This window comes from Triticum aestivum, chromosome 4A (genome assembly GCF_018294505.1).
Source record: "Triticum aestivum cultivar Chinese Spring chromosome 4A, IWGSC CS RefSeq v2.1, whole genome shotgun sequence".
Lineage (NCBI taxonomy): Eukaryota > Viridiplantae > Streptophyta > Magnoliopsida > Poales > Poaceae > Triticum > Triticum aestivum.
In genome coordinates this window covers 279309344-279453522 of record NC_057803.1, presented here as the reverse complement: position 1 = coordinate 279453522, position 144179 = coordinate 279309344, and positions in this window count along the sequence as shown.

Sequence of the window (144179 nt, the reverse complement as noted above, 5' to 3'; positions counted from 1 at the left end):
ACCATCAACACGTGGCATTAGCTTTTAATTGCGCAAATTAGGAAATCTGTCCTTACGCAAATGTTACCAAACAAGATCTCTAGGTGCAAACAAAACATGTTTTCTACCCTTATCTCCAGCAAGTTTATATTTAGCATTCAAACGCTCAATATTTTCCTTAGTTAACTCATGCATTTTTAAAATCAATTCCTCATGTTCTTTAGCATCAAAATTAACCTTCTCCAAAGATGAAAGAGGCAACAAATCAATAGGTGCACGAGGTAGGAAACCATACACAATTTCAAAAGGGCACATCTTAGTAGTAGAATGCAATGAACGATTATAAGCAAATTCAATATGAGGCAAGCATTCTTCCCACATTTTCTTATTGTTCTTCAAAACAGCCCTAAGCATAGTAGACAATGTTCTATTGACTACTTCAGTTTATCCATCAGTTTTGGGGTGACAAGTAGTACTTAAAAGAAGTTTAGTCCCCAATTTGTCCCATAAACATCTCCAAAAGTGGCTAAGAAATTTAGTATCATGATCTGAAACAATAGTATTTGGCACACCATGCAACCGAATACGTTCACAAAAGAGCATATCAGCAACATTAACAGCATCATCACTTTTATGACATGCTGTAAAGTGTGCCATTTTCGAGAATCTATCCACGAAAAAATATGCTATCCCTCCCCTTCTTTGTTCGAGGTAAACCTAAAACAAAGTCCATAGATATATCCTCGCAAGGAACAGCAGGTACATGCAAAGGCATATATATACCATAAGGATTGAGTCGTGACTTAGCTTTTTGACATGTAGTGCAGTGAGCAACAAAACTCTCAACATCCCGTCTCATCTTTGGCCAAAAGAAATGTGTAGCCAGTACGTCCTCCATCTTCTTCACGCTAAAGTGTCCCATTAATCCTCCAACATGCGCCTCCTGCAACAACAAAAGACGAACGGAGCTAGCTGGAATGCATAGCTTGTTTGCATGGAACACAAATCCATCATTAACGACGAACTTGTTCCATGTTCTTCCTTCTTTACAATTCTGCATTACATCTTTAAAATCAGCATCATGCACATATTGATCTTTGATGGTCCCCAAACCAAATATTTTGAAGTCAAGTTGTGAATGCATAGTATAGCGACGAGAGAATGCATTAGCAATGACATTTTCTTTACCCTTATTGTGGTTAATGACATAAGGGAAAGTCTCAATGAATTCAACCCATTTAGCATGTCTACGATTCAGTTTTTGGCTTGACTTTCAATATGTTTCAAGGATTCATGGTCAGAATGTATAACAAAATCTTTGGGCCATAAATAATGTTGCCATGTCTCTAAAGTACGAACAAGAGCATATAATTCTTTATCATAAGTAGAATAATTCAGACTAGGCCCGGTCAATTTTTCAGAAAAATATGCAACGGGTTTGCCATCTTGTAATAACACACCTCCTAATCCAATTCCACTAGCATCGCATTCAAGCTCAAAAGTCTTATTAAAATCAGGAAGTTGGAGTAAAGGAGCATGTGTCAACTTATCTTTCAATACCGTGAAGGCTTCTTCCTGTGCGGTACCCCAAACAAAAGGTACACCCTTCTTTGTAAGCTCATTGAGAGGTGCAGCAATGGTGCTGAAATCTCTCACAAAACGCCTATAGAATCCAGCGAGGCCAAGAAAACTCCTCACTTGTGTGACCGTTTTGGGCTGCGGCCAACTCTCAATAGCTTCAATTTTGGCTTTATCAACATCCATTCCCTGTGGAATAACAACATAGCCAAGAAAAGATACTCGGTCGATGTAGAAGGTGCACTTCCCAAGGTTACCAAATAAACGTGCATCACGTAGAGCAATAAAAATAGCACATAAATGTTCCAAATGTTCCTCCAAAGATCTTCTATAAATTAGTATATCATCAAAATAGACTACCACAAATCATCCAATGAAATCACGTAAAACTTCGTTCATTAATCTCATGAAAGTACTAGCTGCATCAGTTAACCCAAAATGCATGACTAACTAATCATATAATCCAAACTTAGTTTTAAAAGTTGTTTTCCATTCATCGCCCAATTTCATACGAATTTGATGGTATCCACTATGCAAATAAACTTTGGAGAATATTGTAGAGCCACTCATTTCATCAAGCATGTCATCTAGCCTAGGAATAGGATGACGATAACGAATAGTAATATCATTAATGCCTCTACAATCAACACACATACGCGACGTACCATCCTTTTTTGGCACTAGTATAATAGGAACAGCACAAGGACTAAGAGATTCGCGTATGTAACCTTTGTCAAGCAGCTCATGTACTTGACGCATAATCTCCTTCGTCTCCTCCGGATTGGTACGGTATGGCACATGGTTCGGCACCGAAGCACCAGGAATTAAGTCAATCTGATGCTCAATCCCTCAAATAGGTGGTAATCCCGGTGGCACGTCTTGTGGAAAGACATCAACAAACTCCTGCAAAATGTTAGTAACAGTAGGAGGCAAAGATGTTGTAGGGTGGAACCCTATATGGCCAATCTTTCACGAAAGGAGCGGATCCCGTGATGAACACGAAGGACACGAGGGGAAACACGAGAGAAACACTAAAACCAACAAGATTGATCACACATATGCTAGATTCTCGAACAGAAAAGAGTTCACACGATCCATGATGAACAAGGGACGATACACGATAATTGGTTCTTCTCCGAAGGAGGTCTTGATGGGGACACCCAAAAGGGGGTCTTGAATCCAAGGGGATCTTCTCCGTAGAGGGGCCACGGTCTCTCTCAAGGAGTAGATCCGATGTGGAAGAGCGTGGCTCTATCTCTAATATGAGCTATCACAATGCTGACCCTAGAAAAGAGGAGGTGGAGGTCTATATATAGTCTTATAGGTTGAATGGGTACATTGGCTTCGGCCCAACACGAAATCAGCACACAGGCGTCGGACGTCTAGTAGCTACCAGCCATCCGGAGGCTCACGTGGGTCCAGACGTCCGATGCTCGTCGGGCGTCCGTAGATTCGGCTCGGGTGTGCTTCGGTCGGACGTCCGGCCAGGGTCGGAAGTCTGAGCCGTCGGTCGTCCGGAGGTCTTCAGAAATCCGGCGTTTTGGCTTGGGAGTGGTAGTGCCGGTCGTCCGGAGCGGGCTGGTTGTCCGGAACCTGGAGTTCGTCGGACGTCCGTGGTTTTCCGGTCGTCCGATACCTGGGAGTTTCGAGTAGTCCTTCTTCTTGTCCATGGAGCTTGGTGTCCTCGCCGTCTTGTCCGTTGTGTATAGCTGATCCGTGGCCTTCCTCCAAGTACCTGATCACACATAAGGTTTTTGCTTGAGGTAGTAGCCATGTCTCATGCATAGAAAGTGTTAGTTTGAAGAGGAGAGATTTCACCTTATCTTCGATAGCCTTTGCTCGTGCTCTTGTCATTGGTCCAAGTGGTGTCGTGGGAGACGTAGGTAGGTCCATGGGGATGACCTTGGGATGCTCCACATCATCTCCCCTCCCTTGGGAAATATCCAACCTCAGATCACATTCTTCATCACTATGGTAGGGAGAGAGATCCTTGATATTGAAAACGTCACTCATGTTGTACTTGTCGCGCGGGAGGTCGATCTTCTAGGCGTTGTTGTTGTAGTGTGCAAGCACCTTGAAGGGTCCATCCGCTCATGGAAGGAGTTTGGACTTTAGTTCGGTGGGGAAGCGGTCCTTACGAAGGTGTAGCCGCACAAGATCACCAATGTTGAATACCATGGGGTGCTTGTTGATGTTGAGCTTGGTCGCAAGTTGTTGTACTTGGTGCTGGACGGTGTGCCTTGTATCTTCATGCACCTTCTTGAGATGGGTCACACATGCACTTGCGTCCATATTGATGTACTCTTGTAGCGGTAGAGGAAGGATGTCCAATGGGGACAATGGGTTGAATCTCTAGACGACCTCACAGGGGGACTTGCCGATAGTTGAGTGTCTTGCACCGTTGTAGGTGAACTCGGCGATAGGTAGACACTGCTCCCACTCCTTGATGTTCTTCTTTATTAGCACGCGAAGTATAGCGGAGAGTGTGCGGTTGGTCACCTCCGTTTGGCCGTCGGTTTGTGGTTGGTAAGCCGTGGAGAAGAGTAGCTTGATTCCGAGCTTGGCGCATAAGGTTTTCCAAAAGTACCTTAGGAACTTGACGCCGCGGTCTGAGACTATCGTCTTTGGCACTCCATGTAGACGAATTATTTCCCAACAAAAGAGATTGGCAACATGTGAAGCATCATATATCTTGTTGCAAGTAATGAAATGTGCCATTTTAGATCATCTATCCACAACAACAAACATGAAATCCTTTCCATTGCTAGTTCTAGGAAAACCAAGCACAGAATCCATGCTAATATCTTCCCATGGTTGGAACGGTATTGGAAGGGGCATATAGAGACCATGGTATTGAGCTTTAGACTTAGCTTTGCGACATGTAGAGCATCGGTTAGTGATGCGGTTGACGTCGCAAAACATATTGGGCCAAAAATAGTTCTCGGAGAACGTAGCAAATGTCTTGTCGCGTCCAAAATGTCCCATTAGGCCTCCTCCATGAGATTCCTACAAAAGCAACAAACGAAGAGAAGACTCGGGGATGCAAAGTTTGTTAGTTCTCATAAGATAACCTTCTCTGATATAATAGCGATCCCAAGATGTATGCGTCAAACACTTGGCATAAGGAATAGCAAAAGTAGGATCATGCGCATACAAGTCTTTTATGCGCTCAAAGCCAATGACATCCAATTCAAGTTGAGTAACAAGCATGCATATGCGGGAAAGAGCGTCTACCACAACATTTCCCTTACCTTTAATGTACTTGATGACATAAGGAAATGACTCAATGAATTCACTCCATTTAGCATGATGCTTGTTCAACTTAGTTTGACCATTAAGGTATTTAAGCGTTTCATGGTTGGTATGGTTGACAAATTCATGAGGGTGAAGATAGTGTTCCCATTCATGCAAAACTCGCACTAAAGCATAAAGCTCTTTATCATAGATGGGGTAATTGAGTTGCGCTCTGGAAAGTTTTTCACTAAACTAAGCTATGGGGCGCTTCTCTTGCGTTAACACACCTCCTATGCCATAACCACTAGCATCTCAATGAATCTCAAAGGGTTTGACATAGTTGGGTAATGCAAGAACGGGAGCATGAGTAAGCAAATTCTTAAGCTCATTGAATGTGGTACCTTGCAATGTTCCCCAAACAAAGGGTACATTCTTCTTGCTCAAAGCATGCAAAGGTGAAGCAATGGTGCTAAAGTCCTTCACGAATCTATGGTAGAAACCGGCTAAGCCAAGGAAGCTATGCACTTGTTGCAAGTTGGTTGGTTCTGGCCAAGTTTTAATAGCATTGATCTTAGAGTAATCAACATGAACACCCTTAGAGGATACAACAAAACCTAAGAAAACGAGCATATCAACGCCGAAAAGGCATTTTTCCATGTTAGAATATAGACACACTTTTCGAAGAGTTTGCAATACGGTGCGGACATGGGTGACATGATCTTTGAGATATTTGCTAAAAACAAGGATATCGTCAAAGTAGACCACAACAAACTCACCAATGTAAGGGCGAAATACATAATGCATAAGACGCATGAAAGTACCCGGTGATTCCGATAAACCCATAGGCATGACTAACCACTCATACAAACCAAACTTTGTTTTGAAAGCGGTTTTCTATTCATCACCATCTTGTATGCGGATTTGATAGTAACCACTTTTAAGATCAATTTTTGAAAAAATATTGGCACCGCTAAGTTCATCAAGCATATCATCAAGGCATGGAATGGGGTACCTATATCGAACGGTGATAGCATTAATAGGTTTACAACCGGAACACATGCAAAAGCTACCATCTCTTTTTGGCACAAGAATGACTGGAATGGCACAAGGACTCAAACTTTCACGCACATGTCCATGGTCTATGAGATGTTTTACTTGCCTTTGTATTTCTTTGGTTTCTTCCGGGTTGACGCGGTAGGGGGCCTTGTTCGGAAGTGGTGCTCCGGGGATGAGGTTGATGCGGTGCTCGATGCCTCATAGTGGAGGTAGACCCGGAGGTAGCTCATTAGGGAAAACATCGCGGAATTCCTGCAAAAGAGAAGACAACAATAAAGGTAGAGTGTGAGAGGTGTTAGCTTTTGGTGCCTCATCCTTGCACAAAAGGACATAGTGCATGACACTAGATGGGTCCGCACACACTTCTCTTATCTCACGTTTGGTGCCAAATAGAACTAGGTTCTTCTTGTCGCTCATCATGGAGGTGCTTGATTTGCGCTTGTGGCACTCACTCTCTTTTTGGTGGTTCACTCTCTCACTATTCTCTCCATGATGGGTGGTTTGCTTGTTGGCGATCACTTGGCTTGATGACATATGTAGAAGTACATACTCCTTTCCTTTCACCTTGAAGATGTAGTGGTTCGTTTGACCGTTGTGGATGACGCCTCTATCAAATTACCATGGTCGTCAGAGAAGAAGGTGGCAAACGGTCATTGGAACGACATCACACTCCAAAGTTTCTTCGTAAGCTCTGATTTGGATGGAGACTTGCACTCTATGCTCGACTTGAATAGTGCCGGAGTCGCTTAGCCATTGAACATTGTAGGGATGTGGGTGCTTCGTCTTGGGCAATTGGAGCTTGGGGCAAAGTTCTTCACTTGCTAAGTTATGACAACTTCCTCCATCGATGATGACCTTGACGAACCTTCCATTGATGCCGGCCTTGGTATGAAAGATATGGCATCTTTGGTCTTCTTCTTGTTGATGTTGGATAGTCAAGACCTTGGAGACAATGAGAGGGGGACTTGAATCTTCGTCACAAAAGACTTGTTCCTCCTTAGCGTTCACTTGTCGGTGCATGGCGAACTACTCAAGTGCTTCCGTTTTTGCTTCACTCATGGAGTCGTATATACCATCGCCATTGAGGATCATGGTCCGCTTGTTGGTACACTCAAAGTACTTGTGGCCTCGGCCTCCGCATGTGAATCATTTGAAGGAACTTGTCTTGACGGTCTCATCGGTTGGGGTAGATGATGATGAAGCTCTTGGCTTGAAGTTGCTCATTGTAGGAGGATGACTTGAGGTTGTCGATGCCTTCTTGTAACTCGACTTGTCGTTGTTGCTTGTAGAAGGCTTTGTTCAGGTAGACGGTGTTGGAGTCATTGAAGCTTGGGTGTTGGAGAAACCATAGGACTTGGATCAGAACTTGGCATACTTGAAGTCATCTTGCACTTGACGTTCCGCTTTGGTAGCTTGATGCACTAGCTCGATGAGGTTCGAGTATGGTTGGAAGTCGGCGATCTTCTTGATAGGATGATTGACTCCATTCAAGAAACATGCCATAGTTTTCTCACCATCTTACGTGGCATTGGCTCGTATCATTGCAATCTCCATTTCCTTATAATATTGTTCAACACTCTTGGTTCCTTGCTTGAGTATTTGGAGTTTCTTGAAGAGGTTGTGGTTGTAGTAGGTTTGCACGAAGCGTGCTCTCATGACATCCTTCATTTGCGCCGAAGTAGTGATGGGAGGTTCACCTTTTGCCTCTCGACGCTCAATGACTTGTTCCCACCAAATGAGGACATAGTCTTGGAACTCAAGGATGCCATCGCAATCTTCTTATCTTCTTCATAGTTGTGCAAACGGAAGATTTTGTCGACCTCCAATGCCCATGAAAGGTACTCTTCGGGATCATTGCTTCCATTGAACTTGGGCATGGTGAACTTTAGCTTGCTGTAGCGTTGCTCTTCATTGTGTTCGGGTCGGGGATGATGACGTCCTTGACGAGGAGGATCGTCTCTCACACCTTGCTCTTGTCGTGGAGGATTTCCAATGTCTTGTTGCTCTTGTTGAACTTGGTTTTCTTGGCGAGCTTGTGGAGGAACTTGTCGAGCTTGACGATGCACGCGAGCTTGGTATATTCATTCGTGGACTTCATCACAGAGTGCTCTTGATGCTCATGAGCTTGTCGGCCTCGTTTGGCTATGGCTCAACTTGATTATCAGAGGGCTTGTTGTGCCTCAAGTGCTTGAGCTTCTCACAATTGTTGTTCTTGACATTGTGCCTCGGCATCTTGTGCTTCTTAGTGTAGTCACGCTCACTCTTACTCTTAGTGTTGGTGTTGGCGTTGCCGTTCTCATGCTTGCGCCAAAGTAGCTTGGTTTTGACAATGTCGTTGTTCTTGAGAGTTGTTGTCGTGTAGAGGGTTGCATTTTTTTGACGTCTTGGCACGCGGCACGACGAAGAGTATTGGATGTCGGTGTACTTGAGCTGGAGATGGTGTAGTCGTAGTGTCTACTTGAGCGTCTCCATCGTCATGAGGACGAAGTGGAAGAAGAGTGGTTGAGCAACAAAGCATGAATCTCATCCATTCTTGCATCGTTTCTTGCTTGTGGTCGTCGACCTTGTGGTCGAAGTAATCTCTTGTGCGTTGCTTGGAGAGTCACAAGTCGGAGGTGAAGTTGTCGATGCGTTCACTCATTGCTTGTTGCTCTTGATGCAAAGCACGTTGTGCACCAAATAGGTGGCTCTTCGTGACGTAGGAGGACATGTCGTCGTCTTGCTCGATGAAGAGTGGGTTGGTAGAAGAACTTATACCAAATATACCTTGACCGATGTTGAAGATGGATCAATGATCACTCCAATGGGGAACAAGGAAATAGCACAATTGGTACCAATTCTTGTCGGTTTCTCACACCTACACAAGTAAAAGCTTAGGGTGGAGCTCGATTAGGATGGTGGCACAAAATTTGATGCAATTGTTAGTGAGCTTCAATAAAGTTGGAAAAGATTCGCAAGGTTGCAATCCAATAAGTAGACCAATAGCAAAATATGGTACACAGAAACACACACGCTAAGAGATAAATGGGGTCGTGCAACCAAGGATGAGCCAAAATGAGGAATCCATGAAAATGCTCTTGTTGCACAACACTAGAGAGGCGCTAGCACGATTGCACAATAGGCAGATACGAAGACTTGTGCACAACCTACTAAGCAAAAATGCAATGACTTCTATCCCAAGTATATTCTATGTATGGTGTTCTGATGATGTGATCCAAGATGATCTAGTATGACGATCTTAATGTTGTATGATGCTATGGTTCTTGCTTAAAAGCTCTTTGCTTATCTTTCCCTTTTGCTTAAAAGTTTGTTTGGCTCTCTGTGTTTGAGCTCTTTTATCATGCAGTGCTTCACGAACGAAGATAGCAATTGAGTATGCGATGACACTTTGTGACACAAGAGATGATATGCACCAATGATATGTATGTATGCTATGGGAAGTATGATCACTAATGTGCACAAGTCATGTTGCCGGCAATACTCAAAGGCTAGTCTCGATGGGTAAGCTACGCAAAATTGGGCTATGATGGCTATCAATGTAGTGGCAAGAATGATGTATCATGATACCAAGATGAGGTTACCGTTCTTGCTTATGGTATGGTGTCAAAATGGTGGAGTGGTTGTTGTCGGTGACGCATCCGTGGCGAAGATGAGCGGCGGTGATGTTGATGTCGAACCATACCTAAATAGCCGAAACACAATACGACACGAAACCACAACTCAAATCACAATGTGGCAAAAACGTAACGGAGTACGAAACGAGTAAGCCATTGTGGTTGCGGAGAGTGGTGGTGGTATGGGGATGTGTATGCGGAAGTGGGGTGGTGGCTGAAATTTTCGGTGGAAATTCAGTTTCGTCAGGGTTTTACGGACGTCCGGGGGTTTACAGTCGTCTGGTTGTCAGACGTCCAGAGGCTATCTGACGTCCGGTGCCTGGGCGAAATCCGGGCACGGGAAGAACAACTAGGGTTCGTGGTGGAAAGGTCAAAATCCGTCGAATCAGGGCGATTTTGTGGATGGAAAAGGATGGGATGATGGGGGAAAGCTAGATCCACTCAAAGCAAAGCAAATCCACATATCAATTCCAACAAAATTTCATCACACCAACAAAGCACAAAAAAAATTTGGGGCTATCTTTGTGGGAAATTTTCGAATTACGAACAAAATCAACAAAACAAGGCTAGAAAACACAATGTGGAGGCTCCGAAATTGTGATCAATGTGGCTCTACATACCAAGATGATGTAGGGTGGAACCCTATATGGCCGATCGTTGTCGAAAGGAGCGGATCCCGCGATGAACATGAAGAACACGAGGGTAAACACGAGGGGAAACACGAGAGAAACACTAAAACCAACAAGATTGATCACACATATGCTAGATTCTCGAACACAAAAGAGTTCACACGATCCATGATCAACAAGGGATGATACACGGTAACCAGTTCTTCTACAAAGGAGGTCTTGATGGGGCCACCCAAAAGGGGGTCTTGTATCCAAGGGGATCTTCCCTGTAGAGGGGCCGCGTTCTCTCTCAAGGAGTAGATCCGAGGTGGGAGTCTATATATAGTCTTAGAGGTCGAAAGGTAGCTACCGGTCGTCCGGAGGCTCATGAGGGTCCGGACGTCCGGTGCTCGTCGGGCATCTGTAGATTCGGCTCGCGTGTGCTTCAGTCGGACGTCTGGTCAGGGTCGGAAGTCCGGGGCGTCGGTCGTCCGGAGATCTTCAAAAATCCGGCGTTTTGGCTCGGGAGTGGTAGCGCCAGTCGTCCGGAGCGGGCCGGTCGTCCGAAACCTGGCGTTCGTCGGACGTCTGTGGTTCGTCGATCGTCCGGTGCCTGGGAATTTTGAGCAGTCCTTCTTCTTGTCCATGGATCTTGGTGTCCTCACCGTCTTGTCCATTGGGTATAGCTGATCCATGGCTTTCCTCCAAGTACCTGATCACACATAGGGTTTCTTCTTGAGGTAGTAGCATTGTCTCATGCATAGAAAGATGTAGCTCGAAGAGGAGTGAGTTCACCTTATCTTTGATAGCCTTGGCTCGTGCTCTTGTCATTGGTCCAAGTGGTGTCATAGGAGACGTAGGTAGGTCCATGGGATGACCTTGAGATGCTCCGCATCAAAAGAGGAAGTTACATTCTCGAAAGAAAATAACACCTCTTTGCACACAAAAGCATAGCAAACATATTTGCTGAAATCTAGATCATCAATATCAGATTTGGTGGCAAGTAAACATGCATTTTTCAATTTAATTTCAGGAGCAACACTAGCTGGTTTATTATTAGGCTTCATTTGTTGCTCAAATTCTTTTGCCACAATCTGATTTTCACTCTTATGGTTCTCCTGTTTTGCTTTATTAGCTCTATTAATATCATCTTTCAAAATGGAATCAGGAGTAATAGGAAGAATAGTAATATTTGTGTCCTTATGAACAAGAGTATACTGATTGTTTCTACCATGGTGTACAGAATTTTTATCAAATTGTCATGGCCTACCAAGTAATAAGGAACATGCTTGCATAGGTACCACATCACAATCAACATAATCAACATATGTAGAGATACTAAAATGCACACGAACAGTACGTATTACCCTAACCTTGTCACTGCTGTTGAACCATTGGATGTAGCAAGGATGTGGATGTGGTCTTGTGGTGAGAGATAGCTTCTCCACCATCTCCATGCTTGCCATGTTGTTGTAGCTCCCTCCATCTATGATGACGCAAACAGAACATTCATTCACAACTCCCTTTGTATGGAACAAATTATGCCTCTCATTTTGCTCAGCTTGTGTAACCTGCACACTCAAAACACATTGAGCAACTAAACATTCATACCTGTCAGCATCTTCAGCGGCCATGTATTGCATCTCATGATCAGAATCATCTCCACCGTGTTCTTCACTTGTAATAAGAGCCAAGGTCTCCTCATCATAGTCACTAGCGGACTCATACCACCATCCTCAGTAACAATCATCACACGCTTAGATGGGCATTGTCTCGCATAATGACCTCGACCCTTGCAATGATGACAAATAATATCATGTGTTTTCCCTATTGATGCCATGGATGAAGAAGAGCTCTGTGCAGGCCCAGAAGGTGTGCTCTTGGCAGATAGTGGTGGTTGTGCCTGCTTTGTTGTATCATGGTTGGCGATGGCAGCTGGCGGAGGCACCCGTGCAACAGAATGTGTGGAAGTGGAGGATGCACGCGGTGTCCATGATGAAGATCGACCTGCAGAAATGTTAGTTCACCCCAATGCCTGTCGATCCTACACTTCACATTCAGCTTTGCAAGCAAGATGGAATAAATGAGTGATATTATTATATTCCTTATACTCTAGAATGGTCTGAATCTCTCTATTTAATCCACCCATGAAACGTGCAAGCATAGCTTCATTATCCTCGAAAATACCACATCTAATCATGCCAGTTTGTAATTCCTGATAATATTCCTCTACAGAATTTCTTCCTTGTCTTAAACGCTTTAATTTTTGAAGTAATTCACGTTGAAAATATGGTGGAACCCAACGAGTATGCATAGCAGTTTTCAAAGCAGCCCAAGTAGTTGGAATATTATTCGGATATAATTTACGATGTTCAGACCACCACACACAAGCAAAACTAGTGAAAGCACAAAGTGCAGCAGCAACACGTCTCTCCTCGGGATATTCTAAACATGTAAAATGTTGTTCGGTTTCTAACTCCGAAGTAAGATATATATCAAGAACGTATCTACCCTCAAATGGTGGAATATTCAATTTCAGTTTAGGGAGATGGTCATGATCTCGTACCGGAGGGGGAGCCCTACCATTGCCATTATTTGCATGTGGATGACCTGGTGGTTGTGGTGCTGGTGGTTGCACGTAGTTCTGATTTTGATCAACCTCATCCTCGTAATCTCCCGCATAATCATCCTCCTCCTCATCAGTAGCAGGATCCACAGAAGTATCAATAGCAGCACCAACAGTTTGGCCAGGCTCAAGAGGGACACGGCTCGCTCGGCGGAGGGTTGTTTCGCGACGTGGAGGTAGTCGTCGTTGTTGTTGTTGCAGAGGTGCGGCAGGTGCAGCCGATGGTGGTTGTGGAAGACGCGCAAGCAATTCATTAAATTTGTTGTTGAGCTTTGTTTCGAATGTCTTCTCAAAGCCAGTTATCTTATCCATGGCCTCTTCAAAATTGTTTAGCACATCTTGCACCTATTCAGTCATCATTTGCTAAAATTTATCATGCAACTCCTTATTCGTCATGTTCTCCCAGTCAGTCTCATCGACTTGTGATCTTGCCATGGTTAGCAGCAATAGAAACACACAAGAAAATGATCCTACATACTACTAACAAGTGGTGGTGGTGGGTGTCACAAATCGGTCAAGCAAATCTCAAATTCTTACCAGTTCTTACCTAGCAGCAGGCGGTGATCGACAACCGATGTAGTCAAAACTCTCAAAGCTTAGATAGAGTGATTACCAGGGAGAGTCAAACGCACACGTAGATGTATGTGGATCTAGGAAGGCTTATAGTATGGTAGCAAAAAGGGTCAGCAATAATCAATTAAGAGAGGCAAAGTTGAATAAATGCTCAACGACGGTACTGTGCTGGTCCTAGGCTAGACCGTACTAGAGACACGAGCCTAGAACACGAACAAAATCATGGCGCGGCACGTAAACGAGGGAAAAGCACACTCTGGAAAAAATCGCTCTGTTTTCTTTGGCGCTCCTCTTTTTTTTGCGCTCCTCTTTTTTTTTTGCGAAAAATCACTATAGTGGAAAGTGTCTCAAAACTCTTCCCAGGTTAAACTAAGAGGATGGGCACGAAATTTTTCTGACTATTTTTTTGGAAATCAGCGCAGCGACGACAAAAAAGTGCGACAAAAAATCACTATGATGGCACATGGCTCAAAAGACATAGAAAAGCCTAAAATAGGATTGGGAAAAATATTTTTTCCTGCAAATATTTTGGCCTAAAAACTGCCAGGGGTCTCCAGATTCTTTTTTTTTTGTTTTTTTACGAAACCTACTCAGGCAAGGAAACACGAATCGGAAATTAGATGGATCTCAAAAACTAACCTAATATGAAAGGAACTCGGATTGGTGGTGGATATATGGTGGTAGGATAAGGCAGCAGTGGTTGTATATGGCAGCGATGGTGGTAGCGGTGGTGGTATATAGATACTGATCGGTGGTCGTATATGGATACAGGTCGGTGGCGGATAAGCGGTGATGGTAGATGGCAGGGCCGATGATGATGGTGTGGCGGTGGCGTGACAGCTTATGACCAGAACTCGAAACTCCAAAAGACTAGACGCTAAGACCAGCAACTAGACACAATGATGCAACCACAAATTCAACAAAGCAAAAACCCTAAAAAGATTATGCAAAGTCTCAGATTGGTTTGAATGTGATGAACTAACCCTAATTTTTTTGTGGCTTTTTCGTGGACTGTAGGTATGAAGAACAGACTCGACCTAAACTATGAAAAACTGTAAAATCTCACCGAGCAACCTGGAAATCTGATACCACTTGATAGAGGCAAAGGTGTCATGTCTTTCGATGAGATGGTGGCTATCGTTTTGGAGGAAGTCGACTTTGACGATCCGACTACGAACGTGCGAGGACGTAGCGCCTTAGCAATCGCTAAACCAACTCCGAGAGGTTATTGACCATGCCGGAGCACGATCAACCTGACCACGAAGGTCTGTTTCCTGCAGGCAAACAAAGAACAAGGAAGAAACTAAGATTGCAATCTGGATATTCTAAACATAAGAGGAAAGCTTTATTGATCAATGTGGGGTTCTGTGATGCCTTTGTCTGGTCGTTGAACACAAACGAAGTACGCGAAGTTGCAACTATGGCGAACTTTAATCTAAGCAAAACCCAAAGTCTGAACGATGCCCTAAGGGCTGTATATATGGAGGAAGAGGGGGGGGGGGGAATTTCGTGTCCCTTGGAGGAGGGGTCCGAAACCAACCCTAACTCTTGTTTCCCCACACATACAGACTCTAAAAGTAGCCTATACTTAAGTATTTCGAAATTACATGGGCCCAGCCAATAATACAGTGACGCAACACCTATAATAGCCTCTAAACGAAATTTGTTAAGTGGCATCTTGTATATTTTGTCCATAACTTCATGCACTCATTATGGTGGCTTCAAAGTCCTGAAATCATCACTTGTAACTATGATCTTTTTTCCCTTGCGCATGCCATCATCTCCGTGCTTGACCTTGCTCCAATGATCATCCTTTTTGTCCAAGCTAGGCCCTTCATTTGTAAGAAAGACAAATGTATCCAATTTAGGCAGCATCATATTCTCACGGACATTAGAATCATTCCAAGAAACGAAAGTACCTGGTAATTTAATTGGCATGCGTGAGCTCTAGTAATTGGTCCTGTATATGTATCAGTAGGGGCTGTGGGTGTAACTTTGGTACTGATGTCCTCATCAGTCTTGGTGATGAGGATGTTGCTGATGATGGGCGAGCAGAGCATCGGGAGGGCACCAGCAATTGCCGCACACTTGAGCTGATAGGTTGAGCTGAAGGTGATGGTGCACTTGGACCACCTGAGCGGTCGCGTGGCCTTGAGCCGTTCCGGTGACCCTTGAGAGGCTCACACTGAGGAAGACCTGGATTCGGGGTCCTCAGGTGTCCGGCCTATTCAAGCATGGGTCGGGTTGATGGGCCCTGAAGATAGAACGGAAGATTGTTCCACGTGTTCGGCTAGGACTCCTGGATGCGTGCAGGGCAAGATTGGAGACCGAATGTATTGTTTCCTTCCCTTGTAAACCGCCTCTGTACCCCTTTGTTGTATATATAAACTGGAGGGTTTAGTCCATAGGCATCATCAGAATTCATATAGGCTAGACTTCTAGGGTTTAGCTATTACGATCTCGAGGTAGATCAACTCTTGTAACCCTTATACTCATCAAAGACAGTCAATCAGGAAGTAGGGTTTTACCTCCATTAAGAGGGCTCGAACCTAGGTAAACACCATGTCCCCTTTGTCTCCTGTTACCTTTGTTCCTCAGATGCATAGTTCGGGACCCCCTACCCGAGATTGACCAGTTTTGACACTGACATTGGTGCTTTCATTGAGAGTTCCTTTGTGTTGTTGAGAAAAGGATCGATGTCTTACCTTATCATTAATGGCGATATTACTTCTGGAGGGGCCTTAACTCCAGGACAGGTCCTCCAGCTTGGTGGTTTTACCATGGGTGCTCGCTTGGCCGTCAAGCCAATGGTGCAACCCACAATCACCAAGCATCATCCCCATGTCAGCCACGAACACTCCAAAAAGATGGATCTAGCAGATGTCTCGTCCTTGAACGAGCTGCTAGATTGCATTGCCGCCCTGGGGGTCACAACAGACTATGATCGGATTGGGCTTAAACCCAATCAAAGAGAAATCAAGTCCCCACCAGTCACCCACCTGGTAGCGGTCGTTGAGGTGCGAGTTGAGAATGCCTCTCCCCCTAAATTAAGCACCAGCTATGTTTGGATTTCCGAGCCCTGCGAGCCGGATACCCATCCTCAAGAAGAGACCTCGTGTCCACCGAACACAGGATCAGGCATTATGTTTGAAAGTGCTCAGGACCTTACTGATCCTGAACTGGTGACCTTGGAGATTCTTCAATCTCTGGATCCAATAGTGGGTCAGAGTTCAGATTTCAGCCCACCCACTCACCACAAGAAATATTCTCCAAAAAATCACTACTAGGAAAAGGGCTACTAATGGCGCACCAGTTTTGCCCACTAATGGCGCACTGCTGGTGCGCCATTAGTATCACGCCACTAGTATTTCTTACTAATGGCGCACCACCGGTGCGCCATTAGTATCTGGTATACTAATGGCGCACCAAGCAGTGCGCCATTAGTATAGAACACCATGCGCCATTAGTATGCCTCCCAGGGGGCCATATTTAACCATGTGCTTTGGCATACTAATGGCGCACTATTGGGTGATGCGCCATTAGTGTGATTATAACAGTGCGCCATTAGTGTCTTGTGTGGTGCGCCACTAGTATGAATATTAGGGATTTTTTTCATTTCTGATATTTTCACAGGTTAAAAAATATTAGAGATAACATACAACACAGATCTGCTTAGCTTACATACAGGGGGCCATATGTAACGATGTTACCTGCGTCCACCAGATCATATCCAACACACAAGTTTCATCATATATACATACATAGCCAACACATAGTTCCATCGTTACATATTACAAAAGTTTCACAATGTTCATTCAACACCGTTATCCATCAATTCACAAAAGTTTCACATTGATACAAAATAAAAACACAAATGGAAAAGAAGCACTCCATCCATGCAAGCTTTCGTGAATTAAATCAAATCTGCAAAATGATAAACAAGAAGTTAGAAGAAGAAGAAGAAGAAGAGAAGAAGAAGAAGACTAGAAGAAGAATAAGAAGAAGAAGAAGAATAAGAAGAAGACTATAAGCTTATTATGTAAACTTGATCATTTTGTGCTAACATAAGTAATTTTGGAGCTAACCTATAGGAAACTAAGCATATAAGCTCTAAGTTAGCATATTAGAGCCAACTTAAGTAAAATGAAGCTAACCTATGTCATTTTGGATAAGAAGAAGAATAAGAAGAAGACTATAAGCTTATTATGTAAACTTGATCATTTTGTGCTAACATAAGTAATTTTGGAGCTAACCTATAGGAAACTAAGCATATAAGCTCTAAGTTAGCATATTAGAGCCAACTTAGGTAAAATGAAGCTAACCTATGTCATTTTGGATAAGAAGAAGAATAAGAAGAAGACTATAAGCTTATTATGTAAACTTGATCATTTTGTGCTAACATAAGTAATTTTGGAGCTAACCTATAGGAAACTAAGCATATAAGCTCTAAGTTAGCATATTAGAGCCAACTTAGGTAAAATGAAGCTAACATATGTCATTTTGGATAAGAAGAATAAGAAGAAGACTATAAGCTTATTATGTAAACTTGATCATTTTGTGCTAACATAAGTAATTTTGGAGCTAACCTATAGGAAACTATGCATATTAGAGATAAATAGGTAACTAAGTATATATATATATATATCATTTTGGAGACCTAACATACCTGACATAGTTCAGTTCTCATTGTTCTTCTCCTTCTTCTTCCTCAGCCTGATGCGCCAAGAGCGGCGGTGGAGGCAGTGGAGGCAGCTGTGGGATGTAGTCTTCTACCACAATTGGCGTGGTCATGTCGCCCAGCTGTGGGATCGCCGGCGCCACCACCAGTGCGTGGTAATTGTTAGGCACCACTACCATCGCGAGGCCACCCTCAGCCACCACCATCTCTTGCCCATGGTCAGCCACCACCATCTCTTGCCCATGGTCAGCCACCAGCATCTCTTGCACCTGGTCAGCCACCACCATCTCTTGCCCTTGGTGAGCCACCACCAGCGCTAGGTCATCCTCAGCCTGATGCCCATCGTCATCCTGCAGCTCCTCATCCCCACTCTGCTCCTCTTCTCCCCCACTCCAGTCCGAATCATCCTTCTTGTTGTCTTCGCTGCTGCCAGACTCGCTGTTGCTTTCGCTAAGGCCAGAATCGCTGTTGCTTTTGCTACAGCCATAATCGCTGCTGCTTTGGCTGTAGCCAGTGTTGCTGCTGCTGCTCCCATTGCCTGTCCAAATGCAACAATGACCATTAACAATCGATGTGAGACAAAGCCAAATATGGAGGAATAAGAAGAGGCAGAACGCATTGGCATCTTCGTCTTCAGCGTAGCACATGCGACACATAGTCTTATTGAAAACCTTCACGATGAGCATTGTGGCGTCATCGTCGTACCTCAAGAGAAGAAAGTACCCGGTCCGCAGGTCGTAGGCACTGTAGAACTTCTCTCAGCCACGGCACATGTACATGTGGCCCTCCTTGATCACCAACTCCACGTCCCACAGCTTGCGAACCCCGCTGCCGGCCTGTCGGAGCTTCACATTATCTGGCAGATCTTCACCCAGCATCTTCATAAAAGCGTCAGGCAGCCTCTGCAATTTGGGACAAGGAGTGATGTAGCAAACAACAGAGTTATCATAATGAGATGGGTGAAGGGGAGATCTCTCGTTTTATATACCTGCCTCGTGGCTGATACTGAAGAAGAAAGTATGATAGTGAAGAACTCGAAAGCATCCAACTCGTACTCCGGTGAGGCAGAGCGGCGGTGGCTGCTTCCCCCCATCTCTGATAAGCAGCAGAAGAGACCAATTAGTACCCTTACAACATTATAGCAGCATAAATTTTGAGCAGAAGATAATCAACATTAGTCGCAAGTACCCCATATGTCCTATTTTTAGCAAAGTCATGCTAAAATTCACGGAAAATTTCAGCATGACCTTTGCTGAAAATAGGACATATGGAGTACCCGAATTTGCCGGAACGGAAGTTAATCGACATTCCGGCAAACTCAAGGGCCTCTCGGGGTACCTGCAAATTCATCACGACACAATGGTCGGAGACAAAACCCAGCAACTTTACAAGTCTTTCACAGATTTGTTTGCAAGTTCTGATATGTAATAAAGATGAGCCTCAAGATACAACACATCAAGCATGGAAAACTAGTCAAACGTTTGAGATATCGAGTTTCAAGACATTATACTGCAATTCACTCATAAAGCCATGATTAAATGTGCATAACTACCACTGAGAAAATAATAGGTCTCATCTTCTCATGCATAAACTGCATATCCAGAAGGCACATAGCTAGAAAGGGTGAAAATTACATGGACATTAACCTGTCCAGTTTTTCATTATGGGATTGCTAAACATCACACATAACAGTACCACCCAAACTTTGAGCTAGCATACAGAGAGCAATGCCATTTTTTGCAACATCAAAACTGAAAAATCAATACACTTTCTAGCATAAGACTAATCTTTTCACCAATGAGTCCAAGAGAAAAAGGAATTAGCCTGCTGTTCTCAGACCTAGATTCTAGATGAATTCTATAAGCAAGTGAATCCAGGAATAAAATCATGTATTCTTTACCTTTGACTACCAAGGTCGAGACTTGCCACAACAAAGGGAGGAGTAGGTCTGGACAAAAGGAGACACGATGCCCGGATGAAGAACAAACCCAAGACACGATGGCCAATCGACCCTGCGAAATGAGGTGAACAGAGTAGCAGCAGCAGGTCAGCAAGATTTCTACAAGTAGGCAACCTCGGATGACCAAAGAGAAGACTAGCAATTAGTCTAAAACTTTTATGCACAGGGAAGACTACCCTTAGTTATGTGGGGCTTCTAGGCACATCACTGAGTTTGTTCTAGCAAGCGACAGTTTTATGTGAGCTATATGTGGTTCATAGCTGAATGTGATCATACTTCAAACTTTTAACTGTATGGGTGGGAAATTTGATGGTTGAACAACGATTGACTTTGGCAAAAATCAGCGGCTAGTTGAATTGCTTAATTTCAGAATTGAAGCTAATCTCTCGGCTAACCGAATTGCTTACTGCTACTGTGGATGAAAGATTGCAGCAAGAGAGCAGGCAAGCAACTCAGCACAAAACAGATGCAACCTAACTAGTCTCATGGCAAGTACTTAGTACCAAGCAGCAACAACAAACAGGCATGGCGCAGGGTACAAATTACTACAACAAATTTCCATGAACTGTACTGTCAGCAAAAAACCCTGCTAGAATTACAACTACAATGAACCTATTTCAAAAAGATAGAAAATGAACACATAAAAAGAACACTACATATACTCATCTATTTTCCTTAGTTTTTTTAAAAAAGGGACCAAAAAATGGACAAACATGAACCACAGCTACTAATATGGTCTACTACCAACCATAAACTGCAGAAAAAAGAAAAACGAGATGGAAGTGGTTAGGGTTCAAACCCAATACATTAGGTGTACCTAATGCACATGGAGTACTAATTATTCATGTTTGCTAGGCACAATTCTTTGAACCTAATTTGACCTAAATTTTTTGAACCTAATTTGACCTAATTTCGAGAGGGATTTGACCTAAACCTAGCAAAAGAGAGAAGAAGAGGGCATGGCCGGGAGGGAGGAGAGGAGGAAGAGAGGAGAAGAGAGGCAGAGGGAGGAGGGTTACCTGACCACGACGAGGTGGTGGCCGGAGCGGAGACGACGGAGGGCGGAGACGGCGAGCTTGGGGGAGGCGGGGATAGACGGCGGGGAGGTCGCGGGCCTCCTCTCCTGGTGGACGTGGGGCCTCCTCTCCTGGTGGACGTGGGGCGGCTCCGAGGCGAGGGATGCGGCGCTCGGGGGGGAGGCGGGGCTCGGGGGGTGCGGCGAAGGGGAGAGGGAGGCGGCGGGGGCGCGTGGGCGCGCGGCTGCGGCGAGGTTAGGTCGAGTGGGGGATCTGGTGAGGGAGGGAGAGAGGCCAGAGGGGAATAGGTGGAGTGGGGGAGGGTTAGCAATGACGCACCTCCCCATAGTGCGCCATAAGTACGACGACGGCAATGGCGCACCACCCTCTGGTGCGCCATTGGTAGTTTTTTTCTGATAGCAATGGCGCACCCTCCTCTGGTGCGCCATTAGTAACTTTTTTTCTGACAGCAATGGCGCACCCTCCTCTGGTGCGCCATTAGTAAACATTTTTTCATTATTTCTTGTTGCATCTAATAATTTGTTTTTTATCAAATTTGTTATTTTCATGAGGACTAGAACAGAAGATATCATCAAATATCATCAAATTTTTTTTGAAAATATCATCAAGTTTGTTTTTTATTTTTAATTGAAAATATCATCAAATTTGTAATTTGAAGATCAAATTTATTATTTGAAAATATCATCAAATTTGTTATTTAAAAATATCTTCAAAAAGTGGGGGAGGGTGCGGGTGTCGGCGGCGGCGGTGGAGCGGGCGGGGGGAAGGTGTGGGGTGTCGGCGGTGGCGGCGGAGCGGGGGAGGGTGCGGTGGGTCGACGGCGGCGGTGGAGCGGGGGAGGGTGCGGGCCGGGGGTCGACAGCGGGGGTGGAGCGGGGGGAGGGTGCGGGGGTGCTCGGTGGTGAGGCAGATCTGGCGAGGGGGATAGCTATCGAGAGGGAGGGGGGTCGAGATCGAGTGTCCTCATGAATATTCAATATTTTTTCATATGGAATATGAAAAAATATCATCAAATTTGAAAAAATATTCATGAATTCAAAAAGTGCCCATGAAATTTAAAAATATTCATGATATCAAAAAGTAAAAAAAAAGTGCCCATGAAGTTTAAACTAGTAATGGCGCACTATGCAACGGTGCGCCATTAGTAGTTTTGCAAAAAAGTAAAAAAATACAGTAGTGGCGCACTCTATGGCTGGTGCGCCATTAGTAGTTCTAACTACTAATGGCGCACTCTGCCCGGATGCGCCATTAGTATATTTGAAAAAATGAAAAAAAATTGTTACTAGTGGCGCACCGTGTGCCTGGTGCGCCATTAGTGTCTTCAACACTAATGGCGCATCTCCACATGGTGCGCCATTAGTATATAGTAGTGGCGCACCATTTCTCTGGTGCGCCATTAGTGTCAATTCCATCTATAGCCCTTTTCCTAGTAGTGAATTCAGGTCCTCTAGATATGTGACCTAATGTATGTACGACAGCAACCTCAGGAAACGGTCCATCACTTCTGGGCCAGGTTCCTCCTTGTTAAAAACAAGATTAAAGATTGCTGAAACGGCGACGCAGTTTCAGTTTTTTGCTGCAACTGTACGGATGGGGGAATCCTCAATGCCCTGAACCGCCGCCGCATACTGCACTTTGCAGATTTGGCACACATAGTACAAAAGTACTGTGCAATGGAAAGTGCCTGGAAAGCCCAGACAGCCCGGTGGGAACCTCCTGACTTTAGGCAGCCCACCGGATGGGCCAAAAGGATTCACCCTTACGGGGCACCCGATCATTAGCCTATTGACCAGAAAATCAAGCCCTTCATGGGACATAGAACTCTCCTCGACGAATTGCTCACCAAGCCCTATAGGATACACACGACGCGGAATACCGAACCAACACATAGCCTTTGGGCATGTTGGGTACTCTGGCAGGTGGCTAAGAGCGGCGTGGCCATCCTCGCCAACACTACCCCAGAGAAGCGCTCTTCGGAGGATGACGATCTCAATGTCTTTACGACCTTCAAGACCTTTTCTTCAAATAATCGGCACAAAATGGCGCTCCGCGACCTTGCCGAAGTTAACCAAGTAGCCGCAATAAATCCTTGGAACGATACGACAATGACTTTTACCACCGACGATGAACCAAGGGCCCGATCAGTCCGAGCACCAGCCGCCTTGGTCTTAAACCCAATTGCGGATGACTTTCGACTCACCAAAGTGCTTATAGATGGCGGCAGCGGACTGAACCTCATTTATGAATACACGCTCAATAAAATGCAAATGGAAAATAGTCGCATCGAGTAAAGCAGTACCACCTTTCGACGCATTATCCCCAGTCGAGAAGCACGATGCTCAGGGAAAATTAAACTTGATGTAGTATTCTGAATGCTAGAGAAATACAGGTCCGAAGAGTTGCTCTTCCATGTGGTACCTTTCAATAGCGGATATCACGCCTTGTTGGGGCGAGACGCCTTCACACGTTTTCAAGCATACCCCATTACGGGTACATGAAGCTCAGAATGCCAAGGCCGAACGGAGTTATCACTATCACTAGTGATCCGGATATAGCACTCCACACCGAAAACAAAACCGCATCCTTGGCCCTCGAGGCACTATCCGAGGCCCTCGTGGCTGAAGAGCTAACCACTCTGTGTTCCACAGTAGACAAGGACGATGTAATACTCGACAAGAGGCCCAAGTCCACTTCTTTCAAGGCAGCGAATGAAATAGTCAAATTTCACGTGCACCCGACGGATCCTAACAAGACAACCTCCATTGGAGCACAGCTGGATCCGACGATCGACGTCGCCTTATGAGCATTCCTGTGCGAAAATTGGGACATCTTTGGCTGGAATCCTTTGGATATACTAGGAATCCACGCGGACTAGCCCAACATAGACTCAACATAATAAAGGAGTTCAAACCAGTCAAGCAAATGCTACGGCGATTTTTTGAACCCAAACGACAAGCTATGGGGGAGGAGCTAGCCAAACTACTTGAAGTCGGGTTCATCAGAGAGATCAAACATCCGGACTGGCTAGCGAACCTGGTCATGATGCCGAAGAGGGATATATCCTGGCGCCTTTGTGTCGATTTCAAGGACCTCAATAAGGCTTGCCCTAAGGACCCCTTCCCGCTACATTGTATTGACCAAATCATTGACGTGACCGCAGGACACAACTCACTGTATTTCCTCGATGCATACTCTGGATACCATTAAATTAAGATGAAGGAATCTGACCAGGCCGCAACACATTCATTACCCTGCATGGGCCTTTCTGCTTCAAAACTATGTCTTTCAGACTCAAAAATGCTGGCGCCACTTACAAACGCATGATTCAAACATGTCTGGAAAAGCAAATTGGCAAGACAGTGGAGGCATATGTAGATGACGTGTTCATCAAGACTAAACTTGCCGAATCATTGGTGGACGATCTACGCCTCACATTCGACAACCTCCAAACATATGACATATGGCTCAATTCGGAAAAATGTGTTTTCGGTGTTCTAGCCGGAAAACTACTTGGGTTCATTGTTTCCAATAGAGGAATCGAAGCGAACATAGCCAAAATCCGAGCCTTGTCACAACTGGCAACGCCAACAGACTTCAAGCAGGTCCAAAAACTAGCAGGTTGCGTGGCAGCCTTGAGCCGCTTTATCTCTAGATTAGGAGAAAAGGTGCTACCACTTTACGGACTACTCCTATGCACCAACCACTTTGAATGGATGGATGCGGCTATAGCCGAGTTGGAAGAAATAAAAACTTTGTTAGCAAGCAACCCAATCCTTGTCGCACCAAGTGTTGGCGAACCTATGTTGCTCTACAAATCTGCGACTCGCCAGGTGGTGAGCGCCGTACTCGTCGTCGAATGAGAGGAAGGGGGACACAAATTCCCACTCCAAAAACCAGTGTGCTATGTATTGGCGGTCCTTACACCATGCAAATCTCGATACTCACACTATCAAAAGATAGCGTATGCTATCTTCAAGGCACCCCGGAAGCTGCGGCACTACTTTCAAGAGTGTTTGGTCATGGTGGCATCCAAAGTACCACCCAATGAAATCATAAATAGCCGGGACACCACCGCCTGCATAGCCAAATGGTGTATCGAGCTATTACCATTTGAAATAACATATAAGCCAAGCCGAGCTATTAAATCTCATGTGTTGGCCGACTTTGTCGCCGAATGGACGGAAGCCGAACTACCTAAAGAGTACATCACATACTCCAACTGGGTAATGTACTTCAACGGCTCTAAAATGTTTGTCGGACTGGGGGCTGGCGTCATCCTAACATTCCCTATAGGGGAAACAGTCCGCTACATATTACAAATCATGTATACGGACCCCAACAACGCGGTCGAATATGAGGCATTAGTGCATAGTCACCGAATAGCTGTTTCTATGGGCATACAACGCCTAGAAGTGCCTAGGGATTTGAACCTCGCAATATCCCAAATAAATGGAGAATTCGATGCAAAAGATCCAAAGATGGCGGCATACCGAAACGCCATACTCAAAATATCAGCTCGGTTTGAGGGGCTCGAGTTCCATCATGTTGCTCGAGATAGTAATCAGGCAGCGGGCATCCTTGCTCGAATGGGCGCTAAATGTAACCCCATCCCACGTCACACCTTTGTGGAACGGATCTTCAAGCCATCCGTGGTCTGGCAGGACGAGAGCGGAAATACTAGTCCGGAGCCGTTCATACCCCTAGATGCCGAACACAATTCCAATATCATCGGGGGCTCGGGCACCGAAATGACACCTTCCGCCCATATAATCATGGCTGTCATTGCTCCATGGACCGAACCTTTCCTGGCCTACCTTAATAGGCAGGAGCTCCCTAACAACCAGAACGAGGCCCGTCGCATAGTTAGACGCTCTAAAGCCTACAAAGTTCACGAAGGCGAACTCTACAAGAAAAGTACTACTAGAGTTCTTCAAAGATGTATCTCCAGAGAGGAGGGACGACACCTCTTGGCCGGAATACATGCTGGTCTTGGTGGCCATCACCCCGCAGCTTGGTCCCTCGTAAGCAAGGCTTTCCGAACAGGTTTCTTTTGGCCAACGGCCCGAGCAGATGCACATGCCCTTGTACAGCGTTGTGTAGGATGTCAGCTTTTCGCCAATCAAAGTCATATGCCGCCCACTGCCTTAAGAACAATCCCCATTACTTCGCCCTTTGCGGTATGGGGACACAAGAAGAAATATTTGCTGGTTATGGTGGATAAATTCACTGAGTGGATAGAGGCTAAACCCGTAAAAACGGCTAAAGCTGGGCCGGTGATCAACTTTATATCCGGCGCTGTACACTATTATGGTGTCCCGCACAACATCATTACTAACAATGGCTCTAACTTCATAGTCGATGAGGTGAAAAATTGGTGTGCTAACCTGGGCATTAAGCTCGATTACACCTCCATATATCACCCTCAAACAAACTGTCAGGTCGAACGGGCTAATGGCCTGATAATAAGCGGCATCAAACCCAGACTAGTGTGATCCCTATGAGAGTTAGATAAACAATGGGTCAAGGAACTTGATTCCGTACTCTGGGGACTACGGACCGCGCCCAATCGCACGGACGAATACACACCCTTTTTCATGGTGTACGGCGTAGAGGCTATTTTCCCCTATGACATTATTCATGACTCACCTCGAGTGCGCATGTATGAAGAGAGAGAGAGAGAAGCTGAGCTCGATCGGTAGGATGACCTAGACGGCTTGGAGGAGGAGCGCAATATTGCAAAAGCCCATTCCGCATTTTATCAACAACAAGCTCGGAGATACCAAAGCAGAGAAGTGCGGGCCAAGACTTATAATGTCACTGAACTCATTTTATGCCTCCCAGAGAAGAAGAAGGACAAGCTCAATCCAAAATGGGAGGGACCCTTCATTATAGATGAAGTTCTCACAGGAGGAGCCTATCACGTTCGTAATGCATCGAATAATTGCCGAGAGTCAAATCCATGGAACAGTGCTCGGCTCCGAAGATTCTACGGATAAGTTCGGCCATACTTCTTTTTCATTCATTTTTCCCCTATTAATTTTGTTTTTTGTTTTCTCGTTTTTATACAATTTCCAAGGTGTGTTCGGATAAGCCGAACACTTGAGGGGTACACATCCTAAAATGTATACACCCCCCCTATTACTGGGGGCTTCTTTAACCGAAGCTTAGTATTATTCCAAGCCTGGAGCTCACAATGTGTAACTCCCTCGATGCGGCTATATCTCCGACGTGTCGAAGCACGACTTAGAGGCATAACCGCATTGAAAGCAATGTCACAAGTGAGGTAATCTTCGCAAACAACCCATGTAATACAATAGGGGAAAAGATACATAGTTGGCTTACAATCGCCACTTCAAACAATTACATGAATAAAGCATTACAACATCCAAATACAATCAGGGTCCGACTACGGAACCAAAATAAAAGAAGAACCCCAAATGCGACAAAGGTCCCCGATCGACCCCAACTGGGCTCCACTACTGATCAGCTAGAACGAAACAAAACAAGGGACAAGATCTTCATCGAGCTCCTCCTGAGCTTGGTTGCGTCACCTGCTCGGTTCAACGGCACCTGCAAACTAGTTTTGGAAGTATCTGTGAGTCACGGGGACTCAGCAATCTCGCACCCTCGCGATCAAGACTATTTAAGCTTATGGTTAAGGTAAAAGTTATGAGGTGGAGCTGCAGCAAGCAACTAGCATATATGGTGTCTAACATACGAAAATGAGAGCGAGAAGAGAAGGCAAAGCACGTTTCGAGAATCTATGATCAAGAAGTGATCCTAGAACAACCTACGTCAAGCATAACTCCAACACCGTGTTCACTTCCCGGACTCCGCCGGAAAGAGACCATCACGGTTACACACGTAGTTGATTCATTTTAATTAAGTTAAGGTTCAAGTTATCTACAACCGGACATTAACATATTCCCATCTGCCCATAACTGCGAGCACGGCTTTTGGAAGTTCAAATCCCTGCAGGGGTGTCCCAACTTAGCCCATGACAAGCTCTCACGGTCAATGAAGGAATAGACCTCCTCCCAAGACATTCCGATCAGACTCGGTATCCCGGTACTACAATACATCCTCGACAATGGTAAAACAAGTCCAGCAAGACCACCCGCTGTGCCGACAAATCCCGATAGGAGCTGCACATATCTCGTTCTCAGGGCACAACGGATAAGCTAAGCGTATAGGAGCCGTCATAACCCAAGTTGCCAAGGGATGGCCCTGCACGGTGCTCTGGGTTGGACCAACACTCAGAGGACCACTGGCCCGGGGGTTTAAAATAAAGATGACCCTTGGGCTGGCCTAACCCAAGGGAAAAAGAGGCTAGGTGGAAAATGGTAAAACCAATGTTGGGCCTTGCTGGAGGAGATTTATTCAAAGCGAACTGTGAAGGGGTTCCCATTATAACCCAACCGCGTAAGGAACGCAAAATCCGGGAACATAACACCGATATGACGATAACTAGGGCGACAAGAGTGGAACAAAACACCAGGCATAAGGCCGAGCCTACCTTTACCAAGTATAAAGATGCATTAATTAAATAAGATATATTGTGATATCCAAACAAGTAAACATGTTCCAACAAGGAACAACATCTCCATGTTCCAACAAGGAACAAACTTCAATCTTCACCTGCAACTAACAACGCTATAAGAGGGGCTGAGCAAAGCGGTAACATAGCCAAACAACGGTTTGCTAGGACAAGGTGGGTTAGAGGCTTGGTTCAACAATATGGGAGGCATGATAAGCAAGTGGTAGGTATCGTAGCATGGGCATAGCAAAAGAGCGAGCAACTAAGCAATCAATGATAGAAGTGATTTCGAGGGTATGATCATCTTGCCTGAGATCCCGCAAGGAAGAAGAACGAGTCCATGAAGAAGACAAATGGACGTAGACGAACGGGTCCTCACAAACGCGACGTTACCGGAACCAACCCGAAGAAGCAAACACCGGAAAGAAGCACACAACATAGTAAACAACCAACACATGAACATGGTATGATATGCAAGATGCGGTATGCGATGCATATGCATGATTTGCAAGGGAATGCATGAACCTGGCCTCAACTTGGAAATCCAAGTGTGCCACTAGAAAGATGAGGTGAAATTGCTTGAAAACGATATAAAGATCACCGGAATCGGAGTTACGGTTTGGAAATGGCAAGCAATTCAAATACGGCACTGGTCTGCGATATACAGCACGTAGCCATCTAAATGCAACAAGAAGAACATGTTACAACACCCAAACATGGCATCAAAATACATGGCAGGAATCCATACATGATGCTTAACAAAATACTAGCACTGAGCTATGGCCAATTCATCAATTAACAGGTTCAAACAAGCATGGCAAAACTGCATTTGGTAAACAGATTTCAGACTTTGTGAAATTAACACTTGTCTGGAATTTCAGATCAGGTAGCCCACTTTGGAGCATGAAAACTATATGCTACAGGACTTGAACATGGCAAAGTAAAGCATGGCATGGAGCTACTCAAAGATCTTAACAAAAGTCCCTTAGTGACCTTTAGCCAAAATGGATCAGAAAATACAATTGTAAGCATGTGAACATGGCAAAAACATAATCAGACTCTCAGACTTGGAGAAAAACTGGAGCATGCAAATCAGATATCAAGTAGGCATGTTTACGAGCTCGATGCACTGACTACAGAGCAGGTCATGATAATCTAAGCATAAACCCATCAAGAATACACAAAATACCAGCTAGACATGGCAAGAACAATAGCATAGCATGCACGGATCAACAACAACATCATCGGCAAAATTGCTAACAAGTAGACAATCTGCCTAGATTCACAAAATAGCAAAAGTAGAGCTCGATTGACTCAAGCTAGGGTGCTCCATAATTGCAAAAAAAGACATGGATGGATAGAGCACTACAAGATTAACAAAACATCCTTACTGATCATCCTCAAAAGAGGCACGGATCACTAGGAAACAACATGAACATATGGCATATTGAAATAAACAAATCAAGGACTTAGTGGAAATGCTAAGTCCCTGAAATCAGCATTAACGAATGCTCCACTATGCAAGCTTGTGCTAGTCACCACACACATCACAAAAATACAAGGATTGCACCTCTGTATAGATAGCAAAACATATAACAAAACTCATGTAGAGCTCAGGGGCATATCATGCACACATTAATCGTGTCAAAAATGACAAATTGCTAACTGGAGCAGCAGATCTGACAATTAACTCAATTAGCTCTCTTCCAACGACATTTCGGGCATCAAGATGAACTCAAATGAAAATGATGCAGTGAGATGAAATGATGCACTCTCTGAGGCGAACATTTTGATATGCTATATGCCCAAAACGGACCTACGGATGCAAAGTTACGACACGATGAAGATGGGCATATGAAACATGGAAATTTCGGGGACTTAGGCGAAAAGTCAACCTCTCTCAGATCTCAGATCTAGGGTTCGTGCACGTCCTTCTAGAATCACCGGAAAAGTCACCAGAGGAGCCGCCGGAGATGAGGGAGATAGCAGGGAGGCGTGGGGCGGCGCCAGGCAAGTCGGGCGCGCTCGCCGGAGCTTCCGGGCGCGGTGTGGGCAGCCGGCCGCGGCGGCGAGGCAAGGCGCGTGGCGATGTGCGTAGGCGGCGGCGGCCAGGGGCGAGCGAGGCGGCGCGGTGGAGTCGGCCAGCGAGGTAGCGGCGAGGAAGGCGGAGCCGGTGCGGTGGCGGGCGGCGAGCAGGTGGCGGCGGCGCGCGCAAGTTCCTGCGGATGGCGGCGGCGACCGAGCCCGTGCGGGCCGGATCTGGGCCCCGCGGGCCGCGCGGCGGGGAGGAGGCCGGAGGCCAGGTAGCGGGGCGCGAGTGGAGGAGAGGGGCGGCGGAGCTGACGTGGCGGCCGCCGATTGGCCCGGGTGAGGTGGAGGGCATGGCCGGACATGTCCGGCGATGCGGGACGAAATGTCCGACGGCGCGCGGAGGAGTTTTAGGGTTTCATCTGCGCGAATTTCGGAGGGGATCACATATATATAGATAGAGGGAGCTAGGAGAGTCCAAACGAGGTGCGGTTTTTGGCCACGCGATCGTGATCGAATGACCGAGATGATGGAGAGGGTTTTGGTGGGTTTTGGGCCAAATTGGAAGGGTGTTGGGCAGCAACACACACGAGGCCTTTTCGGTCCCTCGGTTAACCGTTGGAGCATCAAACGAAGTCCAAATGGTACGAAACTTGACAGGCGGTCTACCGGTAGTAAACCAAGACCGCTTGGCAAGTCTCGGTCCAATCTGGAAATGTTTAACCCCCACACATGAGAAGAAGGTAGAAATGACCACCGGAGGAGATTGGAGTGCCGGATTGCAAAACGGACAACGGGAAAAAAATGCTCGGATGCATAAGACAAACATGTATGCAAATGAAATGCACATGATGACATGATATGCAATGCATGACACGCAAGCAATGACAAGGCAACAACAGCGAATAACTGGACGACACCTGGAACATCGGTCTTGGGGCGTTACAACACACCACCACTATGAGAGGATCTCGTCCCGAGATCTGGAATGGCACCGGAGGGAAAATGGAAGAGAAAGAGAAGAGGTAAAACTAAGTTGCTCCTTTGTCAAACGAGTGAAACCAAAGAGCCTTGAAAAGGTTAAGCCATATCGAGAAAAGAATACAACGGAGACAAATGAAGTTGTAAACACTCCGGTAGGAAAGAGGAAACAAGGAATTACAAATTCGGACAACACTCCGGTTAAATGTATATGCATGGAAAGAACATGATCCTGACAAAGCAAGAAGATGGGTTGGAGAGAGCAACATCACAATGCCTCCGGAACAAAGGGAAACAATATCTTGAGAGAGCACAGTTACAACAAATGCTAGAACGGAGTTGTTGAAAAACCAACAACGAAAAGAATAAGTTTGATATGGTCTTATGGAATACATCTCGAATTATGAGGTGACAACCTGCCACTCACAGAAAAAGAATTGGATTGGTATGACCAAGGAGACGAGAACGTATTTCACCGGGAGGATAAAGAAGAACTTGGATCATTTATTTGCACCATACTTAGCAACAATCCTTAGGGAAGGCTTTTGGTGAAATATAACCCAAGATAATACCAATGAAGAGATTGATGGATTTAAAATATCTCATTCATGACAACATGTGAATCATGAAACATGAATTCAAATTACCAAGAATGACATAATACCACCTCCAATGGCACGGAAGAAAGAATTGCACTCCGGATTGCAGGATGGAGAAAGCTTAAGCTTCTCTGAAAAGAATCTTGATGAACACTTCGAGAAAGGATTAAATCCTTTATGGACCATCCTGTAGAACCTCCATGAAGAACTCCGATAAACAAAAGAATGAAAAGAAAGAGAAATTGAAAACACAAGGTGAATCCTTGCAATGATTTAGATGGATCTCCGTGATAATTAGAACTTGGAACTCCGGGAAAGAAAAGATAAAGCATCTCGAACTGAGAATATGATATGATGAACCACTCCGGAAAAATAATTAATCACTTGGATGAAACAAGAATAAGAATTATGTTATGCGTATCCTTCACCAATTTAAATTGATTTCAAGCAAAGGATTTGGCATTTTAATTATTCTCGTAGAAAGGATTAAGAGAGATATCGCATAAACTCGAGAAAATCTTCAACGAACCACCGGTAGGATAGAAACAACGAATACATTGATATGATAAAGAAGAAATAGAAATCTTGAACGAACCACCGTAAGAATTGAAAACGATTGAAGAAAAGAAAAAGAAACTCCAGGAAGAATTATAGAATGAATGATGATACTTGAGGGGATTTAGATACATGAGAACGAAGAGATCACGAGCTGATAAGAGGATATTTGAATGATGCACCGGTAAGGTTGGAGAATGATAACTGAAAGCTGAGAATGAATATACATGAACTGATCGAATCCGGAGAAACAAACTGAAAAGAATCTTGAATTGCTCCGGATGGATAAAAAGAATTCTCACAATCAAACAATTATGAGAGGATGACCTCGAATTAGAACCATGAATCTCTGAGAGAACGGATAAGATATGGAGGTAAAACTCTTCTTCGGTCTTCAAAATCCGAGAATGACGACGAGAACACCACCATGTATTGTTGAGATACTCCGGAAGAACCAAAAGCGAAGAGGTTGAGCCAACGATGAAAAGAATTTGACAGATCTTGAAGAAGACATTTGACTAATGAAAATTCATTATTACGTCAAACTTGAAAGGATGTTTGAATAGCTCCGGTAAAAGTAGAAGAGTCAGGTAAGATCCTGGAAAAAGACCTGTGGGTTAGGGCCCACTCAAAAGAAACACCATAGAACAATTCAAAAGAGAGAAAGCACCGGTTGAATTAAATGACTTGAATGAGGGAACATCCTCGAAAGAGCTTGAACGAATGCAGAGTGGAAGCACGAATCTTTGAGATATCTTGAGCACTCCGGAATAAATGAATAGCGAGAAATGAATGGTTATGAGGTGCACCGGCAAGAGAAGGCATTTGAAACGAGGAAATGATATGATCAACAAGGCTTGAATTGGTTCCACCGAAGAAGAAAAAGAATGAAGAATGATGAACTAGTAGAACATCTTCTTGAGAACCACCGGGTAAGAATAGAGAAACTTCCACCAATAAATGGATAGTTGATTAAGAAATCTGAGTCCTTGAAGAAACAAGGGTGGGAGGGCGGAAAAACAAAGGCAACTTGGGATGGAAGAAAATGACACCGTTGAGAAAGCTGAGATTGGATCTTGCGGATGTTGAAATGTTCGGATCCACTTGAAGAGAAACACACCAGTGAAAAGGATTGACATGACAGATTCGATGATCAAGAAGGAATAGTATTCACATCGGAGTATGAGAACACCATTTGGGGAAGGTATGGAATCAACACTTGTCATTGAGGCAACTCAAATACCACAACTCAAAACAAAACAAAGGATTGGCTTGCAGAATAAGCCGGAACAAACATATGATAGAGATTTCGTCTGAAGTTTTCGTGGTGGGGCCTACACGGGCTCGATTGTACATCACCATCATGTACAAGGCAGTGCACATGACATACGAAGCGTCCCCGAGTCGGCATAGCCAAGGACTCTTTAAGACACAACGAGACCACTGTAAAACCAACCGTGGATAGGCGGACCACTAGACGTCGAACCCCAATTTCATATCATATATCCGTCGGAAAGATATCCTAAGAGCTACTTGAATTCCCACTTATAAACTCCCGAAACTTTTCGGTTATGCAATCAGGTGTTGGGGATACAGGGGAAGCATAATGTCTCACCCAAAACTAGCAAATCCTACATCCAGCTGTATCCATCCTTCAACACATAACCAAGAAACCTTCGGAAATCGTCTACCTCAACCTTCGAAAAGCATCCGTTATACATGTTATGGCAATACTCCCGAACTCCCACCCCTGTACTAGGTGGCGTCGAGGTTATCTCACCAATGAACTTCATAAAAGAGATTTTCGATGTCGGCGTACTAAACTCGGGTATTCCAGAACTGCAACGATAAAATTATGATGACAACACCTCGGAGCTCAACTCCCCGGGACACTGCCACAAAACCCCTGACAGGAGGCACCAAGACAATGTTCTCGTCACAAAACCATCGGAACGATTCCAAGATACCCGCGTGATCCTAAATTTTTTTTAGTGAAATTTGAGAAGAGAAGAGTCAAAACTCTACGTCAGGATGCCTCACCAGAGCGATGAAGGGACTGAGGAGTAAAAAGAATTCCTAAACTCTCCGATATATAATTCCTAAATGACTCAAAACATTTTTCTAGACACAACTCGGCCGCTAAAAACGATCAAGCAATGGGGCTCCTAAGGTCGGGGAAGGCTCTGATTACCAACTTGTAACGCCCTCGATGCGGCTATATCTCCCACGTGTCGAAGCACGACTTAGAGGCATAACCGCATTGAAAGCAATGTCGCAAGTGAGGTAATCTTCGCAAACAACCCATGTAATACAATAGGGGAAAAGATACATAGTTGGCTTACAATCGCCACTTCAAACAATTACATGAATAAAGCATTACAACATCCAAATACAATCAGGGTCCGACTACGGAACCAAAATAAAAGAAGAACCGCAAATGCAACAAAGGTCCCCGATCGACCCCAACTGGGCTCCACTACTGATCAGCTAGAACGAAACAACACAAGGGACAAGATCTTCATCGAGCTCCTCCTAAGCTTGGTTGCGTCACCTGGTCGGTTCAACGGCACCTGCAAACTGGTTTTGGAAGTATCTCTGAGTCACGGGGACTCAGCAATCTCGCACCCTCGCGATCAAGACTATTTAAGCTTATGGGTAAGGTAAAATGTATGAGGTGGAGCTGCAGCAAGCAACTAGCATATATGGTGTCTAACATACGCAAATGAGAGCAAGAAGAGAAGGCAAAGCACGTTTCGAGAATCTATGATCAAGAAGTGATCCTAGAACAACCTACGTCAAGCATAACTCCAACACCGTGTTAACTTCCCGGACTCCGCCGGAAAGACACCATCATGGTTACACACGCAGTTGATTCATTTTAATTAAGTTAAGGTTCAAGTTATCTACAACCGGACATTAACAAATTCCCATCTGCCCATAACCACGGGCACGACTTTCGAAAGTTCAAATCCCTGCAGGGGTGTCCCAACTTAGCCCATGACAAGCTCTCATGGTCAACGAAGGAATAGACCTCCTCCCGTGACATTCCGATCAGACTCGGTATCCCGGTACTACAAGACATCCTCGACAATGGTAAAACAAGTCCAGCAAGACCACCCGCTGTGCTGACAAATCCCGATAGGAGCTGCACATATCTCGTTCTCAGGGCACACCGGATAAGCTAAGCGTACAGGAGCCGACGTAACCCAAGTTGCCAAGGGATGGCCCTGCATGGTGCTCTGGGTTGGACCAACACTCAGAGGAGCACTGGCCTGGGGGTTTAAAATAAAGATGACCCTTGGGCTGGCCTAACCCAAGGGAAAAGAGGCTAGGTGGCAAATGGTAAAACCAATGTTGGGCCTTGATGGAGGAGTTTTATTCAAAGCGAACTATGAAGGGGTTCCCATTATAACCCAACCGTGTAAGGAACGCAAAATCCGGGAACATAATACCGATATGACGGAAACTAGGGTGGCAAGAGTGGAACAAAACACCAGGCATAAGGCCGAGCCTTCCACCCTTTACAAAGTATATAGATGCATTAATTAAATTAGATATATTGTGATATCCCAACAAGTAAACATGTTCGAACAAGGAACAACATCTCCATGTTCCAACAAGGAACAAACTTCAATCTTCACCTGCAACTAACAACGCTATAAGAGGGGCTGAGCAAAGCGGTAACATAGCCAAACAACGGGTTTGCTAGGACAAGGTCGGTTAGAGGCTTGGTTCAACAATATGGGAGGCATGATAAGCAAGTGGTAGGTATCATAGCATGGGCATAGCAAAAGAGCGAGCAACTAAGCAAGCAAAGATAGAAGTGATTTCGAGGGTATGATCATCTTGCCTGAGATCCCGCAAGGAAGAAGAACGAGTCCATGAAGAAGACAAATGGACGTAGACGAACGGGTCCTCACAAACACGACGTTACCGGAACCAACCCGAAGAAGAAAACACCGGAAAGAAGCACACAACATAGTAAACAACCAACACATGAACATGGTATGATATGCGAGCTGCGGTATGCGATGCATATGCATGATTTGCAAGGGAATGCATGAAACTGGCCTCAACCTGGAAATCCAAGTGTTCCACTGGAAAGATGAGGTGAAATCTCATGAAAACGATATAAAGATCACCGGAATCGGAGTTACGGTTTGGAAATGGCAAGCAATTCCAATATGGCACCGGTCTGCGATATACAACACGTAGCCATATAAATGCAACAAGAAGAAAATGCTACAGCACCCAAACATGGCATCAAAATACATGGAAGGAATCCATACATGATGCTTAACAAAATACTAGCACTGGGCTATGGCCAATTTATCCATTAACAGGTTCAAATAAGCAAGGTAAAACTGCATTTGGTAAACAGATTTCAAACTTTGTGAAATTAACACTTGTCTGGAATTTCAGATCAGGTAGCCCACTTTGGAGCATGAAAACTATATGCTACAGGACCTGAACATGGCAAAGTAAAGCATGGCATGGAGCTACTCAAAGAGCTTAACAAAAGTCCCTTGGTGACCTTGAGCCAAAAGGGATCAGAAAATACAATTGTAAGAATGTGAACATGGCAAAAACATAATTAGACTCTCAGACTTAGAGAAAAACTGGAGCATGCAAATCAGATATCAAGTAGGCATGTTTACGAGCTCGATGCACTCACTACAGAGCAGGTCATGATAATCTAAGCATACACCCATCAAGAATACACAAAATACAAGCTAGACATGGCAAGAACAATAGCATAACATGCACGGATCAACTACAACATCATCGGCAAAATCGCTAACAAGTAGACAATCTGCCCAGATTCACGAAATAGCAAAAGTAGAGCTCGATTGACTCAAGCTAGGGTGCTCCATAATTGCAAACAAAAACATGGATGGATAGAGGACTACAAGATTAACAAAACACCCTTACTGATCATCCTCAAAAGAGGCACGGATCACTAGGAAACAACATGAACATATGGCATATTGAAATAAACAGATCAAGGACTTAGTGGAAATGCTAAGTCCCTGAAATCAGCATTCACGAATGCTCCACTGTGCAAGCTTGTGCTAGTCACCACACACATCACAAAAATACAAGGATTGCACCTCTGGATAGATGGAAAAACATATACCAAAACTCATGTAGTGCTCAGGGGCATATCATGCACACATTAATCATGGCAAAAATGACAAATAGCTAATTAGAGCAGCAGATCTGACAATTAACTCAATTAGCTCTCTTATAACGACATTTCGGGCATCAAGATGAACTCAAATGAAAATGACGCAATGAGATGAAATGATGTACTCTCTGAGGCGGACATTTTGATATGCTATATGCCCAAAACGGACCTGCGGATGCAAAGTTACGGCACGATGAAGATGGGCATATGAAACATGGAAATTTCGGGGACTTCGGGAAAAAGTCAACCTCTCTCAGATCTCAGATCTAGGGTTCGTGCACGTCCTTCGAGAATCACCGGAAAAGTCACCGGAGGAGCCGCCGGAGATGAGGGAGATGGCAGGGAGGCGCGGGGCGGCGCCGGGGAAGTCGGGGGCGCTCGCCGGAGCTCCCGGGCGCGGTGTGGGCAACCGGCCGTGGCGGCGAGGCAAGGCGCGTGGCGGCGTGCGTAGGCAGCGGCGGCCAGGGGCGAGCGGGGCGGCGCGGTGGAGTCGGCTGGGCGAGGCAGCGGCGAGGAAGGCAGGGCCGGTGCGGTGGCGGGCGGCGAGCAGGTGGCGGCGACGCGTGCAAGTGCCTGCGGACGGCGGCGGCGGCGACCGGGCCCGCGCGTGCCGGATCTGGGCCCCGCGGGCCGCGCGGCGGGGAGGAGGCCGGAGGCCAGGTGGTAGGGTGCGAGTGGAGGAGAGGGGCGGCGGAGCTGACGTGGCGGCCGCCGATTGGCCCGGGTGAGGTGGAGGGCGTGGCCGGACATGTCCGGCGGCGCGGGACGAAATGTCCGGCGGCGCGCGGAGAAGTTTTAGGGTTTCATCTGTGCGAATTTCAGAGGGGATCACATATATATAGATAGAGGGAGCTAGGAGAGTCCAAACGAGGTGCGGTTTTCGGCCACGTCATCGTGATCGAACGACCGAGATGATGGAGAGGGTTTTGGTGGGTTTTGGGCCAAATTCGAAGGGTTTTGGGCTGCAACACACACGAGGCCTTTTTGGTCCCTCGGTTAACCGTTGGAGCATCAAACGAAACTTGATAGGCGGTCTACCGGTAGTAAACCAAGACCGGTTGGCAAGTCTCGGTCCAATCCAGAAATGTTTAACCCCCACACATGAGAAGACGGTAGAAATGACCACCGGAGGTGATTGGAGCGCCGGATTGCAAAATGGACAACGGGAAAAAATGCTCGGATGCATGAGACAAACATGTATGCAAATGAAATGCACATGATGACATGATATGCAATGCATGACACGCAAGCAATGACAAGGCAACAACAGCGAATAACTGGACCATACCTGGAACATTGGTCTCGGGGCGTTACAACACTCCACCACTACGAGAGGATCTCATCCCGAGATCTGGAATGGCACCGGAGGGAAAACGGAAGAGAAAGAGAAGAGGTAAAACTAAGTTGCTCCTTTGACAAACGAGTGAAACCAAAGAGCCTTGAAAAGGTTAAGCCATATCGAGAAAAGAATACAACAGAGAGAAATGAAGTTGAAAACACTCCGGTAGGAAAGAAGAAACAAGGAATTACAAATTCGGACAGCACTCCGGTTAAATGTATAGGCATGGAAAGAACACAATCCTGACAAAGCAAGAAGATGGGTTGGAGAGAGCAACATCACAATGCCTCCGGAACGAAGGGAAACAATATCTTGAGAGAGAATGGTTACAACAAATGCTAGAACGGAGTTGTTGAAAAACCAACAACAAAAAGAATAAGTTTGATATGGTCTTATGGAATACATCTCGAATTATGAGGTGACAACCTGCCACTCGCGGAAAAAGACATGGATTGGTATGACCAAGAAGACGAGAACGTATTTCACCGGGAGGATAAAGAAGAACTTGGATCATTTATTTGCACCATACTTAGCAACAATCCTTAGGGAAGGCTTTTGGTGAAATATAACCCAAGATAATACCAATGAAGAGATTGATGGATTTAAAATATCTCATTCATGACAACATGTGAATCATGAAACATGAATTCAAATTACCAAGAATGACATAATACCACCTCCAATGGCACAGAAGAAAGAATTGCACACCGGATTGCAGGATGGAGAAAGCTTGAGCTTCTCTAAAAAGAATCTTGATGAACACTTCGAGAAAGATTAAATTCTTTATGGACCATCCTGTAGAACCTCCATGAAGAACTCCGGTAAACAAAAAAATGAAAAGAAAGAGAAATTGAAAACACAAGGTCAATCCTTGCAATGATTTAGATGGATCTCCGTGATAATTAGAACTTGGAACTCCGGGAAAGAAAAGATAAAGCATCTCAAACTGAGAATATGATATGATGAACCACTCCGGAAAAATAATTAATCACTTGGATGAAACAAGAATAAGAATTATGTTATGCGTATCCTTCACCAATTTAAATTGATGACAAGCAACGGATTTGGCATATTAATTATTCTCGTAGAAAGGATTAAGAGAGATATCACATAAACTCGAGAAAATCTTCAACGAACCACCGGTAGGATAGAAACAACGAATGCATTGATATGATAAAGAAGAAATAGAAATCTTGAACGAACCACCGTAAGAATTGAAAACGATTGAAGAAAAGAAAAAGAAACTCCGGGAAGAATTATAGAACGAATGATGATACTTGAGGGGATTTAGATACTTGAGAACGAAGAGATCATGAGCTGATAAGAGGAGATTTGAATGATGCACCGTTGAGGTTGGAGAATGATAACTGAAAGCTGAGAATGAATAAACATGAACTGATCGAAACCGGAGAAACAAACTGAAAAGAATCTTGAATTGCTCCGGATGGATAAAAAGAATTCTCACGATCAAACAATTATGAGATGATGACCTCGAATTAGAACCAGGAATCTCCGAGAGAACGGATAAGATATGGAGGTAAAACTCTTCTTCGGTCTTCAAAATCCGAGAATGACGACGAGAACACCACCATGTATTGTTGAGATACTCCGAAAGAATCAAAAGCGAAGAGGTTGAGCCAATGATGAAAAGAATTTGACAGATCTTGAAGAAGACATTTGACTGATGAAAATTCATTATTACGTCAAACTTGAAAGGATGTTTGAATAGCTCCGGTAAAATTAGAAGAGTCAGGTAAGATCCTGGAAAAAGACCTGTGGGTTAGGGCGCACTCAAAAGAAACATGGTAGAACGATTCAAAAGAGAGAAAGCACCGGTTGAATTAAATGACTTGAATGAGGGAACATCCTCGAAAGAGCTTGAACGAATGCAGAGTGGAAGCACGAATCTTCGAGATATCTTGAGCACTCCGGAATAAATGAATAGAGAGAAATGAATGGTTATGAGGTGCACCGGCAAGTGAAGGTATTTGAAACAAGGAAATGATATGATCAACAAGGCTTGAATTGGTTCCACCGAAGAAGAAAAAGAATGAAGAATGATGAACTAGTAGAACATCTTCTTGAGAACCACCGTGTAAGAATAGAGAAACTTCCACCAATAAATGGATAGTTGATTAAGAAATCTGAGTCCTTGAAGAAACAAGGGTGGGAGGGCGGAAAAACAAAGGCAACTTGGGATGGAAGAAAACGACACCGTTGAGAAAGCTAAGATTGGATCTTGCAGATGTTGAAATGTTCGGATCCACTTGAAGAGAAACACACCGGTGAAAAGGATTGACATGACAGACTTCATGATCGAGAAGGATTAGTATTCACATCGGAGTATGAGAACACCATTTGGGGAATGTATGGAATCAACACTTGTCATTGAAGCAACTCGAATACCACAACTCAAAACAAAACAAAGGATTGGCTTGCAGAATAAGCTGGAACAAACATATGATAGAGATTTCGTCTGAAGTTTTCGTGGTGGGGCCTACACGGGCTCGGTCGTACAACACCATCATGTACAAGGCAGTGCACATGACATACGAAGCGTCCCCGAGTCGGCATAGCCAAGGACTCTTTAAGACACAACGAGACCACTGTAAAACCAACCGTGGATAGGCGGACCACTAGACGTCGAACCCCAATTTCATATCATACATCTGTCGGAAAGATATCCTAAGAGCTACTTGAATTCCCACTTATAAACTCCCGAAACTTTTCGGTTATGCAATCAGGTGTTGGGGATACAGGGGAAGCATAATGTCTCACCCAAAACTAGCAAATCCTACATCCAGCTGTATCCATCCTTCAACACATAACCAAGAAACCTTCGGAAATCGTCTACCTCAACCTTCGAAAAGCATCCGTTATACAAGTTATGGTAATACTCCCGAACTCCCGCCCCAGTACTGGGTGGCGTCGAGGTTATCTCACCAACAAACTGCATAAAAGAGATTTTCGATGTCGGCTTACTAAACTCAGGTATTCCAGAACTGCAACGATAAAATTATGACGACAACACCTCGGAGCTCAACTCCCCGGGACACTGCCACAAAACCCCTGATAGGAGGCACCAAGACAATGTTCTCGTCACAAAACCATCGGAACGATTCCAAGATACCCGCGTGATCCTAAAATTTTTTTTAGTGAAATTTGAGAAGAGAAGAGTCAAAACTCTACGTCAGAATGCCTCACCAGAGCGATGAAGGGACTGAGGAGTAAAAAGAATTCCTAAACTCTCCGATATATAATTCCTAAATGACTCAAAACATTTTTCTAGACACAACTCGGCCGCTAAAAACGATCAACCAATGGGGCTCCTAAGGCCGGGGAAGGCTCTGATTACCAACTTGTAACGCCCTCGATGCGGCTATATCTCCCACGTGTCGAAACACGACTTAGAGGCATAACCGCATTGAAAGCAATGTCGCAAGTGAGGTAATCTTCGCAAACAACCCATGTAATACAATAGGGGAAAAGATACATAGTTGGCTTACAATCGCCATATCAAACAATTACATGAATAAAGAATTACAACATCCAAATACAATCAGGGTCCGACTACGGAACCAAAATAAAAGAAGAACCGCAAATGCGACAAAGGTCCCCGAGCGACCCCAACTGGGCTAAACTACTGATCAGCTACAACGAAACAACACAAGGGACAAGATCTTCATCGAGCTCCTCCTGAGCTTGGTTGCGTCACCTGCTCGGTTCAACAGCACCTGCAAATTAGTTTTGGAAGTATCTGTGAGTCACGGGGACTCAGCAATCTCGCACCCTCGCGATCAAGACTATTTAAGCTTATGGGTAAGGTAAAAGGTATGAGGTGGAGCTGCAGCAAGCAACTAGCATATATGGTGTCTAACATACGCAAATGAGAGCGAGAAGAGAAGGCAAAGCACGTTCCGAGAATCTATGAGCAAGAAGTGATCCTAGAACAACCTACGTCAAGCATAACTCCAACACCGTGTTCACTTCCCGGACTCCGCCGGAAAGAGACCATCACGGTTACACACGCAGTTGATTCATTTTAATTAAGTTAAGGTTCAAGTTATCTACAACCGGACATTAAAAAATTCCCATCTGCCATAACCGCGGGCACGACTTTCGAAAGTTCAAATCCCTGCAGGGGTGTCCCAACTCAGCCCATGACAAGCTCTCACGGTCAACGAAGGAATAGACCTCCTCCCGAGACATTCCGATTAGACTCGGTATCCCGGTACTACAAGACATCCTCGACAATGGTAAAACAAGTCCAGCAAGACCACCCATTGTGCCGACAAATCCCGATAGGAGCTGCACATATCTCGTTCTCAGGGCACACCGGATAAGCTAAGCGTACAGGAGCCGACGTAACCCAAGTTGCCAAGGGATGGCCCTACACGGTGCTCTGGGTTGGACCAACACTCAGAGGAGCACTGGCCCGGGGGTTTAAAATAAAGATGACCCTTGGGCTGGCCTAACCCAAGGGAAAAAGAGGCTAGGTGGCAAATGGTAAAACCAATGTTGGGCCTTGCTGGAGGAGTTTTATTCAAAGCGAACTGTGAAGGGGTTCCCATTATAACCCAACCGCGTAAGGAACGCAAAATCCGGGAACATAACACCGATATGACGGAAACTAGGGCGGCAAGAGTGGAACAAAACACCAGGCATAAGGCCGAGCCTTCCACCCTTTACCAAGTATATAGATGCATTAATTAAATAAGATATATTGTGATATCCCAACAAGTAAACATGTTCCAACAAGGAACAACATCTCCATGTTCCAACAAGGAACAAACTTCAATCTTCACCTGCAACAAACAACGCTATAAGAGGGGCTAAGCAAAGCGGTAACATAACCAAACAACGGTTTGCTAGGACAAGGTGGGTTAGAGGCTTGGTTCAACAATATGGGAGGCATGATAAGCAAGTGGTAGGTATCGTAGCATGGGCATAGAAAAAGAGCGAGCAACTAAGCAAGCAAAGATAGAAGTGATTTTGAGGGTATGATCATCTTGCATGAGATCCTACAAGGAAGAAGAACGAGTCCATGAAGAAGACAAACGGACGTAGACGAACGGGTACTCACAAACACGACGTTACCGGAACCAACCCGAAGAAGCAAACACCGGAAAGAAGCACACAACATAGTAAACAACCAACACATGAACATGGTATGATATGCGAGATGCGGTATGCGATGCATATGCATGATTTGCAAGGGAATGCATGAAGCTGGCCTCAACATGGAAATCCAAGTGTGCCACTGGAAAGATGAGGTGAAAACGGTTGAAAACGATATAAAGATCACCGGAATCGGAGTTACGGTTTCAAATTGGCAAGCAATTCAAATATGGCACCGGTCTGCGATATACAACACGTAGCCATCTAAATGCAACAAGAAGAACATGCTACATCACCCAAACATGGTATCAATATACATGGCAGGAATCCATACATGATGCTTAACAAAATACTAGCACTAAGCTATGGCCAATTCATCCATTAACAGGTTCAAATAAGCATGGTAAAACTGCATTTGGTAAACAGATTTCAGACTTAGTGAAATTAACACTTGTCTGGAATTTCAGATCAGGTAGCCCACTTTGGAGCATGAAAACTATATGCTACAGGACCTGAACATGGCAAAGTAAAGCATGGCATGGAGCTACTCAAAGAGCTTAACAAAAGTCCCTTAGTGACCTTGAGCCAAAAGGGATCAGAAAATACAATTGTAAGCATGTGAACATGGCAAAAACATAATCAGATCTCAGACTTAGTGAAAACTGGAGCATGCAAATCAGATATCAAGTAGGCATGTTTACGAGCTCGATGCACTCACTACAGAGCAAGGCATGACAATCTAAGCATACACCCATCAAGAATACACATAATACAAGCTAGACATGGCAAGAACAATAACATAGCATGCACGGATCAACTACAACATCCTCGGCAAAATCGCTAACAAGTAGACAATCTGCCCAGATTCACGAAATAGCAAAAGTAGAGCTCGATTGACTCAAGCTAGGGTGCTCCATAATTGCAAACAAAGACATGGATGGATAGAGCACTACAAGATTAACAAAACATCCTTACTGATCATCCTCAAAAGAGGCACGGATCACTAGGAAACAACATGAACATATGGCATATTGAAATAAACAGATCAAGGACTTAGTGGAAATGCTAAGTCCCTGAAATCAGCATTAACGAATGCACCACTTTGCAAGCTTGTGCTAGTCACCACACACATCACAAAAATACATGGATTGCACCTCTGGAAAGATGGCAAAACATATAACAAAACTCATGTAGAGCTCAGGGGCATATCATGCACACATTAATCATGGCAAAAATGACAAATATCTAATTGGAGCAGCAGATCTGACAATTAACTCAAATAGCACTCTTCCAACAGCATTTCGGGCATCAAGATGAACTCAAATGAAAATGATGCAATGAGATGAAATGATGTACTCTCTGAGGCGAACATTTTGATATGCTATATGCCCAAAACGGAGCTACGGATGCAAAGTTACGGCACGATGAAGATGGGCATATGAAACATGAAATTTCGGGGACTTTGGGAAAAAGTCAACCTCTCTCAGATCTCAGATCTAGGGTCGTGCACGTTTCGAGAATCACCGGAAAAGTCACCGGAGGAGCCGCCGGAGATGAGGGAGATGGCAGGGAGGCACGGGGCGGCGCCGGGGAAGTCGGGGGCGCTCGCCGGAGCTCCCGGGCGCGGTGTGGGCAGCCGGCCATGGCAGCGAGGCAAGGCGCGCGGCGGCGTGCGTAGGCGGCGGCGGCCAGGGGCGAGCGGGGCGGCGCGGTGGAGTCGGCCGGCGAGGCAGCGGCGAGGAAGGCGGGGCCGGTGCGGTGGCGGGCGGCGAGCGGTGGCGGCGGCGCGTGCAAGTGCCTGCGGACGCGGCGGCGGCGACCGGGCCCGTGCGGGCCGGATCTGGCCGCGCAGGCCGCGCGGCGGGAGGAGGCCGGAGGCCAGGTGGCGGGGCGCGAGTGGAGGAGAGGGGCGGCGGAGCTGACGTGGCGGTCGCTGATTGGCCTGCAGCGACGTGGAGGGGCGCGGGTGGAATGCCGGCGCGGTAGGACCGCGTCCGGTCGGCGCGAGGAGGTGGTAAGCAAGCTAGGGTTTCGTTCTCGGCGAAAAGGACGGGGAGGGCACATATTTATAGTAAGAGGGAGCTAGGAGAGTCCAAATGAGGTGCGCGTTTTGGCCATGCGATCGTGATCGAACGCTCTAGATGATGGAGAGGGTTTTTGGTGGGTTTTTGGGCTAAATTGGAGGGGTGTTGAGCTGCAACACACACGAGGCCTTTTCGGTCCCTCGGTTAACCGTTGGAGCATCAAACAAGTCCAAATGGTACGGAAACTTGACTGGCGGTCTACCGGTAGTAAACCAAGGCCGCTTGGCAAGTCTCGGTCCAATCCGGAAATGTTTAACCCCACACAGAGAAAAAGGTAGAAATGGACCATCGGAGGAGGAACGGAGCGCCGGAATGCAAAACGGACAGCGGGGAAAATGCTCGGATGCATGAGACGAACACGTATGCAAATGAAATGCACATGATGACATGATATGCAATGCATGACACGCAAGCAATGACAAGGCAACAACAGCGAATAACTGGACGACACCTGGCACATCGGTCTCGGGGCGTTACAACACGCCACCACTACGAGAGGATCTCTTCCCAAGATCTGGAATGGCGCCGGAGGGAAAACGGAAGAGAAAGAGAAAAGGTGAAACTAAGTTGCTCCGTTGACAAACGAGTGAAACCAAAGAGCCTTGAAAAGGTTAAGCCATATCGAGAAAAGAATACAACGGAGACAAATGAAGTTGAAAACACTCTGGTAGGAAAGAGGAAACAACGAATTACAAATTCGGACAGCACTCTGGTTAAATGTATAGGCATGGAAAGAACACGATCCTGACAAAGCAAGAAGATGGGTTGGAGAGAGCAACATCACAATTCCTCCGGAACGAAGGGAAACAATATCTTGAGAGAGCACGGTTACAACAAATGCTAGAACGGAGTTGTTGAAAAACCAACAACGAAAAGAATAAGTTTGATATGGTCTTATGGAATACATCTCGAATTATGAGGTGACAACCTGCCACTCACGGAAAAAGAATTGGATTGGTATGACCAAGGAGACGAGAACGTATTTCACCGGGAGGATAAAGAAGAACTTGGATCATTTATTTGCACCATACTTAACAACAATCCTTAGGGAAGGCTTTTGGTGAAATATAACCCAAGATAATACCAATGAAGAGATTGATGGATTTAAAATATCTCATTCATGACAACATGTGAATCATGAAACATGAATTCAAATTACCAAGAATGACATAATACCACCTCCAATGGCACGGAAGAAAGAATTGCACTCCGGATTGCAGGATGGAGAAAGCTTGAGCTTCTCTGAAAAGAATCTTGATGAACACTTCGAGAAAGGATTAAATCCTTTATGGACCATCCTGTAGAACCTCCATGAAGAACTCCGGTAAACAAAAGAATGAAAAGAAAGAGAAATTGAAAACACAAGGTCAATCCTTGCAATGATTTAGATGGATCTCCGTGATAATTAGAACTTGGAACTCCGGGAAAGAAAAGATAAAGCATCTCAAACTGAGAATATGATATGATGAACCACTCCGGAAAAATAATTAATCACTTGGATGAAACAAGAATAAGAATTATGTTATGCGTATCCTTCACCAATTTAAATTGATGACAAGCAAAGGATTTGGCATATTAATTATTCTTGTAGAAAGGATTAAGAGAGATATCGCATAAACTCGAGAAAATCTTCAACGAACCACCGGTAGGATAGAAACACGAATAATTGATATGATAAAGAAGAAATAGAAATCTTGAACGAACCACCGTAAGAATTGAAAACGATTGAAGAAAGAAAAAGAAACTCCGGAAGAATTATAGAACGAATGATGATACTTGAGGGGATTTAGATACATGAGAACGAAGAGATCACGAGCTGATAAGAGGATATTTGAATGATGCACCGGTAAGGTTGGAGAATGATAACTGAAAGCTGAGAATGAATAAACCTGAATTGATGGCTCCGGATAACAACTGAGAAGACTCTGAATTGCTCCGGATAGGGTGAAAAGAATTCTCACGATCAAAACAATTATGAGAGGATGACAACAAGCTAGAATCACGAATCTTGAAGAGAAATGGATATGATTGAAGAGAAAATTATTCCTTGGTTTCCTTAAAATGTTGAGCCCATGACGAACGAGAACACCCACCAAGAATTATTAGACACTCCGGAAGAAACCAAAACGAAGAGTTGAGCCAAGATGAAAATATTTGGAAGATTTGGAGAAGACTTACTGATGATAAATCATTCTTCACGTCAAACTTCGAAGATTTAGGCAGCTCGGAAAAAAAGAAGAGTCAGTAAGATCTGGGACAAGACCTGTGGGTTAGGGCCGCACTCAAAAGAAAACACCGTTAATGATTTGAAGGAGAGATTGGCCACCGGTTGGAATAAATGGCTTGAATAAGATAAGACCTCGAAATAGCTTGAATGAAATGCAGAGTGGAAGCACGAATCTTCGAGATATCTTGAGCACTCCGGAATAAATGAATAGCGAGAAATGAATGGTTATGAGGTGCACCGGCAAGAGAAGGCATTTGAAACAAGGAAATGATATGATCAACAAGGCTTGAATTGGTTCCACCAAAGAAGAAAAAGAATGAAGAATGATGAACTAGTAGAACATCTTCTTGAGAACCACCGGGTAAGAATAGAGAAACTTCCACCAATAAATGGATAGTTGATTAAGAAATCTGAGTCCTTGAAGAAACAAGGGTGGGAGGGCGGAAAAACAAAGGCAACTTGGGATGGAAGAAAACGACACCGTTGAGAAAGCTGAGATTGGATCTTGCGGATGTTGAAATGTTCGGATCCACTTGAAGAGAAACACACTGGTGAAAAGGATTGACAGGACAGACTTGATGATCGAGAAGGATTATTATTCACATTGGACTATGAGAACACCATTTGGGGAAGGTATGTAATCAACACTTGACTTCGAAGCAACTCGAATACCACAACTCAAAACAAAACAAAGGATTGGCTTGCAGAATAAGCCGGAACAAACATATGATAGAGATTTCGTCCGAAGTTTTCATGGTGGGGCCTACACGGGCTCGATCGTACAGCACCATCATGTACAAGGCAGTGCACATGACATACGAAGCGTCCCCGAGTCGGCATAGCCAAGGACTCTTTAAGACACAACGAGACCACTGTAAAACCAACCGTGAATAGGCGGACCACTAGACGTCGAACCCCAATTTCATATCATACATCTGTCGGAAAGATATCCTAAGAGCTACTTGAATTCCCACTTATAAACTCCCGAAACTTTCCGGTTATGCAATCAGGTGTTGGGGATACAGGGGAAGCATAATATCTCACCCAAAACTAGCAAATCCTACATCCAGCTGTATCCATCCTTCAACACATAACCAAGAAACCTTCGGAAATCATCTACCTCAACCTTCGAAAAGCATCCGTTATACAAGTTATGGCAATACTCCCGAACTCCCGCCCCAGTACTGGGTGGCGTCGAGGTTATCTCACCAACGAACTGCATAAAAGAGATTTTCGATGTCGGCGTACTAAACTCAGGTATTCCAGAACTGCAACGATAAAATTATGACGACAACACCTCGGAGCTCAACTCCCCGGGACACTGCCACAAAACCCCTGACAGGAGGCACCAAGACAATGTTCTCGTCACAAAACCATCGGAACGATTCCAAGATACCCGCGTGATCCTAAATTTTTTTAGTGAAATTTGAGAAGAGAAGAGTCAAAACTCTACGTCAGGATGCCTTACCAGAGCGATGAAGGGACTGAGGAGTAAAAAGAATTCCTAAACTCTCCGATATATAATTCCTAAATGACTCAAAACATTTTTCTAGACACAACTCGGCCGCTAAAAACGATCAAGCAATGGGGCTCCTAAGGTCGGGGAAGGCTCTGATACCAACTTGTAACGCCCTCGATGCGGCTATATCTCCCACGTGTCGAAGCACGACTTAGAGGCATAACCGCATTGAAAGCAATGTCGCAAGTGAGGTAATCTTCACACAACCCATGTAATACATAAGGGAAAAGATACATAGTTGGCTTACAATCGCCACTTCACACAATTACATGAATAAAGCATTACATCATCCAAATACAATCAAGGTCCGACTACGGAACCAAAATAAAAGAAGAACCCCAAATGCGACAAGGTCCCCGATCGACCCCAACTGGGCTCCACTACTGATCAACTAGAACGAAACAACACAAAGGACAAGATCTTCATCGAGCTCCTCCTGAGCTTGGTTGCGTCATCTGCACGGACTCATCGGCACCTGCAAGCTGGTTTTGGAAGTATCTGTGAGCCACGGGGACTCAGCAATCTCGCACCCTCGCGATCAAGACTATTTAAGCTTATGGGTAAGGTAAAGGTATGAGGTGGAGCTGCAGCAAGCGACTAGCATATATGGTGGCTAACATACGCAAATGAGAGCGAGAAGAGAAGGCAAAGCACGTTTCGAGAATCTATGATCAAGAAGTGATCCTAGAACAACCTACGTCAAGCATAACTCCAACACCGTGTTCACTTCCGGACTCGCCGGAAAGAGACCATCACGGTTACACACGCAGTTGATTCATTTTAATTAAGTTAAGGTTCAAGTTATCTACAACCGGACATTAACAAATTCCCATCTGCCCATAACCGCGGGCACGCTTTTCGAAAGTTCAAATCCCTGCAGGGGTGTCCCAACTTAGCCCATGACAAGCTCTCACGGTCAACGAAGGAATAGACCTCCTCCCGAGACATTCCGATCAGACTCGGTATCCCGGTACTACAAGACATCCTCGACAATGGTAAAACAAGTCCAGCAAGACCACCCGCTGTGCGACAAATCCCGATAGGAGCTGCACATATCTCGTTCTCAGGGCACACCGGATAAGCTAAGCGTACAGGAGCCGACGTAACCCAAGTTGCCAAGGATGGCCCTGCACGGGCTCTAGTTGGACCAACACTTAGACAAGCACTGGCCCGGGGGGTTAAAATAAAGATGACCCTTGGGCTGGCGAACCCAAGGGAAAAAAGGCTAGGTGGCAAATGGTAAAACCAATGTTGGGCCTTGCTGGAGGAGTTTTATTCAAGGCGAACTGTCAAGGGGTTCCCATTATAACCCAACCGCGTAAGGAACGCAAAATCCGGGAACATAACACCGATATGACGGAAACTAGGGCGGCAAGAGTGGAACAAAACACCAGGCATAAGGCCGAGCCTTCCACCCTTTACCAAGTATATAGATGCATTAATTAAATAAGATATATTGTGATATCCCAACAAGTAAACATGTTCCAACAAGGAACAACATCTCCATGTTCCAACAAGGAACAAACTTCAATCTTCACCTGCAACTAACAACGCTATAAGAGGGGCTGAGCAAAGCGGTAACATAGCCAAACAACGGTTTGCTAGGACAAGGTGGGTTAGAGGCTTGGTTCAACAATATGGGAGGCATGATAAGCAAGTGGTAGGTATCGCAGCATAGGCATAGCAAAAGAGCGAGCAACTAGCAAGCAAAGATAGAAGTGATTTCGAGGGTATGATCATCTTGCCTGAAATCCCGCAAGGAAGAAGAACGAGTCCATGAAGAAGACAAACGGACGTAGACGAACGGGTCCTCACAAACGCGACGTTACCGGAACCAACCCGAAGAAGCAAACACCGGAAAGAAGCACACAACATAGTAAACAACCAACACATGAACATGGTATGATATGCGGGATGCGGTATGCGATGCATATGCATGATTTGCAAGGAATGATGAACCTGGCCTCAACTTGGAAATCCAAGTGTGCCACTGGAAAGATGAGATGAAATCGCTTGAAAACGATATAAAGATCACCGGAATCGGAGTTACGGTTTGGAAATGGCAAGCAATTCAAATATGGCACCGGTCTGCGATATACAGCAAGTAGCCATCTAAATGCAACAAGATGAACATGCTACAGCACCCAAACATGGCAACAAAATACATGGCAGGGATCCATTCATGATGCTTAACAAAAGATGAACACTGAGCTACGGCCAATTCATCCATTAACAGGTTCAAACAAGCATGGCAAAAATGCAATTGGTAAACAGATTTCAGACTTAGTGAAATTAACACTTGTCTGGAATTTCAGATCAGGTAGCACACTTTGGAGCATGAAAACTATATGCTACAGGACCTGAACATGGCAAAGTAAAGCATGGCATGGAGCTACTCAAAGAGCTTAACAAAAGTCCCTTAGTGACCTTGAGCCAAAAGGGATCAGAAAATACAATTGCAAGCATGTGAACATGGCAAAAACATAATCAGATCACAGACTTAGTGAAAACTGGAGCATGCAAATCAGATATCAAGTAGGCATGTTTACGAGCTCGATGCACTCACTACAGAGCAAGGCATGACAATCTAAGCATACACCCATCAAGAATACACATTATACAAGCTAGACATGGCAAGAACAATAACATAGCATGCACGGATCAACTACAACATCCTCGGCAAAATCGCTAACAAGTAGACAATCTGCCCAGATTCACGAAATAGCAAAAGTAGAGCTCGATTGACTCAAGCTAGGGTGCTCCATAATTGCAAACAAAGACATGGATGGATAGAGCACTACAAGATTAACAAAACATCCTTACTGATCATCCTCAAAAGAGGCACGGATCACTAGGAAACAACATGAACATATGGCATATTGAGATAAACAGATCAAGGACTTAGTGGAAATGCTAAGTCCCTGAAATCAGCATTAACGAATGCACCACTTTGCAAGCTTGTGCTAGTCACCACACACATCACAAAAATACATGGGTTGCACCTCTGGAAAGATGGCAAAACCATATAACAAAACACATGTAGAGCTCAGGGGCATATCATGCACACAATAATCATGGCAAAAATGACAAATATCTAATTGGAGCAGCAGATCTGACAATTATCTCAAGTAGCACTCTTCCAACGACATTTCGGGCATCAAGATGAACTCAAATGAAAATGATGTAGTGAGATGAAATGATGTACTCTCTGAGGCGAACATTTTGATATGCTATATGCCCAAAACGGACCTACGGATGCAAAGTTACGGCACGATGAAGATGGGCATATGAACATGGAAATTTCGGGGACTTCGGAAAAGTCAACCTCTCTCAGATCTCAGATCTAGGGTTCGTGCACGTCCTTTGAGAATCACCGGAAAAGTCACGGAGAAGCGCCGGAGATGAGGGAGATGGCGGAGGCCGGGGAAGTCGGGGCGCTCGCCGGAGTTCCGGGCGTGGTGTGGGCAGCCGGCGCGGCGGCGAGGCAAGGCGCGTGGCGGTGCGTAGGCGGCGGCGGCCAGGGGCGAGCGGGCGGCGCGGTGGAGTCGGCCGCGAGGCAGCGGCGAGGAAGGGGGCCGGTGCGGTGGCGGGCGAGCAGGTGGCGGCGGCGCGTGCAAGTGCCTGCGGAGGCGGCGGCGACCGGCCCGTGCGGGCCGGATCTGGGCCCGCGGGCCGCGCGGCGGGGAGGAGGCCGGAGGCCAGTGGCGGGCGCGAGTGGAGGAGAGGGGCGCGGAGCTGACGTGGCGGCCGCCGATTGGCCCGGGTGAGGTGGAGGGCGTGGCCGGACATGTCCGGCGGCGCGGACGAAATGTCCGGCGGCGCGCGAGGAGTTTTAGGGTTTCATTGCGCGAATTTCGGAGGGGATCACATATATATAGATAGAGGGAGCTAGGAGAGTCCAAACGAGGTGCGGTTTTCGGCCACGCGATCGTGATCGAACGACGAGGATGGAGAGGGTTTTGGTGGGTTTTGGCCAAATTGGAAGGGTGTTGGGCTGCAACACACACGAGGCCTTTTCGTCCCTCGGTTAACCGTTGGAGTATCAAACGAAGTCCAAATGGTACGAAACTTGACAGGCGGTCTACCGGTAGTAAACCAAGACCGCTTGGCAAGTCTCGGTCCAATCCAGAAATGTTTAACCCCCACACATGAGAAGAAGGTAGATATGACCACTGGAGGAGATTGGAGCGCCGGATTGCAAAACGGACAACGGGAAAAAAATGCTCGGATGCATGAGACAAACATGTATGCAAATGAAATGCACATGATGACATGATATGCAATGCATGACACGCAAGCAATGACAAGGCAACAACAGCGAATAACTGGACGACACCTGGCACATCGGTCTCGGGGCGTTACAACACTCCACCACTACGAGAGGATCTCGTCCCGAGATCTGGAATGGCATCGGAGGGAAAACGGAAGAGAAAGAGAAAAGGTAAAACTAAGTTGCTCCTTTGACAAACGAGTGAAACCAAAGAGCCTTAAAAGGTTAAGCCATATCGAGAAAAGAATACAACAGAGACAAATGAAGTTGAAAACACTCCGGTAGGAAAGAGGAAACAAGGAGTTACAAATTCGGACAGCACTCCGGTTAAATGTATAGGCATGGAAAGAACATGATCCTGACAAAGCAAGAAGATGGGTTGGAGAGAGCAACATCACAATGCCTCTGGAACGAAGGGAAACAATATCTTGAGAGAGCATGGTTACAACAAATGCTAGAACGGAGTTGTTGAAAAACCAACAACAAAAAGAATAAGTTTGATATGGTCTTATGGAATACATCTCGAATTATGAGGTGACAACCTGCCACTCACGGAAAAAGAATTGGATTGGTATGACCAAGAGATGAGAACGTATTTCACCGGGAAGATAAAGAAGAACTTGGATCATTTATTTGCACCATACTTAGCAACAATCCTTAGGGAAGGCTTTTGGTGAAATAAAACCTAAGATAATACCAATGAAGAGATTGGTGGATTTAAAATATCTCATTCATGACAACATGTGAATCATGAAACATGAATTCAAATTACCAAGAATGACATAATACCACCTCCAATGGCACGGAAGAAAGAATTGCACTCCGGATTGCAGGATGGAGAAAGCTTGAGCTTCTCTGAAAAGAATCTTGATGAACACTTCGAGAAAGGATTAAATCCTTTATGGACCATCCTGTAGAACCTCCATGAAGAACTCCGATAAACAAAAGATAAAGCATCTCGAACTGAGAATATGATATGATGAACCACTCCGGAAAAATAATTAATCACTTGGATGAAACAAGAATAAGAATTATGTTATGCGTATCCTTCACCAATTTAAATTGATGACAAGCAACGGATTTGGCATATTAATTATTCTCATAGAAAGGATTAAGAGAGATATCGCATAAACTCGAGAAAATCTTCAACGAACCACCGGTAGGACAGAAACAACGAATACATTGATATGATAAAGAATAAATAGAAATCTTGAACGAACCACCGTAAGAATTGAAAACGATTGAAGAAAAGAAAAAGAAACTCCGGGAAGAATTATAGAACGAATGATGATACTTGAGGGGATTTAGATACATGAGAACGAAGAGATCACGAGCTGATAAGAGGATATTTGAATGATGCACCGGTAAGGTTGGAGAATGATAACTGACAGCTGAGAATGAATAATCCTGAATTGATGGGCTGCAGATAATCAAACTGAGAAGACTCTTGAATTGCTCCGGATAGGTGAAAAGAATTCTCACGATCAAAACAATTACGAGAGGATGGCAACAAGCTAGAATCACGAATCTTGAAGAGAATTGAGCAAGATTGAAGAGAAAAAATCTTCTTCGGTATATCAAATGTTGAGAATGATCGACGGGAACACCACCATGAATTGTGGAGGCACTCCGGAATGAATAATGGGAAAGGTTGAGCCAATGATGAAAAGAATTCGACAGATCTTGGAGAAAACATAAGACTGATGATAATACATTCTTACGCCAAACTTGGACAAGAAATTGAGGATATCTCCGGGAAATAAGAAGAGTCAGGTAAGATCCTGGGAATAGACCTGTGGGTTAGGGCCCACTCAAAAGAAAACCGTTGAAATGATTTAAAAGAGAGGTTGCACCGGTTGAATTAAAAGACTTGAATGAGATAACATCCTCGAAAGAGCTTGAACGAATGCAGAGTGGAAGCACGAATCTTCGAGATATCTTGAGCACTCCGGAATAAATGAATAGCGAGAAATGAATGGTTATGAGGTGCACCGGCAAGAGAAGGCATTTGAAACGAGGAAATGATATGATCAACAAGGCTTGAATTGGTTCCACCGAAGAAGAAAAAGAATGAAGAATGATGAACTAGTAGAACATCTTCTTGAGAACCACCGGGTAAGAATAGAGAAACTTCCACCAATAAATGGATAGTTGATTAAGAAATCTGAGTCCTTGAAGAAACAAGGGTGGGAGGGCGGAAAAACAAAGGCAACTTGGGATGGAAGAAAATGACACCGTTGAGAAAGCTGAGATTGGATCTTGCGGATGTTGAAATGTTCGGATCCACTTGAAGAGAAACACACCGGTGAAAAGGATTCACATGACAGACTCGATGATCGAGAAGGATTAGTATTCACATCGGAGTATGAGAACACCATTTGGGGAAGGTATGGAATCAACATTTGACTTCGAAGCAACTCGAATACCACAACTCAAAACAAAACAAAGGATTGGCTTGCAGAATAAGCCGGAACAAACATATGATAGAGATTTCGTCCGAAGTTTTCGTGGTGGGGCCTACACGGGCTCGATCGTACAGCACCATCATGTATAAGGCAGTGCACATGACATACGAAGCGTCCCCGAGTCGGCATAGCCAAGGACTCTTTAAGACACAACGAGACCATTGTAAAACCAACCGTGAATAGGCGGACCACTAGACGTCGAACCCCAATTTCATATCATACATCTGTCGGAAAGATATCCTAAGAGCTACTTGAATTCCCACTTATAAACTCCCGAAATTTTCCGGTTATGCAATCAGGTGTTGGGGATACAGGGGAAGCATAATATCTCACCCAAAACTAGCAAATCCTACATCCAGCTGTATCCATCCTTCAACACATAACCAAGAAACCTTCGGAAATCATCTACCTCAACCTTCGAAAAGCATCCGTTATACAAGTTATGGCAATACTCCCGAACTCCCGCCCCAGTACTGGGTGGCGTCGAGGTTATCTCACCAACGAACTGCATAAAAGAGATTTTCGATGTCGGCGTACTAAACTCAGGTATTCCAGAACTGCAACGATAAAATTGTGACGACAACACCTCGGAGCTCAACTCCCCGGGACACTGCCACAAACCCCTGACAGGAGGCACCAAGACAATGTTCTCGTCACAAAACCATCGGAACGATTCCAAGATACCCGCGTGATCCTAAAAAATTTTAGTGAAATTTGAGAAGAGAAGAGTCAAAACTCTACGTCAGGATGCCTCACCAGAGCGATGAAGGGACTGGGAGTAAAAAGAATTCCTAAACTCTCCGATATATAATTCCTAAATGACTCAAAACATTTTTCTAGACACAACTGGCGCTAAAACGATCAAGCAGTGGGGCTCCTAAGGTCGGGGAAGGCTCTGATACCAACTTGTAACGCCCTCGATGCGGCTATATCTCCCACGTGTCGAAGCACGACTTAGAGGCATAACCGCATTGAAAGCAATGTCGCAAGTGAGGTAATCTTCACACAACCCATGTAATACAATAAGGGAAAGAGATACATAGTTGGCTTACAATCGCCACTTCACACAATTACATGAATAAAGCATTACATCATCCAAATACAATCAAGGTCCGACTACGGAACCAAAATAAAAGAAGAACCCCAAATGCGACAAGGTCCCCGATCGACCCCAACTGGGCTCCACTACTGATCAACTAGAACGAAACAACACAAAGGACAAGATCTTCATCGAGCTCCTCCTGAGCTTGGTTGCGTCATCTGCACGGACTCATCGGCACCTGCAAGCTGGTTTTGGAAGTATCTGTGAGTCACGGGGACTCAGCAATCTCACACCCTCGCAATCAAGACTATTTAAGCTTATGGGTAAGGTAAAGGTATGAGGTGGAGCTGCAGCAAGCGACTAGCATATATGGTGGCTAACATACGCAAATGAGAGCGAGAAGAGAAGGCAAAGCACGGTCGAGAAAGTATGATCAAGAAGTGATCCTAAAACAACCTACGTCAAGCATAACTCCAACACCGTGTTCACTTCCCGGACTCCGCCGGAAAGAGACCATCACGGTTACACACGCGGTTGATTCATTTTAATTAAGGTCAACTTCAGGTTTTCTACAACCAGACATTAACAAATTCCCATCTGCCCATGACCGCGGGCACGGCTTTTGAAAGTTCAAATCTCTGCAGGGGTGTCCCAACTTAGCCCATCACAAGCTCTCACGGTCAACGAAGGAATAGACCTCCTCCCGAGACATTCCGATCAGACTCGGTATCCCGGTTCTACAAGACATTTCGACAGGGTAAAACTAAACCAGCAACACCGCCCGAATGTGCCGACAATCCCGATAGGAGCTGCACATATCTCGTTCTCAGGGCACACTCAGATAAGCATACGTACGGGTAAAGCCAGCCCTCAGAGTTTCCCCGAGGTGGCCCCGCACGGCTCTGGTTGGACCAACACTTAGAGGAGCACTGGCCCGGGGGGTTAAAATAAAGATGACCCTTGGGCTGGCCTAACCCAAGGGAAAAAAGGCTAGGTGGCAAATGGTAAAACCAATGTTGGGCCTTGCTGGAGGAGTTTTATTCAAGGCGAACTGTCAAGGGGTTCCCATTATAACCCAACCGCGTAAGGAACGCAAAATCCGGGAACATAACACCGATATGACGGAAACTAGGGCGGCAAGAGTGGAACAAAACACCAGGCATAAGGCCGAGCCTTCCACCCTTTACCAAGTATATAGATGCATTAATTAAATAAGATATATTGTGATATCCCAACAAGTAAACATGTTCCAACAAGTAACAACATCTCCATGTTCCAACAAGGAACAAACTTCAATCTTCACCTGCAACTAACAAGGCTATAAGAGGGGCTAAGCAAAGCGGTAACATAGCCAAACAACGGTTTGCTAGGACAAGGTGGGTTAGAGGCTTGGTTCAACAATATGGGAGGCATGATAAGCAAGTGGTAGGTATCGCAGCATAGGCATAGCAAAAGAGCGAGCAACTAAGCAAGCAAAGATAGAAGTGATTTCGAGGGTATGATCATCTTGCCTGAAATCCCGCAAGGAAGAAGAATGAGTCCATGAAGAAGACAAACGGACGTAGACGAACGGGTCCTCACAAACACGACGTTACCGGAACCAACCCAAAGAAGCAAACACCGGAAAGAAGCACACAACATAGTAAACAACCAACACATGAACATGGTATGATATGCGGGATGCGGTATGCGATGCATATGCATGATTTGCAAGGGAATGATGAACCTGGCCTCAACTTGGAAATCCAAGTGTGCCACTGGAAAGGTGAGATGAAATCGCTTGAAAACGATATAAAGATCACCGGAATCGGAGTTACGGTTTGGAAATGGCAAGCAATTCAAATATGGCACCGGTCTGCGATATACAGCAAGTAGCCATCTAAATGCAACAAGATGAACATGCTACAGCACCCAAACATGGCAACAAAATACATGGCAGGGATCCATTCATGATGCTTAACAAAAGATGAACACTGAGCTACGGCCAATTCATCCATTAACAGGTTCAAACAAGCATGGCAAAAATGCAATTGGTAAACAGATTTCAGACTTAGTGAAATTAACACTTGTCTGGAATTTCAGATCAGGTAGCACACTTTGGAGCATGAAAACTATATGCTACAGGACCTGAACATGGCAAAGTAAAGCATGGCATGGAGCTACTCAAAGAGCTTAACAAAAGTCCCTTAGTGACCTTGAGCCAAAAGGGATCAGAAAATACAATTGCAAGCATGTGAACATGGCAAAAACATAATCAGATCACAGACTTAGTGAAAAACTGGAGCATGCAAATCAGATATCAAGTAGGCATGTTTACGAGCTCGATGCACTCACTACAGAGCAAGGTCATGACAATCTAAGCATACACCCATCAAGAATACACATTATACAAGCTAGACATGGCAAGAACAATAACATAGCATGCACGGATCAACTACAACATCCTCGGCAAAATCGCTAACAAGTAGACAATCTGCCCAGATTCACGAAATAGCAAAAGTAGAGCTCGATTGACTCAAGCTAGGGTGCTCCATAATTGCAAACAAAGACATGGATGGATAGAGCACTACAAGATTAACAAAACATCCTTACTGATCATCCTCAAAAGAGGCACGGATCACTAGGAAACAACATGAACATATGGCATATTGAAATAAACAGATCAAGGACTTAGTGGAAATGCTAAGTCCCTGAAATCAGGATTAACGAATGCACCACTTTGCAAGCTTGTGCTAGTCACCACACACATCACAAAAATACATGGATTGCACCTCTGGAAAGATGGCAAAGCATATAACAAAACTCATGTAGAGCTCAGGGGCATATCATGCACACATTAATCATGGCAAAAATGACAAATAGCTAATTGGAGCAGCAGATCTGACAATTAACTCAATTAGCTCTCTTCCAACGACATTTCGGGCATCAAGATGAACTCAAATGAAAATGATACAATGAGATGAAATGATGTACTCTCTGAGACGAACATTTTGATATGCTATATGCCCAAAACGGACCTACGGATGCAAAGTTACGGCACGATGAAGATGGGCATATGAAACATGGAAATTTCGGGGACTTCGGGAAAAAGTCAACCTCTCTCAGATCTCAGATCTAGGGTTCGTACGTCCTTTGAGAATCACCGGAAAATTCACCGGAGGAGCCGCCGGAGATTAGGGAGATGGCAGGGAGGCGCGGGCGGCGCCGGGGAAGTCGGGCGCGCTCGCCGGAGCTCCGGGCGCGGTGTGGGCAGCCGGCCGCGGCGGCGAGGCAAGGCGTGCGCGGCGTGCGTAGGCGGCGGCGCCAGGGGCGAGCGGGGCGGCGGTGGAGTCGGCCGGCGAGGCAGCGGCGAGGAAGGCGGGCCGGTGCGGTGGCGGGCGGCGAGCAGGTGGCGGCGGCGCGTGCAAGTGCCTGCGGACGGCGGCGGCGACCGGCCCGCGCGGGCCGGATCTGGGCCCCGCGGGCCGCGCGTCGGGGAGGAGGCCGGAGGCCAGGTGGCGGGGCGCGAGTGGAGGAGAGGGGCGGCGGAGCTGACGTGGCGGCCGCCGATTGGCCCGGGTGAGGTGGAGGGCATGGCCGGACATGTCCGGCGGCGCGGGACGAAATGTCCGCCGGCGCGCGGAGGAGTTTTAGGGTTTCATCTGCGCGAATTTCGGAGGGGATCACATATATATAGATGGAGGGAGCTAGGAGAGTCCAAACGAGGTGTGGTTTTCGGCCACGTGATCGTGATCGAACGACCGAGATGATGGAGAGGGTTTTTGTGGGTTTTGTGCCAAATTGGAAGGGTGTTTGGCTGCAACACACACGAGGCCTTTTCGGTCCCTCGGTTAACCGTTGGAGCATCAAACGAAGTCCAAATGGTACGAAACTTGACAGGCGGTCTACCGGTAGTAAACCAAGACCGCTTGGCAAGTCTCGGTCCAATCCGGAAATGTTTAACCCCACACATGAGAAGAAGGTAGAAATGACCACCGGAGGTGATTGGAGCGCCGGATTGCAAAACGGACAACGGGGAAAAATGCTCGATGCATGAGACGAACATGTATGCAAATGAAATGCACATGATGACATGATATGCAATGCATGACACGCAAGCAAATGACAAGGAAACAACACGAATAACTGGACGACACCTGGCACATCGGTCTCGGGGCGTTACAACACTCCACCACTACGAGAGGATCTCGTCCCGAGATCTTGAATGGCACCGGAGGGAAAACGGAAGAGAAAGAGAAGAGGTAAAACTAAGTTGCTCCTTTGACAAACGGGTGAAACCAAAGAGCCTTGAAAAGGTTAAGCCATATCGAGAAAACAATCAACGGAGACTGAATGAAGTTGAAAACACTCCGGTAGGAAAGAGGAACAAGGAATTACAAATTCGGACAGCACTCGGTTAAATGTATAGGCATGGAAAGAACACGATCCTGACAAAGCAAGAAGATGGGTTGGAGAGAGCAACATCACAATGCCTCCGGAACGAAGGGAAACAATATCTTGAGAGAGCACGGTTACAACAAATGCTAGAATGGAGTTGTTGAAAAACCAACAACGAAAAGAATAAGTTTGATATGGTCTTATGGAATACATCTCGAATTATGAGGTGACAACCTGCCACTCACGGAAAAAGAATTGGATTGGTATGACCAAGGAGACGAGAACGTATTTCACCGGGAGGATAAAGAAGAACTTGGATCATTTATTTGCACCATACTTAGCAACAATCCTTAGGGAAGGCTTTTGGTGAAATTAACCCAAGATAATACCAATGAAGAGATTGATGGATTTAAAATATCTCATTCATGACAACATGTGAATCATGAAACATGAATTCAAATTACCAAGAATGACATAATACCACCTCCAATGGCACGGAAGAAAGAATGCACTCCGGATTACAATATGAGAAAGCTTGAGCTCTCTGAAAAGAAAGTTGATGAACGTTTCGAGAAGAATATAAATCCTTGATGAACCATCATGTAGGAACCTTCATGAAGAACTCCGGTAAACAAAAAGAATAACGAAAAAAGAAGAAGTCGGAAACACAAGGTGAAACCTTGTCAATGATTTAGATGGATCTCCGTGATAATTAGAGCTTGGAAACTCCGGTAAAAGAAAAGATAAGCATCTCAGAACTGAGAATGTGATACGATGAACCACTCCGGAAAAAAAGAATTAACACTAGGATGAAACAAGAATAAGAATTATATTATGCTTATCCTTCACCAATTAAATTGATGACAATCAACGGATTTCGACATATTACTTATTCTTCGTAGAAAGATTTAAGAGAGATATAGCGTCAAACTTGGGAAGGTCTTCAATGAACCACCGGTAGAATTGAAAATAACGAATAAATTGATATGATAACGAAGGAAGACAAATCTTGAAGAACCACCGTAAGAATTGAAAACGATTGAAGAAAAGAAAAAGAAACTCCGGGAAGAATTATAGAACGAATGATGATACTTGAGGGGATTTAGATACATGAGAACGAAGAGATCACGAGCTGATAAGAGGATATTTGAATGATGCACCGGTAAGGTTGGAGAATGATAACTGAAAGCTGAGAATGAATAAACATGAACTGATCGAATCCGGAGAAACAAACTGAAAAGAATCTTGAATTGCTCCGGATGGATAAAAAGAATTCTCACAATCAAACAATTATGAGAGGATGACCTCGAATTAGAACCATGAATCTCTGAGAGAACGGATAAGATATGGAGGTAAAACTCTTCTTCGGTCTTCAAAATCCGAGAATGACGACGAGAACACCACCATGTATTGTTGAGATACTCCGGAAGAATCAAAAGCGAAGAGGTTGAGCCAACGATGAAAAGAATTTGACAGATCTTGAAGAAGACATTTGACTGATGAAAATTCATTATTACGTCAAACTTGAAAGGATTTTTGAATAGCTCCGGTAAAATTAGAAGAGTCAGGTAAGATCCTGGAAAAAGACCTGTGGGTTAGGGCCCACTCAAAAGAAACACCGTAGAATGATTCAAAAGAGAGAAAGCACCGGTTGAATTAAATGACTTGAATGAGGGAACATCCTCGAAAGAGCTTGAACGAATGCAGAGTGGAAGCACGAATCTTCGAGATATCTTGAGCACTCCGGAATAAATGAATAGCGAGAAATGAATGGTTATGAGGTGCACCGGCAAGAGAAGGCATTTGAAACGAGGAAATGATATGATCAACAAGGCTTGAATTGGTTCCACCGAAGAAGAAAAAGAATGAAGAATGATGAACTAGTAGAACATCTTCTTGAGAACCACCGGGTAAGAATAGAGAAACTTCCACCAATAAATGGATAGTTGATTAAGAAATCTGAGTCCTTGAAGAAACAAGGGTGGGAGGGCGGAAAAACAAAGGCAACTTGGGATGGAAGAAAACAACACCGTTGAGAAAGCTGAGATTGGATCTTGCGGATGTTGAAATGTTCGGATCCACTTGAAAAGAAACACACCGGTGAAAAGGATTGACATGACAGACTCGATGATCGAGAAGGATTAGTATTCACATCGGATTATGAGAACACCATTTGGGGAAGGTATGGAATCAACACTTGTCATTGAAGCAACTCGAATACCACAACTCAAAACAAAACAAAGGATTGGCTTGCAGAATAAGCCGGAACAAACATATGATAGAGATTTCGTCCGAAGTTTTCGTGGTGGGGCCTACACGGGCTCAATCGTACAGCACCATCATGTACAAGGCAGTGCACATGACATACGAAGCGTCCCCGAGTCGGCATAGCCAAGGACTCTTTAAGACACAACGAGACCACTGTAAAACCAAATGTGGATAGGCGGACCACTAGACGTCGAACCCCAATTTCATATCATATATCCGTCGGAAAGATATCCTAAGAGCTACTTGAATTCCCACTTATAAACTCCCGAAACTTTTCCGGTTATGCAATCAGGTGTTGGGGATACAGGGGAAGCATAATATCTCACCCAAAACTAGCAAATCCTACATCCAGCTGTATCCATCCTTCAACACATAACCAAGAAACCTTCGGAAATCGTCTACCTCAACCTTCGAAAAGCATCCGTTATACAAGTTATGGCAATACTCCCGAACTCCCGCCCCAGTACTGGGTGGCGTCGAGGTTATCTCACCAACGAACTGCATAAAAGAGATTTTCGATGTCGGCGTACTAAACTCAGGTATTCCAGAACTGCAACGATAAGATTATGACGACAACACCTCGGAGCTCAACTCCCCGGGACACTGCCACAAAACCCCTGACAGGAGGCACCAAGACAATGTTCTCGTCACAAAACCATCGGAACGATTCCAAGATACCCGCGTGATCCTAAAATTTTTTTAGTGAAATTTGAGAAGAGAAGAGTCAAAACTCTACGTCAGGATGCCTCACCAGAGCGATGAAGGGACTGGGAGTAAAAAGAATTCCTAAACTCTCCGATATATAATTCCTAAATGACTCAAAACATTTTTCTAGACACAACTCGGCCGCTAAAAACGATCAAGCAATGGGGCTCCTAAGGTCGGGGAAGGCTCTGATTACCAACTTGTAACGCCCTCGATGCGGCTATATCTCCCACGTGTCGAAGCACGACTTAGAGGCATAACCGCATTGAAAGCAATGTCGCAAGTGAGGTAATCTTCACACAACCCATGTAATACAATAAGGGGAAAAGATACATAGTTGGCTTACAATCGCCACTTCACACAATTACATGAATAAAGCATTACAACATCCAAATACAATCAGGGTCCGACTACGGAACCAAAATAAAAGAAGAACCCCAAATGCGACAAAGGTCCCCGATCGACCCCAACTGGGCTCCACTACTGATCAACTAGAACGAAACAACACAAGGACAAGATCTTCATCGAGCTCCTCCTGAGCTTGGTTGCGTCATCTGCACGGTTCAACGGCACCTGCAAACTGGTTTTGGAAGTATCTGTGAGTCACGGGGACTCAGCAATCTCGCACCCTCGCGATCAAGACTATTTAAGCTTATGGGTAAGGTAAAGGTATGAGGTGGAGCTGCAGCAAGCGACTAGCATATATGGTGGCTAACATACGCAAATGAGAGCGAGAAGAGAAGGCAAAGCACGGTCGAGAAAGTATGATCAAGAAGTGATCCTAGAACAACCTACGTCAAGCATAACTCCAACACCGTGTTCACTTCCCGGACTCCGCCGGAAAGAGACCATCACGGTTACACACGCGGTTGATGCATTTTAATTAAGGTTAAGGTTCAGGTTATCTACAACCGGACATTAACAAATTCCCATCTGCCCATAACCGCGGGCACGGCTTTCGAAAGTTCAAATCCCTGCAGGGGTGTCCCAACTTAGCCCATGACAAGCTCTCACGGTCAACGAAGGAATAGACCTCCTCCCGAGACATTCCGATCAGACTCGGTATCCCGGTACTACAAGACATCCTCGACAATGGTAAAACAAGTCCAGCAAGACCACCCGCTGTGCCGACAATCCCGATAGGAGCTGCACATATCTCGTTCTCAGGGCACACCGGATAAGCTAAGCGTACAGGAGCCGACGTAACCCAAGTTGCCAAGAGATGGCCCTGCACGGTGCTCTGGGTTGGACCAACACTCAGAGGAGCACTGGCCCGGGGGTTTAAAATAAAGATGACCCTTGGGCTGGCCTAACCCAAGGGAAAAAGAGGCTAGGTGGCAAATGGTAAAACCAATGTTGGGCCTTGCTGGAGGAGTTTTATTCAAAGCGAACTGTCAAGGGGTTCCCATTATAACCCAACCGCATAAGGAACGCAAAATCCGGGAACATAACACCGATATGACGAAAACTAGGGCGACAAGAGTGGAACAAAACACCAGGCATAAGGCCGAGCCTTGCACCCTTTACCAAGTATATAGATGCATTAATTAAATAAGACATATTGTGATATCCCAACAAGTAAACATGTTCGAACAAGGAACAACATCTCCATGTTCCAACAAGGAACAAACTTCAATCTTCACCTGCAACTAACAACGCTATAAGAGGGGCTGAGCAAAGCGGTAACATAGCCAAACAACGGTTTGCTAGGACAAGGTGGGTTAGAGGCTTGGTTCAACAATATGGGAGGCATGATAAGCAAGTGGTAGGTATCGTAGCATGGGCATAGCAAAAGAGCGAGCAACTAAGCAAGAAAAGATAGAAGTGATTTCGAGGGTATGATCATCTTGCCTGAGATCCCGCAAGGAAGAAGAACGAGTCCATGAAGAAGACAAACGGACGTAGACGAACGGGTCCTCACAAACGCGACGTTACCGGAACCAACCCGAAGAAGCAAACACCGGAAAGAAGCACACAACATAGTAAACAACCAACACATGAACATGGTATGATATGCGAGATGCGGTATGCGATGCATATGCATGATTTGCAAGGGAATGCATGAACCTGGACTCAACATGGAAATCGAAGTGTACCACTGGAAAGATGAGGTGAAATCGCTTGAAAACGATATAAAGATCACCAGAATCGGAGTTACGGTTTGGAAATGGCAAGCAATTCAAATATGGCACCGGTCTGCGATATACAGCACGTAGCCATCTAAATGCAACAAGAAGAACATGCTACAGCACCCAAACATGGCATCAAAATACATGGCAGGAATCCATACATGATGCTTAAAAAAATACTAGCACTGAGCTATGGCCAATTCATCCATTAACAGGTTCAAACAAGCATGGCAAAACTGCATTTGGTAAACAGATTTCAGACTTAGTGAAATTAACACTTGTCTGGAATTTCAGATCAGGTAGCCCACTTTGGAGCATGAAAACTATATGCTACAGGACCTGAACATGGCAAAGTAAAGCATGGCATGGAGCTACTCAAAGAGCTTAACAAAAGTCCCTTAGTGACCTTGAGCCAAAAGGGATCAGAAAATACAATTGCAAGCATGTGAACATGGCAAAAACATAATCAGACTCCAGACTTAGTGAAAAACTGGAGCATGCAAATCAGATATCAAGTAGGCATGTTTACGAGCTCGATGCACTCACTACAGAGCAAGGTCATGACAATCTAAGCATACACCCATCAAGAATACACAAATACAAGCTAGACATGGCAAGAACAATAGCATAGCATGCACGGATCAACTACAACATCCTCGGCAAAATCGCTAACAAGTAGACAATCTGCCCAGATTCACGAAATAGCAAAAGTAGAGCTCGATTGACTCAAGCTAGGGTGCTCCATAATTGCAAACAAAGACATGGATGGATAGAGCACTACAAGATTAACAAAACATCCTTACTGATCATCCTCAAAAGAGGCACGGATCACTAGGAAACAACATGAACATATGGCATATTGAAATAAACAGATCAAGGACTTAGTGGAAATGCTAAGTCCCTGAAATCAGCATTAACGAATGCTCCACTTGCAAGCTTGTGCTAGTCACCACACACATCACAAAAATACAAGGATTGCCACCTCTGGAAAGATGGCAAAACATATAAAACACATAACTCATAGGGCATATCATGCACACATTAAACATGGCAAAAATGACAAATAGCTTAATTGGAGCAGCAGATCTGGACAATTAACTCAATTAGCTCTCTTCCAACGAACATTCTCAGGCATCCAGATGAACTCAAATGAAAATGATACAATCGAGAGAAATGATGTACTCTCTGAGACTAACATTTTGGATATGCTATAATGCCTAAAAAACGAACCTACGAATGCAAAGTTACCGGCATCGATGAAGATGGGCATATGAAACATGGAAAATTTCGGGGACTTTCGAGGAAAAAGTCAACCTCTCCCAGATCTCAGATCAAGGATTCCATGCAGTCCGCGAGAGCACCGAGTCACGGAGGAGTCGCCGGAGATGGGGAGCTCGCGGGAGGCGACCGGAGGGACGGGGGCGCTCGTCGGCGCTCGAGGGCGGTGGGCAGCCGCGGCTGCGAGGCAAGGCGCGCGGCGGCGTGCGTAGGCGGCGGCGGCGGCCAGGGGCGAGCGGGGCGGCGCGGTGGAGTCGGCCGGTGAGGCAGCGGCGAGGAAGGCGGGGCCGGCGCGCGCGGGCAGGCGGCGAGCAGTGGTGGCGGCGCGTGCAAGTGCCTACGGACGGCGCGGCGGCGACCGGGCCCGCGCGGGCCGGATCTGGGCCCCGCGGGCCGCGGCGGGGAGGAGGCCGGAGGCCAAGTGGCGGGGCGCGAGTGGAGGAGAGGGGCGGCAGAGCTGACGTGGCGGCCGTCGATTGGCCCGGGTGAGGTGGAGGGCGTGGCCGGACATGTCCGGTGGCGCGCGGAGGAGTTTTATGGTTTCATCTGCGTGAATTTCGGAGGGGATCATATATATATATATATAGATAGAGGGAGCTAGGAGAGTCCAAACGAGGTGCGGTTTTCGGCCACGTGATCGTGATCGAACGACCGAGATGATGGAGAGTGTTTTGGTGGGTTTTCGGCCAAATTGGAAGGGTGTTGGGCTGCAACACACACGAGGCCTTTTCGGTCCCTCGGTTTACCGTTGGAGCATCAACGAACTCCAAATGGTACGAAACTTGACAGGCGGTCTACCGGTAGTAAACCAAGACCGCTTGGCAAGTCTCGGTCCAATCCGGAAATGTTTAACCCCCACACATGAGAAGAAGGTAGAAATGACCACCGGAGGAGATTGGAGCGCCGGATTGCAAAACGGACAACGGGAAAAAATGCTCGGATGCATGAGACAAACATGTATGCAAATGAAATGCACATGATGACATGATATGCAATGCATGACACGCAAGCAATGACAAGGAAACAACAGCGAATAACTGGACGACACCTGGCACATCGGTCTCGGGGCGTTACACAATGTATGTGTCGTTTGCTCCTATACCCCCTTATTGCCATTATATGCACCTCTATGACTTAAGATTTTGCCAAGCTGGGTTGCCTCGCTCCTGTGTTTATGCCCTACGTTCCCAATTGTTTAGCTAGGGCATAAAGGGAGCACCTCTGTGATTGTTACAACCGGGTCATCCAGACATGTACCTCAGACGGGTGAAGCCGAAAGCTAGTGTTTTTAAGAGAATAATTGGTCAACAATTAAAAGACAGATTATTAGATTATTGTAACCACTCTAACACTGCGAGACAGCTTTTCCGGATTGCAGACCAAAGCCCCGGCACACACAATTACAGCATGCCAAACCCAAGGAAAGGAACCCTTAACGGAACTATTCTCCTTGGAAGATGTTTCTTACATATGTAATATAACATACATTCCGAACTAAAATTTGTATGTTCGAGCACAATGACTGGGTTGCCTGGTTTCCGGATATAGTGAATGCTTCTTTTCATTCAAAGATAGTATCCGGAAACACTCCACCATTTTGGTTCGGAGGTTAAAGCCGAAAGCCTGCGATGAAAAACTTTTCACATGTTCGGATAAAGGTACAGGTCAATCATAACGTGCATTAATACATTAAATCAAATACCCATTCCTTATCTATTCCATCTATAAGACTGTCTAACCTACAGTCTTCCTACGAATACTTCGCAGCTATCATTACTTGGTCATACACCAAATTCACTGGAATTTCTTTCCCGTCTGGTCCCTATGGTCCTACTCAGGCCATATGATTTGGATCTAGCTTTGTGAAGCGTGTTTTCACCATGTCCCAGGCTTCATATGTGCCTTCACAACAGGCGGATGTCTTCCATAGCTCAAACCGGTGCCGGGCACCTTTGAACAGGTTTGCCAAGCCCTCCATACTTTTTGGAGGGGTATCAGATGGTCATAATGCCTTCACCATACTCCTCATGGCTTTCTGGGGCCGAGCATGTACCACGGACAGTTCCTTTAGCACGTCGCCTTGAAATCCGGATACTTCTTCTTCTGGTCGACCAGTTAATAGGCCTACAGCAATAGAGTCATGACATTCCAAATTATGGACTAAACATGAGCCCCTTGGGTGGTTTTAAATAAGAAAGGAAGACATACCGAACATCCGCCCCTTAGCCTCTCATTTTCTTTCTGCGCGACTAATAAATGAGCCCTTAAGATCTCTATCTCTTCGGATTGTTTTTCTTTTTCCTCCTCATATTTTTTTTCTTCCCGGACGCGCTCATTCTGGCCTTTTTCATTTCCGCCAGTTCGTCGGTGATGGCATTTAGCTGTGTTTGATTTATGTTTAGCTCTTGGGATAGCGCACTATTCTTCTCTTTGAGAACCTGCGGGTCATATCGATCCTTAAATCAGTTTGCCTCACTGCTTCAAGTCTCGGGGGCTACTGGCATATGACTATCAAAATTACATAAACTTTTACCTTTACATCCTTTGAGAACAACTGAGTGACTCCAGCAAGTCCGTCTCGAGCGGCTCGGATATATGCATCCATCGAGCTGAGTGTGGTAAACTCTTGCTCGAAAAAGGCCGGAGCGCGCATTGCCTCTTTAAATCGACGGTGATTCATCATGCTCTCCACAATGGAATTCGTGACAGATACGTCGTTCGAATCCTCATGAGGCGACGGAACTGGCATTGCATTGGCTCTCGTCCTAGTTGGCGAGTCCGGCACCGGATTGGCGGACATTCGGCTAGTAGGGCATTTTCCCACCGTCTGCCCCGTGTTTCTCCTGACATCAAGATAAAAGGAGAGTTTAAACAATCTAGACTCATGCACAGGCATGTATTAAGCAGACATACCTCTTGGAAGACTGTGATGTTTCTGCAGCGCTCCTGGTCCCCTTTCGTTTTGAACGACGACCTTGCGTAGGGGCCGCCCTGGAGGAGGTACGGTCCGCGAGCGCTGATCCTATTAAAGCCTAGATGAGTATAGTGGATAAAGGTGCAAGTAGGGATTTCCTTTTAAAAAGCCCTGCGAATACTTATGATGGAGAAGGGATAGGGCGGGGGTAGTCGGCAGTGATAGACACTTCCGAGCCATCAAGGCTCGCTTGATAAAGTACCTCGTCATCAAACTCTATATATCTGGATCCTCGCGAAAGCTAGGGTCTTCATCGTGATTATGGTCCTCCGGCTATGGGGCAGGATAGTGAACATCCTCAATCATCTTCCACCATGACTATTTTAACAAAGAACAAATTGGGTTACCATGCCGTAATAGCAATAAGGCAACACAGATAATCGAAGTCTTACCCATTCAATGGGGTTGTACATGGAATATCCTTCCCGACAGTTTAAACAGAGGAAATCTTCTTTTTCACCCTTATACAGATCGACCGAGATTGTGGCCAGTTCGGTAGGGGTATCTGAACCCTTATCTATAACGAGACGCGTCATCTTCTCCGTTGTAACACCATAAGGGAGTTACTCTGGATTGGAGAGGCTAGACGCACCTCATTATTGAAATACGCATGACCTCGACTATCGAGAGCTTGGTATGGGCTAGTAACCTGACCTTGCTAACCAACCTTTTTATTTCCGCACTGTCTTCCTCCTTGGGACTTCGGGGACGCTACTTGAAACACTTCTTTAATGGAGCGCTGGAAAATTCAGGAAGGCCGTGCCGAACTAGGTCATGCAGAGGAACGTCATCCATGTAGAACCATTCTGAAGACCACTATGGGTATACCTCTTTGGGAGTTCCTATGAGGTATCCGGATCCGGCTATATGCCATACTTCAGCACTGCCCACTTCAAATATGGAGCCTCCTCGATGGCGGGGAACAAGGCAAAAGAACTTCCTCCATAGTTCAAAATGGGCCTCAATGCCTAAGAACAGTCCGCAGAGGGCAACGAAACCTGAGATGTGCAGAATCGAACCTAGGGTGAGGTTGTGTAGTTGGATGCCGTAAAATTCCGGTAGGCCCTTGAGAAAGGGATGGATTGGAAATCCTACGCCCCGCAATAGGAATGGGACAAAGCACACCCTCTCCCCCTTATTGGGGTTGGGGAAGTTCTCAGCCATCACATCATTGCCGATTGAGATCAATCCCGCTCGAACGGAGACTAGATCTGTGAGGGGAAGATAGCCCTGCATCTGTAGTCGACTCAGCTGAAGATGAGGCACTGAGCAACTCTGCCAATCACCCTCTTGAGGGCCATGGGGGCGCAAAGAGGAGCCTAGGGCATTGGCCATGTTGGAAGGCTTTTCTCGTAGCTAATCTTGACGGTTTTTCTTTTGCATGATGTGAGATGGCATTTGGGGATCTAAATCTCCTTATATAGATACCTTTCGAGCGTGATGAGAGGCTTATTTGCAAAAAAACACTGACCATTCGCATTCACATGGCGTGCGGAAATCGAAGCAACAATAGGAAGAAATCATAAAGACAAAATATAGAGGTCAGAACCAGACTGTCGTTGGTCCGAAGTATAATGAAGAACCTGCCTTGCAAAGCTGAAGACATAAGCCAGATACCATGTCGTCATTGAAGGCAAGTTCGGGAGCTACTGAGGGAGACCTCAATTCGGGGGTCCTCAGGTGTCCGGCCTATTCAACCATGGGTCGGGCTGATGGGCCGTCAAGATAGAATGGAAGATTGTTCCCCGTGTTTGGATACGACTCCTGGATGTGTGGAGGGAAAGATTGGAGACCGGATGTATTGTTTCCTTCCCTTGTAAACCGCCTCTGTACCCCTCGGGTGTATATATAAACTGGAGGGTTCAGTCCATAGGCATCATTAGAATTCATATAGGCTAGACATCTAGGGTTTAGCCATTACGTTCTCGAGGTAGATCAACTCTTGTAACCCCTATACTCATCAAAGACAATCAAGCAGGAAGTAGGGTTTTACCTCCATTAACAGGGCTTGAACGTGGGTAAACATCGTGTCCCCTTTGTCTCATGTTACCTTTGATCCTCAGATGCACAGTTCGGGACCCCCTACCCAAGATCGGCCAGTTTTGACAGCGACACACACGCCGCACCCCCGTAAGCATGCGGCCCTCCCCAACTTTCGCGCACCTGGTTGCCATGTTGAACATCTCCAGAGCCGTTCACAGGTCCTCGTGTATGGCGAGCTCTTCCTTCATCCTAACGTCGCAGACGCCATCAGAAAATGTTGAGATGATGGCCTCGTCTGAAACCTTGGCGATCTTGAGGCGAACACTATTGAAGCACTGGATGTACTTCTAGAGGGTCTCCCCTTGCTGCTATTTGATGCGCCGCAGGTCACCCTCAGCTAGCAGCGGCCGTGAGTGCCCTGCAAGCTGGCGATGAAAGGCTGGCGCATCTCCCCCACAGGTAGGTTTAGGAGCCACGACCGTGCGCCATCTTTGAGGGCCATGGGAAACCAGTTCACCATGAACTTCTCGTCGCTGTTGGCCGCCTCGATGCTTAGCTCGTAGACCTGCAGGAACTTAGCAGGGTCGGGGTGCTGTCATAGCATGGAGGCAGGTCAGGCTTGAACTTCCCCGGCCAAACGACGCTGCGAGGCTCCGGAGTGAAGGCATGACAGCCCGTGGTAGTCATGGGAGCCCATCGTGGAGGTGGAGCCTGATCTTGGCGCTCACGCGCCACCACAGCAGGCGGCGCGCGGTCTTGACATGGTAGTGAAAGAAGTGCAGGAGCATCCTCTTGTGACCGCTGGACCTCTTGGCAGATTTCTTCTTCATGCATGGGCGCCCTGCGTGGCAGGTCACGCCGCGGGGCCGCGTGCCCTGGCCCGAGGGCGACATCTTGACAAGGATGTGGAGGAGGTGCTCTGTGGGCTACATCGCCCGCAACAGGCGGCTGGCGAGGCAGCGAGAGAGACGGTGCAGGAGAAACCCCAACAGTGTTAACTAGCTCGACGATGCGGTCCAGTCAGTCTTCATAGAAGTCATTGATGGGGCAGTAGCGCAGGAGCCCGCGTGCCATGAGCAGCGCAGCCTGCGCGTCCGCCGGCGCGCGACGAGCAGAGACGACGAACTGAAAGCACAAGTGCTCCCTGGGTGATTTCTGTAATTAATGTCAACATATGTCCTGTTGGACTGATATTTTCACCTAGTATATTTCAGATGAGTTCAACAGTGGAGTGGTTTGGACAAGAGGATGTGGAACCCTTTCAAGATGCTAACAACAAAGATTGGCTCTAGCTCAAGACTCTACATTTTCATTTTAGTGATCCAAGATCACATTGTGTCCATAGGAAAAGCCAATACTATTAAAAGGGGATGAGGTGTTGCTTAATGGCTTGCTTGCTCAAAGTGCTTAGTGATATGCTCCAAAGGACCTCAACCACTTTCTCATTTCCACATATGTCCCAAACCTGAAGTCAAACTCAGCCCCACCGATTCATCTATCCGGCACCACCGGGTTCACATGACATAGCCACTGCCAGAAACCCTAGTCAGTTCGGTCTCACCGATGGGATCTCGGTCTCACCGAGACGGGCTTGCAAACTCCCTGTTACCTGTTGCAATAACTTCGGTCCCACTGAGATATGCAATCAGTCCTACCGAGTTTCCTTGACCAACTCTCTGTTTTGCTTATTACCAAAATCAGTCCCACCGAGTTTGTGTAATCAGTCAAACAGAGTTGAGGTTTTGCCCTAAACCTAGCACATCGGTCACGCCGAGTTGATCATATCGGTCCCACCGAAAAGCCTAACGTTCACATTTTGAACTAAATCGGTCCGACCGAGTTTCATGATTCGGTCCCACCGAGTTTGGTAAATTGTGTGTAATGGTTGTATTTTGTGTGGAGGCTATAAATACCCCTCCACCCACTCTTCGTTCATGGAGAGAGCCATCAGAATATGCCTACACTTCCAGCATACATTTTCTGAGAGAGAACCACCTACTCATGTGTTGAGACCAAGATATTCCATTCCAACCACAAGAATCTTGATCTCTAGCCTTCCCCAAGTTGCTTTCCATTCAAATCATCTTTCCACCAAATCCAAATCTGTGAGAGAGAGTTGAGTGTTGGGGAGACTATCATTTGAAGCACAAGAGCAAGGGGTTCGTCATCAACACACCATCTATTACCTTTTGGAGAGTGGTGTCTCCTAGATTGGTTAGGTGTTACTTGGGAGCCTCCGACAAGATTCTGGAGCTGAACCAAGGAGTTTGTATGGGCAATGAGATCGCCTACATCGTGAAGATCTACCCAAGTGAGGCAAGTCCTTCATGGGAGATGGCCATGGTGGGATAGACAAGGTTTCTTCTTCATGGACCCTTCGTGGGTGGAGCCCTCCGTGGACTCGCGCAGCCATTACCCTTTGTGGGTTGAAGTCTCCATCGACGTGGATGTATGATAGCACCACCTATCGGAACCAAACCAAAAATCTCCATGTTTCCAATTGCGTTTGCACACTCCAATCCCATCCCTTTACTTTTTTGCAACTTGCATGCTTTACTTTCCACTAATCATATACTCTTGCCATGCTTGCTTGAAATGTATTGTGAATGTTTAAACTTGTGCTAAAACTTCACCTTAACTTAAAGAAATTAAAAACTTCTACTTTTGTTTGCTGAGGGTCTAATCACCCCCCCCCCCCGCTCTAGACACCTCTTCTCGATCCTACAATTGATATCAGAGCTTTGGGGTCCATTGCTTTGGTTTAATCGCCATTGGAGGAAGATGGATGAGTCGACGTTGGGGAGTCTTAGATGTAGAGTACCTATACTTGATGGAGAGTTCCTTCATGAGTGGAAAATTGAGATGCTTGAGATTTTCAATGAATATCACTTGAACAAGTACATTACTACTCCTTGTGTGTGCCTTGTTGACCCCTTGCATCCTACATTTGATGAGTCTATTGACATGATCCATAATCTTAGAACTGTCAATCTAAACTAGAGGATTACCTAGAAACTTGATTGCTAGCTTGCCTGCTCTTGATTGTGCTTACACCATATGGAGATTTCTCGAGGAATGATTTCCAAACTATTCTTGCAAAACTTAGATGAAATCTTCATAAGTCTATTGCTTTGAGTAAGATGAATTCCAATGATCCTAAGTTTGGTGATTGTCTATTTGAGCTTACTAACCTCATGCGTGCCAAAGGAGATGTTGGAATCATTAGCAATATCATCTCCGAAGCCATTAGAATTCATAAAGATGAACATTGTGATGATCACTTATATAATGAATCACTCTCTCTAAGAATTGATCAATCACAAGACGATGTTGAACATGGATACTATGATGAAGATGATGATAGTGACTTTGATCTCAATGAGTCTATGAGACATTTTGGTCTTATGGCCAATCTTCGCGGCTACATGGCTGGAGGAAAGGAATGGGTTCTTGATAGTGGATGTACCTATCACATGACCAGAGATAACCATATGTTTCGTGAGCTCGCTGAAAACGATGACCCTCGAAAGTATGTCACCTTTGGTGATAACTCTAAGGGTAAGGTGGTTGGCCTTGGTAAGGTGTCCATCTCACATGATAGCTCCATACAAAATGTTATGCTCATTGGATCTCTTGGCTATAATCTACTTTTCGTATCTAGACTTGTTAACTTTGGTTTCAATGTCCTATTTACTGAACTAGATTGCCAAGTGTTTCGTAGAGATAATCATAAAATGGTCTTTACCGGTATTCATAGAGGTGATCTTTACATTGTTGACTTCACTAAAAAGTCTCAACCTAGAACTTTCTTAATTGCTAAATCCTCTAAAGGCTGGTTGTGGCATAGAAGATTAGGTCATGTGGGCATGCGAAATCATTATAAGCTCATTAAAGGTGATCATATCCTTGGAGTGAAAGATGTTATATTTGACAATGATAGATTGTGCAGTGCTTGTCAAGCAGGAAAACAAGTTGGAGGAAGCCACCCCATGAAGAACATCATGACCACGAGAAGACCGCTCGAGCTACTTCATATGGATCTCTTTGGTCCCAATGCCTATAAAGGTCTCGGTGGAAACTCATTAGGTCTAGTCACAGTAGATGATTTTTCAAGATTTACGTGGGTGTTCTTTCTTGATGATAAATCGCAGGTCCAAAAGATCTTCAAGAACTTCGCTAGGAAAGCCCGAAATCAATTTGAAGTGAAGATCAAGAAGGTTCGCAACGACAATGGAACAGAGTTCAAGAACGCAAATGTGGATACTTTTCTTGACGAAGAAGGGATTTCACACAAGTTCTCGGCTACGTACATCCCTCAACAAAATGGAGTTGTTGAGAGGAAGAACTGGACTCTTATCAAGATGGCAAGAACGATGCTTGATAAGTACAAGACGCCAAGACACTTTTGGGAGGAAGCGGTTGAGACAGCTTGTCATGCAACAAATCGCTTGTATCTTCACAAGCTACTTGGCAAGACGGCATATGAGCTTCTCACTGGTAACAAACCCCGAGTTGGATACTTTCGATTATTTGGCTCAAAGTGCTATATTCTTGATAAGCATCGTCGTTCTAAATTTGCTCCTAAATCTCATGAGGGTTTCCTACTTGGTTATGGCTCAAACTCTCACACTTACTGTGTCTACAACAATTTCTCCCGAAAGGGTGAAGAGACGGTAGATGTGAAGTTTGATGAATCTAACGGCTTGCGAGTTGAGCAATTTCCAATTGATGTAGGAGACAAAGATCGTTCGGAAGCAATCCAAGACTTATCGATTGGCAAGATTCGTCCAACGGAGGTGAAGGAGAGTTCCTCGTTCATCCAAGTGGAAACTTCTATCTCACGACAAGGTGAACCAAGAGTTGACACGGAAGCATCCACAAGTGGGACACACCAAGATGAAGAGAACGAGGAAGTACACCAAGATGAACCTCATCAACCTCCTTCTCCACCTCGACAAGGGAACGACAACATCAACACTGAAGAAGGCCAATAAGAAGAACAAGATGATGAAGAAGATGTTCCACCCCGACCCAAGCAAAAGCTCTCATGAGTTCGAGTAAGAGTCCCAAGAGACCATCCCGTTGAACAAATCTTCAAAGATATCCAAACCGGGAGAATCACTCGCTCTAAAACTCGTTTGGCGAAACGAGCTCTTGAGAGCAACGATGATTTGGGATCCCATGGATTATCACTCCCACCATTCCCTTCGCACAAGGACTACACACATCTCTTTTACTTGGCTCTCACACGGCTTTGGGCTATTTACCATTTGTCACCTTATGCCTATTATATCGTGTTCACTTTGCATGTTATGCCTCTTTACATGATTTTGCCATGCAATTGTAACCCTTGCTTGCATCTACCCATGATTCACCATTATGCTACTCCTATGTGTATGTGCATGCTTGGTGGAGACCCTTGTATGTATTGCCATGACTTCTTTGTGCCACATGCTATTGATATTTGTTGTGTTGGGAGAGTCATGATGTACCATTGCTATTTACATATGGCCTCTCGCCAATACATTGTATTTTGCTTGTGATATGTCTTTTGCATTATTCATGCTCACTATTTGCACACATGACATGCTTGCCATGATTCCTTCTAGTATGTTCCATCTTCGCACTACTAGCTTGCTTGACTTGTTCACTATGATTGCTTGCTTTGTCGCATCGCCCATGTTCCATTCTTACTCGCTTTCTTGGGTTGATGACATATATGTTCATGCCTCTCACTTGATTTGTCTTGATCATTGTCTCTTGTATCCATTAGTGCCATCTCTCATATACCCTTGTATTGAGTGCCAACTTGCTATGCTTATTGATCGTGGAGACTTGGACATATTACTTGTGATGCATGCTTGTTTGACTGAGCTTATTGTCTTTGGTTGTTCTCGCATCATATGCCTCCATACTATGAAATGCTCCCTTGTCCTTTCTTATGATGAGCATGGTACATACACTTGTTGGGTATCTTACCACACGAATGATAGGTTTTGCACTTCTGCTTACCTCATTTGTTTTTCCGAGTGTTTGTCGTGTTCTTTCATTTTGAAGGATTCACAAGGCGATACCGTCATGAGACAATTTGGTTATGTGAAGGCGTGCACAATGCGCGACACCAACATTTTCGACATTCTAATAAAGGTGAACTCCTTCCCTTTGAGTCATGCTAAAATATGCATATTGGATGGGTCACTCTTTCATTGTTGTTTCCTTCTTGTCTACATGTTGCACATATTGGATGGAGGACCGACATTGGATATTGGCTCTATGGACCTTCACATTGAGGAGCGCTCAGACTTATTGGTTGCACCTTCGAAACTACACTCATGCCATGACATCGAGCATTGGTACATCAACACTCCTTTGACACATTGCACCACCACCTCCATATTTGTTGATTGTGCTCACACATGTCATGCTTGATGGACATATCATACACATGACAAATTTGGATCTTATGTATGGATTGACTCACATTATGACTGCCTTGTTAAATCTTGTATTCCCATGTCATCCATGATATATGAGCGTGTGCACTTCCTTAGCAAATTTGTTGTGATCTTCCTTGATGGCATATTTATACATTATGATCATATTGCCTACCATCAATTGCATGATAACATAACCATATTGAGCATCCATTTCCATATTCATGCTATTGATAAACCATCTCACTATGACATCATTTTGCACCGTGGTTGCATTGATCATATTCACAATACATTTGTGTGCACAATGAATGTTTTTTCTCCCATGAACACTTTGCATATCATTCTATATCATCTTGATAAGCTTCATGGGCTTTGTCACGAACAATCTTGCCGCACGGACTCATTCTTACATGGTGGACACTTTGTGTGCGCTAACCATTGTATTTCCGAGTGTTGTTTGTGTTTGCTCTTTTTGCATGTATACCACTCCAGCGACACCTTGGAGTACTTGGATTGCGCAATGTCTTCAACTCTGTCCAACTACAAGTCCGTCCACAACAACCGTTTCCATGGTGATGAGGATCACGATCCGAGGTCGGATCTTTCCCAAGGGCCCTATGATCATACCCCTGTACACTACGACTACTCCCCATGCCCCAAGAGGACATACGATGAGACCTCAGCTACACGCCATTGGACGCAAGGTGAACTCGCTCCTCTCTGAACCATCACTTTCTACATATGAGACATGGCTACTACCACAAATATATGTTCTATGCATGCCCAGGAACAAAGAGGAAGACCATGGACAAGACGATGAGGACACCAAGCGCACGGAACAAGATGAAGAGCTACCAGGAAGCATCAGCTCCCGGACGTCCGACAGTCACCGGACGTCCGATGCCTGGAGTCCCCACCAGCCAGATGGACCAGCCGACGAAGGCTACATTGGTGGGACGACCGACCAAGGCCGGACGTCCGACGACCATCAGCCACCAGATGACCGACATCGTCCGGAAATCCAACGATGGCTATCCCGAGCGAAAACGCTAGACGTCCGACAAGTACCGGACGTCCAAACCCTCGCGAGCCACCGGACGTCCGGTACCTATCGGACAACCGACGCCTGTCTGTGCGCAGAGTATCAGGTCGAGGCCCATGTATCCCCCACTTACCCCTTCATGGCCCTAGACTATATATAATCCTCCACCATCTCCTAGTTAGGGTTAGCAAAGGATTAGCTCATCTTGTGAGAGAGCTTTGCTCATCCACTTGGTTACCTTCTCCTCGGAGATCGTGCCTCCTCAGAGAAGATCCCCCAAGCAGATTCAAGACCCCTTCACGAGAAGAACTCAAGACCTCCTCACAGAGAAGAACTGGTTACCCTTTGTATCGTCCTTTGTTGATCGTGGATCTGGTATCTCCTCTCGTGTTTCGAGGATCTAGCATATGTGTGACTACATCTCGTTGGTTTGAGTGTTTCTCTCGTGTTTGCCCTCGTGTTTCCCCTCGTGTTCTTCAGGTTCCTCGTTGGGATCCGCTCCTTTTGTCAAAGATCGGCCATCTAGGGTTCCACCCTACTTCAACTGGTGTCTCCGCACCTGAGCCAAACGAGCGGACGTCCGACGCCACCGGACGACCGACCACTTCTGGAAATCCGGTACCTCAGCAACCGAGCCAGCACCAGCCGACGTTCGGCCGCCCATGAGCCACCGAACGGCCGCTACACACCAGACGTCCAGTACCTGTTTGTGCACAGGATCGGGCCCAAGGCCCATGTACTCCTTCACTTCACCCCCATTTGCACTAAGACTATTAATAGACCTCCTCCTCCTTTTAGTTAGGGTTAGCATTGGTTTAGCTCATACTTGAGATAGAGCTTTGCTCATCCATACGGATCTACTCCTTGAGAGAGACCGCGGACCCTCTTCGGAGAAGATCCACGTTGGCTTCAAGATCTCCTCACGGAGAAGACCATCAAGACCTCCTTTGAAAGAATCGGTTACCCCTTGTATCGTCCCCTGTTGACTTTGGATCATGTGATCTCTATGTGTACTTGGATCTAGCATATGTGCGATTGTTCTTGTTGGTTTGAGTGATTCTCTCGTGTTTCCCCTCTTGTTCTTCATGTTCTTCGAGGGATCCGCTCCTTTCGTGAAAGATCGGCCATCTAGGGTTCCACCCTACATCAACTTGGTATCTAGAGCCAAGTTGATCACTATTTCGGAGCCTCCCCGTTGTGTTTTGTAGCCTTGTTTTGTTGATTTTGTCCTAAATTCAAAAATTCCCCACAAAAATAGCCCAATTTTTTCGCAATTTGTTGGTGTGATGAAGTTTTCTTGGATTTGATCCACAGATTTGCGTTGCCATGAGTGGATCTAGCTTTTCCCCATCATCTCCGCCATTTCCATCCACAAAATTGCCAGATTTGACCTTTTTCGCCACATCCTCCATGAACCGTAGTTGTTCATCCCATGCCCGAAGCTGCCCAGGCACCGGACGTCCGCCAGCCACCAGACGTCCGATGACCGGACGACCGCTCCACCACCGGACGTCCGACGCTCTCTAATGAAACTGAAAAATTTCAGTTCATCCACCACCACCATTTCACTTCCACTTCCGCATACGCAACCCAACACCACACTCGTTTTCCTCAACCACCATTGCTTACTTGCTTCACACTTCGACACATTTTTTCCACATTTTGTTTTGAGATTTTGAGTTGCGGTCCCATGTCCTATTGTGTTTCGGCTCTATAGGTATGGCTCGACATTGACATCACCGCCGCTCATCTTCGCCACGGATTCGTCATCGACAACGACCACTCCATTTTTACAACATACCATAAGTAAGAAACGGAAACCTCATCTTGGCATCGTGATATATCATTCTTGCCATTACATCGATAACCACATAGCCCAATTTTGCGTATCTTACCCATCGAGACTAGCCTTTGAGTATTGTCGGCAACGTCACTTGTGCACATTAGTGATCATACTTCCCATTGCATACATATCACATTATTGGTCCATACCTTGGTATCATATATTGTGTCACAAAGTGATGTGGACATGACTTCTAGAAATACGACCAAAAATATTATCCACGTATACAATAATCAAGTGATTTCTATTAAAAATTATATAAATTATTATTATTTATTCGTAATAGAAATACAACACTTTATTTATTATATGCAGAATAATAGAATATTTGTACAAACCCCGTGTGAAGATTAGGAGCAACCACATGTATGTTCTTTCATGTGCATGGAACACATACATGCATGTGCATGCAAGTGCATGCCTTGCATGAATGCACCCACCGAACCATGCAATCCAGCCATCACATGGACGTGTAAAAGGACCAAGGGCTGAAGGACCAAAAGACTTTGGATTAATAGGCCCAACATCACCACGTGGGTGGGCCCCTAAAGCTTTCGGCCACGCCACAGGTGGCTCCTGCAAAGTGCAGGAAGACCGGCCACGTAAGGCTTTGAGCGGCCCGATTCGTGGACATCAGATACCGCCTTCGACCGAAAGCAGTACTAGTTAATAAATAGCAGTCCAAGTTAGGGTTTAGACTTGGGTTTTATTGTATTGTTTAGCCATCACTATAATTTCGCATCTACGAGACATGTAGGACTACCGCCTTGTCAGATCCACAGTGGAACCCAAACTTTTGATCTAATTCGTGTGCTCAATTTATCATCCGCAATTTCAGTTGCAATTCACCTTTGTTCTTGCCGGTTCTTTGGTTGCTTGCAGGAACTCGAACCTCATTGTTCAGGTTGATCATGCCTATGGCAAGGTCAATAACCATCGGAGAATGGAGTAGCGATTGTCGAGACGTATCGTCGGGTACGGTATAGCCGGATCATCAAGGTCAAAATCCAGCAAATCGATAATTATCCCCACTCTCATTGATAGATCGGGCCGCCATCACATCAAGTAGTATCAGTTTTCAGGTTGATCGGTGAGAGATTTACAATTTTATTAGATTAGTTTATTTTTCTATCCTATAACCCACGAAAAAGCCAGAAAAAGATTAGTTCATCCTTTACACCCATCTTTTTTTAGCCTTCGCAATTTTTGCATCTTCGATTTGCTTGTTGAATATTTTGTTGCAAACTTGCAACCATCCTAGAACTAGTGCTGGTTTAGATTTGTTGGAAGAAAAACAATCTACTAGATCGAACTACTTTTGTCCACCAACATAATCTCCACCATAACCCTAGTTATCAATCTGAAAATAAGTGTGATTGGTTCGCTTCAAATTTTTGTGGCGTGTCGATGCCTTTCTTTCCTATTGCTTCCATATTTCTCAGACGCTGATTAGATTATCACCACACGCGTTTCGGCAGCAGAACGCACCGCGCCACTGAACCACACGGCCGACGCCAGACATCCAGGAAGCCCTGTCTGCCATCCCGCGTCGCTGTTGTCGCTGCCATCCAGCCTCGCTGCATCTACCTTGTGAGATGCTCGTACCATTGCACGTTTGGAGTTTTCCGGCCACACATATTCCATTAATTCTAATGTCCATTAGTGCATACCCTGTTCACTATCGCTTCTAGTACGTAGCACTTGATTCTGTAGCAACTTTTACTCTCGTTCCCATCCTTGTCTGTATCCATCTGCTAACGGCCTGGTTAAAAAAGGGACAAAAAGAAAACAAAAGAAAAAAGGTGACAAAAAAGAAAACAAAAAATAGACAAAAAACAAAGAAAAAAAGTTGTTGCAAAGTTCTGGCCGGCTAGCATCTTTTGAACAATCTCTTTTGCTGTTCAGACTTCTACTCTATTCAAAGAAGTGATAATTGCTGGATTTTTTTTCTGCTCTTGGTTGCCATACACTATGGTTTATACTTCACTTATATCTAGCTACTTAGAGCTATTCTATTTGCATTGGTTTCCTCTCGCTTGCGTTAGTATCTGGGCTTAGATTATTTTATCTCTTACTAGTCAACTGCCAGCACTAGTTAGGAGTTTGAGCAATTATTCAACTTGCATTACTTTTTGTTTAATTGTGCCACTGATATTGTGAGTTGAGAAAACCTTCACCAAGCTCCACCTCCTATATTGTACCTTGCTCGGTCGACTTGGCAATCCCTATATCCAACGTTTGATAACTTTTGACAGCGCCAAAGGCTGACAACCACTGCGGCATGGTAAGAACCAGTAAGAGCTTGGTAATTGCTAGAGTGTTGAGAGAATTTTTTTCCACCACCTCCGAGTAGTACTATAGAAACATTATATTTGTGATTTTGCTTTTGTATGGTACTAAACATGTCAGGTTCAAGAGCGACCAATAGTTGGGTTGAGTTTGTTGTCGGAGATGACTTACCACATGCTGATGCAATTCACTCTTTCCCTCCACAGCAGGTATGACGACCGTCACAAGATGTACTAAACACGCATCATCAGGTTACCACTTTGCCAAATTTTGAGGGTAAATATGACCCCGATTCGTATATTGATTGGGAAATGGAGGTAGAAGAAATATTTGGTAACCATGATTTTTCCGAGCCTAAGAAAATAAATGATGTCACTAAAAGTTTTTTGGTTTTGCTTCAGTTTGGTGCAGAAATTATTGAAGAGAAAATATTTATAATAGACCTACTACTTGGAAAGCTTTAAAAGTTGTTATGTGAAACCGATTTGTTCCTTCATACCATGCTAGTGATTTGCTTAGAAAATTGTAAAGTTTAGCACAAGGCAATAATATTGTTGAAGAATATTATGATAATTTTTGTACTGCTTTGCTTTGTTGTGGATTAGAAGAATGTGAAGTTGATTTTCTGTATACAAGACATAATATTGCATAAAGAACTATATTCTGTCAACCATTTGTTTCATCTGTCCTGTAAAGCTGAATAGAAATTAAGAGGACGAGTACACACGACGAACAAGGGTGCAATCGAATCCCCATCAAAGAAGGTTACTTCCTCCGCTGCACCACCAACTATGATTGCGCCACATGGAGTTTATGAGGCATCATCACCGACCGCTGTTACTTCATGTGAGCCAAGACTACAAGGTAACAATGATGGTACTGATTTGCTCACACCATCTGTTTTAGATGATTATCTTGCTGATTTGAGCACCATCTGATGAAACAACTAAAATAGTCACTATTTTGAGTGCACCTATTGTTGAATATTATTTCACCATTGATTTTGGTGCTCCAACTGAATTAAAGGCCAGCCCATGTGACCTAATTGTTTAGTATGGTTTGGATCACATATAGTTGGTTAAACATGATGAAGTATTAGCTAGAATTTCTCGTGCTAATTCTTTGTATTCCATTTTGATGGATCCCCCTATGCCTTTGTCACATGCGAGAAATAGAATAGCTGAAATCACATGGTCATGTTCCTTTAGCCTGTTTGGCGAGGACTGTGCAGACAATGAATTTTTGGTGCATATGATTTGCATTACATGTGATGAAGTTGCTAATTTCAAGAAGAAAAACAACTTTCAGATGCTTAATCATTTTGATATGCCCTCCAATATCGATGCTAGATATATTCCAAACAACTCATTGCATGATTACTTATTTAAGTATGTTGTCGCCAGCAATTTGGAAAGAATTCATAGTTATTCACTAATGTTGGTATGGTTTAATGATGAACATAGAAATTCATATGATACGAATAAGGGCTTCTTTTATATGTGCAAATTAAGTTGTAATTTTCCCCCCGATACATTTCTTGTGTTGTTTCATTGACATTTCATCTCACCAAATATACTAATCACTCCAACATAGAGATATTAATTGTGCAAAACATGAGAGGAATTAAAACAGGTGATATATACATATACCATGCATACATGTTGTCTTCTTCTTAGTCTATTTTCAGATTATCCAAAGCCGAGGACGGCTTTGTTTTCATGAAAGGGAGGATGATGTGGACATGACTTCTACAAATGCAACCAAAAATATTATCGACATATACAATAATCAGGTGATTTCTATTAAAAAATATATAAATTATTAGTTTGTTATTCATAATAGAAATACAACACTTTATTTATTATATTCAGAATAAAAGAATATTTTTACAAACCTCGTGTGAAGATGAGGAGCAACCACATGTATGTTCTTTCATGTGCATGGAACACATACATGCATGTGCATGCCTTGCATGCATGCACCCACCGAACCATGCAATCCAGCCATCACTTGGACGTGTACAAGGACCAAGGGCTAAAGGACCAAAAGACTTTGGATTAATAGGCCCGACATCACCACGTGAGTGGGCCCCTAAAGCTTTCGGCCACGCCACAGGTGGCTGCCGCAAAGTGCAGGAAGACCGGCCATGTACAGCTTTGAGCAGTCCGATTCGTGGACATCAGATACCGCCTTCGACCGGTAGCAGTACTAGTTACTAAATAGCAGTCTAGGTTAGGGTTTAGACTTGGGTTTTATTGTATTCTTTAGCCATCGCTACAATTTCGCATCTACGAGACGTGTAGGACTACCGCCTTGTCAGATCCATAGTGGAACCCCAACTTTTGATCTAGTTCGTGTGCTCTGTTTATCATCGCAATTTCAGTTGCAATTCACCTTTGTTCTTGCCGGTTCTTCAGTTGCTTGCAGGAACTCGAACCTCGTTGTTCATTTGATCGTGCCTACGGCAAGGTCGATAACCATCGGAGATTGGTTTAGCGATTGGCCAGGCGTATCGTCGGGTGCGGTATAGCCGGATCGTCAACGTCAAAATCCACCAAATCGATAATTATCCCCACTCTCATCGAAAGATCATGCCACCGTCACATCACAAAGTTGTCATCGCATACACAATTGCTTTCTTGGTTCGTGAAACATTGCATGAGAAAAGAGCTCAAAAGAGAAAGAGCCAAACAGCTTTTAAGCAAAAAAGGAACGATAAGCAAAGATCTTTTAAGCAAGAACCATAGCATCATACTACATTAAGATTGTCATACTAGATCATCTTGGATCATATCATCAGGATACCATACATAGAGCATACTTGGGATAGAAGTCATTGCATTTTTGCTTAGTAGGTAGTGCACAAGTCTTCGTACCCGCCTATTGTGCAATCATGCTAGCGTCTCTCTAGTGTTGTGCAATAAGAGCATTTTCGTGGATTCCACATTTTGGCTCATCCTTGCTTGCAGGACCCCATTTATCTCTTAGCGTGTGTGTTTCTGTGTACCATATTTTGCTATTGTTCTACTTATTGCATTGCAACCTTGTGAATCTTTTCCAACTTTATTGAAGCTCACTAACAATTGCATTAAATTTTGTGCCACCATCCTAACCGAGGTCCACCCTAAGCTTTTACTTGTGTAGGTGTGAGAAACCGACAATAATTGGTACCATTTGTGCTATTTCCTTGTTCCACATTGGAGTGATAATTGATCCATCTTCAACATCGGTCAAGGTACATTTGGTATAAGTTCTTATCTTTCTCCCACTCACATATTTGCTTGGAATGATGGATAGGCCAAGTACTTCTACCAACCCACTCTTCATCGAGCAAGACGACGACATGTCCTCCTACGTCACAAAGAGCCACCTCTTTGGTGCACAACGTGCTTTGCATCAAGAGCAACAAGCAATGAGTGAACACATCGACAACCTCGCCGCCGACTTGCGACTCTCTGAGCAACATACAAGAGACTATTTCGACAACAAGCTCGACGACCACAAGCAAGAGAATGATACAAGAATAGACAGTATTCGTGCTTTGTTGCTTAACCGCTCTTCTTCCACTTCGTCCTCCTCAAGACGGAGCCGCTCAAGTCGACACTCCGACTACACCATCTCCGGCTCAAGTACACCGACATCGAATACTCTTCGACATGCCGCACGCCAAGATCGTCAAGCAAACCGCAATACTTTACACAACAACGACGCTCAAGAGCAACGACAGCGTCAAAACCAAGCTACTTTTGCGCAAGCACGAGAACTGCAACGCCAACGCCAACACGAAGAGGAAGAGCGAGCGCGACAACACCAAGATGCACAAGATGCCGAGACACAACGTCAAGAACAACAATTGTGAGAAGCTCAAGAACTTGAGGCGCATCACGCCCTCCGAGACTCAAGTCGAGCCGTAGCCACGTGCAACCGACAAGCTCGTGAGCAACAAGAAGCGCCTTGCGAAGAAGTTCAAGAGAGGAACTATCAAGCTCGAGTGCATTGTCAAGTTCCACAACCTCCTCGCCAAGAACCTCAAGTTCAACAAGAGCAAGAAGACATTGGAAATCCTCCAGGACAAGAGCAAGTTGAGAGAGACAATCCTCCTCGTCAAGGACGTCATCATCCTCGAACCCAACACAATGAAGAGCAAAGATACGGCAAGCTAAAGCTCACCATGCCCAAGTTTTCCGGAAGCAATGATCGAGAAGAGTACCTTTCATGGGTATTGAAGGTCGACAAAATCTTCTGCTTGCACAACTATGAGGAAGAGAAGAAGATCACGATGGCATCCTTTGATTTCCAAGACTACATCATCATTTGGTGGGAACAAGTCATTGAGCATCGAGAGGCAAGACGGGAACCACCCATCACTACTTGGGCGCAAATGAAGGATGTCATGAGAGCACACTCCATGCAAACCTACTACAACGCGACCTCTTCAAGAAACTCCAACTCCTCAAGCAAGGAACCAAGAGCGTTGAAGAATACTACAAGGAAAGGGAGATTGCAATGATACATGCCAATGTCATGGAAGATGATGAGCAAACTATGGCACGTTTCTTGAATGGACTCAATCATCCTATCAAGAAGATCACCGACTTCCAACCATACACGAACCTCACCGAGCTAGTGCATCAAGCTACCAAAGCGGAACATCAAGTGCAAGATGACTTCAAGTATGCCAAGTTCTCATCCAAGTCCTATGGCTTCTCCAACACCCAAGATTCAACGACTCCAACACCTTCTACCTCAACCAAGCCATCTACAAGCAACATCGACAAGTCGAGTTACAAGAAAAATTCGACAACCTTAAGTCATCCTCCTACTACAAGCAACTTCAAGCCGAGAGCTTCATCATCATCTACCCCAACCGATGAGACCATCAAGACAAGTTCCTTCAAATGTTCACATGCGGAGGCCGAAGCCACAAGTCCTTTGAGTGTACCAACAAGCAGACCATGATCCTCAATGATGATGGTACATACGACTCTGTGAATGAAGGAGAAATGGAAGCACTTGAGCAAGTGGCCATGCACCGACAGGTGAACGAAGATGAAGAGAATCAAATATTTTGTGATGAAGATTCAAGCCTCGCTCTCATTGTCTCCAAGGTCTTGACTCTTCAACATCAACGAGAAGAAGACCAAAGATCCCATATCTTTCATACCAAGGCCGACATCAATGGAAGGTCCGTCAAGGTCATAATCGATGGAGGGAGTTGCCATAACTTAGCAAGTGAAGAACTTTGCTCCAAGCTCCAATTGGTCAAGATGAAGCACCCTATTCCCTACAAAGTTCAATGGCTTAGTGACTCCGGTACTATCCAAGTCGAACATAGAGTGCGAGTCTCCTTCAAAATCGGAGCTTACAAAGACACTTTGGAGTGTGATGTCGTTCCAATGACCGTTTGCCACCTTCTTCTTGGACGACCATGGAAATTTGATCGAGGTGTCATCCACAACGGCCGAACGAATCACTACATCTTCAAGATGAAAGGAAAGGAGTACGTACTTCGACCTATGTCTCCAAGCCAAGTGATCTCCGACAAGTAAATCACCCATCATGGACAGAATAGTGAGAGAGCGAACCACCAAAAAGAGAGTGAGCGCCACAAGCCCAAATTGAGTGCCTCCACGATGAGTGACAAGAAGAACTTAGTTTATTTGCCACCAAAAGTGAGATAAGAGAAGTGTGCAAGAACCCATGAAGTGTCATGCACTATGTCCTTTTGTGCAAGGATGAGGCACCAAAAGCTAACACCTCTCACAATCTACGTTAGTGTTGTCTTCTCTATTGCAGGAATTCCAAGATGTTTTCCCCGATGAGCTACCTCCAGGTCTACCTCCTCTACGAGGCATCGAGCACCAAATCAACCGCATCCCTGGAGCTCCCCTTCCTAACAAGGCTCCCTACCGTGTCAACCCCAGGGAAACTAAGGAGATCCAACGGCAAGTACAACAACTCATCAACAATGGCCATGTTCGGGAAAGTTTGAGCCCTTGTGCCGTCTCGGTAATCCTTGTTCCCATGAAAGATGGTACATTTCACATGTGTTCCGATTGCCGTCCTATAAATGCTATTACCGTGCGTTATCATTACCCTATTCCATGCCTAGATGATATGCTTGATGAGCTTAGCGGAGCCACAATTTTCTCTAAGATTGATCTTAAGAGTGGCTACTATCAAATACGCATCCAAGAAGTTGATGAATGTAAAACCACATTTAAGACCAAGTTTGGCTTATATGAATGGCTTGTTATGCCAATGGGTTTATTCGAAGCACCCGGTACTTTCATGCGACTCATGCATTTCATTTTTTGTCCTTATATTGGTGTATTTGTTGTGGTCTACTTGGATGATATTCTTGTGTTTATCAAATCTCTCAAAGATCATGTCACACACCTTAGGACCGTGCTACAAACTCTTAGAAAAGAGCACCTTTTTTCTAATATGGACAAATGCCTTTTCGGTGTTGATAAGCTTGTTTTCTTGGGTTTTGTTGTGTCTTCTAAGGGTGATCATGTTGATGAATCTAAGATCAATGATATTAAGAATTCGCCTCAACCAACCAACTTGCAACAAGTGCGTAGCTTCCTTGGTTTAGCTGGTTTCTACCGTAGATTTGTGAAGGATTTTAGCACCATTGCTTCTCCTTTGCATGCTTTGAGCAAGAAGAATGCACCTTTTGTTTGGGGACCATCCCAAGACACTGCATTCAATGAGCTTAAGAATTTTGCTTACTCATGCTCCCATGCTTGCATTACCCAACTTTGACAAACCCTTTGAGATTCATTGCAATGCTAGTGGTAATGGCATAGGAGATGTGTTAACGCAAGAGAAGCGCCCCATAGCTTACTTTAGTGAGAAACTACCTGGAGCGCAACTCAATTACCCCATCTATGACAAAGATCTATATGCTTTAGTGCGAGTTTTGCATGAATGGGGACATTATCTTCGCCCTCATGAATTTATCATCCATACCGACCATGAAACACATAAATACCTTAAGGGTCAAACTAAGTTGAACAAGCGTCATGCTAAATGGAGTGAGTTCGTTGAGTCTTTTCCTTATGTCATCAAGTACATTAAAGGTAAGGAAAATGTTGTGGCGGACGCTCTTTCCCGCATATGCATGCTTGTTACTCAACTTGAATTGGATGTCATTGGCTTTGAGCACATAAAAGAGTTGTTTGCACATGATCCTAATTTTGCTATTCCTTATGCCAAATGTTTGACGCCTACATCTTGGGAACGCTATTACATCAAAGATGGTTATCTTATGAGAGCTATCAAACTAGGCATCCCCAAGTCTTCTCTTCGTTTGTTGCTTTTGCAAGAATCTCATGGAGGACTAACAGGACAGTTTGGACACGACAAGACATTTCCTACACTCTCCAAGAACTATTTTTGGCCCAAGATGTTCCGCGACATCAACCGCTTCACCAACCGATGCTCTACATGTCGCAAAGCTAAGTCTAAAGCTCAATCTCATGGTCTATATACACCCCTTCCAATCCCATATCACCCATGGGAAGATATTAGCATGAATTTTGTGCTTGGTTTGCCAAGGACTAGAAATGGAAAGCATTCTGTCTTTGTTGTTGTGGACCAATTCTCCAAAATGGATCATTTTATTCCTTGCAACAAGATAGACGATGCTTCACATGTTGCCAATCTCTTTATTAGGGAAATACTATGCCTCCATGCACTACTGCAGGATGCTGCTAACACAACACTATGATCAAAGACCCTTCAAGAAACTGTGTGCGATGCAATGATCGCAAACGGTGGTGTAGGAAAACCGTCAGAAATGTATAAAACGTTTGCGATGACGGATGCATCAAACACAGTTCAGGTTTTAGTTGCATGTGCGATGAAGGGCATACGGTTCAGTTAATTAACTGTTTGCGATGAGGAGGAACAAAAGAAACAAGCAGCCAGATGAAGGTGTGTGCGATGTACAGCATACGGTTCACTCGGATGAACTGTTTGTGAATAGGCAACACAAAAGAAACAGACAGCCCGATCAAGGTGTGTGCGATGTACATCATACTATTCACTCGAATGAACTGTTTGTGTTTAGGCAAGAGAACAGAAACGGTTCAATATAACAAGATGTGTGTGATACACGACAAACAGGTCTGTAATCAGAAATGTGTGCGAAGACCGATAATAACGCAGACGATTGCTTCTAATAAGACGTATATGATATGCTCTGTCTACAAACATCTATTCGCCATTGTGGGACGGGCAGTCATCCGAATACACCATAAGGATGCGAAGAGGTATTCCTATCAGCAAGGACTAGCTGTTCCACCAGTAGATCATGTAAGAAAACTATCAAGTTAAGTGTGCTCAGGCTGGAGCAGCCATCGGATGGGAGACTGGATGGGCAGTTGTGTCGATGTTAAATTAGGTGATGGGAAATTTAACCTTGAGGTCCTTGTTTTTTATTTTATTTTTTAACACATACTAAAGAAGGTCTACCGCATTACTTTTTGACAATGTGCGATACGTGGCATACAGTTGATACATCCGACCTATTTGTGACGGAATAGGTCGTGTGTGTTGTGGGCAAAAACTTGCTAGTATTCAACCATTTGGGATTGATGAATTCATCACCGACGGGATCCCTAGTGTGGTCCGTGTTCATCTGATCATCATCTACTTCTTGTGCCAGCTCGATGCTAAGTTTCCATTAATTGATGGGGTTTTATGAACACGTCACCGTTTTCCACCATTTCTTCACCTATTTCTCGCCACCCTGCTATATTGCGCATAGGGGGCGCACGACGCACGGTGGCAACAAGAGCAGCCTATAGCACATCCACCTTTTCCAAGCATGCCAACCCACCAACGCACCGCCTCTGCCATCAACCTCGTCAACGAGGAAAATGAGCAGGCGCCACGTCCCGTTGAGGACGAGGCGCTCCCCGGCAACACGATGGACGATGTTGTGATGCACGTCATCACCAGGGTTGAGTAGAACTTTGGCCATGGCGCTTGAGCACCGTGAATCAAGATAGGCATGTCAGCGCTGACAGGCTGCAGATCGCCGCACAACATGATCGATGGCGCACCGCAGAGCAAGCTAGGCGTGTCCGTGTTGATAGGATGTGGCTCGCCGCACGTCGAGACCATTGGAGCGCTGCAGAGCGAGAGGCGCGGCACGCCGCACAGCAACAGCAGATCCATCGGCGCTTGCCTGCTATTGACACGGCATCATAGCTGGGTACATGTCCCGTTAGTACCCCCATTCCTTGGCTGGAGTGGGCAGAGGCCCTCAGTGTCGTACTTGCACCAGATGCTGGCAACGTCGTACTTGCGCCGGGCGCCCGCCACACCGTCCGCATGGGTGCCGCCATTCGCCTTGTCCGCGGCCCGCTGGATGCCAACGCGCTGGTCCGTAGGCTCGACCGCCTGCTTCGCCTAGGTGTCCACCTGGAGCAGTAGAGGAACATGGCCGTCGCATCCTCGAGCTGGTGATCTCCAATGAAATAGCTAACTTGGAGCTCGAGATCGCGCTCCAGATGTACCGCGAGCATGTCGACCACTTGGACGAACACCTGCACGAGTTCAAGCAGAGCCAAGATCTACCCTAGGCAAGGGTTGCTAGTCATGGTCACATGGACGTGTTATATTTTGAAAAGTTGTTTCGACATGGATAGCTTTGTATTCATAGCAATCATAGTATTGCTCTGTTTCAATGTGTGTACTCTGTTTTCCATTCTTATATGTTCTGTTTTAATGTGTGTATATATGCTTTCCATTCTGTATATGTGGATGATAACAGCTAGATTCAAATTAGTATACAAAAACAGATAGAAAATGGAATTCATAATATATATATATATATATATATATTAATTGTTCATTAGATCATCACAAAAAAAATATATATATATGACAACTAGAATCAAAGTAGTATACAAAAACAGATAGAAAATGGAATTCATAATATATATATATATATTAATTGTTAATTAGATCATCACAATATATATATACGTGATGATACTTAACTACTAGGTACAATGCATAAAATTGAAAATGAACAATACTAAAACTAATAATCCCTCCTAGGGCCAGTATTCTGGCAGCCCCTCGCCAGCAGCTCCCTGGTGCGTGGCGTCTTCCCAGTGTGGAGGCAGTACTCCGACTCCTCTGCCTCACAACGCTTGATGTACCGATCTGCCTCTTGCAGGCGGACGCGCGCGACCGATCTTGCCATTTTGTTGGGCACCCACCGAAGCTCCTCCTCGGTGGCACGCTGGAGCTTATCAGCCCACCTCCATGCAGCGACGAGGCGCCTGGCGCCTACGACCTTCCTTGCGAAGTACCTGTCTTCATACACCTCCTCGGCATAATGACGCGCCCGCCCCCAAAGCTCCGCCACCTCCTTTTTCCAGGCGGCATCACGGGCTTCACAGGCCGCCTGGTACCTGGCTTCCTCCTTCGCCATCTCCTTCTTGAACGCCACTTGCCTGGCTTTCTCAGCCGGCAGCAGCGACTTCCACAGACAAAGATTGTACTGGCCCCAAAACCAATCCAAAGTTGGGGGGTTCGGCGCAACCTCGTCAGGCGGCGTGTAGGGGTCCTTGTCGCTGCTAATCGAGTGAGCATCCTCGGGGGGCGGCGACTCCTCGTCGGCGCGTGGGCAGACCGGCGTCGCCATGGAAGAGATTTGAGAGAGAGAGAGGGCGAGCGAGGGGAGGATGTAGATGAGAATGCAGGCGGGACGACGTGAGCAAGGTAGTATTTATTGGCGGCCGGAATCTAGATCGACGGGGACAGTACACACGCCAGTCGCCGGAATTTACGAGTACTGTAGTTTGAATTACACACAACTCCCACAGCAAATCCGTGTGTGAACATAATAGCCAAAATCCGTGTGTTAACATAATAGCTGACGGTTTCCAATGCAGAACCGTGTCTGATTAATGATCCCCGCCATTCACCTACCAAACCTCGAGCTGCAAGATAAACTGCCAATCATGTGGGGGCCGGTTGTCTTGCCACATCTTTACATTTTCTTTTTTGAACACCAGATATTTACATCGTTTGATGATTTTTTAACTCGCACACAAGTACACAAAATATGATTTTTCAAACCATTTTGGTTAGGCGTTGCATGTAGATGTAGTTCAAATTTGAATTACGGTCATTAAATGGTTAGAAAATCACTTAAATGTCTTTAGAAGATCAAATGACCCCTGAAATTTACCAATTTTTCACATGACAGTTGTATTAGTGCATGTTAAAAGTAGGAAAACATTTGAAGGCCGTAAGAGGAAGCTATCTACCATTCGTCATCAAACATGCATTGTTCCCTCTTGGAACCACGAACTTTCTAGCGAGTTGCTTTGGTTTGTGAGGGGTGTGTCTCCAAATGTTCGTCAAACATGCCAATTTTTTTACCACATCATCTTGGTGGAATGAAATTACATCAACCAAGGTTTCATGTGTTTCTGATAATTTTTCTATTTTTTGAAATAAAATGCCATGTCACTCCATGCATACGTATGCATGTGTCCATGTCGTGAGACCAATACGTTTGCAAATTCCTTCTAATTTACTGCACATGGAATTAACTCGCACACAAGTACACAGATATGATTTTTCAAACCGTTTTGGTTAGGCGTTGCATGTAGATGTAGTTCAAATTTGAATTACGGTCATTAAACTGTTAGAAAATCACTTAAATGTCTTTGAAAGGTCAAATAACCCCTAGAATTTTCCAAAATTTGACATTACCGTTGTAGTAGTGCATGTTAGACATTGAAAAAATTTCAAGGCCGTAAGAGCAAGCTATCTCCCGTTCGTTATCAAACATGCATTGTTCGCTCTCGGAACCATGAACCTTCTAGCGAGTTGCTCCGGTTTGTGAGGGGTGTGTGTCCACCTTTCGTCAAACATGCCAATTTCTTTACCACATCATCTTGGCGGCATGATATTAAATCAAGCAAGGTTTCATGTTTTCTGATAATTTTTTAATTTTTTGAAATTAAAATTCCATGGCATGCACTCCATGCATGTGCCCATGCCTTAACACAAATATGTTCGAAAATTCCTTTGAATTTACAGCACATGGAATTAACTCGCACGCAAGTACAAAAAATATGATTGTTCAAACCGTTTTGGTTAGGCGTTGCATGTAGATGTAGTTCAAATTGGAATTACGGTCATTAAATGGTTAGAAAATCACGTAAATGTCTTTAAAAGGTCAAATGACCCCTGAAATTTAGCAAATTTTCACATGACAGTTGTATTAGTGCATGTTAAACGTAGGAAAAAAATTTGAAGGCCGTAAGAGGAAGCTATCTCCCGTTCGTCATCAAACATGCATTGTTCCCTCTCGGAATCATGAACCTTCTAGTGAGTTGCTTCGGTTTGTGAGGGGTGCGTGTCCAAACGTTCGTCAAAAACATGCCAATTTCTTTACCACATCATCTGGGTGGCATGACATGTAACATCCCAATTTGTAATTTGGAATGTTATACACTAGATCATCATTGCATATCATATTTTATTGCATTTTGGCTTCATCCTAGAAATTCTACGCAACTCAAGGACCCACGGAGAGAGTTGGGAAGTTTGTTATTTTCATATTTGAGTTTTTCTCAAATTTTGAAAAGAGGATCGTTTGATTTTAATTATTTTCTCTTCGAATATTTTTTATAAAAATAAAAGAGAGAGGATAAAATGACTTCCTCAAAATAAGGAAATATTGGAGATAAAATATTAAAATCAAATAAGATTTTTATTCGGCATTTTATTGCTATTTTATTTTGAATTAGGAAAAATATGCGTTTTTCAAAATTGCATTAGAGTCCCAAATAAATGTTCACCATGTCTGATATATTTTTAGAGGACGGGGAAAATTTATTTCAGGATTTTTGGAGTCCGTTTAGTATTCCTTTGGTTTGTTTTTCTTCACGGAATAATTTAAAAAAAGAAAAAAAGAAACCGACTCCGGGTCGTACCCGAGCGGGACTCCGCTCGGGGGGGCTTTATAAGCCGTGCCGTCCGAGCGCCGAAGCCCACCAGCCCCGCCGCCGCAGCCCACCCACGCCCCGCCAACCCTAGCGCCGCCGCCGCCGCCGGACGCTGCCCCGCCGCCGCCGCCTCACCGACCAGCCAGAGGTAGTCGCCGCTGGCGCCTCGGTTTTCACGAGAAAAAACGATCATTTTTTTCGAAAACCTAGATCCATATTTTAGATTTGGTTCGGTTTTTTTTTGGTTTAGATATTTAGCAGACGTTTGTTTGGACGTTCATTTTAACGAACAGTTTTCGTCCGTTAGCCGCAGATAGCAAATGTTCGTTCGTTAGTCCGTTTGTCAGTTTTTCTTTTTCTCGGATTTTTCGCGATTATTTTCGATCGCGATTTCTGATCCGATTTTCGTTTTAGTTTATCTTTTCGCCCGTTTATCGAAATCAGGCGATTCAAGCGCCTAGAATTTCGTATCGATGCCCTCTTTCTATTTAACCAACTTAAACAAGTTTTTGCTACTGTAAAATTTGACTTCAGTCCAGATTAGTAAACGAAGCTTGTTTCTTTCGCAGTTTGAGTTTCGTTGCTTCGTTTGATTTGATTCTTTTTGCAAACCAGAGTTCTTAAGTTGAACTTTATGGTTAGATATTCTTATTTGAGATTTACCCGTGCCCCTTCCTTGATTGCTTATTGTATGCTTCTTTGATTGTGATAGAGTACCCGGAGTGTGAAGCGTGCTACTACGAGTCTCTAGGTTTCACGGATCATCAGCAAGGCAAGTAACACTTTCATCATACCTCTTTACTACCCTGTTTTGTTGCATTAGATCAACCCTCAAACACTTGCATGGTTAGTATCTAAATAAGTTGTGGGTTTGGAAGTAGATGAGGTAGAACCTAATTCACCTGTTTTATTATCAAACCCTGGGACTTACTTCTACGTTATGCTTATATTGCAATACTATGCTCGTAGACGTGGTTTGGGTTTGAGTGTATCCATGACATATGTGAGTTGTTAATTTAATGGTTAACTTAAGGTGGCAACTTTAGTACACATCTGGGTGCATTGAGGCACCTGGGGAACCCAGTGATTGCCTGTATTTTTGGAAATCCCGGGGTACCGTGTGATTTTCCTATGGACTACCACCCAGGCTCAAAGGGATCATAAGATTATTCATGCTGGAAACTTCCCTGTGCGGCCACATGCCATTATTGGCTCTAGCATAGTTGAGTAAGTTGTGGGAAACCTTTTCATGATGGGCTAGCAGATGTAGGGGATTGTAGGTGTACCGGCCTATTTATCGGTTAAGGGGACCTCTTCGGAAAAACTGTGTCTCGGTCATCCGTTTCTCAAACATTATGTAGTGCGAGAAATCCAACGGAGGAGATTGAGTCTTGTGGGGAAAAGTGCACAAACCTCTGCAGAGTGTACAAACTAATCATGGTTAGCCGTGTCCTCGGTTATGGACATCTTGAGTATCTAGTTCTTGGATTATCATGTGGATCTCATCACTCTTAAATATAATTTGATTGAGTTATTAATTACTTTTAATTGGGAATGAGATGGGGTTTACCATTCTCAATGTTTCTGAACCAACCTTGTAGTTAAATAAAATATATTCCTTCATAGTAGGGAAAAATTGGCTTTTCGCAAAACTTTAACCATGCAGCCTCCACCAGCCATATATGCATGTAGTGATAGCTTTACATTGTTCATTACTCTCTTGTGTTACATTGCCAGCATATTCCATGTGTTGACCCGTTTTCGGGATGCAACGTATTATGTTGTAGACTTTTCAGACGACGAGTATGGTGCCTTAGGTCGTGGTCTTTCACTCGGTGATGCCATCGGAGTTGATGGACTCACTTTATCTTCCAAGCCTTCTGTTATTATCGTATTAGATGGCCTTAAGCCATATTTATTGTAATAAGTTCTATTTTGAGAAATTCAATGTAATAAGTGTGTGATTGCTACTCTTTTATAAATCCTCAAGTATTGTGCATGTCAGCATTACCGATCCAGGGATGACACTGATGCACAGAGATCAGACTGTTTGAGGTCTGGTCGCTACAAGATGGTATCAGAGCACACGCTGACTGTAGGACACGGCCACTAAGCTAAAGCCCTAGATCACTACTTTCTCCTCATTTCTGACTCCTCTCCATTTTCTACTCGTTAGGATGGCGGACGCAAGGAACAAGTTTGCACAACCGAGTGAAGAAGCACCTTTTGGACGACACTTGAAGGAGGTCACTAAGTACCTGAACATTGGAATACCAAGCTTCACCGGGACTTACAATGCCACTTTACCAGAAGAGGAGCGCTGGATGATTCAAGTTCAAGTTCCAGCAAGGACATTTACGCCAGTCACTAAGCCCATAGAGTTTTCCTTTGATGCACCAACCTGGAGTCTAGGAAAGAGTATGGCAGCCCACATCACCATGGGAAGCATTGGAAAAGTTTACCATAAGGAGCTTAAGGATACTATCTACCAGATTTGTGGGCGCCGAGATGAGCAATGGGAGATGATCAGCACCAGGAAGGATAGATCCATTGCAGCTTTCATCCTGGAGTTAAACCAGCATATTCGCCGCCAGGAGAATCAGATGTGCGCAGGTATGATAGATCTGAAGAAGGCAATAATAAGGATCACGGAGCTGGAGGAAGAACTCAAGGCTACTCGCGAAGATTATGAGGAGGAAATCATTGTACTAGTGGAGAAGAATGACGACCTGACAAGGAAGCTGGGAGTATTCATGGGAGACCCCGCGCCAGGAGGAGAAGACGATGAACCCAAGGAGATTCGTTCTGAAGACTACATCATCATCGACGACACTGACTCGGGCCCCGACGATAGCGATGATGACTATGTTGATGAAGCTGGAGCAGATATCATGGAGTCTTCGACAGATCAATATTTCGAGTCAACCACCATATCAGTAGTAGTATTCCACCATGTATATAGTATAGTCTGAGCACTTTTGTAACGATAGTTCCAGACCGATTGTATGCCCTTCCTTGATTGATTGAGTGATATGATTGTGTTTGTCTCATGTGCATTTGTGTAGTGTTTTCTCACTAGACCTCATTCTATTATATTCCTCTTCCCTCTAAACCCTCAGATGCCTCCGAGACGTGACCCCGGATTTACCTTTCCACCAGAGCTCACTCAGTTGATCCAGCAGCAGAATACCCTGATGCAGTTGTTAGTTGAAAACCAAGGCAACAACAACAACAACAACAACAACAACAATAACAACAACAACCCACTACCACCACCCTCAGTTGAAAACTTAGCCCGTTTTCTGAGGTTGCAGCCGCCGGTATTTTCCAGTAGCACCAAGCCGACAGTAGTAGATGATTGGCTCCGCAGGATTGGAAGGGATTTAACCACTGCAGGATGCACAGATGCTGAGAAGGTGCGTTTTGCCGCACACCAATTGGATGGACCAACAGCCTCATGGTGGGAGAATTACACTGTCACCTATCCTATAACCACTGTTACATGGGACCAGTTCCAGCAGGCCTTTCGCACTGCCCATGTATCAACAGGAGCTATGGCCATGAAGAAGCATGAGTTTTGCAACTTACGCCAAGGAGGACGCACAGTTGGCCAGCATGTTGATGACTTTAGTAAGCTAGCACGTTATGCCTCAGATGACGTCACTACAGATGCAGCCAAGCAGGAGAAGTTTTTGGAAGGATTGAATGATGAGCTGAGCATGAAGTTGATGGTGGCAAATTTCAATAACTACCAGGAGTTGCTAGATAGAGCTCTCATGATTGAAGGGAAGCAACAACATATTGATAACCGCAAGAGGAAGTATGGACAGGGGAAGTATAATTCTGGAGCTCAGCATAGACCCCGTTTTACCCCGAACTCGGGAGGACCCCTTCAGCATAACCATGGAGGTCACAATCACCCTGGAGGGAGTTCGCACAACCATAGTGTTTCCAAGAACGTGAATGGTAATGGAGGAAGCAACAGATAGAATCGTTCCAACCCAGCAACGCCGTCCAAGAAAGATCTAAGCCACGTTACTTGCTACAAGTGCCAGAAGACTGGAAATTATGCCAATGAATGTCCTGAAGCTAAGAATGGAAGCGACAATGGAAGTTCTGGGAAGAAGCCTAACCCTTTTAATAGGGGACAAGTGAACCACGTTAACGTGGAGGAGATTGAAGCCCAGCCGGATGTAGTAATAGGTAAGTTTTTGGTTAAGTCATTTACTGCAGTCGTTCTTTTCGATACGGGTGCATCGCATTCATACATATCAAGGGGATTTGTGGATAAGTATAAGTTGCCCACTAGAGTTCTTAAGACACCCATGCTAGTAACCTCACTCGGAGCCGAGTATATGGCAAGCAGTGGATGTTTTCAGTTGCCATTAACCATAGGTAGTCATGTTTTCCCTTCTGACTTGATAATTTTGGAGTTGCAAGGTTTGGATGTGATTCTGGGTATGGATTGGCTATCGATGTATGGAGGAAACATCGATTGCGCCAGTAAGTCAATTTTGCTCACCACCCCAGAAGGAAGAAGGATCAAGTATGTATCCCGGCATGTGCCGATTAGTACTCAAGTAAATTCCTTATCATGAGTTGTACAGGAGGATGTACCAGTGGTGAAGGATTTCCCGGATGTATTTCCCGAAGAGTTGCTAGGCATGCCATTGGATAGAGACATTGAATTTTTGATTGAGCTTTTGCCAGGCATAGGGCCAATATCTAAGAGACCGTACAGGATGCCCGCACGGGATTTAGAGGAAATTAAGAAGCAGATTAAGGAGTTACTGGATAAAGGATATATTCACCCAAGCTCGTCACGTTGGGGATTGCCAGTACTTCTGGTGGACAAGAAGGATTTATTGTTAAGGATGGTTGTTCATTATCGAGGATTGAATGAGGTGACGATCAAGAACAAGTACCCATTGCCTATGATCAATGATTTGTTTGATCAGCTGCAAGGAGCTAAGGTGTTTTCCAAGATCGATCTGCGATCAGGGTACCACCAACTGAAGATTCAAGAGCAGGATATACCTAAGACAGCTTGTACCACAAGGTACAGGCTATATGAGTATACCGTTATGTCATTTGGCCTGACTAACGCACCTGCTTATTTTATGAACATGATGAACAAGGTGTTTATGGAGTTTTTGGATAAGTTCATTGTGGTGTTGATAGATGATATTCTGGTTTACTCGAAGAATGAAGAGGAGCATAAAGAGAATTTGCGTTTGGTACTTGGGAAGCTCAAAGAACATCAGCTATACGCCAAGTTCAGCAAGTGCGAGTTTTGGTTGAAGGAAGTTGGATTCCTTGGACATTTTATATCCGGAGAAGGAATAGCATTAGACCCCACCAAAGTTGTCATTGTGACAAACTGGGAGGCACCCATGATAGTTGGAGAGATCCGGAGTTTTCTTGGACTCGCAGGACACTACCGGAGGTTCATTGAGAATTTCTCCAAGATTGCAAAGCCTATGACTGAGTTGTTGAAGAAGGACACCAAGTTCAAATGGACTGAGGAATGTTGTAACGCCCTCGATGCGGCTATATCTCCCACGTGTCAAAGCACGACTTAGAGGCATAACCGCATTGGAAGCAATGTCGCAAGTGAGGTAATCTTCACACAACCCATGTAATACATAAGGGAAAAAGATACATAGTTGGCTTACAATCGCCACTTCACACAAATACATGAATAAAGCATTATATCATCCACATACAATCAAGGTCCGACTACGAAACCAAAATAAAATAAGACTACCCCAAATGCTACACCGATCCCCGATCGTCCCGACTGGGCTCCACTAGTGATCAACTAGAACGAAACAACACAAAGGGAAAGATCTTCATTGAGGTCCTCCTTGAGCTTGGTTGCGTCATCTGCACAGTTCAACGGCACCTGCAAGCTGGTTTTGAAAGTATCTGTGAGTCACGGGGGAGAACTACTCCCTCCTCGTCATGGAGCACACCGGGATGATGAAGATGGCCACCGGAGAGGGATTCACCCCTCCGGCAGGGTGCCGGAACGGGTCAAGATTGGTTTTCGGTGGCTACAGAGGCTTCTGGCGGCGGAACTCCCGATCTATTGTGCTCCCCGATAGTTTTAGGGTATATGGAGATATATAGGTGGAACAAGTACGTCAGGGGAGCCACGAGGGGCCCATGAGGGTGGAGGGCGCGCCCAGGGGGGTGCCCCCCTGCCTCGTGGCTTCCTTGTTGCTTCCCTTACGTGGACTCCAGTCTCCTGGGTTGCTTTCCTTCCAAAAATAAGTTATGTGAAGTTTCAGGTCAATTGGACTCCGTTTGATTTTCCTTTTCTGCGATACTCTAAAACAAGGAAAAAAGAGAAACTGGCACTGGGCTTTAGGTTAATAGGTTAGTCCCAAAAATCATATAAAATAGCATATAAATGCATATAAAACATCCAAGGTTGATAATATAATAGCATGGAACAATCAAAAAATATAGATACATTGGAGACGTATCAGCATCCCCAAGTTTAATTCCTGTTCGTCCTCGAGTAGGTAAATGATAAAAATAGAATTTTTGATGTGGAATGCTACCTAACATATTTATCCATGTAGTTCTCTTTATTGTGGCAAGGATATTAAGATCCATAAGATTCAAGACAAAAGTTTAATATTGATATAAAAATAATAATACATCAAGCATACTAACCTAGCAATCATGTCTTCTCAAAATAACATGGCAAAAGAAAGCTATCCCTACAAAATCATATAGTCTGGCTATGCTCCATCTTCACCACACAAAATATTTAAATCATGCACAACCCCGATGACAAGCCAAGCAATTGTTTCATACTTTTGATGTTCTCAAAGTTTTTCAATCTTCACGCAATACATGAGCGTGAGCCATGGACATAGCACTATAGGTGGAATAGAATGGTGGTTGTGGAGAAGACAAAAAGGAGAAGATAGTCTCACATCAACTAGGCGTATCAACGGGCTATGGAGATGCCCATCAATAGATATCAATATGAGTGAGTAGGGATTGCCATGCAACGGATGCACTAGAGCTATAATGTATGAAAGCTCAACGAAAGGAGCTAAGTGGGTGTGCATCCAACTTGCTTGCTCACGAAGACCTAGCGCATTTTGAGGAAGCCCATTATTGGAATATACAAGCCAAGTTCTATAATGAAAGATTCCCACTAGTATATGAAAGTGACAACATAGGAGACTCTCTATTATGAAGATCATGGTGCTACTTTGAAGCACAAGTGTGGTAAAAGGATAGTAGCATTGTCCCTTCTCTCTTTTTCTCTCATTTTTTTATTTTTCTATTTTTTTTATTTGGGCATTTTTATGGCCTCTTTTTTCTATTTTTTTATTTTTTTCGTCTGGAGTCTCATCCCGACTTATGGGGGAATCATAGTCTCCATCATCCTTTCCTCACTGGGACAATGCTCTAATAATGATGATCATCACACTTTTATTTACTTACAACTCAAGAATTACAACTCGATACTTAGGACAAGATATGAATCTATATGAATGCCTCCGGCGGTGTACCGGGATGTGCAATGACTCATGAGTGACATGTATGGAAGAATTATGAAATATCATGCAAAGCAATATGACAATGATGGAGTGTGTCATAATAACGGAATGGTGGAAAGTTGCTTGGCAATATATCTCGGAATGGCTATGGAAATGCCATAATAGGTAGGTATGGTGGCTGTTTTGAGGAAGGTAAATGGTGGGTTTATGGTACCGGCGAAAGTTGCATGGCACAAGAGAGGCTAGCAATGGTGGAAGGGTGAGAGTGCGTATAATCCATGGACTCAACATAATCATAAAGAACTCACATACTTATTGCAAAAATCTATTAGTTATCAAGACAAAGTACTACGTGCATGCTCCTACGGGGATAGATTGGTAGGAAAAGACCATCGCTCATAAGGAAGGCAATCAATAAACAAATCATGGTCCGACTTCATCACATAACGGTTCACCATACGTGCATGCTACGGGAATCACAAACTTCAGCACAAGTATTTCTCAAATTCACAACTACTCAACTAGCATGACTCTAATATCACCATCTCCATATCTCAAAACAATTATCAAGTATCAAACTTCTCATAGTATTCAATGCACTTTATATGAAAGTTTTTATTATATCCCTCTTGATGCCCATCAAATTAGGACTAGTTTCATAACCAAAGAAAACTACCATGCTGTTCTAAAGACTCTCAAAATAATATAAGTGAAGGATGATAGTTCATCTATTTCTATAAAATAAAACCACCACCGTTCTCTAAAAAGATATAAGTGAAGTACTAGAGCAAATGACAAACTACTCCAAAAGATATAAGTGAAGATCAATGAGTAGTCGAATAATTATGCAACTATGTGAAGACTCTCTAACATTTAATAATTTAAGATCTTGTTATTTTATTCAAACAAAAAGCAAAGCTAAATAAAATGACTCTCCAAGCAAAACGCATATCATGTCGCGAATAAAAATATAGCTCCAAGTAAAGTTACCGATGAACGAAGATGAAAGAGGGGATGCCTTCTGGGGCATCCCCAATCTTCGGCTTTTGGTTGTCCTTGAATATTACCTTGGGGTTCCTTGGGAATCCCCAAGCTTAGGCTCTTGCCACTCCTTATTCCACAGTCCATCGAATCTTTACCCAAAACTTGAAAAGTTCACAACACAAAACTTAACAGAAAACTCGTAAGCTCCGTTAGAATAAGAAAATAAATCATCACTTAGGTACTGTTGTGAACTCATTATAAATTCATATTGGTGTAATATCTACTATATTCCAACTTATCTCTGGTTCATACCCTCCGATACTACTCATAGATTCATCAAAAATAAGCAAACAACACATCGAAAACAGAATCTGTCAAAAACAGAACAGTCTGTAGTAATCTAGATCAAGCGTATACTTCTGGAACTCAAACAATTCTTACATAAATTTTTGGACATGAGGAATTTATCTATTAATCATATTCAAAAATAAGTAACTAAATAGCACTCTCCAATAAAAAAATGGCAGCAATTCTCATGAGCGCTAAAGTTTCTGTTTTTTTACAGCAAGATCAACAAGACTTTCCCCAAGTCTTCCCAACGGTTGTACTTGGCACAAACACTAATTAAAACATGAAAACTCAATCATAACAGAGGCTAGATAAATTATTTATTGCTAAACAGGAGCAAAAAGCAAGGAACAAAAATAAAATTGGGTTGCCTCCCAACAAGCGCTATCGTTTAACGCCCCTAGCTAGGCATGATGATTTCAATGATGCTCACATAAGACATAAGAATTGAAACATAAAGAGAGCATCATGAAGCATATGACAAGCACATTTAATTCTAACCTCCTTCCTATGCATAGGGCTTTTGTGAGCAAACAACTTATGGGAACTATAATCAACTAGCATAGGAAGGCAAAACAAGCATAACTTCAAAGTTTTAAGCACATAGAGAGGAAACTTGATATTATTGCAATTCCTACAAGCATATATTCCTCCTTCATAATAATTTTCAGTAGCATCATGAATGAATTCAACAATATAACTATCATATAAAGCATTCTTTTCATGATCTACAAGCATAAAAAATTTATTACTCTCCACACAAGCAAAATTCTTCTCATGAATAATAGTGGGAGCAAACTCAACAAAATAATTATCATGTGAGGCATAATCCAATCGAAAACTAAAATCATGATGACAAGTTTCATGGATATCATTATTCTTTATAGCATACAAGTCATCACAATAATCATCATCGATAGCAACTTTGTTCTCGTAATCAATTGGAACCTCTTCCGAAATAGTGGATTCATCACAAAATAAAGTCATGACCTCTCCAAATCCACTTTCATCAATATAATCATCATAAATAGGAGGCATGCTTTCATCATAATAAATATGCTCATCAAAACTCGGGGGACAAAAAATATCATCTTCATCAAACATAGCTTCCCCAAGCTTGTGGCTTTGCATATCATTAGCATCATGGATATTCAAGGAATTCATACTAACAACATTGCAATCATGCTCATCATTCAAATATTTAGTGCCAAACATTCTAATGCATTCTTCTTCTAGCACTTTGGCACAATTTTCCTTTCCATCATACTCACAAAAGATATTAAAAAGATGAAGCGTATGAGGCAAACTCAATTCCTTATTTTTTTGTAGTTTTCTTTTATAAAGTAAACTAGTGCTAAAACAAGAAACAAAAAGATTCGATTGCAAGATATAAAGATATACCTTCAAGCGTTAACCTCCACGGCAATGGCGCCAGAAAAGAGCTTGATGTCTACTACACAACCTTCTTCTTGTAGACGTTGTTGGGCCTCCAAGTGCAGAGGTTTGTTGGACAGTAGCAAATTTCCCTCAAGTGGATGACCTAAGGTTTATAAATCCGTAGGAGGCGTAGGATGAAGATGGTCTCTCTCAAGCAACCCTGCAACCAAATAACCAAGAGTCTCTTGTGTCCCCAACACACCCAATACAATGATAAATTGTATAGGTGCACTAGTTCGGCGAAGAGATGGTGATACAAGTGCAATATGGATGGTAGATATAGGTTTTTGTAATCTTAAAATATAAAAACAGCAAGGTAACTAATGATAAAAGTGAGCGTAAACGGTATTGCAATGCTAGGAAACAAGGCCTAGGGTTCATACTTTCACTGGTGCAAGTTCTCTCAACAATAATAACATAATTGGATCACATAACTATCCCTTAACATGCAACAAAGAGTTACTCTAAAGTCACTAATAGCGGAGAACAAACGAAGAGATCATGGTAGGGTACGAAACCACCTCAAAGTTATTCTTTCCAATCAATCCATTGGGCTATTCCTACAAGTGTCACAAACAGCCCTAGAGTTCATACTAGAATAACACCTTAAGACACAAATCAACCAAAACCCTAATGTCACCTAGATACTTCAATGTCACCTCAAGTATCCGTGGGTATGATTATTCCCCAAAGTTTCTACCGTAAAATCATGATGAAAACGTGTGCCAACCCCTATGCATAGGTTCATGGGCGGAACCTGCAAGTTGATCACCAAAACATACATCAAGTGAATCACGTGATATACCATTTTCACCACAGATACACACGGCAAGACATACATCAAGTGTTCTCAAATCTTTAAAGACTCAATCCGATAAAATAACCTCAAAGGGAATACTCAATTCATTCCAAGAGAGTAGAGGGGGGAGAAAACATCATAAGATCCAACTATAATAGCAAAGCTCGCGATACATCAAGATCGTACCACCTCAAGAACACGAGACAGAGAGATCAAACACATAGCTACTGGTACATACCCTCAGCCCTGAGGGAGAACTACTCCCTCCTTGTCATGGAGAGCACCGGGATGATGAAGATGGCCACCAGAGAGGGATTCCCCCCTCCGGCAGGGTGCTGGAACGGGTCTAGATTGGTTTTTGGTGGCTACGGAGGCTTTTGGCAGTGGAACTCCCGATCTATCGTGCTCCCTGATCGTTTTAGGGTATATGGAGATATATAGGCGGAAGAAGTACATCAGGGGAGCCACGAGGGGCCCACGAGGGTGGAGGGCGCACCCAGGGGCGCCCCCTGCCTCGTGGCTTCCTTGTTGCTTCCCTTACGTGGACTCCAAGTCTCCCGAGTTGCTTTCTTTCCAAAAATAAGTTCCGTGAAGTTTCCGGTCAATTGGACTATGTTTGATTTTCCTTTTCTGCGATACTCTAAAACAAGGAAAAACAAAAACTGGCATTGGGCTCTAGGTTAGTTGGTTAGTCCGAAAAATCATATAAAATAGCATATAAATGCATATAAAACATCCAATGTTGATAATATAATAGCATGGAACAATCAAAAATTATAGATACGTTGGAGACGTATTAGACACTGCCACCTCCAAAGATATACATGCACCGACTGACTGGGACTTTTGATTTTTTATCTAACTGACTTTTATTTATGCATCCAACTCATGTGCTTGCGTAGCACCGCCTCAAGTCATCCAGTTGGATGACGAGGACAAAACCGACCCATCCAACCCGGAGGCTGCCAGGTGGGGGCGACCAACGTCAACTTGGTCATGCAGGAGGCCTCTCATCGTCGAGTGGAGCATGTTTCGCCTGCCAAGACCATCATAAGGTCTATCGGACTGAGTCCTCTAGCCCCGAGCAGTTCCGTGCCTGCGACCACTGTGGTTCCGACACTACGCTCTGCACTCGCATCTTCGTCGACTTCCGTCACCGCCTACCCCCTGTGCCATGTCGTACAAGACAGGGTGGGGGCGAGCAAAGTGGCTCTAGTCTAGGTAAACCTAATGTGTGATCGGCTGAAGGACGAATAGGACACTAGTGAGGCACTGCATACCTACGTCCGAGTAAGTACCATTTTGAGTATGACTTTCAGTCGAAGTTGCAGAAATTTGGCTTCTAATTGTCCATTGTATTTTTGTCAGTGGGTTTGCACAGAGCACACCCATAGCATGTGGAATTTTCCTTCCAATGGGGCATGCTGAGTGCACCCACTGGGTGTAGTCCCCGAGGCTGCTGTCGACTGGAAGCAGTCGGCGGGAGTCTTAGAACTTGAATTTTTGTCACCATTATCACTCAGGCTCGGTAAGGTTGTTTCTGAGTGTTTTCAGTTCTGGTGGGGGCACGCTGAGTGCACCCACTAGGTGTAGTCCCTCAGGCTACCACCGACTGGAGTCGGTGGTAGTATTACAGTTTCTAATGTGTTGTTTTTAGCTCATCAACACGAGTTACTTTCTAGTGGGGGCAAGCTGAGTGCACCCACTGGGTGTAGTCTCCGAGACTGCTGTGATTGCAGGCAATCGGTGGTAGTCTTCGGAACTGTTTCCATCATGTGGCACTCTGAGTGCATGACCGCACTCAGCTGACCCAGTGGGCCATGCGACGAGACAAAGGTCAGGATGTTGTTGTCTTCTATCTTCTTCATAGCCGACCCGGAGGTCAGGTGAATGATCGATGATCAGGTTGTTGTTTTCCTCGATCTTCTGCATAGTCGACTCAGTGGTCAGCTGAATGATGGAATGTCAAGGTGTTGTTGTCCTTGATCTTCTTCATAGCTGACTTGGTGGTCAGGCGAATGATCGATGATCAGGGTGTTGTTGTCCTTGATCTTCTTCATAGATGACTTGATGGTCAGCCAAATGAGGGAAAATTAGGGTGTTGTTGTCCTCTAACTTCTTCATAGCCGATTCGGTGGTCTGTCGAATGATCTCGGACTTGGCATAATTGATTATGATCCTATCCATATCTTCCGACTGAGTATCTTCTTGTTTGGTACGGAGAGCCTACGAGCTGGGATCACACTACATCACCTTGGAGAAGGAAATGGTATCACTCCGAGTGGTCCTGGATGTGGAGAAACACAAGAGTGCTCGACTAGAGAAGTAGAAGAAGACCTTTGGAGGTTTCTTGCTTCCCAACATCAGTCGTCGTATTTCGTTTTCTCCTTTGATCTGAGTCAATTCGCTTTGACAGATATTCGTAGCAAGAATGCCCAACTTGTAAAGAGGCTCAGGAATTCTATTTCTTTAGCCACCATGAAGCAGGCCTTGGAAGATAAGGACAAGCAGCTGGCACTAGCCCAGTAGTAAGCCAAGACCAAGACTAAACTCGCTGAGGAGAAGTTGGTGTCAGTCGGCAAGCTAGAGGAGGAGATCAAGATTCTCAAGGCTGTCGTCAGCGTGACAAAACCTAAAGCCTCCGAGTGGGAGAAAAATGCAAGGATCAGGCCGGTGCCTTTGATCAGGAGAAGATGACCTTGGAGGAGAAGGTTACTCAGCTCCTCAAGAAGAAGAACACACTCGAGCAGTATATCGACTACTTCTGCTCAGAGATGAATGAGAAGCTCGCTGGTAAGTCCTTGGTTTGAATGATATTCCTTTCCTCTCGGGCTTTTCCAACTTTTTATTTTATGCTATCCAACAGAGTACTGCCTCGATGCGGAGCTGGAGATGGAGTGCACTGAAAGGGACCATAATCCTTCAAGGAAACTCATCAACGACAAAGCTGCCCTCGCCATCCTTTGACTCGATGAATGACTCGACAACGACCTAGGCTATATCACTTGGTTGCATGGCACCATGGGAAGAATTGACAAGGAGCTGCAGCCTGGGGAGTCGGTCCAGGCAGATCTGGAGTCCATCATGATGCGGCTGAACGAGATCCCTGCCCGAGTGCAGGCATGGAAGAAGTCGGCAACCCGTAGTGGTGCCGATGTGGCCTTGTCACTCATTTGCGTTCATTGCAAGGATGTGGGTGATGAGAAGCTGAAGAATCTCCGTGTGGTAAACAATAATAAACTCAAGTTCGAGGACTTCATGGAGACATTCATCGAGGCCGGCACGTGCATCGCTGATGGGATTGATCTGGAGACCTTCGTTGAGCCAGCCAGCCCTCAGCCGGGTGCATGAACAACTTGTTTGACTTAAATTTGCCACGTAACCATAAACTTTGACAAGCTTCGAGCTCGTTTACTTTTCTTTTTCCTTTGAACATTTGGACGGATCAAAGTTTTTAATCCTTATTCACTAGCGTGTTGATTAGCTTGCATGGAAACTGGTCAGTTGTTAAGCCCCCGAGTGTGGACCTTGTCTTCACTCAGTATTTTTTATTAGGCAAAAACTGGTTCACAGCTAAGCCCCCAATTGTCGAGCATGTTGTCACTTGGGATGTTTTTTGAACTTAGGCAAAAACTGGTTCATAGCTAAGCCCCCGAGTGTGGAACGTGTCCTCACTCGGTATGTTTTCTGAACTTAGGCGAAAGCTTGTTCACAACTAAGCCCCCGACTGTGGAACGTGTCCTCACTCAGGATGTTTGCTGAACTTAGGCGAAGGCTGGTTCGCAGCTAAGCCCCCGAGTGTGAAACATGTCCTTAGTCGGGATGTTTTTTGAACTTAGGCAAAAGTTGGCTCGCAGCTAAGCCCCCGAGTGTGAAACATGCCCTCACTCGATATGATTTTTGAAATTAGGAGAGAGTTGGTTCGCAACTAAGCCCCTGAGTGTGAAACATGTCCTCACCCGAGATTTGTTTTTGAACTTAGACGAAAACTGGTTCACGACTAAGCCAATTCACCAGCTGGGAGTGTGTTAGTTCCTGAATGTTGTCAGTCACCTGAGTGAAAATGTGGCTCTAAGCCAAACTAGATGATATACAGGAAAAGTTAGACTTTTATTCATCTAAGTTAATTTTGGAAATTATTACAATGGGAAATTTTATTCCAAGTGTCAAATGTATGGAGCAGGTCCACGTTCCAAGCCCTAGGCTCTTCTATGACATTGCTGGAATTGTAGAGTCGGTAGGCTACGTTATTCAGGACCTTCGATATGGCAAAAAGGCCCCTCCCACGGTAGCGCTAGCTTGTCAGGCTTCTGCTGATCCACTTGGAGGACAAAATCACCTTCCTGGAAGGCTCCTCCCCCGACATGTTTGTTGTGATAACAGTGCAGATACTGTTGGTACATGGTCGCCAATAGGAAGTCAAGGCCATCGTGTTGTGCTTCTTCAGCTTCGGCTTCTGAGTATAGATCCACTTGAGGGGAGTTGTGAAGTAAACCACTCGGCAGGACTGCCTCTGATCCGTACACCATGAAGAATGGAGTGCGATTCGTGGACCGGTTCGGTGTTGTCCATAGGCCCCAGAGGACCAAAGGTAACTGAGTGACTCAGGCTCCTACCACATGTGTTAGATCACACATAAGGCGAGGATTCAACCCTTGGAGTATCAGTCCATTCGCCCATTCAGCTTGGCCATTCGTCTGCGGGTGAGCCACGGAGGTGTAATCGACCCGAGTGCCCAGAGCATAACAACTCGCGGAACTTGTTTGAGTCGAAGTTTCACCCGTTGTCGGTGTTGATACTGCGGAGAACTCGAATCTAAAGACTATCTCCTTAATGAACATGATAGCAGTCGACGAGTCCAACTTCATTATGGGTTTCACTTCAATCCACTTAGTGAACTTCTCGACTGCCACCAACAGATGAGTGAAACCACTCGCACCAGTGAAGAGAGGGATGTTCATGTCAAGTCCTCAGATGGCGAATGGCCAGGTGAGGGGGTCGTCTTCAGCGCGGACTCCGGCTTATGCGACTGGTTCTTGTAGAACTGGCACCCAATGCACTGGTCCGCTATGTCTCGGGTGTCCTCATTGGCGCGGCACCAATAAAAACTAGCCCAGAATGCCTAAATTACCAATGCCTAAGAGGACGCGTCGTGCCCACAGGTTCTCGAGTGAATCTCCTGTAAAATCTATTGCCTTTCCTCCAGTGAAATGTAGTGCCGAGTGACTCCAAAGGTGCTCTTTTTCTAAAGTCGGTCGCCCATGACGGTGAAGGCTTTCGATCAGCGGACGATCTGAGGAGCCTCAACCTCATCCTCTGGGAGATCTTGCCTGATCGGGTAAGTGATGAACAGTTCAGTCCACTCGGGAGTGATCACAAGAATCTCCTGGATGGCTAGGTCGATTACTGTAGGGATGTCAAGTTAGTCGAATTTGATATTCCGACAGGTTGTGGGGGCTCCTCAACAAAAGGTTCTTCTTTGATTGTGGGTGAATGTAAGTGTTCCAGGAACGCGTTCTGAGGGACTTCCGTTTGAGTGGAGCCAATTTTGGCCAAGTCATTAGCTGCCTGGTTCTTGAGTCATGGAATAAGATGGAGCTCCATCCATTCAAAGTTCTTCTATAGTAACCCGACAACAATGCAATATCCTATCATTTTCGGACTCCAGATATCCCACTCCTTCATGACTTGGTTGACCACTAGATAGTCACCATAGACCATTAGTCGATGGATCCCGAGAGAGATGGACATGTGCAGCTGATGTCTACTACACAACTTATTCTTTTAGACTTGTGTTGGGCCCCCAAGCGTAGAGTTTTGTAGGACAGTAGCAATTTCCCCTCAAGTGGATGACCTAAGGTTTATCAATTCGTGGGAGGCATAGGATGAAGATGATCTCTCTTGAACAACCTTTCAACCAAATACAAGAAATCTCTTGTACCCCCAACACACCCAATACAATGGTAAACTCTATAGGTGCACTAGTTTGGCGAAGAGATGGTGATACAAGTGTAGTATGGAGAATAGATATAGGTTTTCGTAATCTAAAATAAATAAACCAAGGTCACCAGTGATAAATCATAGCACAGACGGCATTGCAATGCAAAGAAGGCCTAGGGTTCATACTTCCACTAGTGCAATCTCTCAACAGTGCTAACATAATTCAATCATATAACAATGCGTGAACGTGTGACAAAGAGTGACTCCAAAGTTCTTATGTAGCGGAGAACATAAAATGAAATTGTTGTAGGGTACGAAACCACCTCAAAGTTACCTTGTCGGATTAATCTATTGAGCCATCCATATGAGTGTCACAAACAACCCTAGTGTTCATACTAAAATAAGACCATATGATACACATCAACCAACCCTAATGTCACCTGGATAATCCAATGTCACAACAAGTATCCGTGAGTTGATTATTTGATATGCATCAAACATCTTTTGATTCATAATATTCAATCCAACACAAAGAACTAACAAAGAGTGCCCCAACGTTTCTACCGAAGAAATAAGGACGAAAACATGGATAGATTACCCCAATGTCACCTCAGGAATCCGCAAGTTGATTACCAAAACATATATCAAGTGAATCAATAGAACACCCCATTGTCACAACGGATATCCACATGCAAGACATACATCAAGTGCTCTCATATCCAAAAGGTATTCAATCAGATAATAGTGAAACCTCAAAGGTAAAAACTTAGTTCATCACAACAAGATAGCGACGGAGAAACACCATATGATCCAACTATATTAACAAAGCTCATGGTACATCAAGGTTGTGCCAAATCCAGAACACGAGAGAGAGAGAGAGAGAGAGAGAGAGAGAGAGGGATCAAACACATAGCTACTGATACATACCCTTAGCCCCAAGGGTGAACTACTCTCTCCTCATCATGGAGACCACCGGGATGATGAAGATGGCCTCCGGTGATGATTTCCCCCTTCGGCAGGGTGCCGAAATAGGGATAGAGATGAGATTGCTTCGGTATAGAGGCTTGTAGCGGCAGAGAAGAAGTTCTAGGTTTCTTTTTGTGGTTTTTGGTATTTATAGGAATTTTTGGCATTGGTTTCACATCAAAGGGGCCCACGAGGGAGCAACAAGCCTGCCCAGCGCGCCCTAGGGGGAGGGCGTGCCCCTAGGCTTGTCACTTCCTCATGATGCTTCTGCTAAATCCTTGAAGCTTTGGGGGTCTCACCGTAAATTTTCAGCCCAGTCCGAGACAAAAAAACAACACCACAATAGTTCTCCTGAAAACAACCTCGGTTCGGGTTAATTCCATTCAAATCATACCAAAACCATATAAAATTGTTATTTTCATGGCATGAATACTTCATAAATTATAGAAACATTGGAGACGTATCAGCAGCCCATACAGAAGGGCTTCGTACTCGGTCTCATTTTTGGAGGAATCAAAGTGTATCTGAAGCACATAGCTGAGTCGGTCTCCTTTAGGGAACACCAGGACCACTCTAGCTCCGGAGACGTTCAACATCTTGGAGCCATAAAAGAACATCGTCCAGTGCTTTGGAAGACTTGAGACAGGTTGCTCTTGCTCCATCCACTTGGCCAAAAAATCCACTAGGGCTTGCGACTTGGTGGATTTCTTGGCATCAAACTTGATGTCCAAAGGAAGGAGCTCGATGGCCCACTTCGCCACTCGGCCTTTGGCATCTCTGTAGTTCAGGACATCGAATAGAGGAGCGTCACTTTTCACCATGACCGAGTTCTCTTGAAAGTAATGAGCCACCTTCTTCGTAGACAGATAAATTCCATGCACCAACTTTTGATAATGTGGGTAACTTTGCTTGGAGGGGGTCAGAACCTTCGAGATGTAGTAGACTAGTCCGTCGAGCTTGAAGGATTTGCCTTGTTCTTTACGCTCCAAAGTGAGCACCATGCTAACAACTTGGCTCATGGCCGTGATGTATAAGCCTAAGGGTTCTTTGCTGCTTGGGGCACCTAGCACCGGCTTGGTGGAGAGCAAGGCCTTCAGTTCCTAGAACGCGGCGTGTGCTTCGAGAGTCCACTCAAATCTGTCAGATTTCTTCATCAGTCAGTAAAGTGGTAGGGCCCTTTCACTAAGTCATGAGACAAACCTGCTCAGGGCTGCCAGGTTGCCTGTGAGCCTCGATATGTCATGTAGACGTTCATGTTGTTTCATTCGGACAATTGCGCCAATATTCTTGGGGTTGGCATAGATCCCACATTCAGAAATAAGGAAATGACGTAACTTGCCACCAGGGACCCCAAAAGTACAATTAGCCAGATTGAGCATTATCCCAAAGAGATGCTAGTTCACGTAGGTCTCGGCGAGATCCGTTAGGAGGTTCGAACCTTTCTAGGACTTGACCATGATGTCATCCATGTAGGCATCCATGTTTTGATTTATTTGCTTTTGTAAGCATTTCCGAATCATGAGTTGGAATGTAGCCCCAACAATTTTCAGTCCGACTGGCATAGTGATATAACAAAATCACGGGAATGGGGTGATGAATGCTATTTTTATTTTATTCGGACCATACATTTGGATCTAGTGGTACCCGGAGTACGCATCTAGAAATGAGAGTTGCTCACACCTAACAGTAGAATCTGCTATCTGATCTATGTGGGGGAGAGGAAGATGGTCTTTCGGGAAGGCCCTATTGTTGTGCTTGAAGAAGATGCACATCCGAAGATATTTATTCTTCTTTGGCACCATGACGATGTTGGCGAGCCACTCGGAGTGGTACACCTCTTGGCTGAACTTGGCGGCCAAGAGCTGCACAATAACCTCACCAATGGCCTTGTGCTTCTCGGTTGAAGAGCATCGAAGGTGTTCTTTGACAGGCTTTATCTTCAAGTCAACACGGAGTCTGCACAACCGACATGTCAGAAGGCTTCCCTGCAAAGATGTCCCAGTTCTCACGGAGAAACTGGATGAGCTTGCCTTCCTATTTGGTGTCAAGCCTGGTGGAGATGTTGGTTGGGGAAGCATTCGAGTCCTCAGGGTGGACATGCACTGGCTTCATTACTCTGGCCGACTGGAAAGCGGATTCCATAGTTGGCTTCTTGGACTTTAGCAGATCACTTGAATCCACTGCATTATTTTATTGATCCAATTCGGCTAGCGCCATCTGCTCATCGGCAATCTAGGAGCCCTTCTGAAGCACTCCTCAGCTAGCTTCCGGTTGCCTATGATGGTGATCACGCCATTCAACCCTGGCATCTTAAGTTTGAGATATACGTAACATGGTATGGCCATGAAACATGCATAGACAGGCCTACCCAAGATGGCATGGTAAGCTGTCGGTGCAACAGACCCTGGGTCTGTCGCCTAGACTGTGGACAGGCACAGGAACAAGATTGAAGCACCAGCCCAAGTCAGAGATTGAAGGACCAAGAGATTCGAAGAACCAACATATAGCTCAGAGAGCCCAAGATCGAGCCGGAGGAGCAAGATATCGGCAAGAGAAGGGCCTCCCTTGTGGGCAGGCGAGCCTGGCAAGGCGCGAGGCCACCACCAGAAGCAGGCAACCAAGGCCCCCGACAAGGTTTGTCGGGGCTCGCGGGGGCAGAACCACTGCACCAACCACTCAAGTGTGACCCACGTCATCTATCAGTGTGGTGTCAAGCCGCAAGATGATTATGTGGCAGCGATTCGCCACATGGCAGCCATTTTCTACATAAGAAACCCACAAATGACACCCATCCTGCGACGTGTCAAGAGAACAGGCGTGGAGCTGGAAAGATAGCCCGGCAAGCCTTGCCAGGCAACCAGTGATGTGACACTAAGTGGTGCATTTAATGCACCCTATCAGCCCACAGAGTTAGGTATGATAGCATTGTTTGCTATCGTACCAGTGGATAATTACTACTTTGCCATTGTGATGACCCCTTAATCTATAAAAGGAGGCCCCTGGCACCCGTAGGAGGGGTTAGAAGGTTAGAAAGTTGACAAACCCATACGCGCGTAGTCACAACTACCCATAGGCAACCCCTGCCGGCCAAGTGTACTATGCCTCACCACCTCCATTCCACCATCAATCCACCAAAGCAGGAGTAGGGTTTTACGCCTCACGGTGGCCCGAACCTGGGTAAATTGCTTGTGTGCTCTCTGTCGTGCTACCGTGCATTGGTCTGCTCTTTGTGCAACGCGATGTTCCCCCGCCGAACTAGCAAGGGGCCTCCTGGTCCCATAGGCGACCGTGGGTATCCCGTGACATCTTTGGCGCGCCAAGTATGGGACTCGCTTGCATGATCCTGAAAGCATGCGCAGCGCGTAATCTTCATCACCATCTTCATCTTTGACGACGCCATCGACCATGGCACCTAAGAAGAAGAAGTTCGGCCCTTCGGCCCATCTGTCCACCTCAAAGGCTCCGCCACCCACGGCCTCTAGTGCCTCGGAGGATGCGGGAGCAAGCGAGGACGTGAACACTACTGGGGGCACGATTGGAATAGGTGGCGCCATAGCCGCCCCCCATGGCTGGCACGGGGGCTGGAGATGTTGGAGGAGAACAACATCAGTAACGCCTTGGCGATCACGCTCCACAAGGTGCGAGGGGGTCACGCTCCGTCTACACCCCCTCCTCCCACTGACGGGCACAGCCGCAGCAACGGCGCTTAGTCCGGGGTGAGCCATCGCCCTCCGTCCGCCCCCACCACGGGAGAGACCGCGACCCATGCGCCTCCTCCCGAACGAGCCGACTGGACCGCTGCGCCCGACGGAGCCGCTGACCCTCAAGCACCACCGCCGTGAGACCCCGCTGCCTAGGTGGTCGTCCCATAGCTGCGTGGATGTGGCACCATAGCCGTCACCACCGCTGGCACCGTCAGGAGCCAGGTGACGGTGTGGTCGGCATCATCAACATATATGCCAAGCTCGGCCTTAGAGGCTATGGCGCGAGCTCAGTTGCTATTGAGGTTCTCGCCAATGGCGGAGCAGATGGATGAATGGTTTCGTCAAAGCTGGGGGCTCACGATGAGCTGGTCTGCCACGACCGCACGTTCCACTGGCCGAACAGAGGGGGCCGTCCCCATGGTGCAGTCCCCACCACGGCAGCCGATGCGGGCACAGCTGAATCAAGACCTCGACGACGTCTCGATGGCCTCTTATGACCCTCGAGCATGTCCTGGCCAACGTTAAGCCTTGGAGGATAGGCGGCAGGCAGACACGCGCGTCGTCATAGATCGGCGCCACGATGACCTCCGCCAGACCGACGGGTGCGGCAGCCTCAACGCTGACGAGCTGCGCTCGGTGTTGGCAGGAGCCTACCTTTCAAGGTCGGCTACCCTGCCTTTACATGTGAGCTGTGGCAAGTCTGTTGGCCATCTGTTCGCATGTTCGAGCCAGATATACCTGAGAAGTACGAAGGGAGGCTGAACCCAGCAGAGTTCCTGAGCATCTACACCATTGCTGTTCAGGCTGCCGGGGGAAGAGATGAGAAGGTGTTCACCAACTACTTCACTTTGGCTCTCAAGTCCAACGTGAGGTCTTGGCTAATGCACTTGCCGGAGAACTCCATTTTTTCATGGGCTGACCTGTGCCACGAGTACATCGGTACCTTCACTGGTGGCTACCAAGAGCCCGGTAGGCCCAACGACCTGTAGCTTCTCCAGCAAAAGGAAGGAGAAACTCTCCGTAAGTATTTATAGTGATTCAGTGAAGTTCATAGGAATATTCCAAATATCCATCCGGCAGCCATTATAGTAGCCTTCCAGTCCAATGTGCGCAACCATCGCATTCGTTCTAAGATGAATGTGCGGTTGCCCAAGACTGTGAAGGAGCTATACACACAAGTGGATAAGTGTGCTTGGATGGAGGAAGGAAGGAAGTTGCCCGGAGAGGAGGATTGCATCAATGTTGATTCAGAGGTTGAAGATGAATCAAACAGTTAGAGGAAGGGCAAGAAGTGCAATAGGAAGCCAAGAGATAAGGCAATGATGACTGTAGAAGGTTCGGGCACACCTAGTACCAACAAGAAGGCCAAGGCTGAGGCCCCCGGCAAGGAAGTTGCCGCTTGCACGGTCTGCAGGGAAGCCGCTACCGCTGAGAAAGCTGGGAAAGGTGAGGGCCCGTAATGCAAGATCCACCGGACCAAGGGCCATGACCTTCAGGAGTGTTACCGGGTTGACCAGCTTGTCAAGGAACAGAGGGCAGAATATGATAAGCGTGACAAGGAAAAAGGTCAGAATACCGCTGGCGGAAAGGGCCGAGACGGTGAAGAAAATCACCCCAGCAAACCCTTTCGGAACCAAGGAAAACCTGCTAGGGGCCAAGAGAAGGAAGTCAGTGATGATGTGAGTGAAGAAGGGAATGAAGAAAAAACCAGTGAGCAGGAATTTCAGAAGGCCACTGATGGCCTATGCATTGATGGGGGTGCATCTTTGCAGCCTCCCACCGCCAGCTCAAGTGATGCGCACGAGATATTGATAGAGGCAAAGGTGTCCCGTCTTTCGATGAGATGGTGGCTATCGTTTTGGAGGAAGTCGACTTTGACGATCCGACTACGAGCGTGCGAGGACGTCGCGCCATAGAAACCGCTAAACCAACTCCGAGAGATAATTGACCACGCTGGAGCACGATCAACATGACCACGAAGGTCTATTTCTTGCAGGCAAACGAAGAACAAGCAAGAAACAAAGATTGTAATCTGGATATTGCGAATATAAGAGGAAAGCTTTATTGATCAAGGTGGGGTTCTGTGACTCCTTTATCTGGTCGTTGAAGACAAATGAAGTACGCGAAGTTGCAACTATGGAGAACTTTAATCTAAACAAAACCCAAAGTCTAAACGATGCCCTAAGGGCTGTATATATGGAGGAGAGAGGGGGGAATTTCATGGCCCTTGGAGGAGGGGTACAAAACAAACCCTAACTCTTGTTTCCCCACACACACGGACTCTACAAACAACCTATAATCAAGTATTAAGAAATTACATGGGCCTGGCCCAAAAATAATGTGACACAGCACCTAGAATAGCCTCTGGATGAAATTTAAGAAGTGTCATCTTGTATATTTCATCCAAGGCTTCATGCACTCATTATGGTGGCTTCAAAGTCCTGGAATCATCACTTGTAACTCCGTTCTTGTTCCCCTTGTGCATGCCATCATCTCCATGCTTGAACTTTCTCCAAGGTTCATCTGTCTTGTCCAAGCTACGCCCTTCATTTGTAAGCAAAACAAACGTATCCAATTTTGGCACCATCATATTCTGATGAACATTAGAATTGTTACCAAGAAACGAAAGTACCTGGTAATTCAATTGGCGTGCGCGAGCTCTACTAATTGGTCCAGTATGTATAGCAGCAGGGGTGGTGGGTGTAACAATGGTATTGATGTCCTCATCATCCCCCCTTCTTGAAATGAAGTCGTCCTCGACGGAAGCTCACCTTCCTCACCCAAATAAGGCTTCAAATCTGCAATGTTAAAAGTGGGACTAACCCCAAAATCCGCTGGCAGCTCAAGTTTACATGCATTATCATTTATTTTCTCTAACACCTTAAAAGGACCATCAGCACGTGGCATTATCTTTGATTTGCGCAAATTAGGAAATCTATTCTTACTCAAATGTAACCAAACAAGATCTCCAGGTGCAAACACTATATGTTTTCTACCCTTATCTCCAGCAAGTTTATATTTAGCATTCATACGCTCAATGTTTTCCTTACTTAACTCATGCATTTTTAAAATAAATTTGGCACGTTCTTTAGCATCAAAATTAACCTTCTTCGAAGATGGAAGAGGCAATAAATCAATAGGTGCACGAGGTAAGAAACCATACACAATTTCGAAAGGGCACATCTTAGTAGTAGAATGCAATGAACGATTATAAGCAAATTCAATCTGAGGCAAGCATTCTTCACACATTTTCTTATTATTCTTATAAACAGCCATAAGCATAGTAGACAATGTTCTATTGACTACTTCAGTTTGTACATCAGTTTGGGGGTGACAAGTAGTACTAAAAAGCAGTTTAGTCCCAAACTTAGGCCATAAACATCTCCAAAACTGGCTAAGAAATTTAGTATAATGATAGGAAACAATAGTATTTGGCACACCATGCAAGCGAATAATTTCAGAAAGAACAAATAAGCAACATTAAGAGCATCGTCGCTTTTATGACATGGTATAAAGTCTGCCATTTCGAGAATCTATCCACGACAACAAATATGCTATCCCTCCCCTTCTTTGTTCGAGGTAATCCTAAAACAAAATCCATAGATATATCCTCCCAAGGAACACTAGGTACAGGCAAAGGCATATATAAACCATAAGGATTGAGTCGTGACTTATCTTTTTGACATGTAGTGCAGCAAGCAACAAAACGCTCAACATACTGTCTCATCTTTGGCCAAAAGAAATGTGTAGCCAGTACGTGCTCCGTCTTCTTCACGCCAAAGTTTCCCATTAATCCTCCTCCATGCATGATAGAGGCAAAGGTGTCCCGTCTTTCGATGAGATGGTGGCTATTGTTTTGGAGGAAGTCGACTTTGACGATCCGACTACGAACGTGTGAGGTTGTCGCGCCTTAGCAATCCATAAACCAACTCCAAGAGGTTATTCACCACACCGGAGAACGATCAACCTGACCATGAAGGTCTGTTTCCTACAGGAAAATGAAGAACATGAAAGAAACTTATTTTGCAATCTGGATATTGTGAATATAAGAGGAAAGATTTATTTATCAAGGTGGGGTTTTGTGACGCCTTTGTCTAGTCGTTGAACACAAACGAAGTACGCGAAGTTGCAGGTATGGTGAACTTTAATCTAAACAAAACCCATAGTTTAAACAACGCCCTAAGGGCTATATATATGGAGGAAGAGGGGGCAATTTCGTGGCCCTTGGAGGAGGGGTCCGAAACCAACACTAACTCTTGTTTCCCCACACATATGGACTCTAAAAACAGCCTATACTTAAGTATTTCAAAAATACTTGGGCCTGGCCCAATAATAAGGTGACACAGCATCTAGAATAGCCTCTGGACGAAACTTATGAAGTGACATCTTGTATATTTCCTCCAAGGCTTCATGCACTCCTTATGGTGGCTTCAAAGTCCTGAAATCATCACTTGTAACTCCGCTCTTGATCCCCTTCTGCATGCCATCATCTCCATGCTTGGTCTTGCTCTAGTCTTCATCCCTCTTATCCATGCCAGGCCCTTCATTTGTAAGCAAAACAAATGTGTCCAATTTAGGCAGCATCATATTCTCATGAACATTAGAATCATTACCAAGAAACGAAAGTACCTGGTAATTTAATTGGCGTGCGCGAGCTCTAGTAATTGGTCCAGTATGTATAGCAGCAGGGGTTGTGGGTGTAACAATGGTACTGATTTCCTCATCATCCTCCCCTTCTTGAAATGAAGTCATCCTCGACGGAAGCTCATCTTCCTCACCCAAATAAGGCTTCAAATCTGCAATGTTAAAAGTGGGACTAACCCCAAAATCTGCAGGCAGCTCAAGTTTATATGCATTATCATTTATTTTCTCTAACACCTTAAAAGGACCATCAGCCTGTGGCATTAGCTTTGATTTGCGCAAATTAGGAAATATATTCTTACGCAAATGTAACCAAACAAGATCTCTAGGTGCAAACACAACATGTTTTCTACCCTTATCTCCAGCAAGTTTATATTTAGCATTCATACGCTCAATGTTTTCCTTACTTAACTCATGCATTTTTAAAATCAATTCAGCATGTTCTTTAGCATAAAAAATAACCTTCTCAGAAGATGGAAGAGGCAACAAATCAATAGATGCACGAGGTAGGAAACCATACACAATTTCAAAAGGGAACATCTTAGCAGTAGAATCCAATGAACGATTATAAGAAAATTCAATGTGAGGCAAGCATTCTTCCCACATTTTCTTATTATTCTTAAAAACAGCCCTAAGCATAGTAGATAATGTTCTATTTACTACTTCAGTTTGTACATCAGTTTGGGGGTGACAAGTAGTACTAAAAAGCAGTTTAGTCCCCAACTTAACCCATAAACATCTCCAAAAGTGGCTAAGAAATTTAGTATCACGATCTGAAACAATAGTATTTGGCACACCATGCAACCAAATAATTCACGAAAGACCAAATCAGCAACATTAACAACATCATCGCTTTTATGACATGGTATAAAGTGTGCCATTTTCAAGAATCTATCCACGACAACAAATATGCTATCCATTCCCTTCTTTGTTTGAGGTAATCCTAAAAAAAGACATAGATATATCCTCCCAAGGAACACTAGGTACAGGCAAAGGCATATATAAACCATGAGGATTGAGTCGTGACTTAGCTTTTTGACATGTAGTGCAACAAGCAACAAAACGCTCAACATCCCGTCTCATCTTTGGTCAAAAGAAATGTGTAGCAAGTATTTCCTCCATATTCTTCATGCCAAAGTGTCCCATTAATCCTCCCACAACAAGAAAAGACGAACAGAGCTAGCTGGAATGCATAGCTTGTTAGCACAGAATACAAATCCATCATTAATGACGAACTTGTTCCATGTTCTTCCTTCTTTACAATTCTGCATTACATCTTTAAAATCGGCATCATGCACATATTGATCTTTGATGGTCTCCAAACCAAATATTTTGAAGTCAAGTAGTGAAAGCATGGTATCGCGATGAGACAATGCATCAGCAATAACATTTTCTTTACCCTTCTTGTGTTTAATGGCATAAGGGAAAGCCTCAATGAATTCAACCCATTTAGCATGTATATGATTCAGTTTAGCTTGACTTTTAATATGTTTCAAGGATTCATGATCAGAATGTATAACAAATTCTTTGGGCCATAAATAATGTTGCCATGTCTCTAAAGTTCGAACAAGAGCATATAATTCTTTATCAAAAGTAGAATAATTCAGACTAGGCCCACTCAATTTTTCAAAAAAATATGCAACAGGTTTGCCATCTTGTAATAACACACCTCCTAATCCAATTACACTAGCATCGCATTCAAGCTCAAAAGTATTATTAAAATCAAGAAGTTGGAATAAAGGAGCATGTGTCAACTTATATTTCAATACCGTGAAGGCTTCTTCCTGTGCGGTACGCCAAACAAAAGGTGCATCCTTCTTTGTAAGCTCATTGAGAGATGCAGCAATGGTGGTGAAATCTCTCACAAAACGCCTATAGAATCCGGCGAGGCCAAGAAAACTCCTCACTTGTGTGACCATTTTGGGCTGTGGCCAACTCTCAATAGCTTCAATCTTGGCTTTATCAACTTCAATTCCCTGTGGAGTAACAACATAGCCAAGAAAAGATACTCGGTCGGTGCAGAAGGTGCACTTCCCAAGGTTACCAAACAAATGTGCATCACATAGACCAATAAAAACAACATGTAAATGTTCCAAATGTTCCTCCAAAGACCTGCTATAAATCAGTATATCATCGAAATAGACTACCACAAATCATCCAATGGAAGCACGTAAAACTTCGTTCATTAATCTCATGAAAGTACTAGGTGCATTAGTTAACCGAAAAGGCATGACTAACCACTCATATAATCCAAACTTAGTTTTAAATGTTGTTTTCCATTCATGTCCCAATTTCATACGAATTTGATGGTATCCACTACGCAAATTAACTTTGGAGATTATTGTAGAGCCACTCAATTCATCAAGCATGTCATCTAGCCTAGGAATAGGATGAAGATAACGAATAGTAATATTATTAATGCCTCTACAACCAACACACATGCACGATGTACCATCCTTTTTTGGCACTAGTATAATAGGAACAACACAATGACTAAGAGATTCACCTATATAACCTTTGTCGAGCAGCTCCTGTACTTGACGCATAATCTCCTTCGTCTCCTCTGGATTGGTACGGTATGGCACATGGTTAGGTAGCGAAGCACTGGGAATTAAGTCAATCCGATGCTCAATCCCTCGAATAGGTGGTAATCCTGGTGGCACATCTTGTGGAAAGACATCAGCGAACTCCTGCAATATGTTAGTGACAACAGGAGGCAACATGGAAGGTACATCCTCGTAATAAAATAATGCCTCTTTGCACACAAAAGCATAGCAAACAGATTTGCTGAAATCTAGATCATCAATATCAGATTTGGTGGCAAGTAAACATGTAATTTTCTATTTAATTTCAGAAGCAACACTAGATGGTTTATTATTAGGCTTCATTTGTTGCTAAAATTCTTTTGCCACAATCTGATTTTCACTCTTATGTTTCTCCTATTTTGCTTTATTAGCTATATTGATATCATCTTTTAAATGGGTCAGGAGTCATAGGAAGCAAAGTAATATTTTTGTCCTTATGAACAAGAGTATACTGATTGTTTCTACCATGGTGTGCAGAATTTTTATCAAATTGCCATGGTCTACCAAGTAATAAGGAACATGCTTTCATAGGTACTACATCACAATCAACATAATCAACATAGTTAGAGATACTAAAATGCACATGAACAGTATGTGTTACCTTAACCTTGCCGCTGTTGTTGAACCATTGGATGTAGTAAGGATGTGGATGTGGTCTTGTGGTGAGAGATAGCTTCTCCACCATATCCATGCCAGCCAAGTTGTTGCAGCTCCCTCCATCTATGATGACGTGAATAGAACGTTCCTTCACAACTCCCTTTGTATGGAACAAATTATGCCTCTGATTTTGCTCAGCTTGTGTAACCTGCACACTTAAAACACGTTGAGTAACTAAAAATTCATACCAGTCAGCATCTTCAGCAGCCATGTATTGCGTCTCATGATCAGAATCATCTCCACCGTGTTCTTCACTTGTAATAAGAGCCAAGGTCTCCTCATCATAGTCACTAGCGCACTCATACCCACCATCCTCAATAACAACCTCCACCCTCGCAATGACGACAAATAATATCATGTGTTTGCCCTGTTGATGTCGTGGATGAAGAAGAGCTCTATGCTGGCCCAGAAGGTGTGCTCTTGGCAGATAGTGGTGGTTGTGCCTGCTTTCTTGTATCATGGTTGGCGGTGGCAGTTGACGGAGGCACCAGTGTAGCAGAACATGTGGAAGTAGAGGATGCACGCGGTGTCCATGATGAAGATCGACGGGCAGAAAAGTTAGTTCCTACTAATGCCTGTCGATCCTACACTTCACGTTCAGCTTTGCAAGCAAGATGGAATAAATGAGTGATATTATTATATTCCTTATACTCTAGAATGGTCTGAATCTCTTTATTTAATCCACCCATCAAACGTGCAAGCATAGCTTTATTATCCTCAATGATACCACACAAAATCATACCAGTTTGTAATTCCTGATAATATTCTTCTACATAATTTTTCCCTTGTCTTAAACGCTGCAATTTTTGAAGTAATTCACGTTGATAATATGGTGGAACCCAAAGAGTACGCATAGCAGTTTTCAAAGCAACCCAAGTAGTTGGAATATTATGCGGATATAACCTACGATGTTTAGACCACCACACACAAGCAAAACTAGTGAAAGCACAAAGTGCAGCAGCAACACGTCTCTCCTCGGGATATTCTAAACATGTAAAACGTTGTTCAGTTTCTAACTCCCAAGTAAGATATATATCAGGAATGTATCTACCATCAAATGGTGGAATATTCAATTTCAGTTTAGGGAGATGGTCATGATCTCGTACTTGAGGGCGAGCCCTACCATTGCCATTATATACATGTGGACAACCTGGTGGTTGTGGTGCTGTTGGTTGCACGTAGTTCTAAATTTTATCAACCTCATCCTTGTAATCTTCCGCATAATCAACCTCCTCCGCATCAGCAGCAGGAGCCACAGAAGTATCAACAGCAGCACCAACAGTTTGGCTAGGCTCAAGAGGGACACGGGTCGCTCAGCGGAGGGCTGTTTCGCGATGTGGAGGTAGTCGTTGTTGTTGCAGAAGTGCGGCAGGTGCAGCCAGTGGTGGTTGTGGAAGACCCGCAAGTAGTTCATTAAATTCGTTAACGAGCTTTGTTTCGAATGTCTTCTCAAAGCCAGTTATCTTATCCATGGCCTCTTCAAAATTGTTCAGCACATCTTGCACCTGTTGATGTAGGGTAGAACCCTAGTGGCCCGATCTTTCACGAAAGGAGCGGATCCCGCGAAGAACGCGAACAACACGAGGAGGAAAACGAGGGGAAAATCACGAGGGGAACACAAGAGAACACTCAAACCAACAAGAATGATCACACATGCGCTAGATCCTCGAATACAAAAGAGAAGATACAGGATCCATGGACAACTAAGGACGATACAAGGGTAGCCGGTCTTCTCCATGAGGAGGTCTTGAATCCATGGGGGGATCTTCCCTTAGAAAGGGGGCTTAAATCCAAAGGGATCTTCTCCGAAGAGGCTGCAGTATCTCGCATGAAGGAGATCTGATATGGATGAGTGTAGCTCTATCTCTCAAATGAGCTAAACCAACGCTAACCCTAACTAGGAGGAGGTGGAGGAGTATATATAGTCTAGGTCCATGAAGGGGTAAGTGGGAGAGGGATACATGGGTCTCGAGCCCGATCTCTGTACGCAAACAGGTACAGGACGTCCGCTGGGGACCGGTCGTCCGGTGGCTCATGGGCTTCCGGACGTCCGGTAGTCGCCGGACTTCCGCTCACTTTGGCTCGGTTGAGGTGGCACCGGACGTCCGGTAGCTGGCGGTCGTCCGGTCGCCGGTCGTCCAGTGTTGTCGGTCTTCCGCTGAATGGGCTCGGATGTAGATGTGCCGGTCGTCCGGTGGGGACCGGATGTCCGCTCGCTGGGAGGGGCTAGTCGTCCGGTGTCGTACGGACGTCCGCTCGCTGGAGCTTCTTCGGCAACTCTTCTTCTTGCGTCTTCGTTTCCATGCTTCCCTCGCGGACGGTGTAGTTGTACACTTGCGCTCGCACTCCTCCTCATCGTCCGTAGCGTTTCGACAATACCTATGCATGCACACGAGTGGAGTGTCAAGTAGTGTACCATCCTCGAAGGGGTCAAGTGAGCACGTGTAAAGGAGATGATTCACCTTTATGGATGTGAAGTAGATGTCGCACGTGTCACTTGCCAAACGGACTCTTGACATGGTGATGTCCATAGGATGCTCCGCATCATCTCCCCTCCCTTGGGAAAGATCCGACCTCAGATCGAAATCCAAATCACCATGGGAAAGAGATGGTGTCGCCGTGTAGGAGTGGTCGATCACCAAGTTCTCGTCATCTTGAAGCTCGAAATGGGCACACTGCAATGTCGCACCGTCTAGTGATTCCTTCAAAATGAGCAAGGACAACAAACACTTGGAAAAACAAATGTGGTTAGCGTTAGTGCAAAACCAAGCATTCAAGAGGTTATTCACCAAACAAGTGATGTCATCATGCAAAGCATATGGTTTTACAAAGGATTGTGACATGGCATGTAAGCACATAAATTGAGCATAATCAAGGATATCATGGGGACAAGCATGTAAATGTGACGTATTGATGCAAATATGTTGGACAAGTGAAGAAGCATCTACCTCAAGTTCATAGCAAGCATTCACAAATTGCTCAATGAAAGGTCTATGGTAGGCATAGGAATCATTCACAACACCAAATAAAATGAAGTGTCTAAACATATGTGTCAAGTGCAAGACAATCCAATCATAATGTGCATTGGGTGTAGTGAATATCGTGTGGCACTCAACACAATAGAAAGAGCAATTGTTCATCATGTGTGAGGCAATCAAGTCAAGCATAATAATCAAGTCACGCAAGCTAGTAGTGCGAAGATGCAACATACTAGAGGAAAGCATGGCAATCATGTCATGTGAGCAAATAATAGTCATAGGCAATGTACATGACATATCGCAAGCACGAACACAAAGCAAGATCATAGTATCATCATAGGCATGGGGCACAAAGCAAATATGGCAATAACAAGCAATGTCTCCACCAAGCTTGAAAATACACATACAAGTATGAGAATCAATCATCATGTGTAATGCAAAGCATGGGTCACGAATGCATGGCAAAAGCATAGTAATGAGCACATCATGCAAAGTGAACATGGCAAGATGGGCATAGAATATGTAGTGGACAATAACCCATAGCCAAGTGAGGGTAATGTAGAAGAAATGCGCGAAGACTTCGCTTGAAGAGAGTGGTGGCAAAGGCAATCCATGGGATCCCAAGTCATCATTGCTCTCTAGAGCTCGTTTTGTCAACTCGTGGGATTGCGAGGTTGACAAGAATTCATGGGTACCTACACAAAAGAGACACAAACCAAAGAAATTGTGCGCGTGGTAAATGTACACATCATCCATCATGATGTGTATTTGCACGTGTGAGTTAGTACAAGATAAGCATCGCTCAAAGAAATTTGATGCATGGTATAAGAACATGTCATCCATCATGAAAGAATAGTTATTATGTATAACACGATGCGGATGCAAATTGAGCATACAAGTATAAGGCACAACAATAGAATTGTTATTCATGGGGAGCATATTGTGCACACAAGTATTGGGATCATGCAATGAATGGGATGAATCAAAATCTCCTAAAATGTATGAGGAAACTATGGGGGTCTCCTCATGAGCAATATTGGAAACATCATATGGAGAAAATGGACAACATCCAAAACAATGCATATCCCAAGCTAGGTGGTCATGGCATGGCATATGAGATAAATGATGCAAAGGGAGCATATCAATATCATCACAAGAGAAACAAATGCCAATAACCATGGGCTTGTCATCTATGCCATAAGTGCAAATTGGGTTAATCTGAATGGCATATGCATAGTCACTATGAAGAGATTGCAAATATGACATATGATTTATCTCATGCATAGCATATGACAAGTCAAGCGGATTGGCAAACATGATGTGACCGAGAGAATTAGCCCAAGAAATCCTATGTAACATGGCATCACAACTAAGAGACTCCACATGGCAATCATCATACTCATCATAAATGGGTAAATCAACGCATGGGGAAATCATACTAGCATGAAGCATGTCAATAGGGGGATCAACATCATGAAAGCAATCAATGTCAAGAATGTCCACTAGTGGGACTAGAGCATCACCATCACCTATGTTACCGTTTTCATTCCACTCAAATGGTGTAGGTGAGGTGGGAAAGAACAAATGGTGGTCATCTTCATCTTGATGGAACCATGTGGGGGGTGCATCATATTCCACCATGGCCATCGTCTTGTCCAAAGGTAGGACGTAGTCATCGTGAATCGGCGCATCATCATAGATGGGACGTAGCACCAAATGAGAAGACACAATAGAGGTAGAGGTCAAGTCGTTAGTGTTGAAAGTGGCCTCGCATGACCTATCAACTATCTCACTCTCTCTACGTGGTGGTTCACTCACTCCCTCCAAATAGGTGCACTCAAACTCACATATGGTGGAGTCACTCATCTCACTCAAGTGGTGGGGGTTGTGGCTCTCCTCACATGGGAATTGTGGCAACACATATATGGACCTAGTGGTGAAGTCACTCTCACTCTCAATATGGTGGCACAAGTCACTCAAGTCATCATACGTCGCCATGGTCGAAGGGAAAATCCCATGCTCAACCATCTCGTTGTCGTCACCGTGTATGAAGGCCGAAGATGGCACATCATCACTCTCGCCTCCTAAGATGGAAACATCATCCTTGCTCGCCACCTTGTCACTCGCCTTCAAAGCTTGGTCCTTGAGGGTCTCCATAGTCGTACTCGTCGCCGCACCATCTTGAAAAAGAGTCATGGAGGACTCGGCATCATCAATGCCACAAAGAGGAATGTCGGTGAAGTCGACCTTGGGAGCATCGTCTTGGAGCTCTTCGGGCTTGGACATCGTGGTGGTACTAGCCTCATGCTCGTTCTCATGGAGCTTGGTCGTCGCGAAGTGAGCTTGGGGTGGAGAAACTTTGGCCTTCAGGAGTTCTTGTTCCGCCTTGAGAGCACCAATGTAGTTGTCATCGAGGGACTTGTAGTTCTCGAGGAAGATCGTCTTGGAGATGTCGTTGTGCAATCCCATCATGAAGTGGAACTTCATCGAAATGGGGTCGTCCACGCCGGCTCGTCGCAAGGCAATCTTCATCTCCTTGAATTACTCGTCGATGGACTTCGATCCTTGGATGGTGTTCTCCAATTGGTGTTGAAGTTGTTCCGTGTAGGTTGGAGGCACAAACTCTTGCCGCAAAGCTCTCTTCGTCTTGGGCCAACTCATGTCGTAGCTCTCTGAAGGTGTGTGAAGCCACCATGTGGACGCGTAGTCGTGGAAGTTCCTTGTGGCGCACTTCACTTGATCTTCGGGAGGGACTTGATGTAGCTTGAGGTAGTCGTCCATCAAACGCTCCCACTCGAGATACTCCTCGGGTTCTTGAGTCCCATAGAAAGGAATCGTGTGGTCGATGTCGAGGTCGTAGTAGCTCGTGGAAGTCGTGAACTTGAGCTTGGGGAGTTTCTCTTGAGCGTAGTCTTGAGGTGCTTGTTGGTGAAGATGCCATATATCCGAAGGCGAAGATGCCTTGAAGTCGCTTGGCAAAGATGCCAAAGTGGTTGGTGTAGCCGTAGCTCTGTCTTGGTGGTGCTTGTCTCGCAGTCTTCTCTTGCGGTCATGAAGTTTGGACTTGGCGTGAAGTAGGGCTTGTTGCGACTTGTAGGTAGGCGCATCTCGAGCATCTTCATGATGATGTTGTCGTTGTCGTGCTTGAGCTCGATGTAGATGTCGTTCGTCGTCGTCGTGCACATGTTGGTTGGAGATGACTTGCCCTTCATGACGAGGTGGATCACAAACGTGATGGTGGTCGCCATGGAGATGTGGACGAGGACGACTTGCGCTTGCATCATTTTTGCGCTCCGAAGACTTGTGACTTGAACGTCGCCGCCTTGAGGATGATGAAGGGGAAGAATGGTTGATCAACAACGTCCGAATCTCCTCCATCCTTGCATCTTGCTCCTCCTTTTGTGCAGAAAGCTTGTTGTTGATGTAGTTGTACACGCCGTCGTTGTTGTGGAAGACCGGAGATGAAATGCCTTGCCTATCCATCACAAGATTCGAGCCAATATGAGTGGAGAAAGAGAAGAACGAATACCAAATGTACCTTGACCGAAGTTCAAAGTGGATCAATGATCACTTCAATGTGGACAAGGAAATAGCACAATTGGTACCAATTCTTGTCGGTTTCTCACACCTACATAAGTAAGGCTTATGGTGGAGCTCGGTGAGGATAGTGGCACAAAAATTTAATGCAAAATGTTAGCAAGAGTCATTAATGTTGAAAGAGATTCACAAATTCGCAAGTGAAACAAGTAGACCAATAGCAATATGTGGTACACGGAAACACACACACGGATAGATAAATGGGGTCGTGCAACCAAGGATGAGCACAAAATGTGGAATCCATGGAAAACACTCGTGTTGCACAACTCAAGAGAGACGCTAGCACGATTGCACAATAGGCGGATACGACACTTGTGCACAACCTGTAAGATGCAAAATGGATAACTTTCTATCCCAAGTATGCTATGTATGTATGGTTCCCGGTGTTTCTCACAAGGTGATCCAAGATGATCCTATATGCAATGTGGTATGATGCTATGGCTATTGCTTACAAGCTTCTTTGCTCTTTCTCTTTTGCTTAAAAGCTTATTCTTTTATATATATATATATATATATATATATATATATATATATATATATATATATATCCACTTTGTGAAATGCACAAACCAAGATAGTAATTGTGTATATGCGGGAACAAACTTGAGGCACACGAGATGATATGATACCAATATGATATGGTATGTATGCAATGTATGGTGTAGATCACTAATGTGCACAAGTAAAGTTGCCGGCAATACTCAAATGGCTAGTCTTGATAGGCATGTAACGCAAAATGGGCTAGGGGTTAACAATGCAATTGCAAGGGGAATGTACAATGGAGGGGTACCACGATACCAAGATGATATGGAGGTTACCGTCCTTGGCGATGATGAGTAGCGGTGTTCTTGATGTAGATACCAAGATGATGGAGACTCGGCCCTAAGTAGCCAAAACACCTTAGGAAACGGAAAAACCACAACTCAAAATCTCAAGGACAAAAGTCAAATGGTGGTAGCGGGAAGTGGTGGTGTTGCACTAGGCAATGCGGAAGTGGAGGTTATGGTGGTGGACTATACACGGTGTCGGAGTTGAAAGAACGGTCCCTAAGTGACCGAAACACCTTAGGAGACACAACTCGCAACACAAACAAAATGGGTTAAGTCAGGGTGGCGGGAGTGTGAGGCGGGCAAAACTATGCGGAAGTTATGGTGGTGGTGGTGGTGGTTGATGAAGAAGCAACCGTCCCTAAGTAGCCTAGACACCTTAGGAGACTCAAATCACTCCTCAAGCAACCACTAATATGATGGGGAACAAAATTGGTTAGGTTGCGGAAGTCGGTGGTGGTGTAGCGGATGATGTGGTGGAAGTCCTAGGCAAAGATGCCAAAATTGTCAAAATTTGATTTAGTCAAAAGATGTTGGTGGTATTTTTGTGGGAAGGATGATGACAAGAGATTTTCAACGAGCTAAAGAACATCAAAACTGGACTCCGGATGAATTAGTTATGGCCGAAACAAAAATCAGCCGAAGTTGATATCTATAGGTAGCGGACGTCCGGAAAAAACGGTCGTCCGGTCGCCGGACGTCCGGTCGGGTCAGGAATCCACTGATTCTGCTCGGGTTAGGGGGTTCCGGTTGTCCGGTAAGGTCGGACGTCCGGTGGTTCCTGCGGCTCCGGACGTCCGGTAAGGTGACGGTCGTCCGGTGTATCGGGGTCAACTCTAGATCCGAGATTCGGGACGCGATTTTGTGCAGAATTTGGGGAGTTTGGGGTCAAAATTGATGAGATTTCGTGGATGAAAGATGGGAAAACTTGGGAAAATGCTAGATCCACTCGAAACCAAGCAAATCCATGGATCAAAATCAACAAAACATCATCAAACCAACAAATCACAAAAAAAATTGGTGCTATTTTCGGTGGGGATTTTCGAATTTAGGACGAAATCAAGCAAAAGAAGGCTAGAAAACGGTGGGGGAGGCTCCAAAATCGTGATCAACATGGCTCATGATACCAAGATGATGTAGGGTAGAACCCTAGTGGCCCGATCTTTCACGAAAGGAGCGGATCCCGCGAAGAACGCGAAGAACACGAGGAGGAAAACGAGGGGAACACAAGAGAACACTCAAAACAACAAGAATGATCACATATGCGCTAGATCCTTGAATACGAAAGAGAAGATACATGATCCACGGACAACTAAGGACGATACAAGGGTAGCCGGTCTTCTCCATGAGGAGGTCTTGAATCCACGGGGGGATCTTCCCTTGGAAAGGGGGCTTGAATCTAAAGGGATCTTCTCCGAAGAGGCCGCAGTATCTCGCACGAAGGAGATCTGATATGGATGAGCGTAGCTCTATCTCTCAAATGAGCTAAACCAACGCTAACCCAAACTAGGAGGAGGTGAAGGAGTATATATAGTCTAGGTCCACGAAGGGGTAAGTGGGAGAGGGATACATGGGCCTCGGGCCCGATCTCTGTACGCAGACAGGTACCGGGCGTCCGCTGGGGACCGGTCGTCCGGTGGCTCGTGGGCTTCCGGACGTCCGGTAGTCGCCGGACTTCCGCTCACTTTGGCTCGGTTGAGGTGGCACCAGACGTCCGGTAGCTGGCGGTCGTCCGGTCGCCGGTCGTCCGGTGCCGTCGGTCTTCCGCTGAATGGGCTCGGATGTAGATGTGCTGGTCGTCCGGTGGGGGCCGGATGTCCGCTCGCTGGGAGGGGCCGGTCGTCCGGTGTTGTCCGGACGTCCGCTCGCTGGAGCTTCTTCGACAACTCTTCTTCTTATGTCCCAAGGCAGCCTAAAACTAACCCTAGGAGCAAGGGGTGGCGGCCAAGGATATGGGAGGATGTCCCAAGGCAGCCTAAAACTAACCCTAGGTTGTACAAGGCTCATGGGCCTAAGTGGAGGTGATGCAACACCTTTGGGCTTGTAGTTTGACTCGGATTCTGCTGCAACGTCAGATTGTTTCGTCAATAACTCAATGCTCCGAACAAATTTTGTAACACCCTCGATGCGGCTATATCTCCCATGTGTTGGAGCACGACTTAGAGGCATAACCGCATTGAAGGCAATGTCGCAAGAGGGGTAATCTTTACACATCCCATGTACTGAATAAGAAAGAGGTACAGAGTTGGCTTACAATCACCACTTCACACAATACCTAAGAATAGCATTACATCAACCAGATACAAGCAAGGTCCGACTATGGAACCAAAATAAAAGAAGACTACCCCTAATGCTACAGATCCTCGATCGCCCCAACTAGGCTCCACTACTGATCGAAAGGAAACGAAACAACACAACGAACACGATCTTCATCGAGCTCCTCCTTGAGCTCGGTTGCGTCACCTGCACGGTATCATCAGCACTTGCAAGCTGATTTTGGAAGTAATATGTGAGTCACGAGGACTCAGCAATCTCACACCCTCGCGATCAAGACTATTTAAGCTTATGGGTAGGTAAAAGGTATGAGGTGGAGCTGCAGCAAGCACTAGCATATATGGTGGCTAACTTACGCAAATGAGAGCGAGGAGAGAAGGCAAAGCATGGTCGTGAACTAGAAGTGATCAAGAAGTGATCCTGAAACTACTTATGATCAAGCATAACTCCAACACCGTGTTCACTTCCCGGACCCCGCCGAGAAGAGACCATCATGGCTACAAACGCGGTTGATGCATTTTAATTAAGTTAAGTTTCAGGTTTTCTACAACCGGACATTAACAAATTCCCATCTGCCCATAACCACTTGCATGGCTTTCGAAAGTTCAAATCCCTGCAGGGGTGTCCCAACTTAGCCCATCACAAGCTCTGACGGTCAATGAAGGATATTCCTTCTCCCAGGAAGACCCGATCAGGCTCGGAATCCCGGTTACAATACATTTCGACAATGGTAAAACAAGACCAGCAAGACCACCTGCTGTGCCGACAAATCCCGATAGGAGCTGCACATATCTCGTTCTCAGGGCACACCAGATAAGCTAAGCGTACAGGAGCCGACGTAACCCAAGTTGCCAAGGGATGGCCCTGCACGGTGCTGTAGTTTGGACCAACACTCAGGGGAGCACTGGCCCGGGGGTTTAAATAAAGATGACCCTTGGGTTGGCCGACCCAAGGGAAAAAAGGCTAGGTGGCAAATGGTAAAACCAAGGTTGGGCCTTGCTGGAGGAGTTTTATTCAAGGCGAACTATCAAGGGGTTCCCATTATAACCCAACTGCGTAAGGAATGCAAAATCAAGGAACATAACACCGGTATGACAGAAACTAGGGCGACAAGAGTGGAACAAAACACCAGGCATAAGGCCAAGCCTTCCACCCTTTACCAAGTATATATATGCATTAAGTAAATAAGATATATTGTGATATCCCAACAAAAATCCATGTTCCAACATGGAACAAACTCCATCTTCACATGCAACTAGCAACGCTATAAGAGGGGCTGAGCAAAGTGGTAACATAGCCAAACAACGGTTTGCTCGGACAAGGTGGGTTAGAGGCTCATGGCAATATGGGAGGCAAGGTAAAGCATGTGGTACGTATTGCAGCATAGGCATAGCAAAAGAGCGAGCATCTAGCAAGCAAAGATAGAAGTGATTTCGAGGGTATGGTCATCTTGCCTACAAAGTTCTCCGAGTTGACGTTAGCTTGATCCTCATAAGTGTACTCAACGAGCTCCTCGATCACGTACTCATCTCCCGGCTCTACCCAACAAAGAACACAAGCAAAGGGGAACACAATCAACCACGTGCAATGCACAAGCAACATGATGCAAAACATGGCATGATATGCAGGATGTGATATGCGATGCATATGCATGTTTCAGAAAGGAAAGATTGAACCTGGCCTCAACATGGAAATCCAAGAGTGCCACTGGAAAGATGAGTTGATTTCGGTCGAAATCAATATAAAGATCGCCAGAATCGGATGCACGGTTTGGAAAAGGCAAGCAAAACAAATATGGCACCGATCTGCGATTAACATCACGAGACCATCTAAATGCATCAAGAACAACAAGCTACTGCACTCTAACATAGCAACAAAGCACATGGCAGGGATCCACTCAAGATGCTTGACAAAATATGAACACTGAACTACGGCTAATTCACTCAATAGCAGGCTCAAACAAGAATGGCAAAAGTGCAAAAGATATCAGGTTATAGACTTAGAAAATAACATGGCAGGATTTAACATCAGGAAGCAATGTTTAGAGAAAGATAACAACATGCTACAGGAACATATCATGGCAAGGCAAGGCATGGCATGAATATACTCAAAGCATACAACAAAAGTCCCTTACTGACCATAAGCCAAAAGGGATCAGAAAATACAATGGCAACCATGTGAACATAGCAATTATCGTTAACAGATTCAGAATTAGTAGAAAACTGGAACATGGCAAAACAGATATTATGTAGGCATGTTTACGAGCTCGAAGCGCTCACCACAAGGCATTGCATGACAAACTAAGCATACACCCAGCAAGTAGGCATGGCATAGAAGCTAAACATGGCAAGAACAACCTCATAGCATGCATGGATCAACTACAACAACCTCGACAAAAATGCTTAACACATAAACATTCTGCCAGGAACATTTTATAGCAAAAGTAGAGCTTGATTGAGTCAAGCTAGGGTGCTCCATAATTGCAAACAAAGACACGGATGGATAGAGCACAACAATATCTATAGAACATCCTTACTGATGATGCTCAAAAGAAGCATGGATCACTCTATAGCAACATGAATACATGGCATAAAAATATATTCAGGAAAATAACTTAGAAGATTTCTAAGTCCCTGAAATCAGCAACATTACGAGAGCTACTTTGCAAGCTTGTGCTAGTCACCACAAAGATCACAAAAATCCATGGCATACACCCCTGTAAAGATGGCATGGAATACTTCAAAACGCATGTAGGGGTCAAGTTCATAGGAGGCACACATTAATCATGGAAAAAATGACAAATGTCCAATTACTGATAAGAATCTGGAACTAACACAGACTAGCACTCTTGCGACAGCATTTAGGGCATCAAGATGAACTCAAATGAGCATGGTGCAATGGGATGAAATAAAGTACTCGTTGAGACGAACAATTTGATATGCTACACGCACGAATCGGAGTAATGGTGATGAAGTTATGATGCGATGAAGTCTGCTCAAAATTACTGGGACTTGGCAGATTTTCGAGGGGGTGGAAAGTCAACCTCTCCTTCGGATCTAGATCGGGGCGGCACAGAGAGCGAAGTTCGCCGGATCCTCGCCGGAGTTGCAGTTCGCCGGTGACGGGGAGGGAGAGGACGGCGAGGGACGAGGGGGACAGAGGAGGCTGGTGCGGCGGGTGAGAGGCGGCGACGGCGGACGAGCGCGCGGTGGTCGGGGCGGGGCGGTCACCAGCGGGAGGCGGCGCGGCGAGGCTGGAGCAGCTGCCTCTGCAGCGGAGCAGCGAGGTGAGGGCCGGGCGGCGCGCCGCGGCAAAGGGCGCTCGGGCGGCGGGGTTCGGGCCCAGGCGGGCTGGATCTAGACGCCGCGGGCGCGCGCGATGGAGGGAGGTGCGGTGGCGACGTGGCCGTCGGTGGTTGGGTGATGGCGGCGGCACTGCTGATGTGGCACGCTCTCATTGGTCGGGCCACGTGGCCGGGCGGGGTGGACACATCCGGCGCGGCGCGGACGCGTCCGGACGCGCGGAGGAGGAGGAGGTTAGGGTTTGCACCGCGAATTTCGGAAGGGATCACATATATATAGGTAGAGGGAGCTAGGAGAGTCCAAATGAGGTGCGGTTTTTGGCCACGCGATCGTGATCGAACGACCGAGATGATGGAGGGGGTTTAGGTGGGTTTTGGGCCACTTTGAAGGGGTGTTCGGCTGCACACAAAAGAGGCCTTTGTGGCTACCCGGTTAACCGTTGGAGTATCAAACGAAGTCCAAATGGCACGAAACTTGACAGGCGGTCTACCGGTAGTAAACCAAGGCTGCTTGGCAAGTCTCAGTCCAATCCGAGAAAGCTTAACACCCGCACACGAAAAGAGGCAAAAGGGAACACCGGATGACATAGGAGCGCCGGATTGCAAAACGGACAACGGGGAAAATGCTCGGATGCATGAGACGAACATGTATGCAAATGCGATGCACATGATGACATGATATGAAATGCATGACACGCAAGCAAATGACAAGGCAATAACAATGAATAACTGGAAGACACCTGGCACATCAGTCTCGGGGCGTTACAACACTCCACCACTATGAGAGGATCTCGTCCCGAGATCTAGAATGGCACCGGAGGGAAAAGCGAAAGAGAAAGAGAAGAGGTAAAACTAAGTTGCTTCTTTGACAAACGAGTGAAACCAAAGAACCTTGAAAAGTTGAACAAATTGAAAGAAAGAATACAACGGAGATGAATGAAGTTGAAAACACTCTGTTAGAAAAGATAAAACAAGGAAGAACAAATTCGTATAGCACTCCGGTTGAAAAGAGATGCAAGACTTGATAAGATGAAGGAACTTGAGTAGATAACACAACACTCCAGTTAAATGGATAAGCATGAAAAGAACACGATCCTGACAAAACAAGAAGATGGGTTGAATTGAGAAACATCACAATGCCTCCGGATCAAGGAATAAAAGGTAGATCATCGGAACAAAAGAACAGAGAAGAAAATGGCAACTTCTGCCCCAAAAGAGCTTGAAAAAGCATCCTTGCAAGAATGGTATAACGAAATTGTTGGAAAACCAGCAACGAAGCGAATAAACTTATAGTGGGCTTATGAACAACTTCTTAAAGTTATGAGGTGAAATTCTGCCACTAACGGAAAACAAGATTGGATTGATAAGAACAAGGAGACAAGAAACTATTTCACCAGGAGGATAAAAGAAGAACTTGGGTCATTTATAAGCACCATAATAGCAACAATCCTTAAGGAAAGCTTTAGGTGAAATATAACCCAGGAAAATTCCAACGAAGAGGTTGATGGATTTAAAATACCTCATTCTTAACAACATGTGAATCATGAAACATGAACTCAAATTATCAAGAATGACATAATACCACCTCCAATGATACGGAAGAAAAAATTGCACTCCAGAATGCAAGATGAAGAATGCTTGAGCTCCATTGAAAAGAATCTCGATGAACACTTCGAGAAGGAATTAAATCCTTGATGAACCATCATGTAGAACCTGCATGAAGAACTCCGGTAACAAAAGGATGATCACACGAAAGGAAAGAGAAGTTGAAATAACAAAGTGAATCCATGCAAAGATTCGATGGGTCTTCGCGACAAGATAAAGTGGCAAAAACTTGGAACTCCTGAAAATAAAATGAACAAAAGAAATCAAGAATTTGATGAGCCTCCGGAATAAGGAATTAATCGCTTGGATGAACAAGAATAAAAATTATGTTATGTGTATCCTTCACCAATTAAATTGATGACAAGCAACGGATTTAGCATACTACTGGCGCTCTTTCCTCCATATGCATGCTTGTTACTCAACTTGAATTGGATGTCATTGGCTTTGAGCACATGAAAGACCTGTATGCGCATGATCCTACCTTTGCTATACCTTATGCCAAGTTTTTGACGAATACCTCTTGGAATCGCTCTTATATCAAAGATGGTTATCTTATGAGAGATAACAAACTATGCATCCTCGAGTCTGCCCTTCGTTTGTTGCTTTTGCAGGAATCTCATGGAGAAGGACTAATGGGACATTTTGTACGCGACAAGAAATTTGCTACGCTCTCCAAGAACTATTTTTGGCCCAAGATGTTCCGTGGCGTCAATCGCTTCACCAACCGATGCTCGACATGTTGCAAATCTTAGTCTAAATCTCAATCCCATGGTCTTTATATGACCCTTCCAATACCGTATCAACCATGGGAAGATACTAGCATGGACTTTGTGCTTGGTTTGCCTAGAAGATACTAGCATGGACTTTGTGGATAGATTCTCTAAGATGGCACATTTCATTCCTTGCAATAAGATCAACGATGCTTCACGTGTTGCCAATCTCTTTTGTAGGGAAATCTTACGACTACATGGAGTACCGAAGACGATAGTCTCAGACCGTGACATCAAGTTCCTAAGCTACTTTTGGAAAACCTTATGCACCAAGCTCGGAATCAAGCTACTCTTCTCCACGGCTTACCATCCTCAAACCGATGGCCAAACGAAGGTGACCAACCGCACACTCTCCGCTCTACTTCGCGTGCTAATCAAGAAGAACATCAAGGAGTGGGAGGAGTGTCTACCTATCGCCGAGTTCGCCTACAACCGCGCAAGACACTCAACTACTGACAAGTCCCCTTTTGAGGTCATCTACGGATTCAACCCATTGTCCCCATGGGACATTCTCCCTCTACCACTACAAGAGCGCATCAATATGGACGCAAGTGCACGTGTGAAACAACTCAAGAAGGTGCATGAAGATACAAGGCACACCATCAAGTGCGAAGTACAACGACTTGCGACCAAGCTCAACATCAACAAGCACCCCATGGTATTCAACATTGGTGATCTTGTGTGACTACACCTTCGCAAGGACCACTTCCCCACCGAACGCAGGTCCAAACTCCTACCACGAGTGGATGGACCCTTCAAGGTGCTTGCGCGCTACAACAAAAATGCTTACAAGATGGACCTCCCGCGTGACAAGTACAACGGGAGCGACGTCTTCAACGTCAAGGATCTCTCGCCCTACCATGGTGATGAAGAATTTGATCCGAGGTCGGATCTTTCCCAAGGGAGGGGAGATGATGCGGAGCATCCCAAGGTCATCCCCATGGACCTACCTACGTCTCCCACGACACCACTTGGACCAATGACAAGAGCACGAGCAAAGGCTATCGAAGATAAGGTGAACTTGCTCC